The sequence below is a fragment of the Lethenteron reissneri genome, chromosome 40, assembly GCF_015708825.2.
Source record: "Lethenteron reissneri isolate LAM-NWPU_2019-01 chromosome 40, ASM1570882v1, whole genome shotgun sequence".
NCBI lineage: Eukaryota > Metazoa > Chordata > Hyperoartia > Petromyzontiformes > Petromyzontidae > Lethenteron > Lethenteron reissneri.
Genome location: NC_083818.1, coordinates 731183 through 875361, shown reverse-complemented (window position 1 = coordinate 875361; position 144179 = coordinate 731183). Strand labels below are relative to the sequence as shown.

At 51.4% G+C, this 144179-nt stretch overlaps 1 protein-coding gene across 1 annotated transcript; it reads right to left on the bottom strand.

Moving 5' to 3' along the window:
- Nucleotides 1–71155: 71155 nt before the first annotated feature.
- Nucleotides 71156–140702, bottom strand: LOC133352352 (protein mono-ADP-ribosyltransferase TIPARP-like). Its single transcript, XM_061567947.1, has 8 exons — nucleotides 140682–140702; nucleotides 139998–140156; nucleotides 87132–87457; nucleotides 77771–77936; nucleotides 77172–77440; nucleotides 74780–75079; nucleotides 74118–74408; nucleotides 71156–73255 (listed from the first exon to the last, which is right to left on the bottom strand). Exons 1-8 carry the CDS (start codon nucleotides 140700–140702, stop codon nucleotides 73096–73098), a joined length of 1692 nt encoding a protein of 563 aa, XP_061423931.1. The 3' UTR covers nucleotides 71156–73095.
- Nucleotides 140703–144179: the final 3477 nt, after the last annotated feature.

Sequence of the window (144179 nt, the reverse complement as noted above, 5' to 3'; positions counted from 1 at the left end):
TACCTTAAATTTCCATGAGTTAAATATCTTTGCCTCATACACATTTAAACAGGAGTTATAAGTAATGCAAAGTGGTCTGTTTACATTAAACTTTAAAACAAGTGAATTTTGCCCTTGTCTTTTACAAGATCTTTCAGAAAGCAATATTTTGTGTCACATCTACAGGTACATGACATCAACAGTTATAACCAAATCTTATTCAAGAGTTTAATAAAACAAGTGCCATAAGTCCAAGTGCATTATTGTGCTTTAGGCTTTTCACTGTTAATAGTGACAGATGTTACCTGTCAAAACACTCAATTTCAGATTGATCAAGAAACAGCCACCTCACATCGTTGTGATATATTACGTCACCGTAGAAATGATTCGAGAGGGGTTCGCGGCACGGATGCAGAGCCAGAGAGCATTAGAATGGTGCTGCCACCGTGTGGTGAAAGGAGGAATTACATCTTTAAAGTGTTATGATGTATTTATTCTGACAGAGCTAGCGAGCCATAAATAACACATTATAAGACCGAAGCTGCGGGCCATATGAAATCTAGAGCAGGCATGTCGAAAGTCCGGCCCGCGGGCCAATTACGGCCCGCGGGCCAGAATTTGGACATGCCTGCTCAACGCTAAGGGGCCAGGTTATCTTATTTGATTGAGGGCAAAATCACATTAAATGTCAACATTTCACATTGTCCCCATGGAACTATTAAAAAATAAAAGGAAATGTTAGATCATTTATTTCATACACATTACGAAATAAAAGTGGTGGAAAATATCAATTATACATGAAATAGCATTACTATATATACATATTGCTAAGCTGTTGACATGGCACGGTGATTTGCCTCTCGTACTTATGTAGTGACCTTCTTGGTTCTTTCGGTAAAGTCACGTAGAAGGAAAATAATAAAAATAAAACATAATAAAATAATTGTCACGACGTTTCGGCCACAACGCAAGCAGCCGTCTTCAGGTGGAGAACAGGTCTGTCGAGAAGGCAGAGTCTGAATGGCACGCCCCAGGCTTGGAGCGACTATTTATGCTGGGATGGAGGGGCGAAGAGCGTCTTGACAAAATAATTTGCATATCAAGAGGAATTTAGCATATTTATGGGAAATGCAGATACTTGTGAAATACGTAGGAGGTTTGGCGAGGGGGTTAAAGTCATTATGCCCATGCATTATGCAGGATTAGCAGTATCAAAGGGAGGGAGTAAGGTTATAATTAATAAAGGGAAGAAATATTAATATGGCGCCGCAGCAACTAATATGCTTATAGACTATACATTGTAATATTACACTATGTATTATTCTACCCACCCAACTGTATACCACACTGCTGTATATTCACTATACAATTACGATACTATATATTACCTTATACATTGTATTAACCATTACATTTTAATACTATTTATTATTATACAATATGCTATACACTATACCATTGACCGTCGCGTGAAAGGTACTAAGAGGAAGCAACGAAATATGTCCTCTTAGTACCTTTCACGCGACGGTCAATGGTATAGTGTATATCATATTGTATAATAATAAATAGTATTAAAATGTAATGGTTAATACAAAATATAAGGTGTGGTGTCTTTGTGTGGTCTGGAACTGTTTTTGCTGCCTTGCTCAAGCTTCGGAATTTGTGTAATTATGCAATTTGAACTTAAATACTGTTTATCTATTTTATGTATTCAAGTTTAATGATTTTGTTACTTTTCCTGTACTTTGCACTCCTATCAGTGTTTTTCTATTATTTGTTGTAGCTTTCTGACCCGCCCCCACTGGACATCTGTGGGAAAGACAATCTCATCGGATTTCTCAAGGATAAATAAATATTCTGATTCGGAAGTGGTATCTGGGCCTATCAATAACCTCCCTACGTGCTTGGTAATTTTAAAAAAAATGCATTACAACTTGCCATTTACTTACATTGGTTTTGTTTTTACGATTGTGTCAAACATTGACCAAGTAAAATAAAATAGGGCGGAGCCAAGCCGCGCCTCCCTTCTCGAACCCACCAGAGTGTTCCAGGGGCCTCCCTATGAGGTCTACCGTGATCCTTGCCCCAGTTCCTCCGCCCTCCTGGCACACCCGTGTATATGCGTTAAGTGTCCACCTGCAGTTGCAGCTGCTGTACAGCAGGTAGTGCTGTGTCACTACAGAAGTATTAAAATCTTCTGAAACTATGGTGACTAAGACAAATGTAATAAGCGCCTTCCGCGACACGTCGTGGAGAGGGTAATCTTCTTTATTCCACGTACGGGCACAGCACAGGCCAACGTTATCGGCTTCCTCTCCAAGTACACACTTAGATATTGGATATTAACGTTCTACAGACTACACACACGGCTGATCACACGGCGGGTTCCACCCGTCTGCTCCCGTCCGCTCCCGGTCTCGCTGCTGGCTGACGGTGAAACTCCACAGGAGATCTGCCACGTGGCCAAACGACGGAGAAAGATGACGGCAAGCAGCGACGCAGTCCGGACCCAAGACTCCACACACCGACCCCGAGTCCTCCTCCGCTTATATTGCCGCAGGCGCGGCTAGGCTCCACCTCCGGCCATGCCCTCTCATGGAACTTTCCAGCCGGTTCTCAGAGTTTCTCAGCCGGCCCTGCCCTTCACCTTTGGCCTAGATACCTCTACCTTTGGGCGATTGGATAATGTTTATAATGGTGCCTGTACCCATGCTTCCCTTTTGCAACCAGTAGATGTCACTATCTCATTACAAAAGTAAATGTTCGATCATTCATTTCATACACATTACAAAATGAAAGTGGTGGACTCTAACAATTACAGTGAGTGAAAAAAGTATTTGATCCCCTGCTGATTTTGTACGTTTGCCCACTGACGAAGAAATGATCAGTCTGTTCAAATAAACCAGGGGTGTTCAAACTTTTTGCAAAGAGGGCCACATTTGATAAAGTGAAGATGCCCGGGGGCCAATAGTTACTTTTGAAATTGTTTTAACCACAAAAGTTATGTGGAAATACACACCGTTGTAAAACAATTTTCATTGTCACAATTACCTTTATTTTTCAAATGAAAATGTAACCAAATATAAGCCACTCAGGCAGACGGGAACAACTCTAAAAACGCAATTCTGCCTTTCATTCAGTCAGATAACATTGAACAAACTGTATAAAATACCTTAAATTTCCATGAGTTTTATTATGTATTTATTCTGACAGAGCTAGCGAGCCATAAATAACACGTTATAAGACCGAAGCTGCGGGCCGTATGAAATCTGCCCATGGGCCGTGATTGGCCCGCGGGCCGGACTTTGGATATGCCTGAAATAAACCTACCATTAAAATTATAGACTGATCATTTGTCAGTGGGCAAACGTACAAAATCAACAGGGGATCAAATACTTTTTTCCCTCACTCTGTACATGAAATAAAAGTACTATATATAATTATTGGTAAGCTGTTGATATGGCACAGTGATTCGCATCCTGTACTTATATACACGTGGCAAACAGGTAAGAGTACTTTACATACGGCAGAAGGAGCAGAATATTAGCGCTGGACACAACTGCATTTGCAAATGTGATTTGTAAATGTCATCCTCACCCACGTCGTATCGAAAATGTTAATGTGCAATTTTATTGAACGGCTGTGTGGTGTCTTGGTATGGTCTGGAACTGTTTTTGCTGCCTTGCTCAAGCTTAGGAATTTGTGTAATTATGCAATTTGAACTTAAATACTGTTTTTTTATTTTATGTATTCATATTTAATTATTTTGTTACTTTTCCTATACTTTTCACTCCTATCCGTGTTTTTATATTGTTTGTTGTAGCTTTCTGACCCGCCCTTTCTGGACATCTGTGAGAAAGAACTTAATAGCTCATCGGATTTCTCCAGGATAAATAACTATTCTGATTCTATCTTGACTTGACGCTTTCGTGACTGCAGGAATCCATACTCTTTGGTTCTTTCGGTAAAGTCACGTAGGTATAAAATAAAATAAATCACAACGTTTTGGGCGCAACACAAGCCTCCGTCATCAGGTGGGTAAGCATGGTCTGTTGCTGAGGCAGACTATTTTAAAGGGGTTGAAATGGGTGTAGCCCAAGGGTTATAAAGAAGTGGCCGGGGATTTAGTGGTGTTAATGTGAGAAATTAGCATGTAACTGGAAGATAGGAGAGCGTGTGTTGCGCCCGAAACGTCGTGATTTAATACCTACGTGACTTTGCCGAAAGAACCAAAGAGTACAGTAGAATATCGGAGATCGAACGCACCAGAACTCGAACAAATCGGTGTTCGAACGATATTTCCGAACATCTTTTGCCCCGAAAACCGACGAAATTCGGAGGTCGAACGGGCAATCGCGACTTGAAAGAACCTGTACGGCTGAGACGCGTATGGCCAGCGTGCATGATGCTTGCTCAGACACAGGTTTTACCGTATGATAACCTCTTTAGATACGTTTTTAGTCAGAAAGAGCTCAAGTGACTCACAGTTAGTGGCAGAAAAGAGGCACAAAGGAGAAAGAACCCCAGAAGGGCAGTTACCCGACGTTTTTATGAAAGGGGACTCCCCTTCCAAACAATAACACCACCACCTCCTCCTCCTCACCACCTTCCACTCAAGCCATCAACTCTCCTTACTACAGGTAAAGTGAAGTTCAATGTTCATTTATTTCATTTATTCCATATATTTATTGTGTTTCTTTTTTATGCATGTAATTACTTTAAACTTCGTGTAAAAATGCTTTATAATGAGAGATTTATTGTGTCTGGAACTAATGTAATTTACATTAATTCTTATGCGGAAAATTAATTCGTTGTTCGAACAAATCGGTGTTTGAATGGCCTTCTGTAACGAATTAAGTTCGATCTCAGGGGTACCACTGTATTCTGATTCTGAAGTGGTGCCTGGACCTGTCAATACCCTCCCTATGTGCTGGTTAAGCTGGGTCGAACATCTCCACATCCATTAAATTAAAAGAATGTTTTACAAATTGGCATTTACTTACATTGGTTTTGTTTTTACAATTGTGTCAAACATTAACCAAGTAAAATAAAAAGCCAGAGCACTTCCGTGGAGAACGTATCCATAATCATACATATGACATTCACGGTATGGGTATGCATTGAAGTCGTTACATATATTCAATTATCATATCAAAATAAAAAAAAATGGTATCAGTGAAACCATCACCTATATTAACACTAATAATAAGCAATGTTTTGTAAGCATAAAATCGTGCAATTTGTTGACTTTTAACAATGTAAATGTGTATATTTACTGTTCTCTTCGCAGCTCGCAGTGTAACCTCTACTGTATAATAAATGCTGGCGCGAAAACACAAACACTTAGTTTGATTTAAACTTGGTCGACCATTTAATTATGTTATCTATTTCTGTCTTTGGTTTAATGGATGCGGTCCTCAGAGTTAGACCTACTAGACAAATAATAAAAAGCTTATAACCAGTAGCGAGTGAGTTCCGCGCAGATCTTATGTAGGACTCGCGACTACCTCTAAGCTATGGGCCCGGGTTAAAGTCGTTCTTGATATCTTCTTGGTTGAAGGCCCAATCACTTTAAAGGTAATTATTTCACATTGTCCCCACGGAAGTGTAATAAACGACTCTGTCAGGCTCTCTTGGTCTCCGTTGTCGTTTATTTAGGTTCTTCATATCGCACCCCGCTGGTCCTCGGCCGGACCCGCGCCGCCTCCGCCGCGCGCCCCGCGCACGCTCCGTGTGGCCCGCACTCGCTGGTGGCCGCTCTGCTCTCTCCGTGTGCCCCGCACACGCCGCCAGCCACACCGCTTGCTCCGTGCGCCCCGCACACTCCGCTAGTCACTCACTAGCCACGTGTGCCCCGCACACTCTGCTAGCCCCTCACACACCGCTAGCCTCGTCTACCCCACGCACACCGCTGGCCGACGGTGTGCATCGGTCTTCGACCACGTGGCAGATGGCGCCGCTCCTCCCGCACTGTCCAGCGTGGCTTCCCCTATTCTCGCTCCGTTCCGACTCCCCGATCTCTTCCGGCTCTCTCCATATATCCTTTCCATCACGTGACCCTGACTCCTCCTTCCCGTACTGCCCCCGTCACTGCCCCCGTTCACCTCATCTCCCATTGGAGCCGAGGTGAGCAGTGGCTCCTCCCACACGCTCCGCGGACCAGGCTCCGCCCCCAATGCTCCGGGCCGTGTGATTGGCACGGAGGCCAGCAACCACCCCATTTATGCTCGCATTACAATAATATAAATAATAATAAAAATGGTATCAGTGAGCCCATTAACCATATTAACACGAATGAAACCTTCTTACAAGGATTCATGTCTGCATTAACCACAATACTTGCAGTCTAAATGCAAACAAAAAACACACTCTGCTAATATATGCATTGTCCTTGAAACTGATTGGTCCACACCAGAGACAGCTTTCCTTTGAGCCTCGTCTCAATTGGTACTCGACCAGATGATGCCAAAAGGCGAACAGTTCAAAGACAATGCACTATCAAAGTACTGAGGGCTCGGGGTAAGCATCTACATCATTAGACGTCCTTTGCCAGTACTAAAATATAATAGTGTTTTCCCCTTTTTTCTGGCAACAAAACTGAAACCTTTTTACGAGGATTCATGTCTGCATTAACCACAGTACTTGCAGTCAAAATGCAAACAAAAAACACACTCTGAACACGTTCCTTCGGAGTGGGCAGGTACACTGTAAAAACCGAGACTGGGGTTAATTAATGTTTAGTAAATATATAAGAGTAGCATATACATACAAATAAAGACTACGTGCAGTTTGGAATCACATTGAGCTGAATTCAACACATTTCTATTATTTATTAATTGTATTTTACTCAGTTGTGTTCGAATATAATCAGCCATCAATAACTGAGTAGAATTTAATTGTATTTTATCAGGAAAGTCAAAGATGCAAAAAATTGATCAATTTTACTAATCGGGAGGTTGTTGAATTTTATTATGTTACACTTCCGCCCCAACTCAAGGCATTTTTTCACGCCACGTGCATGTCAACCATCTTCGTCCACAGACACGTTTCAGGGACCGCCGTTCTCCCAAAGGTAAGATATGTTTAATTTTTTAGTGAACAATTTTTTTAACAAATTTGTGGTAGCAGTTGAACATTGTTTTACGTTACTGCAAGTTACCAGCATGCCAATTTAACTGGCTGTAACGTATATCAGAATTAACTAGCACAACGTTCGGCCTTTGGAAGTCAGTCTGATTCGACTAAAAGCACTAGACTATATTAATTCGGATCACAGCGTGTACCGAACCAAAAGTCCTGTACCTGCCGTTATGTTGGGGCCGCTGGTCCCCGGAGTCCCTCCCTGCTCCGTGCCTATGGCAGGGGCTCCGCCGTGCGCCGACCCCTCGCTGCTCTGCGAGCAGCTGCTGCCGTCGCTGGGCTCATCGCCCGACGGCTCCCCTCCCTGGTCCGTCCCTCCGCGAGCTCGTGTGAGAGGCATAGCTCGCCGCACGCCCTCGTTCACCTGCAGACGCTGCGTTGTCTCTCCACGGATCACGCGCTATTAAAACGGGGGTCGGGGGCGAACGGCGCTGCCCTCACACTGCGCGAGTCCCGGCGGCGACAGACGGATCGGGGACCTGCGGACGCACCGACCCCTTCACCCACACTACGAGCGCACACACCTGCACACACGCGACACCCACTCGTGCGCCGCTCTACGCAGAGCTCACTCACGTGGTGAACCACAGTGTACACACGCGCACCCACACGCTCACACTGCACGACAATATCACGCGAGACCACGCTTCGCTATTAATGATTTATTATCTGATACCTGGTAATTTAATGTTAAATCAGTGAGTCGACGAGGCTGGCCTACGCTGATACCTTCATACCTATTCCCGATTTATCTGCTATGATTCTAATTCACCTACTTACTTCCTGCTGGATGCCCACGGCGGTTCGTTGATCCCGTGCTCGCAGCGCACCTCGATGCGTCTCACGGACGATCGGGTCGCTGGACTGGAGAGCGTCCTGTCGCCTGGCGCTGGAGAGAAGAGAGCTATTTTCCCTCTGCGCCCCTCTATTTATCCTCCCTACCTCAAAGGGGATGCTGCGCTAAACAATGGGCTCGCGATCCTCTGGCACGCGCACGGCGGTTCTGGGCGCTGTTGATATGCTAATCAGTGTGCTGCGTGCAAGGCGTAAATCCTACTTAATCCCTTACCCTCCCTAACAATGGGGCCTGCGCGCTCAAGCGCAATTATCCCAACCCTCCATGACTATGCGCAATAGCCCCTGTGACCCCCCTATTCATGCTGTCCCGTGCCTCCCCTGCTCGCCCCGTCGACCCGTGGGAGTGTGTGTGGGGGGAGATGCGCTTCAACCGCGGTGGCCGAATGCCCCACGCCGCGACCACACCATATTAAGGCCGGCCGCAGCGCCGCGGTGCCACGTAGCACGGGGGAGGTCATCCAATCCCCTGATCGCCGGAAACCGTGAGAATTAATCCCGATAAGGGTCTCTCGGATAAAAACCGGTCGGCCAGGCGACCTCCCCTCGGAGCTCTATGGGGGGGGGGGAAATGAGTGCGGGTGTGTTCATGTGAGGTGAGGTGAGGGGGACGCGGGGTCGGCTCCGTTGCTTGGTGGTGGCGAGGTCGGGGATTTGGTGCCTGCCGAACGGCTTCGTGGCGGCGGCATCACATAGCCCCCCGAGGTGCCAGTCCCCGTCCCGGGTTGACTGGAGCACCTCGCTTGGGCCGCGCCCACGAGGAAACGTTGCGGGGTCCGGGGGATCCGTCCGGACCTGGTGGCTGGCCTCGGGGCGGGTGGTTCCGTCCTCTGTAGCTCCTGCGGCGGTCTCCTCCTCCACTCCAGCGGCTCTCCCCGTCCCCCGGCACCTGTGGGCTGGGGCACAAACTCAGCAGCGGAAGGGTTTAGTGGCCGTCGTCCGCGCCGTCTCCGGACTGGATCGGGGCGTCTCGGGGACCAGGCGGGGCCCATGTAGTGTGCGAGGCCCCCCAACACGAGGGGTGCGGGTACTCCGGGATTTCGGGGCTTTCGGGTGACGGAGTCCTCTCTCGCCGGGGCCGCTTTCCATGGTTTTAAGCGGCGGACATTGACCACCGTCTCTCGACCCCTCTCCCCGCCGTAAATTAGTACCGTCCAGGGGGATATCTGCCGCACCACGGTCCAGGGTCCCCGCCAGTAGGTCGTCAGTTTCCCCACCTGCCCGGCCCCGACGCGAGGGGTGTGTAGCCACACCTTAGCACCTGTCAGGAATAAGGGGGGTTCCATGCGGGGTCGGGTGCCCTGTTCCTGCCGCCGATGCGCGGCTTCCCCTTGCGGGTATGCTCGGCCTCGGGCTTCTCGCAGGGTCTCCAACAGGTGTTCCACGGGGCGGCTTCCCTCCTCCGGCTGGGGGGAAGGGACGCCGAATAGCAGATCTGCGGGTAAACGAGACTCACGGCCGAACATCATTAAAAACGGGGTTTGTCCCGTCGACGTGTGTACGGTGGTGGCGTAGGCGAAAAGGGCGTAGGGGAGGTGTTCGTCCCAATCCCGTTGATTTGCGGCCGCCATACGTTTGAGTTTCCCCGCTAGGGTCTGATTCATGCGCTCTACCATACCGTTCGCTTGGGGGTGATACGCTGTGGTTCGGTCCTTCTGGATTCCGAATTCTCGGCACAGTGCCTGGAACAGCTCGGCCTCGAACTCGCTACCCTGGTCGGTGAGGACTCGTTCCGGGATCCCGTGCTTGAGTACGTAATGTTCTACGAATGCCCGGGCCACCACCAAGGCCGTTTTATCAGGGATGGCCACTGCCACGGGGTAGCGGGTGAAATACTCTACTGCGACTAGAATATACCGGTTGCCTCGATGGGATCGTGGGAATGGCCCCTGTAGATCGATCCCGACCAGCTGATTCGTGCGGCTGACGCGGAACGGCCTTAGGGGTACCTGGTATCGTGCCGGTTTCGGCCCGCACTGCTGACAGGCGCGGCAGCCCTGTACCCAGGCCGCCACGTCTTGTGCCAATTTGGGCCAGAGATACTGGCGACGCAGGGTCTCTCGAGTGCGTCGTTCCCCATCGTGGCCCCCGAGTGGGTGGTCATGCACCAGCCGTAGCAGCTGGGGTCGCACCTGGGCAGGAACACAGATGCACCCTGGCTGGCCGGCCTCGGTTAACTCCCGTACCACTCCGTTCTGCACACACAACCGGGCATACAAACCGCTCCAGGGTCCTGGTAGGGCGCTCTTTTCCTCCCGCAGTGCCGCCTCCACGGCCGCCAGATCCGGATCTCGCTGCTGGGTCTGTCTCAGCTGCTCGTCGTTCAGGCCCGGGAAGGCGCAGCCGACGTCCTCCTGGATCCGTCCGATCGGGTCCCGAGCCGCGGGTCCCGCGCTTGCCGGGCGGTCGACGGGATCCTCGGTGCCACCTGTGAGGGTCTCTGTGGCGCACACTGCACTCTCTCTCGCTGGGGGGGGGTCAGTGGCCGCGGCCTCTCGGGGGTCCGTTGCCTGCCGGCAGCGTCCCCCCGTGAAACAGGGGCAGGCCTCCTCCGCCCTTGTCTCGGCGTACACCGTGGGCCGCCTCGACAAGGCGTCCGCGTTTGCATGCGTCCGGCCAGCCCGATACTCGATTTGCAGGTTGTACTCCTGCAACTGCGCCAACCAACGGGCCATCTGCCCCCGCGGCTCCTTGAATGTAAGAAGGAACTGAAGAGCATAATGGTCAGTGCGTACGCGACATCTCCTGCCGTACAAATACGGCCGGAACTGCTTACATGCGAAAATCACGGCGTACAACTCTTGGCGGGTCACGCAATAGTTCAGCTCGGCCCCACTCAAGGTCCGGCTGGCGTACGCGATGACTCGTTCCGTCCCATCCTGTACCTGTGACAACACCGCGCCCAGCCCGCTGCTGCAGGCGTCGGTGTCCAAAATAAAATCGGTGGTAAAATCGGGGAAAGCGAGGGTGGGGGCGTGGGTGAGGTGGTCTTTGAGAGTGGTGAAGGCCGTCTGGCAGGCCCCCGTCCACTGATAGGGGTGCTTAGGGGAAGTGAGTTGGGTGAGGGGGCGTGCAATCTCGCTGAATCCCTTTACAAATCGACGATAATAGGTGGCAAGCCCCAAAAATGATCTGATCTCCGTCAGATTCCTTGGCCGTGGCCACTCCACTACGGCGCGTACCTTCTCCGGATCGGTGTGCACGCCTGCCTCGCTGACGCGATGCCCGAGGTACCCCACCTCGCGTTGTGCGATGTAACACTTACGTGGCTTGAGCTTGAGATGAGCCGCTCGCAGTCGCTGGAACACCTCTCGAAGCCTGGACCAATGCTCAGACAAAGATCTACTGAACACTATCACATCGTCCAAGTAAATCAGGCACTGTTCCCATTGCAAGCCCCGCATCACCAACTCCATCAGCCGCTGGAACGTCGCGGGCGCATTGGTGAGTCCGAACGGGAGTACTCGAAACTCGAATAGCCCCATCGGGGTGGTGAATGCGGTTTTCGGCCGATCCTCCTCCGCCATCTCCACCTGCCAGTACCCGGACGCGAGATCGAGGGTGGAAAAATATCGCGCTCCGGCGAGGCTGTCGAAGGTGTCGTCGATGCGGGGTATAGGGAAGGCATCGCCGAGCGTGACTGCATTTAGTTTACGGTAATCGACGCAGAACCGTGTTGACCCATCCTTTTTCGTTACTAGTACCACCGGGGCTGACCAGGGGCTCGCCGAGGGCTGAATTATGTTATCGCGAAGCATGTCCCCAACTGCCTCTTTGATTTGGGCGCGTTCGGGTGCGCCCACTCGGTACGCAGGGAGTTTGATGGGTCGGGCTGCACCGGTGTCAATTTGGTGCTTAACAAGATCGGTCCGACCCACGTCCGAGTCGTGTTCACTGAATACGTCGGCATACTCCCGCAGTAACTCGCGCAGCCGATCGGCCCCTCCCTTAGGTAAATCCGCCCATGGTACATGTAACGCGTCGAGCAGGGGAACGACCTCGGCTCGGGGAGTCGGGCCGACTCGCCAGGCCAGGTCCTGGTCACCCTCAGGATGCCCGGGGTCCTCAGCCCAGAGTGCGAACACCGAGTCGTTAGAGTGGCGTGCGTGCAGGGGGTGTACTGTGGCTATCGGGGTGCGCCGTCGCAGTATCGCTGGGGTATTGTGGGGGTTAAACATCCGCATAAACAATCGGTCCCCATCTGCGTTTACCAACGTGGCGGATCCCACAACCCCATACCGTTTTGCCAACTCCGGGTGAGGAGTTAGCATTACCTCCCCTGATGGTCGGAGCGCGGGGTCGGTGGGGGATGTTGCCACCGGCACCAGCATCTCGGTGAGCGGGCCGATGGTGACTGTCGTCGCCAGGATAGCGGCCACAGGTGCAAAGCGGCGGCGCGTTGGTTCTCGTCCCAGGAACGGTATCCGCTCGCCGTTGCTCTCCATGGTGGCGCATCGCTGGCGGGGTTGCACGTTGAGTCCCAACCGTTCTAGGAGGTCGGTGCCTGCGATACACTCGTGACACAACGCACTCGACACGTAGAACTCCTGCGTGCACACCTGGCTGCCTATGCGGACCTCTAGGGTGGCTCTCCCCAGCAGTCCCATTCCGGCTCCGCTCGCAGTGTGCAGCGCGCGGTCCGGGGCCTGCAGGTGACGCACGTCGACCCCGATCGCGCTGCAGTGCGCTGCGCTCACGAGCGAGGCCACCGCCCCCGTGTCCAGCAGGATTCGGGTACGCACTCCGTTTACCTCCCCTTCCACCAGCGACGTGGCCCCCGTGATCCCCACCACCAGCTCCCGCAGCCAGTCGCCAGGAGTCACCGTTTCTGTGGGCGTTGTTGCTGGGACCTGTGTGGAGATCACTCGCTCGCCATTATTCTCATTATCGTCTATTTGTATCGGGACCGCGTCGATTGCACCCCTAGTTGGTCCGCTTTCTAGGGGGCGTTGGAGTTTAACCCCCGCGTCTGCCTAGCTCGGGTGATTTCAGGACAGTCTCTCACTAGATGCCCTCGGCGGTCGCACATATAACATGCCCGGGGAGGGGGGGCGGCTCCGTAGCGGGTCCCCTGTCCGCTCCCTCTCCCTCCCCCAGTACGCAGTTGTCCCACATCGGACTCTAATTGGGCTACTCTCCCGGCCAGCCCCCCTACGGTCGAGCGTAGTTCCCCCATCTCAGACTGGAGGGTCTTCATATTTTTATTCGCTTCCTCGCGTACCTGGGTTACCCTCTCACCTACGTGGGTTACCCTCTCCCCTACTTGGGTTACCTTACCGTCCATTCGGTCTACTCGGCCAGCAATATCTCCCATGCCGGTCTGTAACCTAGCTACCCAACCCGGGGTTGTCTCGCGGGGTTTCTGGGCCTCTCTTGCCCGTCTCCCCATGGGGCTGGCGGGCTCATCCTCATCCTCCTCCTTGTCAGGGATCAGGCTCGCCACGGTGTACTCCTGTCCCGACCCTCGGAGCTGCGCACGTTCGCTGGAGAGCTCCTCACACTCCAGCGCTTGCTCGACTAGGGTATCGAAAGGGAGGCCTGCGCTACTCTTTTTGGGCTGCCACCACGCGGTGCGAGCTAGGTACCTGAGTAGCTTGTCTGCAGCTAGCGCGTCAATGACCTCCTTCGAGAACTCTGGACGGGCGATCCGGGTTAGTGATCGCACGTCCTCAGCGTAGTCTCGGAAGTCCTCGCCAGTTTGGCGTCGGCGCGCCTCTAAGGCGGTCTTCGCCCGTATCACGTTGCGCGTGCCGAAACGCAGGTCTAATCTACGCATTAGTTCTTCTAGTTGGGTTTGCGCGCTTTCGGGTAGTGCCTCTACAAAGTCGGCTGCCCGCCCGTCTAAGTTTAACGTAAGATGTCGCAACGCCTGCGCGTCCGACCAGCCATTAAGCTCTTTAGCCCCTATGATATTACGGGAAAACGCTTTCCATGTAGGGGTCCCCTGGCCGGTGAACACATGCCTTACCTTTGCGTGGAGTAGCGCGCCACCTTCCCGTGAAGATGTGAGGGTTCGTCCCACTTCTGACACCAAGTTGTTGGGGCCGCTGGTCCCCGGAGTCCCTCCCTGCTCCGTGCCTATGGCAGGGGCTCCGCCGTGCGCCGACCCCTCGCTGCTCTGCGAGCAGCTGCTGCCGTCGCTGGGCTCATCGCCCGACGGCTCCCCTCCCTGGTCCGTCCCTCCGCGAGCTCGTGTGAGAGGCATAGCTCGCCGCACGCCCTCGTTCACCTGCAGACGCTGCATTGTCTCTCCACGGATCACGCGCTATTAAAACGGGGGTCGGGGGCGAACGGCGCTGCCCTCACACTGCGCGAGTCCCGGCGGCGACAGACGGATCGGGGACCTGCGGACGCACCGACCCCTTCACCCACACTACGAGCGCACACACCTGCACACACGCGACACCCACTCGTGCGCCGCTCTACGCAGAGCTCACTCACGTGGTGAACCACAGTGTACACACGCGCACCCACACGCTCACACTGCACGACAATATCACGCGAGACCACGCTTCGCTATTAATGATTTATTATCTGATACCTGGTAATTTAATGTTAAATCAGTGAGTCGACGAGGCTGGCCTACGCTGATACCTTTATACCTATTCCCGATTTATCTGCTATGATTCTAATTCACCTACTTACTTCCTGCTGGATGCCCACGGCGGTTCGTTGATCCCGTGCTCGCAGCGCACCTCGATGCGTCTCACGGACGATCGGGTCGCTGGACTGGAGAGCGTCCTGTCGCCTGGCGCTGGAGAGAAGAAAGCTATTTTCCCTCTGCGCCCCTCTATTTATCCTCCCTACCTCAAAGGGGATGCTGCGCTAAACAATGGGCTCGCGATCCTCTGGCACGCGCACGGCGGTTCTGGGCGCTGTTGATATGCTAATCAGTGTGCTGCGTGCAAGGCGTAAATCCTACTTAATCCCTTACCCTCCCTAACAATGGGGCCTGCGCGCTCAAGCGCAATTATCCCAACCCTCCATGACTATGCGCAACAGCCCCTGTGACCCCCCTATTCATGCTGTCCCGTGCCTCCCCTGCTCGCCCCGTCGACCCGTGGGAGTGTGTGTGGGGGGAGATGCGCTTCAACCGCGGTGGCCGAATGCCCCACGCCGCGACCACACCATATTAAGGCCGGCCGCAGCGCCGCGGTGCCACGTAGCACGGGGGAGGTCATCCAACCCCCTGATCGCCGGAAACCGTGAGAATTAATCCCGATAAGGGTCTCTCGGATAAAAACCGGTCGGCCAGGCGACCTCCCCTCGGAGCTCTATGGGGGGGGGGGAAATGAGTGCGGGTGTGTTCATGTGAGGTGAGGTGAGGGGGACGCGGGGTCGGCTCCGTTGCTTGGTGGTGGCGAGGTCGGGGATTTGGTGCCTGCCGAACGGCTTCGTGGCGGCGGCATCACAGTTACACCTCCAGTATAGTATATCTTGGTGTTGATGTACGTACAGTATGCTAACGTTAGCTTGCCACCAGTCAGTTAGCGTCACCTTTACGTTGTGGCTAGCTTGTTGTGTAGTTGCTAGCGAGCTAGATGATGTGAGTGACAAGACGTTGATGTGCTAAATTTGAGCATGAAAATTTGAATATTAAAAAGAATAAAGAATTATCTTGTAAATGTGATTCTATTGTCCTCATGTGATTAGAGACCTGGTGGCCTTGCATCTGATACATGGACCTTTTTCTGCCTCAGGTTTTTGCTTATGGAATGGAAGTGTAAGATCTGCAAGTCTTTGTCTGCCACAAAGGGAAATCTACTAAAGCATTACAGACAACACGCAACATTTGGTCGTGGGCAATCCCAGCCATGCCTATGAGAGTTGCCCTTGCACATTTAAAACGCAGAGTGCCCTTCGCACACATTTGTCCAGATACCATTCAGATGAAGAAAGTCTACGGTGAGGAAACATCTCTGCTTTTAAGTGTTTAGTTTGCAATGCTTGTTGTTCTATAGAGGACTACTTTCAGTATATTGGAAATAATCTGAAGAGCCACGAAACTGTCTTTTGTGTATTTTAAGGATGCAGCTTTCACACAAATATATACAATACATTTCTAAAACACAAAAGCAGAAGACACAGATCCTATTCTTTGAGTGACGTGTATGAGAGTCGCCATAATCAGACTGTTGACCATTCTGATTTACCAGAGGCCAGTGATGGTGAGGGCACTAGTTTATATTGTGATCAGGAAAGTGCATCATACTTAGTTCTTCAAAGAATTGGCTTACTTCTGCTGAAGCTAGAAACCATCTATAATGCCTCAGTGAAGTGCATTGATGCCTTGGTTGAAGACCTTCAGTTCATTTCATCTTCAGTATCAGTTGTTAGAAACATACTAGATTCAACATTGAAGGTGAATAAATGCATTGTTGACCAGGCCATCGTAACTGAATTCTCAGAGCAGTTGTGCAACTTCCATCCCATTAGTACAGCACTTGGAGCAGGTGGTCCACTTGGTTCGGCTTTTAAGAGAATAAAGTATTTTAAGGTGCATTTCCAGTGTGTTGATAGCATTGAATATATTATTGATACTGAAAAGAACAAGACCTTTCAATATGTGCTATTCTCCAGACTTTGCAGGAAGTCTTGAAGAATAAAGACATTGCAGAAATTTTTTTATCCAGAAAATCAAATAGTACTGGATATATTAAGTAAATTTTTGATGGAAAATCCTTCAAGCAATATTTTATGGTGGGGAAGAAACAAGACTGTCTATAATCCTTTAAGTTGACGACTTTGAGGTGTGTAACCCACTAGGAACTTTGAGAAAAAAACACAAAATAACAGCTGTTTATTGGGTTTTGGCAAATGTTCCAACAAAGTTGCAATCTGCATTAACGTCAATACACCTAGCTTTACTTTGCAAAGCTGTTGATGTCAAACAGTTTGAATACAGAGCAGTTTTGGAACCACTCTTGAAGGATCTTGTCATTCTAGAACAGGAAGGGATTTTCATTTCCAGTGTTGGAAAAAAACATTAAAGGGACGGTACATTGTGTTGTAGCTGACAATGTCGGTGCACATTCTATTAGTGGACTAGTTGAAAGTTTCACGGGGCCGTACATCTGTAGATTTTGTCTTGGACATTCTTCAGAGTACCAGACACGAAGTGCGGACCGGAGTGTTTCCACCTCGGACAAAGAAGGAACATAGTTTGCATGTGCAAACTGAGAGAAAATCCAAATGTTACTCATTGCTTTGGCGTAAAGTGGTCGTGTCCATTGACTGATAAATTAAATCACTTTCATTTTGAGTCTGGGTACCCACCAGATGTACTACATGACCTTTTGGAAGGCATAGTCCCAAGGGAACTAGCATTTTTTTCAGATTTTCACCAAGAAGAAGTACTTCAGTTTGACTGAGCTTAACGAGTTAATAACTGAGTCTGACTGTCAAAGTTCTGCGTTATAAGCCTATACATCTGATAGGCTATCAGAGAATGCACTGATTTGTTATTGAAAGCTATCTTTATTTTTGTTTAATGTTTCTTGGGTGTTCTAACATTGTGCTTTCTTCTGATGTGACGCTGACCTAGGCCATTGCAAGTGTTTGTTCGAAAGGAATAGATGTAAGATGCATAGAACATCTGTAGGCTGTGCTAGTTTACTTGTTAGGAAGCCATGCTAGTGTAGTAAGTATGTAGGAGGCTTGACGACAGGGTCGGAGGCACACTTGTTTATTACACCAACTTGTGCACACACAGTAATTACGGGTCACTTGGCTACAGGGATACACAACAGCTAACCCCGCTAACCTACGCCCAAGTCCTCCACTACGGAGCTAGGGGAGGCTACCTATCCCAGCCCTGGTCAAGCTGGGATCCCGGCACCCTGAGTCTCCAGACCGGCTCGTCAGTCTGGGCTCTCGGGGCCACGCCACCGGCTTGCCCTGGTCGGCCCTTACAAGGACAGCGAGCCAGGGGAGCTCTGGGGCCTATTCTAGCGGGTCTTCCGTCTTCTCTGGTTAAAGCTGATCCCGACCTCGAGCCCTCCGGCTCACCACCTTTTATAGGACTCGGCCCCCGGGAGGAGCCCGTGGGGGATGCAGGTGCGGACGTCGGTGCGAGCACCTCCCCTGTGTACGGCCGTAACCCCGCCCCTTGTGTTTGTTAGCCATCCGTGGCCATGCACAATTACACCTCTACATCCGTGGCCATGCACAATTACACCTCTACATCACCCCCCCCCTGTACAGCTCGCAGCCGACCCCGGCTGCAAAAAAAATCAGAATAAAGGTGCATCCCTCCCGAAAACCGGGTGTGTGCCTCGCGTAATTTTAACAAGAACAAAGAGAACCATAACAAGAACAACAACAGGAAGAGAAAAAAAATAACCCGACGCACCCCCCCGAATAAATACCCCATGCCCCAAAACCAACATATATACACGCACTCCGGACGCCTCCCCCCCCACTGTCCGCAAGGCCCCCCAACGGCCGACCTCACAATAGTCTGCGCGTTTTGGCGCGCGTTCTTGCGGCAGGCCCGTCACAAGGGCCCGTCCCGGCACGCTCAGTGGCGGTTGTTGACGGTCCGGGTGCAAGAGAGTCTGGCGTCGCTGCCGAGTGACCCCCGACCCCTCCGGGAGGGGTTGGCGGGCGTGGACCCGTCACTCCTGTTGCACCTGGAGACGGAACAGTTGATGTCAGGTTAGGCGAGAGCAGCGACGTCGGGGAGTCGGCGGAACCCTCACACGTTTGGCCATGCGTGTGTGTGTGTGTGAACCACGGGGCGGCGCGATGAACGGTTTCAACCTTGAGGGGTGCACGTACCACCGACGCCTCCCCCATTTGACGCGAACACATTGCGGCCGCAAGACCTGTACGACCTCCACTGGCCCCCACCACGGCCGTACCAACTTTGACGAGGTTGCCAGCGGCACCTGGGGACAGTGCAACCATGCCCTGTCCCCTGGTTTCCATTTGAACACATGTACCCGCCCCAGCCGAAGCCTCTCGTTCGCCCTCTGGCGGAGTTCAGAATTTTGCACGGCCGCTTCCCGCGCCTCAGATAATTTGCTGATGTTAAATTTAACGTGTTCGGACAAGGTAGACTTCGCCTGAGGCGCCGAGAGCTTCAGCTGGGTCGTCACAGGGGGGTTAGCCTCGCGGCCATACATTAAAAAGAAAGGGGAAAATTCGGTGGCCGCGTGGGGAGCCATCCTGTAGGCCTGCAACACACCGGCTATGCGAAGGTCCCAATCTGTCTGGGATTCCGACACCTGCTGGGACAGCATAGACGTGATGGTCCGATGCAGCCATTCCACCATCCCGTCAGTTTGTGGGTGATACGGGGAGGTCCGAATTTTCTCCGTACCCAAGAGGTCGCACACCTCGCGGAGGAGTTTTCCCGAAAAATTCTTACCCTGGTCAGTAAGCAGCCGTTCCAGAGCACCCTTGTCGAGGACATAGCCCTGGACAAAGGCCTCCGCGATGGCTGCTGCCGACTGGTTGGCCAGGGGCCAGGCCATAGGCCATCTCGTGAAGTATTCTACCCCTGTCAATAAATACCTATTCCCCCTGGGTGTAGCGGGAAATGGCCCGAGTATGTCTAGAGCAACGAGCTCGTTAACCCGGGAAACCTTTATGGACTGCAGTGGAGGGTTGGACCCCCTAGCTGGTGGCTTCCGCCGCGCGCATTGCGTGCACGACCCCAGGAGATCCCCCACGTCCTTTGCCATGCCCGGCCAGAAGAAATCGAGCTGGAGCATGGCAAAGGTCTTGTGAACCCCCAAGTGCAGAAGCCGCTCATGAACAGCCCATACCACCTTACCCCTTAATGCTGCAGGCACCACGAGCCGCTGGCGGCGGGTTTTCCGTCCCAGTGCATTAAAAGACCCTGGAACAACCCCCACGAGTCAACGTTCGCCACCCCCTGACCAACCCCCCCGGCGCGACGGCGCAGAGCGAGGAGGGAGGTGTCCTCCATTTGGAGGCGTCCCCATTCCGCGACCGACAACCCCAGCAACGAATCCCTCCCTTCTTGCTCGATAGGACCCGAAGCCGAAGGCGCATCGGCGGCGGCCACGAGGACCGAATCGGTGGTGACGTTCGGGGGCCTACAACGCCCCGAACCCAAGAGGCAAGCGCACTCCGAAGTGGGTGGCAACCGCGACAGGGCGTCAGCGTTCATGTGGCGGACGCCCTTACGATATGTGGTGACAAAGTCGTAGTCTTGGAGAATCTCCAACCATCGAGACAACTGGCCCGATGGTTGTTGAACCCGCAGAGCGTACTGTAGGGCCGCATGATCTGTACGGACGGTGAAACGCCGACCGTACAGATACGGGCGGTACTGCTGAATGAAATAAACAATTGCCAATAATTCCCGACGGGTAACGCAGTACCGTTGTTCCGCTGGAGACAGTACCCGACTACCGTAAGCCACCACATGCTCTACGCCCCCAATGAGCTGGGACAGCACGCCCCCGATGCCCGTGTTACTTGCATCTGTATCGAGCAAGAAGGGTTGTGAGAAATCGGGGTAATTCAACGGCGGAGCCCCCACCAGGGCATTCCGGAGGGCGCGAAAAGCAGCCTCCTCCTCCGGCCCCCAATGAAACCTGACTCCCTTGGACGTCAAGGCATGCAATGGTTTCGCGATCGTAGCGAAGTCAGCCACAAACCGTCGATAGTACGACGCGAACCCAATGAAACTCCTGACCTCTCCCACCGAGGTGGGAGTCGGCCAGGAGCTGACGCATTCCGTTTTGGCGGGATCAGTGGATATCCCCGAGCGCCCAACAATGTGACCCAAATACCGCACCGATTCGCGGAGCAAATGGCACTTCTGCGGTTTAAATTTTAAATTGGCAGCCCGCATTTTGAGAAAAACAGCACGCAACCTCTGGAGGTGTTCCTCGAAGGATTTGCTAAAGACGATGACATCGTCCAAGTAAATTAAACACGAATCCCATTGCAAGCCTGCCAAGACCAGTTCCATTAACCGCTGAAAAGTTGCCGGCGCAGAATGTAAGCCCATCGGCAAGCGGTTAAATTGGAAGAGACCTTGCGGTGTACGAAAAGCAGTCTTAGGTTTTGATTCGTCATCCAGAGGAAGCTGCCAGAATCCAGATAGTAAATCGAGGGTGGAAAAGAATCGCGCCCCCGCCAAGGCATCGAGCGACTCATCCATTCGAGGAAGCGGGTACGCATCTGCCACAGAAATTTTGTTCAATCGCCGAAAGTCGACACAAAACCGCAGTGAGCCGTCGTGTTTTTTCACCAAAACGATCGGCGCGCCCCACGGGCTGTTGGAAGGGGAAATGATGTCGGCGGCTAGCATGTCATCAACAGCCGATTTGACATGATCCTTTTCGGCGGGACTCAACCGAAAGGGATTTTGGCGGATTGGCGCGCTGTCACCCGTGTCAATATGGTGTCGCAGCAATTTAGTACAACCAATATCAAATTTGTGTTGACTAAAAACGTCAGCAAATTTGTTCAGGAGAACTCGCAGCTGCGCGCGCTGCGAGTCGGACAGGTCCACTGATCCCGCGCAAAGCGCATCCAGCCATCCGTCATCACAGTCCGAATGCGGTCGCGACGGAGGATCGGTGGTTACCTGACCCACGAGTGGTTCCTCATAGGGTACCGGCGTTGCGTGTGCAAGCACGGTCCCTTGAGGAACCACGGCCGTTCGCGATCCTACATTAAGGACTGCAATGAAGGGGTCCCCATCCCCTTTCACCATGGTCTGAGCCGCTAGCAAATCGGGTCCATTGACCCCGGCTCGAGATGGTCCCAACAAGACCCCCCGATCCGCAACCCCTTCAGCAAACGGCCGACGCAACCTAAGAGGGACGAGCATCTGAGCCCCCGGGGGTACGCGCACAGTTTTTGTCACGAGCGCCTGCACGGTGGCAAACGCCCGACGCTCCGTGGTGGGGGAAGACAAAAATGTAACACGTCGGCCCGATGGGAGCTCGATGCACCCCTGGTCAATCAAGATACGGATGGGCATTTTGGCCAAGAAATCCATCCCCAACAGGCACGGAACCGCGAGTGAGGAGGAAACCAAAACAGGCCCGGATAATTTAATGTCTCCAATGCAAATTTTGGCGCGGATTTGCCCAATAATGCCCAGCGAGCCCCCGTTAGCAGCATAGCATGGCACGTCAACAGGGAGCAAGGGACGACTTTGAACGGGAAGGATGTTATAAATCAAATCAGATATAATGGTCGCCGATGCCCCTGTGCACCTCTACCCCATCAATATGACCGACCACAACTGATGATCCCGCCGATGCAGCAACGACACGATGGGCGAGCTCCGACCACTGACCCGGTTGGAGCGCTCGCCGCATTTCAGAACAATCGCGCGCAACGGGCGGCGATTTTCGAGCCCTGTTTAGTTGAGCGCGTGAGTGTGTGTCGGATGTGTGCATGGGCCAAACGTGTGAGGTGCCACGACTCGCCGTATTTCTCTGCTGGAGCTTGGGTGGAGACGGCGTGGCGTCCTGACGAGGTGTCGCCCCGCGCTGACGGGGAGCCCGGCATCCTGACGCAACGTGGCCTTGCAGGCCACAGTTGTAGCAGCATGTGAGCGCCCCAGATGGCCTGGGCTGCTCCTGGCGGCTCGGTCCATTCCGAGCCTGTGGTGCTGCCGATCTCCATTCCCCCCGCCGCTCCACCCCGCAGACCTCCTCCGATGGGAGGGCGGTGGCCGCCATGGCATGGCCGGCCACCCCCTTGGCCGCCTTGCGACGCAGGGACCGCAAGCCCCCGTGGATGTGGCGCGCGACCAGCAGGGACGACATCTCTGCGTCGTCTTGAGCCAAGACGTTGACGTCCAGCTCATCAGCAAGTAGCAGCAGCTTCTCAGCCACCATGGCGTCCACTCCCTCCTCGTCCATCCGTGGAAAAGCTGCCTTCACCAGGGCCAGGAGAGCCGTCCGGAAGGCCAGGGGCGATTCGTTGGCGCCCCGATGCCGATCGTGGAACAGCTGCCTGCAGTCCGAAGGCGGCCCATAGACGGCTGACAGCAGCTGCAGCGCCAGGTGCAGCGTGGCGCGCTTTTCCTTAGGCGCCGAGGTGAGGGTAGCCAGGGCGTCGTTGTCCAGCATCGCCGGCAGCGCGCGTAGTGCCTCGGCGTCCGTCCAGTTCGCCATCTCTTGATGAGCGATGAACCGCCTTTTGAAGCCGCCCCAGTCTCCGTCCGCGCCCACGAATTCTTTGAGAGGCGGCAGTCGCTGCTGTAACGCGACGTCCGTGGCTGCAGATCGCTCTCCGTCACTCCCAGCAGATGATATAGTGTGGGCGGGCTGCGAGCATGGCATCGCCGGTCGCTCTGATGTTGACGCGCTGGCTGATGCTGATGACGTCACGGCTTGTGCTTGGCCCTCAGCAGTCACCTGACGCGGGCCGGCCCCGCCCTCTGCTCGCACTGTAGTGATGGCGGGAAATTTAACCGCGAGCCGCGTCGGGGTGGCGGGAAACGTCGCCGCGCGTCGGCTGCTGTCGTCGTCCCGCGCAGCCCCTCCAGCCCCCAGCCGCGTGATCTCCTCCAACGCGGCGGCCGCGGCGTAGAGCAGCTCCGCCAGGCGGGAGTGAGCCAGCCGGAGTCCTTCGGCCGACGCATCCCCCCCTTCCTGTCGTAGCAGCGCGGGCGTACTCGGCCCCGGCTGCTCCGATCCGACCCCGGCCATCTCTGGTGGTGATTCGGCCGTGGCGTCTTCTATCTCCGACTCCCTGGTACGTGTCGTCCCTCGTGTGTCCATCGTTGAACGTTTTACTTCTGACGCCAGATGTAGTAAGTATGTAGGAGGCTTGACGACAGGGTCGGAGGCACACTTATTTATTACACCAACTTGTGCACACACAGTACTTACGGGGGTATCGTCCCCTTCACTTGGCTACAGGGATACACAACAGCTAACCCCGCTAACCTACGCCCAAGTCCTCCACTACGGAGCTAGGGGAGGCTACCTATCCCAGCCCTGGTCAAGCTGGGATCCCGGCACCCTGAGTCTCCAGACCGGCTCGTCAGTCTGGGCTCTCGGGGCCACGCCACCGGCTTGCCCTGGTCGGCCCTTACAAGGACAGCGAGCCAGGGGAGCTCTGGGGCCTATTCTAGCGGGTCTTCCGTCTTCTCTGGTTAAAGCTGATCCCGACCTCGAGCCCTCCGGCTCACCACCTTTTATAGGACTCGGCCCCCGGGAGGGGCCCGTGGGGGATGCAGGTGCGGACGTCGGTGCGAGCACCTCCCCTGTGTACGGCCGTAACCCCGCCCCTTGTGTTTGTTAGCCATCCGTGGCCATGCACAATTACACCTCTACATCCGTGGCCATGCACAATTACACCTCTACACTAGTAATTGTGCATGTTAAAAACGATAGGTCCACCCGGATTGTGGATTATGGCTACTAGTATAAGTACAGGGAATGCAAGTCAATTCACGTGACGTTTTAATCTCTTTTAGCTGTTTGAAAAACATATTGGCCCTTAGGATTTCAATTTTGAGCATATAAAAAAGAAATAATATGAAAGTATTTTTACAGATTTTTTTTTAAACATTGTTGTAATTTAAATGTGCTAACAAGACATAAACCTTGAATCACATCCAAAAAAGTAATCTGTGCCTATAATGCCCACAAATTATAAATACCTCCAGTATTGTATCCCTATTGTACACATACATGATTTCTGTCTTTGTTTTGTACTTGTGTAGTGGTGATACGCGCTGGGATTAGGGATCGTATGCCAGCGCGTAATGATTGGCTGTGTATGTGGTGACGCGCGCTGACGGTGGAGGATCAGGGGTCAGCGCGGGGTCGTGGGTTACGGGGTGCTGATTGGCTGTGTGCCGGTGACGCGCTGAGAGGGAGTGATCAGGTGACAGCGCGGTGTGATTGGTGGAGTAGTGTTAACACGCGCTGGGGGAAAACGAATCGTAGAGAGAGCGCGTCGTGATTGGTTAACTAAGGAGCGATGCTCACGTAGACGTCCGCATCAGCTCCGTCTCCCGTGAGCAGGGGCTATAAAAGGGGATGCACACAGGCGTAAGGGCAGTATGTAACCAGCGAAGAATGAAGACGGGGATCGAAGAGATAGGGCCCTGCGGTACCTAGTCCCGCTGTCCTAACGGGACCGGGACTCTGTGTAACCCAGAGGCGAGTATATTGTGTGTAGCCATAGGCATAGGGTCTACACGAGCCGAATGCATTGTGTGTAGCCAGAGGCATAGGGTCTACACGAGTCAAGTGTATTGTGTGTAGCCAGAGGCCTAGGGTATACACGAGTCAAGTGTATTGTGTGTAGCCAGAGGCATAGGGTCTACACGAGTCAAGTGTATTGTGTGTAGCCAGAGGCATAGAGTCTACACGAGTTAAGTGGAGTGTATAGTACAAAGAATAGAGACCACACGTTGTATTGTGACACGTCAAGATTTAATAAAAGTGTGTTACCCGTCAAGAAGTTCCTGCCGTCATTTCAAATACTTCACTTGTAATATGTTGGATAAACATGTTGAGACAAAATTGCACGAATAAATGTTAACCTGCTGTTCCTTTTCATGGTTCTTATATTTTTCATGGTGATCGGTTGACTTAACGTTAGTGAATTGTGACACCACGAAGGCATGATATTGGGTGTATTAGAAATAGAAAAGTTATGGCAACAGACATTCAATATAAGTATTTTATTTAGTAAATCCAAATCATTTTGATCCAGATATTTAGTAAGCTTATATCAATTTCACCCAGACAATTAGTAAATGGAAATCAATTTCACCCAGATCATTAATAAATAATCAGATTCCATCAGATATTTAGTAAATCTAAATTACCATTGCTCAGATATTAAGTAAATATAAATCACTTTTCCTTGTAAAATCTATTTGGATTTACACCATTTTTTTAGGCTATATAACTCATCATTTGGAATCCTATTACTAAATCCAACACATTTTAACTGTTGATTTTATTACCATGTACTTATTTTTTATCATTATTTTTTAGTTAATTTATTCAATACTTTTTATTCAAAGTTATAGTGCTTAAAATCTACTCAATTATATCACGTGTCACTTTATTGCCATAATTTTTTTAAGTAACAATGTGTCACATTTTTTACAGTGTAGGAACTTGGTTGGACAGCGTATTCGTGCGATCCGTGTCACGCGGCGCAAGCTGCCTGGGGCGGCGCGTCACGTGGTGCTGAGCCCAACCGAAGCACTCTATGAAATACAAATCGAGGGCGTGGCTATGCACGACAGACAGACAAATAATCCCTGGTGGGCAGTGTGGAACTGTTGTTCCTACCTGTATAATATATGTATTGTCCTTGAAACTGATTGGTTCACACCAGAGACAGCTTTCTTTTGAGCCTCATTACTTTGATAGTGCATTGTCTTTGAACTGTACGCCTTTTGGCGTCATCTGGTCGAGCACCAATTGACACGAGGCTTAGGACAAAGCATATAGTATCAGAGTGTGTTTTGTTTGCATTTTGACTGCAAGCATTGTGCTTAATGCAGACATGAATCCTCGTAAAAAGGTTTCAGTATTGATGCCAGAAAAAAGGGGAAAATCCCTATTATTATATTTTGGTACTGGCAAAGGAGATCTAATGACATATTAACACGAATAGTAGGCAATGTTTTGTTAGCAGAAAATCATGCAATTTGTTTACTTTTAACAATGTAAATGTGTAAAATCACTGTATAAATGCTGGCGATAAAACGCAAAAACTGAGTTTGTTTTAAACTTGGTCGACCATATAATGATGTTATACATTTCTGTCTTTGGTTTAATGGATGCGGTCCATCAGAGACAGACCTACTAGACAAATAAAAAAAAAAGCTTATAACAGTAGCGAGTGAGTACCGCGCAGATCTTATGTATGACTCGCCACTACCTCTAAGCTATGGGGCCGGGTTAAAGTCGTTCCTGATATCTTCTTGGTTGAAGGCCAAATCACTTTAAATGTAATTATTTCACATTATCCCCACGGAATTATTAAAGTCTTCTGAAATGTTAACTATGGGGACCAATAAAAGTAAATGTTAGATCATTTATTTCATACAATCTAGATTTTAAGCTTTTGTGACTGCAGGAATCCATACTCTTTGGTTCTTTCGGTAAAGTAACGTAGGTATAAAATTAAATAAATCACGACGTTTTGGGCGCAACACAAGCGTCCGTCATCAGGTGGGAAAGCATGGTCTGCTGCTGAGGCAGACTTTTTTAAAGGGTTTGAAATGGGTGTAGCCCAAGGGTCATAAAGAAGTGGCCGGGGATTTAGTGATGTTAATGGGAGAAATTAGCATTTAACTGGAAGATAGGAGAGCGTGTGTTGCGCCCGAAACGTCGTTATTTAATACCTACGTGACTTTACCGAAAGAATCAAAGAGTACAGTAGAACCTCAGAGATCGAACGCACCAGAACTCGAACAAATCGGTGTTCGAACGATATTTCCCAACATTTTTTGCCCCGGAAACCGAACGAAATTCGGAGGTCGAACGGGCAATCGCGACTTGAAAGAACCTGTACGGCTGAGGCGCGTATGGCCAGCGTGCATGATGCTTGCTCAGACACAGGTTTTACCGTATGATAACCTCTTTAGATAAGTTTTTAGTCAAAAAGAGCTCAAGTGACTCACAGTTAGTGGCAGAAAAGAGGCACAAAAGAGAAAGAACACCAGAAGGGCAGTTACCCGACGTTATTATGGAAGGGGACTCCCCTTACAAACAATAACACCATCACCTCCTCCTCCTCACCACCTTCCACTCAAGCCATAAACTCTCCTTACTATAGGTAAAGTGAAGTTCAATGTTCATTTATTTCATTTATTCCATTTATGTATTGTGTTTCTTGTTTTTTTGTTTATTTAATGCATGTAATTACTGTAAACTTCGTGTAAACATGCTTTATGAGAGATTTCTTGTGTCTGGAACCAATTAATGTAATTTACATTAAATTCTTATAGAGAAAATTAATTCGGTGTTCGATCAAATCGGTGTTCGAATGGCCTTCTGTAACGGATTAAGTTCGATCTCCGGGGTACCACTGTATTCTGATTCTGAAGTGGTGCCTGGACCTGTCAATACCCTCCATATGTGCTGGTTCAGCTGGGTCGAACATCTCCACATCCATTAAATAAAAAATGCTTTACAACTTTGCATTTACTTACATTGGTTTTGTTTTCACAATTGTGTCAAACATTAACCAAGTAAAATAAAAAATAAAAACACAGCCAGAGCACTTCCGTGGAGAACGTATGCATAATCATACAAATGACATTTACGCTATGGGTATGCGTTGAAGTCATTCCGTATATTCAATTATCATATAAAATAATACAAAATGGTATCAGTGAGCCCATTAACCATATTAACACGACTGAAACCTTCTTACAAGGATTCATGTCTGCATTAACTACAATACTTGCAGTCAAAATGCAAACAAAAAACACACTCTGCTAATATATGCATTGTCCTTGAAACTGATTGGTCCACACCAGAGACAGCTTTCTTTTGAGCCTCGTCTCAATTGGTACTCGACCAGATGATGCCAAAAGGCGTACAGTTCAAAGACAATGCACCATCAAAGTACTGAGGGGTCGGGGTAAGCATCTACATCATTAGACCTCCTTTGCCAGTACTGAAATATAATAACAGGGTTTTCCCCTTTTTTCTGACAACAAAACTGAAACCTTTTTACGAGGATTCACGTCTGCATTAACCACAGTACTTGCAGTCAAAATGCAAAGAAAAAACACACTCTGAACACGTTCCTTCGGAGTGGGCAGGTAGGAACTTGGTTGGACAGCGTATTCGTGCGATCCGTGTCACGCGGCGCAAGCTGCCTGGGGCGGCGCGTCACGTGGTGCTGAGCCTAACCGAAGCGCTATATGAAATACAAATCGAGGGCGTGGCTATGCACGACAGACAAATCATCCCTGGTGGGCAGTGTAGAACTGTTGTTCCTAGCTGTATAAAACATGGTATCAGTGAGACCATCACCTATATTAACACTCATAGTAAGCAATTATTTGTGAGCAGAATATCAAGCAATTGGTTTACTTTTAACAATGTAAATGTGTAAAATTACTGTTATCTTCGCAGCACGTAGTGCAACCTCTAATGTATAATAAATGCTGGCGATAAAACGCAAAAATTTAGTTTGATTTAGACTTGGTCGACCATTTAACGATGTTAAACATTTCTGTATTTGGTTTAATGACTGCGGTCCGTCAGAGACAGACCTACTTGACAAATAAAAAAAAGCTTATAACAGTAGCGAGTGAGTACCGTGCAGATCTTATGTATGACTCGCTACTACCTCTAAGCTATGGGGCCGGGTTAAAGTCGTTCCTGATATCTTCTTGGTTGAAGGCCAAATCACTTTAAATGTAATTAGTTCACATTATCCCCACGGAAGTATTACAGTCTTCTGAAATGTTAACTATGGGGACCAATAAAAGTAAATGTTAGATCATTTATTTCATACAATCTAGATTTGAAGCTTTCGTGACTGCAGGAAGCCATACTCTTTGGTTCTTTCGGGAAAGTCACGTAGGTATAAAATTTAATAAATCACGACGTTTCGGGCGCAACACAAGCTTTCTTTTGAGCCTCGTCTCAATTGGTACTCGACCAGATGATGCCAAAAGGCGTACAGTTCAAAGACAATGCACCATCAAAGTACTGAGGGGTCGGGGTAAACATCTACATCATTAGACCTCCTTTGCCAGTACTGAAATATAATAATAGGGTTTTCCCCTTTTTTCTGACAACAAAACTGAAACCTTTTTACGAGGATTCACGTCAGCATTAACCACAGTACTTGCAGTCAAAATGCAAACAAAAAACACACTCTGAACACGTTCCTTTGGAGTGGGCAGGTAGGAACTTGGTTGGACAGCGTATTCGTGAGATCCGTGTCACGCGGCGCAAGCTGCCTGGGGCGGCGCGTCACGTGGTGCTGAGCCTAACCGAAGCGCTCTATGAAATACAAATCGAGGGCGTGGCTATGCACGACAGACAAATCATCCCTGGTGGGCAGTGTGGAACTGTTGTTCCTAGCTGTATAAAACATGGTATCATTGAGACCATCACCTATAATAACACTCATAGTAAGCAATTATTTGCGAGCAGAATATCATGCAATTTGTTTACTTTTAACAATGTAAATATGTAAAATTACTGTTCTCTTCGCAGCACGTAGTGTAACCTCTACTGTATAATAAATGCTGGCGATAAAACGCAAAAACTGAGTTTGATTTAAACTTAGTCGACCATTTAACGATGTTAACTATTTCTGTATTTGGTTTAATGACTGCGGTCCGTCAGAGACAGACCTACTAGACAAATAATAAAAAGCTTATAACCAGTAGCGAGTGAGTTCCGCGCAGATCTTACGTAGGACTCGCCACTACCTCTAAGCTATGGGGCCGGGTTAAAGTCGTTCCTGATATCTTCTTGGTTGAAGGCCAAATCACTTTAAATGTAATTAATTCACATTATCCCCACGGAAGTATTACAGTCTTCTGAAATGTTAACTATGGGGACCAATAAAAGTAAATGTTAGATCATTTATTTCATACAATCTAGATTTGAAGCTTTCGTGACTGCAGGAAGCCATACTCTTTGGTTCTTTCGGTAAAGTCACGTAGGTATAAAATTTAATAAATCACGACGTTTCGGGCGCAACACAAGCTTTCTTTTGAGCCTCGTCTCAATTGGTACTCGACCAGATGATGCCAAAAGGCGTACAGTTCAAAGACAATGCACCATCAAAGTACTGAGGGGTCGGGGTAAGCATCTACATCATTAGACCTCCTTTGCCAGTTCTAAAATATAATAATAGGGTTTTCCCCTTTTTTTCTGGTGGGCAGTGTGGAACTGTTGTTCCTACCTGTATAATATATTCATTGTCCTTGAAACTGATTGGTTCACACCAGAGACAGCTTTTTTTAGCCTCATTAGTTTGATAGTGCATTGTCTTTGAACTGTACGCCTTTTGACGTCATCTGGTCGAGCACCAATTGAGATGAGGCTTAAAAGAAACCTGTCTCTGGTGTGGACCAATCAGTTTCAAGGACAATGCATATAGTATCAGAGTGTGTTTTGTTTGCATTTTGACTGCAAGTATTGTGCTTAATGCAGACATGAATCCTCGTAAAAAGGTTTCAGTATTGATGCCAGAAAAAAGGGGAAAACCCCTATTATTATATTTTGGTACTGGCAAAGGAGGTCTAATGACATATTAACACGAATAGTAGGCAATGTTTTGTTAGCAGAAAATCATGCAATTTGTTTACTTTTAACGATGTAAATGTGTAAAATCACAGTATAAATGCTGGCGATAAATCGCAAAAACTGAGTTTGTTTTAAACTTGGTCGACCATATAATGATGGTATACATTTCTGTCTTTGGTTTAATGACTGCGGTCCGTCAGAGACAGACCTACTAGACAAATAATAAAAAGCTTATAACCAGTAGCGAGTGAGTGCCGCGCACATCTTATGTAGGACTCGCCACTACCTCTAAGCTATGGGGCCGGGTTAAAGTCGTTCCTGATATCTTCTTGGTTGAAGGCCAAATCACTTTAAATGTAATTAATTCACATTATCCCCACGGAAGTATTACAGTCTTCTGAAATGTTAACTATGGGGACCAATAAAAGTAAATGTTAGATCATTTATTTCATACAATCTAGATTTGAAGCTTTCGTGACTGCAGGAAGCCATACTCTTTGGTTCTTTCGGTAAAGTCACGTAGGTATAAAATTTAATAAATCACGACGTTTCGGGCGCAACACACGCTTTCTTTTGAGCCTCGTCTCAATTGGTACTCGACCAGATGATGCCAAAAGGCGTACAGTTCAAAGACAATGCACCATCAAAGTACTGAGGGGTCGGGGTAAGCATCTACATCATTAGACCTCCTTTGCCAGTTCTAAAATATAATAATAGGGTTTTCCCCTTTTTTTCTGGTGGGCAGTGTGGAACTGTTGTTCCTACCTGTATAATATATTCATTGTCCTTGAAACTGATTGGTTCACACCAGAGACAGCTTTTTTTAGCCTCATTAGTTTGATAGTGCATTGTCTTTGAACTGTACGCCTTTTGACGTCATCTGGTCGAGCACCAATTGAGATGAGGCTTAAAAGAAACCTGTCTCTGGTGTGGACCAATCAGTTTCAAGGACAATGCATATAGTATCAGAGTGTGTTTTGTTTGCATTTTGACTGCAAGTATTGTGCTTAATGCAGACATGAATCCTCGTAAAAAGGTTTCAGTATTGATGCCAGAAAAAAGGGGAAAACCCCTATTATTATATTTTGGTACTGGCAAAGGAGGTCTAATGACATATTAACACGAATAGTAGGCAATGTTTTGTTAGCAGAAAATCATGCAATTTGTTTACTTTTAACGATGTAAATGTGTAAAATCACAGTATAAATGCTGGCGATAAATCGCAAAAACTGAGTTTGTTTTAAACTTGGTCGACCATATAATGATGTTATACATTTCTGTCTTTGGTTTAATGACTGCGGTCCGTCAGAGACAGACCTACTAGACAAATAATAAAAAGCTTATAACCAGTAGCGAGTGAGTGCCGCGCACATCTTATGTAGGACTCGCCACTACCTCTAAGCTATGGGGCCAGGTTAAAGTCGTTCCTGATATCTTCTTGGTTGAAGGCCAAATCACTTTAAATGTAATTAATTCACATTATCCCCACGGAAGTATTACAGTCTTCTGAAATGTTAACTATGGGGACCAATAAAAGTAAATGTTAGATCATTTATTTCATACAATCTAGATTTTAAGCTTTTGTGACTGCAGGAATCCATACTCTTTGGTTCTTTCGGTAAAGTAACGTAGGTATAAAATTAAATAAATCACGACGTTTTGGGCGCAACACAAGCGTCCGTCATCAGGTGGGAAAGCATGGTCTGCTGCTGAGGCAGACTTTTTTAAAGGGTTTGAAATGGGTGTAGCCCAAGGGTCATAAAGAAGTGGCCGGGGATTTAGTGATGTTAATGGGAGAAATTAGCATTTAACTGGAAGATAGGAGAGCGTGTGTTGCGCCCGAAACGTCGTTATTTAATACCTACGTGACTTTACCGAAAGAATCAAAGAGTACAGTAGAACCTCAGAGATCGAACGCACCAGAACTCGAACAAATCGGTGTTCGAACGATATTTCCCAACATTTTTTGCCCCGGAAACCGAACGAAATTTGGAGGTCGAACGGGCAATCGCGACTTGAAAGAACCTGTACGGCTGAGGCGCGTATGGCCAGCGTGCATGATGCTTGCTCAGACACAGGTTTTACCGTATGATAACCTCTTTAGATACGTTTTTAGTCAAAAAGAGCTCAAGTGACTCACAGTTAGTGGCAGAAAAGAGGCACAAAAGAGAAAGAACACCAGAAGGGCAGTTACCCGACGTTATTATGGAAGGGGACTCCCCTTACAAACAATAACACCATCACCTCCTCCTCCTCACCACCTTCCACTCAAGCCATAAACTCTCCTTACTATAGGTAAAGTGAAGTTCAATGTTCATTTATTTCATTTATTCCATTTATTTATTGTGTTTCTTGTTTTTTTGTTTATTTAATGCATGTAATTACTGTAAACTTCGTGTAAACATGCTTTATGAGAGATTTCTTGTGTCTGAAACCAATTAATGTAATTTACATTAAATTCTTATAGAGAAAATTAATTCGGTGTTCGATCAAATCGGTGTTCGAATGGCCTTCTGTAACGGATTAAGTTCGATCTCCGGGGTACCACTGTATTCTGATTCTGAAGTGGTATCTGGACCTGTCAATACCCCCCCTATGTGCTGGTTCAGCTGGGTCGAACATCTCCACATCCATTAAATAAAAAATGCTCTACAACTTTGCATTTACTTACATTGGTTTTGTTTTCACAATTGTGTCAAACATTAACCAAGTAAAATAAAAAAAAAACACAGCCAGAGCACTTCCGTGGAGAACGTATGCATAATCATACACATGACATTTACGCTATGGGTATGCGTTGAAGTCATTCCGTATATTCAATTATCATATAAAATAATACAAAATGGTATCAGTGAGCCCATTAACCATATTAACACGACTGAAACCTTCTTACAAGGATTCATGTCTGCATTAACTACAATACTTGCAGTCAAAATGCAAACAAAAAACACACTCTGCTAATATATGCATTGTCCTTGAAACTGATTGGTCCACACCAGAGACAGCTTTCCTTTGAGCCTTGTCTCAATTGGTACTCGACCAGATGATGCCAAAAGGCGTACAGTTCAAAGACAATGCATCATCAAAGTACTGAGGGCTCGGGGTAAGCATCTACATCATTAGACCTCCTTTGCCAGTACTGAAATATAATAATAGGGTTTTCCCCTTTTTTCTGACAACAAAACTGAAACCTTTTTACGAGGATTCATGTCTGCATTAACCACAGTACTTGCAGTCTAAATGCAAACAAAAAACACACTCTGAACACGTTCCTTCGGAGTGGGCAGGTAGGAACTTGGTTGGACAGCGTATTCGTGCGATCCGTGTCACGCGGCGCAATCTGCCTGGAGCGGCGCGTCACGTGGTGCTGAGCCTAACCGAAGCGCTCTATGAAATACAAATCGAGGGCGTGGCTATGCACGACAGACAAATCATCCCTGGTGGGCAGTGTGGAACTGTTGTTCCTAGCTGTATAAAACATGGTATCAGTGAGACCATCACCTATAATAACACTCATAGTAAGCAATGATTTGTGAGCAGAATATCATGCAATTTGTTTACTTTTAACACTGTAAATGTGTAAAATTACTGTTCTCTTCGCAGCATGTAGTGTAACCTCTACTGTATAATAAATGCTGGCGATAAAACGCAAAAACTGAGTTTGATTTTAACTTAGTCGACCATTTAACGATGTTAAACATTTCTGTATTTGGTTTAATGACTGCGGTCCGTCTGAGACAGACCTACTCGACAAATAATAAAAAGCTTATAACCAGTAGCGAGTGAGTGCCGCGCAGATCTTATGTAGGACTCGCCACTACCTCTAAGCTATGGGGCCGGGTTAAAGTCGTTCCTGATATCTTCTTGGTTGAAGGCCAAATCACTTTAAATGTTATTATTTCACATTATCCCCACGGAATTATTAAAGTCTTCTAAAATGTTAACTATGGGGACCAATAAAAGTAAATGTTAGATCATTTATTTCATACAATCTAGATTTTAAGCTTTTGTGACTGCAGGAATCCATACTCTTTGGTTCTTTCGGTAAAGTAACGTAGGTGTAAAATTAAATAAATCACGACGTTTTGGGCGCAACACAAGCGTCCGTCATCAGGTGGGAAAGCATGGTCTGCTGCTGAGGCAGACTATTTTAAAGGGTTTGAAATGGGTGTAGCCCAAGGGTCATAAAGAAGTGGCCGGGGATTTAGTGATGTTAATGGGAGAAATTAGCATTTAACTGGAAGATAGGAGAGCGTGTGTTGCGCCCGAAACGTCGTTATTTAATACCTACGTGACTTTACCAAAAGAATCAAAGAGTACAGTAGAACCTCAGAGATCGAACGCACCAGAACTCGAACAAATCGGTGTTCGAACGATATTTCCCAACAATTTTTGCCCCGGAAACCGAACGAAATTCGGAGGTCGAACGGGCAATCGCGACTTGAAAGAACCTGTACGGCTGAGGCGCGTATGGCCAGCGTGCATGATGCTTGCTCAGACACAGGTTTTACCGTATGATAACCTCTTTAGATAAGTTTTTAGTCAAAAAGAGCTCAAGTGACTCACAGTTAGTGGCAGAAAAGAGGCACAAAAGAGAAAAAACACCAGAAGGGCAGTTACCCGACGTTATTATGGAAGGGAACTCCCCTTCCAAACAATAACACCACCACCTCCTCCTCCTCACCACCTTCCACTCAAGCCATCAACTCTCCTTACTACAGGTAAAGTGAAGTTTAATGTTCATTTATTACATTTAATCCATATAGTTATTCATTTATTTATTGTGGTTCTTGTTTTTTTGTTTTAGTTAATGCATGTAATTACTGTAAACTTCGTGTAAAAAATGCTTTATAATGAGATATTTCTTATGTCTGTAACCAATTAATGTAATTTACATTAATTCTTATGGGGAAATGAATTCGGTGTTCGAACAAATCGGTGTTCGAATGGCCTTCTGTAACGAATTAAGTTCGATCTCCCGGGTACCACTGTATTCTGATTCTGAAGTGGTATCTGGACCTGTCAATACCCCCCCTATGTGCTGGTTCAGCTGGATCGAACATCTCCACATCCATTAAATAAAAAATGCTCTACAACTTTGCATTTACTTACATTGGTTTTGTTTTCACAATTGTGTCAAACATTAACCAAGTAAAATAAAAAAAACACAGCCAGAACACTTCCGTGGAGAACGTATGCATAATCATACACATGACATTTACGCTATGGGTATGCGTTGAAGTCATTCCATATATTCAATTATCATATAAAATAATACAAAATGGTATCAGTGAGCCCATTAACCATATTAACACGACTGAAACCTTCTTACAAGGATTCATGTCTGCATTAACTACAATACTTGCAGTCAAAATGCAAACAAAAAACACACTCTGCTAATATATGCATTGTCCTTGAAACTGATTGGTCCACACCAGAGACAGCTTTCTTTTGAGCCTCGTCTCAATTGGTACTCGACCAGATGATGCCAAAAGGCGTACAGTTCAAAGACAATGCATCATCAAAGTACTGAGGGCTCGGGGTAAGCATCTAAATCATTAGACCTCCTTTGCCAGTACTGAAATATAATAATAGGGTTTTCCCCTTTTTTCTGACAACAAAACTGAAACCTTTTTACGAGGATTCATGTCTGCATTAACCACAGTACTTGCAGTCTAAATGCAAACAAAAAACACACTCTGAACACGTTCCTTCAGAGTGGGCAGGTAGGAACTTGGTTGGACAGCGTATTCGTGCGATCCGTGTCACGCGGCGCAAGCTGCCTGGGGAGGCGCGTCACGTGGTGCTGAGCCTGACCGAAGCGCTCTATGAAATACAAATCGAGGGCGTGGCTATGCACGACAGACAAATCATCCCTGGTGGGCAGTGTAGAACTGTTGTTCCTAGCTGTATAAAACATGGTATCAGTGAGACCATCACCTATATTAACACTCATAGTAAGCAATGATTTGTGAGCAGAATATCATGCAATTTGTTTACTTTTAACACTGTAAGTGTGTAAAATTACTGTTCTCTTCGCAGCACGTAGTGTAACCTCTACTGTATAATAAATGCTGGCGATAAAACGCAAAAACTGAGTTTGATTTTAACTTAGTCGACCATTTAACGATGTTAAACATTTCTGTATTTGGTTTAATGACTGCGGTCCGTCAGAGACAGACCTACTCGACAAATAATAAAAAGCTTATAACCAGTAGCGAGTGAGTTCCGCGCAGATCTTACGTAGGACTCGCCACTACCTCTAAGCTATGGGGCCGGGTTAAAGTCGTTCCTGATATCTTCTTGGTTGAAGGCCAAATCACTTTAAATGTAATTATTTCACATTATCCCCACGGAAGTATTACAGTCTTCTGAAATGTTAACTATGGGGACCAATAAAAGTAAATGTTAGATCATTTATTTCATACAATCTAGATTTGAAGCTTTCGTGACTGCAGGAATCCATACTTTTTGGTTCTTTCGGTAAAGTCACGTAGGTAAAAAATTAAATAAATCACGACGTTTCGGGCGCAACACAAGCTTTCTTTTGAGCCTCGTCTCAATTGGTACTCGACCAGATGATGCCAAAAGGCGTACAGTTCAAAGACAATGCACTATCAAAGTACTGAGGGCTCGGGGTAAGCATCTACATCATTAGACCTCCTTTGCCAGTTCTAAAATATAATAATAGGGTTTTCCCCTTTTTTCTGGTGGCCAGTGTGGAACTGTTGTTCCTACCTGTATAATATATGCATTGTCCTTGAAACTGATTGGTTCACACCAGAGACAGCTTTCTTTTGAGCCTCATTACTTTGATAGTGCATTGTCTTTGAACTGTACGCCTTTTGACGTCATCTGGTCGAGCACCAATTGAGATGAGGCTTAAAAGAAAGCTGTCTCTGGTGTGGACCAATCAGTTTCAAGGACAATGCATATAGTATCAGAGTGTGTTTTGTTTGCATTTTGACTGCAAGTATTGTGCTTAATGCAGACATGAATCCTCGTAAAAAGGTTTCAGTATTGATGCCAGAAAAAAGGGGAAAACCCCTATTATTATATTTTGGTACTGGCAAAGGAGGTCTAATGACATGTTAACACGAATAGTAGGCAATGTTTTGTTAGCAGAAAATCATGCAATTTGTTTACTTTTAACAATGTAAATGTGTAAAATCACTGTATAAATGCTGGCGATAAAACGCAAAAACTGAGTTTGTTTTAAACTTGGTCGACCATATAATGATGTTATACATTTCTGTCTTTGGTTTAATGGATGCGGTCCGTCAGAGACAGACCTACTAGACAAATAAAAAAAAAGCTTATAACAGTAGCGAGTGAGTACCGCGCAGATCTTATGTATGACTCGCTACTACCTCTAAGCTATGGGGCCGGGTTAAAGTCGTTCCTGATATCTTCTTGGTTGAAGGCCAAATCACTTTAAATGTTATTATATCACATTATCCCCACGGAATTATTAAAGTCTTCTAAAATGTTAACTATGGGGACCAATAAAAGTAAATGTTATATCATTTATTTCATACAATCTAGATTTTAAGCTTTTGTGACTGCAGGAATCCATTCTCTTTGGTTCTTTCGGTAAAGTAACGTAGGTGTAAAATTAAATAAATCACGACGTTTTGGGCGCAACACAAGCGTCCGTCAGCAGGTGGGAAAGCATGGTCTGCTGCTGAGGCAGACTATTTTAAAGGGTTTGAAATGGGTGTAGCCCAAGGGTCATAAAGAAGTGGCCGGGGATTTAGTGATGTTAATGGGAGAAATTAGCATTTAACTGGAAGATAGGAGAGCGTGTGTTGTGCCCGAAACGTCGTTATTTAATACCTATGTGACTTTACCAAAAGAATCAAAGAGTACAGTAGAACCTCAGAGATCGAACGCACCAGAACTCGAACAAATCGGTGTTCGAACGATATTTCCCAACAATTTTTGCCCCGGAAACCGAACGAAATTCAGAGGTCGAACGGGCAATCGCGACTTGAAAGAACCTGTACGGCTGAGGCGCGTATGGCAAGCGTGCATGATGCTTGCTCAGACACAGGTTTTACCGTATGATAACCTCTTTAGATAAGTTTTTAGTCAAAAAGAGCTCAAGTGACTCACAGTTAGTGGCAGAAAAGAGGCACAAAAGAGAAAGAACACCAGAAGGGCAGTTACCCGACGTTATTATGGAAGGGAACTCCCCTTCCAAACAATAACACCACCACCTCCTCCTCCTCACCACCTTCCACTCAAGCCATCAACTCTCCTTACTACAGGTAAAGTGAAGTTCAATGTTCATTTATTACATTTAATCCATATAGTTATTCATTTATTTATTGTAGTTCTTGTTTTTTTGTTTTAGTTAATGCATGTAATTACTGTAAACTTCGTCTAAAAAATGCTTTATAATGAGATATTCCTTATGTCTGTAACCAATTAATGTAATTTACATTAATTCTTATGGGGAAAATTAATTCGGTGTTCGAACAAATCGGTGTTCGAATGGCCTTCTGTAACGAATTAAGTTCGATATCCGGGGTACCACTGTATTCTGATTCTGAAGTGGTATCTGGCCCTGTCAATCCCCTCTCTATGTGCTGGTTTAGCTGGGTCGAATATCTCCACATTCATTAAATATTAAAAAATGCTTTACAACTTTGCATTTGCTTACATTGGTTTTGTTTTTACAATTGTGTCAAACATTAACCAAGTAAAATTAAAAAAACACAGCCAGAGCACTTCCGTGGAGAACGTATCCATAATCATACATATGACATTTACGCTCTGGGTATGCGTTGAAGTCGTTCCGTATATTCAACTATCATATCAAAATAATAAAAAATTGTATCAATGAGACCATAACCTATATTAACACTAATAGTAAGCAATGATTTGTAAGCAGAAAATCGTGCAATTTGTTTACTTTTAACAATGTAAATGTGTAAAATTACTGTTCTTTTCGCAGCACGTAGTGTAACCTCTATTGTTTAATAAATGCTGGCGCTAAAACGCAAAAACTGAGTTTGATTTAAACTTGGTCGACCATATAATGATGTTATACATTTCTGTCTTTGGTTTAATGGATGCGGTCCGTCAGAGACAGACCTACTCGACAAATAAAAAAAAGCTTATAACAGTAGCGAGTGAGTACCGCGCAGATCTTATGTATGACTCGCTACTACCTCTAAGCTATGGGGCCGGGTTAAAGTCGTTCCTGATATCTTCTTGGTTGAAGGCCAAATCACTTTAAATGTTATTATATCACATTATCCCCACGGAATTATTAAAGTCTTCTAAAATGCTAACTATGGGGACCAATAAAAGTAAATGTTATATCATTTATTTCATACAATCTAGATTTTAAGCTTTTGTGACTGCAGGAATCCATACTCTTTGGTTCTTTCGGTAAAGTAACGTAGGTGTAAAATTAAATAAATCACGACGTTTTGGGCGCAACACAAGCGTCCGTCAGCAGGTGGGAAAGCATGGTCTGCTGCTGAGGCAGACTATTTTAAAGGGTTTGAAATGGGTGTAGCCCAAGGGTCATAAAGAAGTGGCCGGGGATTTAGTGATGTTAATGGGAGAAATTAGCATTTAACTGGAAGATAGGAGAGCGTGTGTTGTGCCCGAAACGTCGTTATTTAATACCTATGTGACTTTACCAAAAGAATCAAAGAGTACAGTAGAACCTCAGAGATCGAACGCACCAGAACTCGAACAAATCGGTGTTCGAACGATATTTCCCAACAATTTTTGCCCCGGAAACCGAACGAAATTCAGAGGTCGAACGGGCAATCGCGACTTGAAAGAACCTGTACGGCTGAGGCGCGTATGGCCAGCGTGCATGATGCTTGCTCAGACACAGGTTTTACCGTATGATAACCTCTTTAGATAAGTTTTTAGTCAAAAAGAGCTCAAGTGACTCACAGTTAGTGGCAGAAAAGAGGCACAAAAGAGAAAGAACACCAGAAGGGCAGTTACCCGACGTTATTATGGAAGGGAATTCCCCTTCCAAACAATAACACCACCACCTCCTCCTCCTCACCACCTTCCACTCAAGCCATCAACTCTCCTTACTACAGGTAAAGTGAAGTTCAATGTTCATTTATTACATTTAATCCATATAGTTATTAATTTATTTATTGTAGTTCTTGTTTTTTTGTTTTAGTTAATGCATGTAATTACTGTAAACTTCGTGTAAAAAATGCTTTATAATGAGATATTCCTTATGTCTGTAACCAATTAATGTAATTTACATTAATTCTTATGGGGAAAATTAATTCGGTGTTCGAACAAATCGGTGTTCGAATGGCCTTCTGTAACGAATTAAGTTCGATATCCGGGGTACCACTGTATTCTGATTCTGAAGTGGTATCTGGCCCTGTCAATCCCCTCTCTATGTGCTGGTTTAGCTGGGTCGAATATCTCCACATTCATTAAATATATAAAAAATGCTTTACAACTTTGCATTTGCTTACATTGGTTTTGTTTTTACAATTGTGTCAAACATTAACCAAGTAAAATTAAAAAAACACAGCCAGAGCACTTCCGTGGAGAACGTATCCATAATCATACATATGACATTTACGCTCTGGGTATGCGTTGAAGTCGTTCCGTATATTCAACTATCATATCAAAATAATAAAAAATTGTATCAATGAGACCATAACCTATATTAACACTAATAGTAAGCAATGATTTGTAAGCAGAAAATCGTGCAATTTGTTTACTTTTAACAATGTAAATGTGTAAAATTACTGTTCTTTTCGCAGCACGTAGTGTAACCTCTATTGTTTAATAAATGCTGGCGCTAAAACGCAAAAACTGAGTTTGATTTAAACTTGGTCGACCATTTAATGATGTTATACATTTCTGTCTTTGGTTTAATGGATGCGGTCCGTCAGAGACAGACCTACTCGACAAATAATAAAAAGCTTATAACCAGTAGCGACTGAGTGCCGCGCACATCTTATGTAGGACTCGCAACTACCTCTAAGCTATGGGGCCGGGTTAAAGTCGTTACTGATATCTTCTTGGTTGAAGGCCAAATCACTTTAAATGTAATTATTTCACATTGTCCCCACGGAAGTATTAAAGTCTTCTGAAATGTGAACTATGGGGACCAATAAAAGTAAATGTCCGATCATTTATTTAATACAATCTAGATTTTAATCTTTCGTGACTGCAGGAATCCATACTCTTTGGTTCTTTCGGTAAAGTCACGTAGGTAGAAAATAATTATATCATACACATTACAAAATTAAAGTTGTGGAATATAACAATTATATTTGAAAAAACTGTACTAAATATAATTAATGCTAAGCTGTTGATATGGCACAGTGATTCGCATCCTCTACTTATATACACGTGGCATACAGGCACAGTACTTTACATACAGCAGAAGAAGCAGAAGTTTAGAGCTGTACACAACTGCATTTGCAAATGTGATTTGTAAATCCATAATCAACGATTTTGGGTTTAGATCGCGTTATTTATAAATGCGTCGTAACCCTCCACCACCCGACACGCCAATCAGTAAAAAAGTGTCACGTTGACAAAAGACAAATAGTTCACTTCTTTAGCCCACCGGTGTGTTGAAGCGTGAAACTACAACATTCATAAATAACGCGATCTAAACCCAATAACGTTGATTATGAATAATATTGGTCGCGAAAGCCTACGTGTTAAAGTGATTTGTAAATGTCATCCTCACCTACGTAGAATCGATGTTAACGTGCAATTTTATTGAGGGGCTGTGTGGTGTCTTGGTATGGTCTGGAACTGTTTTTGCTGCCTTGCTCAAGCTTAGGAATTGGTGTAATTATGCAATTTGAACTTAAAAACTGTTTTTCTATTTTATGTATTCATGTTTAATGATTTTGTTACTTTTCCTGTACTTTGCGCTCCTGTCGGTGTTTTTCTATTGTTTGTTGTAGCTTTCTGGCGCACCCCCACTGGACATCTGTGGGAAAGACAATCTCATCGGCTTTCTCCAGGATAAATACATATTCTGATTCTGAAGTGGTATCTGGACCTGTCAACAACCTCCCTACGTGCTTGGTAATTTAAAAAAATAGCATTACAACTTGCCATTTACTTACATTGGTGTTGTTTTTACGATTATTAAAAAAATTGACCAAGTAAAATAAAATAGGGCGGAGCCAAGCCGCACCTCCCTTCTCGAACCCACCAGTGTTCCAGGAGCCTCCCTATGAGGTCTACCGTGATCCTTGCCCCAGTTCCTCCGCCCTGCCAGCACACACGTGTATATGCTCAACGGCATTTGCGCAACGTGTCCACCTGCAGTTGCAGCTGCTGTACAGCAGGTAGCGTTGTGTCACTACAGAAGTATTAAAATCTTCTGAAACTATGATGACCAATAAAAATGCAATGAGCGCTTCTGCGCCACGTCGTGTAGAGGGTACTCTTCTTTATTCTACGTACGGGCAAAGCACAGGCCAACGTTATCAGCTTCCTCTCCAAGTTCACACTTAGACATTACGTTCTACAAACTACACACACGGTTGATCACATGGCGGATTCCGCCCATCCGCTCCCGGTCTCGCCGCTGGCTGACGGCGGAACTCCGCAGGAGAAAGATGACGGCAAGCAGCGACGCAGTCCAGACCCAAGACTCCACACACCGACCCCGAGTCCTCCTCCGCCTCCGCTTATATTGCCGCAGGCGCGGCTAGGCCCCACCTCTGGCCATGCCCTCTCGTGGAACTTTCCAGCCGGTTCTCAGAGTTTCTCAGCCGGCCCTGCCCTTCACCTTTGGCCTAGATACATCTCCCTTTCGGGATTGGATAATGTTTATAATGGTGCCTGTGCCCGTGCTTCCCTTTTACAACCAGTAGATGTCACTATCTCATTACAAAAGTAAATGTTCGATCATTCATTTCATACACATTACAAAATGGAAGTGGTGGAATATAACAATTGTACATGAAATAACATTACTATATATAATTATTGCTAAGCTGTTGATATGGCACAGTGATTCGCATCCTGTACTTATATACACGTGGCATACAGGCACAGTACATACAGCAGAAGAAGCAGAAGTTTAGAGCTGTACACAACTGCATTTGCAAATGTGATTTGTAAATGTCATCCTCGTAAATACTGTTTATCTATTTAATGTATTCATCTTTAATGATTTTGTTACTTTTCCTGTACTTTGCGCTCCTATCGGTGTTTTTCTGTTATTTGTTGTAGCTTTCTGACCCCCACCTCCCCTACTGGACATCTGTGGGAAAGACAATCTCATCGGATTTCTCCAGGATAAATAAATATTCTGATTCTGAAGTGGTATCTTGGCCTGTCAATAACCTCCCGAGGTTCTTGGTTAATTGTCAAAAAATAGCTTCACTTACCATTTGCCATTTAAATTTCGATTTAAAGCTTTCGTGACTGCAGGGATTCATCTTCTTGGTTCTTTCGGTAAAGTCACGTAGAAGGGAAGTAATACAATAATAAAAATAAAACAATAAAATAATTATCACGACGTTTCGGCTACAAAGCAAGCAGCCGTCTTCAGGTGAAGAAAGAGACACTGCCAAGCTAGGAGCTTATATATAAGCTGGGTTGGAGGTGGAAGAAGAGCGCCTTAACAAAAGAATGTGCATATCAAGAGCAATTTAGCATATTCATGGCAAATGCGTAGGAGGTGGGCGGGGGTGGTTTCAAAGTCATATTATGCCCATGCATTATGCAGGATTAGCAGCATCAAAGGGAGGGGGTAGGGGGTAGCATTAACAAAGGGAGGGCATGTTAATAGTATGTAGAAGCAATGAAACATGTCAATGGGAGAGCGGTGGTAGGAGACCCGCAGCGGAGCAAATAATGCATTCCCTGTGGAGCCTTAAGAGCATGTGTGGTGCCACAACGACGGGGCCGCTCTGCCGAGCCAGGGAGCTGCCCGGCTTCCACCACTGCACTGCCCCCCATCACCCCCCCACATAAGCACGCACCCGCACCCATGTAGGGCCTTGTGGTCGGGTCACCTACCCTGAGTTTTCACCCGAGGGCCCCCTCGGGGGGTTACCCCACGGTTTCTCAGGGCCAGGGAATTGGACAGGACCCTTCCCAGGCTAAGTAACACTGCGGCGCCGTGGGCGGATTTGAGATCGCACGACCACGGCGAGCTCAGAGAGCCCCGTAGTTAGAAACGCATATAAACACAAACACGGGTCAGCAAGGCAGATAGCTAGGATCAGGACCCGGGGCTGCTGCTTAGCAAAAAGGTCAAAGGCCGGCGGGATCGCAAAAGGGCGGGAGATCCTAGGCTCAGGATTGGTCGAGAGACCAAGGCGGTCGGGACGGGGGCGCCTAGCTTTGATGTGGATAGTTTAAAAGAAAACGCAGGGGCAGTAGGGGACTCTCTTCTTCTGGAGTAGTGACACGGGGTCAACGACGAGGGAATCATCGGGCGAGCCGCAGGATCGTCTGCAGGACGACCTGAGCGCCGCAAGGTCACCTAGGACTACAGACGGTATCGTATTGCGCGCCTTACAACACCTCAGAGCGGAGAGTGGGATCCGTAGGAGAAGGTTAGTTCGGGGTAAGGACGAGTAGGAAAGCGGTGTAGCAGAGAGCGCAGCATAGAATAGGGCTGCACGCCACTAGAGAGTGGGTTGGAAGCGCCTTGCTGGCTCGTACACACACACGGGTGGCTCGGTGGGTTAACAAGGGTTAATAAAATCTCGAGCGTAGTAACAAAACCGTGTTGTTGGGTGTTTTTGAACGTGGTATTGGCGTGCACTGCATTCGCGGGTGTGGGGTCGTTGTATGCGTAAAGGCCGTGGTCTCTGTACGATGGTTCGGGTACGGAGGTGTGTGTGTTAACGCCCGGGGAGAGCACTTTTGTGTGTTGGCGTGCCTGCGCAGCCGTGTGAGAGGAGAGTCGTCCTTGCACGATACTTGTGTTGACGTGCACGCGCGAGTGCGGGAGGGGACGGGTCGTCGTGTCGGCGTGCACCCCGCTCGCGTGTGCGAAACCGCGGTGCGCAGTGAAGCTGTTGGCTTTGTGCGAGCTTGCGTGTGCTCGAGCGCGTAATCGGCTGCGCATTGTTGTACGGTTTATCTCGCGCGCACGGCGGCGGCAACTTGAGTCGTTGTGTCGGCGTGTGCCCCGCTTGCGTGTGCTCGTTACGTGTTATAAGTGTGAACGCGTGTGGTACGGTGTATGCGTAAGTTCTCGTCGTGCGAAATCGGCGTACCCCAGGTGCGCGATCGTAACGTGAGCGGCCAGCGCGGCGCAGAGCGGCGCAAGAGTGAGTACCGTGCAGAGCTGTGTGTGTGGGTGTGCGCGTACGTAATTAACCATGCCTGCTACGCGGACCCGCGGTGGAGGGGAATCCTCGGGCGACGGCTCCCACACCATGGGTGAGGAACTCAGCAGCGGTTCGCTTAGCAGCGGGGGGGCGATTGATGATGCTAGCCCGGCCGTTAGCATTATCGAGGGAGGGATTTCGGGGGCTAGCGACCCCCACAAATTGGTGTCGGAAGCGGTACGGACCCCCGCGTTACCTCACGCTAAAATAAGACTAATATTTACTGGCCGGGGGGCCCCTTCGTGGAAGGCATTCGCCCGCAATCTCTTAGGGGCCAAGGAAATTAATGGATGGACGGACGCGCAGGCAGTACGTCAACTTAATATGAATCTTGATGGGCGGGCAGCCGATTTTGTAGAAGCGTTACCCGCGAGCGCACAGACACAGCTAGAGGAGCTGATGCGCCGACTCGATCAGCGTTTTGGCACGCGTGACGAGGAGGAAGCAAAATCGGCCTTAGAGGCGCGCCGTCGCCAACCTGGCGAAGATCTACGTGATTACGCCGAGGATGTGCGCGAGTTAACAAAGATCGCACGCCCGGGGTACGCAACTGATGTTATTGAGGAACTGGCCGCCGAGAAAATCCAGCGGTACCTGTCTCGCACGGCGTGGTGGCAGCCAGACGTGAGCTGCCCACGTCTTCCCTTTAACACCCTTGTCGAGCGCGCACGTAAGTGTGAAAGAATTCACAGCGAACGCGCGCAGCTCCGGGGGCTGGGACGAGAGCGCGCCATTGCGAGCCTGCTCTCGGAAGACGAGGAGGAGGAACAGGAGCTCGCGAGGACGGTAAGGGGCCGGGAAAGAGAGCCACAGAGACCCAGCGAGACGACCTCGGGGTGGGTAGCCGGGTTACAGGCCGGCATGGGAGATATGATAACCCAAGTAGGTGAGAGGGTAACTCAGGTACGCGAGGAAGCAAATAAAAATATGACCAAACTGCAATCCTCCGTTGAGACCATCCGATCCGAAATGGGGGACCTACGCGCCACGGTGGGAGGGTTATCTGGGAGGGTAGCCCGACTAGAGGCGGAGGGTGGACAGCGGCGTAATGGGGGGGGAGGGAGCGGACAGGGGACCCGCTACGGAACCGCCCCCCCTCCCCGGGCATGTTATATGTGCGATCGCCGAGGGCATCTAGTGAGGGATTGTCCGGAAATCACCCGAGCTAGACAGACGCGGGGGTTAAACTCCAACGCCCCCTAGAGAGCGGACCAACTAGGGGTGCAATCGACGCGGTCCCGATACAAATAGACGATAATGAAAATAATGGCGAGCGAGTGATCTCCACACAGGTTCCAGCAACAACGCCCACAGAAACGGTGACTCCTGGCGACTGGCTACGGGAGCTGGTGGCGGGGATCACGGGCGCCACGTCGCTGGTGGAAGGGGAGGTAAACGGAGTGCGTACCCGAATCCTGCTGGACACGGGGGCGGTGGCCTCGCTCGTGAGCGCAGCGCACTGCAGCGCGATCGGGGTCGACGTGCGTCACCTGCAGGCCCCGGACCGCGCGCTGCACACGGCGAGCGGAGCCGAAATGGAGCTGCTGGGGAGAGCCACCCTAGAGGTCCGCATAGGCAGTCAGGTGTGCACCCAGGAGTTCTACGTGTCGAGTGCGTTGTGTCACGAGTGTATCGCAGGTACCGACCTCTTAGAACGGCTGGGACTCAACGTGCAACCCCGCCAGCGATGCGCCACCATGGAGAGCAACGGCGAGCGGATACCGTTCTTGGGACGAGAACCGACGCGCCCCCGCTTCGCACCTGTGGCCGCTATCCTGGCGACGGCAGTCACCATCGGCCCGCTCACCGAGATGCTGGTGCCGGTGGCAACATCCCCCACCGACCCCGCGCTCCGACCATCAGGGGAGGTAATGCTAACTCCTCACCCGGAGTTGGCAAAACGGTATGGGATAGTGGGATCCGCCACATTGGTAAACGCAGATGGGGACCGATTGTTTATGCGGATGTTTAACCCCCACAATACCCCAGCGATACTGCGACGGCGCACCCCGATAGCCACCGTACACATCCTGCACGCACGCCACTCTAACGACTCGGTGTTCGCACTCTGGGCTGAGGACCCCGGGCGTCCTGAGGGTGACCAGGACCTGGCCTGGCGAGTCGGCCCGACTCCCCGAGCCGAGGTCGTTCCCCTGCTCGACGCGTTACATGTACCATGGGCGGATTTACCTAAGGGAGAGGCCGATCGGCTGCGCGAGTTACTGCGGGAGTATGCCGACGTATTCAGTGAACACGACTCGGACGTGGGTCGGACCGATCTTGTTAAGCACCAAATTGACACCGGTGCAGCCCGACCCATCAAACTCCCTGCGTACCGAGTGGGCGCACCCGAACGCGCCCAAATCAAAGAGGCAGTTGGGGACATGCTTCGCGATAACATAATTCAGCCCTCGGCGAGCCCCTGGTCAGCCCCGGTGGTACTAGTAACGAAAAAGGATGGGTCAACACGGTTCTGCGTCGATTACCATAAACTAAATGCAGTCACGCTCGGCGATGCCTTCCCTATACCCCGCATTGACGACACCTTCGACAGTCTCGCAGGAGCGCGGTATTTTTCCACCCTCGATCTGGCGTCCGGTTACTGGCAGGTGGAGATGACGGAGGAGGATCGGCCAAAAACAGCATTCACCACCCCGATGGGCCTGTTTGAGTTTCGAGTGTTGCCGTTCGGACTCACTAACGCGCCCGCGACGTTCCAGCGGTTGATGGAGTTGGTGATGCGGGGCTTGCAGTGGGAACAGTGCCTGATTTACTTGGACGATGTGATAGTGTTCAGTAGATCTTTGTCTGAGCATTGGTCCAGGCTTCGAGAGGTGTTCCAGCGACTGCGAGCGGCTCATCTCAAGCTCAAGCCACGTAAGTGTTACATCGCACAACGCGAGGTGGGGTACCTCGGGCATCGCGTCAGCGAGGCAGGCGTGCACACCGATCCGGAGAAGGTACGCGCCGTAGTGGAGTGGCCACGGCCAAGGAATCTGACGGAGATCAGATCATTTTTGGGGCTCGCCACCTATTATCGTCGATTTGTAAAGGGATTCAGCGAGATTGCACGCCCCCTCACCCAACTCACCTCCCCTAAGCACCCCTATCAGTGGACGGGGGCCTGCCAGACGGCCTTCACCACTCTCAAAGACCACCTCACCCACGCCCCCACCCTCGCTTTCCCCGATTTTACCACCGATTTTATTTTGGACACCGACGCCTGCAGCAGCGGGCTGGGCGCGGTGTTGTCACAGGTACAGGATGGGACGGAATGAGTCATCGCGTACGCCAGCCGGACCTTGAGTGGGGCCGAGCTGAACTATTGCGTGACACGCCAAGAGTTGTACGCCGTGATTTTCGCATGCAAACAGTTCCGGCCGTATTTGTACGGCAGGAGATGTCGCGTACGCACTGACCATTATGCTCTGCAGTTTCTTCTTACATTCAAGGAGCCGCGGGGGCAGATGGCCCGGTGGTTGGCGCAGTTGCAGGAGTACAACCTGCAAATCGAGTATCGGGCTGGCCGGACGCATGCAAACGCGGACGCCTTGTCGAGGCGACCCACGGTGTACGCCGAGACGAGGGCGGAGGAGGCCTGCCCGTGTTTCACGGGGGGACGCTGCCAGGCAGGCAACGGACCCCCGAGAGGCCGCGGCCACTGACCCCCCCCCCCCCCCCCCCAGCGAGAGAGAGTGCAGTGTGCGCCACAGAGACCCTCACAGGTGGCACTGAGGATCCCGTCGACCGCCCGGCAAGCGCGGGACCCGCGGCTCGGGACCCGATCGGACGGATCCAGGAGGACGTCGGCTGCGCCTTCCCGGGCCTAAACGACGAGCAGCTGAGACAGACCCAGCAGCGAGATCCGGATCTGGCGGCAGTGGAGGCGGCACTGCGGGAGGAAAAGAGCGCCCTACCAGGACCCTGGAGCGGTTTGTATGCCCGGTTGTGTGTAGAAAACGGGGTGGTGAGGGAACTGGCCGACGCTGGGCAGCCGGGGTGCATCTGCGTTCCCGCCCATGTGCGACCCCAACTACTACGACTGGTACACGACCACCCGCTCGGGGGCCACGATGGGGAACGGCGCACCCGGGAGACTCTGCGTCGCCAGTATCTCTGGCCTAAATTGGCGCAAGATGTGGCCGCCTGGGTGCAGGGCTGCCGGGCCTGTCAGCAGTGTGGGCAAAAGCCGGCGAGGTACCAGGTACCCCTGAGGCCGTTCCGAGTCAGTCGGACGAATCAGTTGGTCGGAATCGACCTGCAGGGGCCCTTTCCACGATCCCACCGGGGCAACCGATATATTCTCGTAGCGGTGGAGTACTTCACCCGCTACCCCGTGGCGGTGGCTATCCCAGATAAAACAGCCCTCGTAGTGGCCCGGGCCTTCGTGGAAAACTACGTACTTAAGTGCGGGATCCCCAAACGAGTCATTACCGACCAGGGTAGTGAATTCGAGGCCGAACTATTTCAGGCGCTGTGCCGAGAGTTCGGGATCCAGAAGGACCGAACCACGGCGTATCACCCCCAGGCGAACGGGATGGTAGAGAGGATGAACCAGACTCTGGCCGGGAAGCTTAAACGCATGGCGGCCGCGAATCAACAGGACTGGGACGAACACCTTCCCTATGCCCTGTTCGCCTACACCACCGCCGTTCACACCTCTACAGGACAGACCCCGTTCCTAATGATGTTTGGTCGCGAGTCTCGCCTGCCCGCAGATCTGCTGTTCGGTGTCCCTCCGCCGCAACGGGAGGAAGGGAGCCACCCCGTGGAGCACTTGCTGGAGACCCTGCGAGGGGCCAGGGGCCGAGCCTACCCGCACGGAGAGGCCGCGCACCAGCGGCAAGAGCAGGGCGCCCGACCCCGTATGGAGCCCCCCTTCTACCCTGCGGGCTCCGAGGTGTGGCTGTACACTCCCCGCGTCGGTGCCGGACAGGTGGGGAAGCTGACCACCTACTGGCGAGGACCCTGGATTGTGAGACGGCAGATCTCACCATGGACGGTGCTGATTCAGGGAGGAGAGAGGGGCCGGGAGATGGTGGTCAACATCCGCCGACTGAAGCCGTGGCGAGCAGCCCCCGAGAGGGGGAGCCCCGCCGTCCAAGTACCCCGAAACCCCGGGGTCCCCCCACCCCCCGTGCCCGGGGGCCTCGCGCAGTATATGGGCCCCACGGAGCCCCGGGCTCCGTGGGGCCCCGGGCGGGGCCGGGGGCGACGAGGACGGCGACCCTTAAACCCCACCGCCTCTGAGTTTGTTCCCCAGCCCGCAGGTGCCAGAGGCCGAGGGGAGCCGTTGGAATGGAGGAGGAGACCACCGCCGGAGCCCCAGGAGACGGAGCCGCCACCCCCGAGGCCAGCCACAAGGGCCGGGCGAATCCCGCGGACCCCGCGGCGATACCTCGTGGGGGCAACCCAGGCGAGGTGCTCCAGTCAACCCGGGACGGGGACTGGCACCCCGGTGGGCTATGTGGTGCCACAACGACGGGGCCGCTCTGCCGAGCCAGGGAGCCGCCCGGCTTCCACCACTGCACTGCCCCCCATCACCCCCCCACATAAGCACGCACCCGCACCCATGTAGGGCCTTGTGGTCGGGTCACCTACCCTGAGTTTTCACCCGAGGGCCCCCTCGGGGGGTTACCCCACGGTTTCTCAGGGCCAGGGAATTGGACAGGACCCTTCCCAGGCTAAGTAACACTGCGGCGCCGTGGGCGGATTTGAGATCGCACGACCACGGCGAGCTCAGAGAGCCCCGTAGTTAGAAACGCATACAAACACAAACACGGGTCAGCAAGGCAGATAGCTAGGATCAGGACCCGGGGCTGCTGCTTAGCAAAAAGGTCAAAGGCCGGCGGGATCGCAAAAGGGCGGGAGATCCTAGGCTCAGGATTGGTCGAGAGACCAAGGCGGTCAGGACGGGGGCGCCTAGCTTTGATGTGGATAGTTTAAAAGAAAACGCAGGGGCAGTAGGGGACTCTCTTCTTCTGGAGTAGTGACACGGGGTCAACGACGAGGGAATCATCGGGCGAGCCGCAGGATCGTCTGCAGGACGACCTGAGCGCCGCAAGGTCACCTAGGACTACAGACGGTATCGTATTGCGCGCCTTACAACACCTCAGAGCGGAGAGTGGGATCCGTAGGAGAAGGTTAGTTCGGGGTAAGGACGAGTAGGAAAGCGGTGTAGCAGAGAGCGCAGCATAGAATAGGGCTGCACGCCACTAGAGAGTGGGTTGGAAGCGCCTTGCTGGCTCGTACACACACACGGGTGGCTCGGTGGGTTAACAAGGGTTAATAAAATCTCGAGCGTAGTAACAAAACCGTGTTGTTGGGTGTTTTTGAACGTGGTATTGGCGTGCACTGCATTCGCGGGTGTGGGGTCGTTGTATGCGTAAAGGCCGTGGTCTCTGTACGATGGTGCGGGTACGGAGGTGTGTGTGTTAACGCCCGGGGAGAGCACTTTTGTGTGTTGGCGTGCCTGCGCAGCCGTGTGAGAGGAGAGTCGTCCTTGCACGATACTTGTGTTGACGTGCACGCGCGAGTGCGGGAGGGGACGGGTCGTCGTGTCGGCGTGCACCCCGCTCGCGTGTGCGAAACCGCGGTGCGCAGTGAAGCTGTTGGCTTTGTGCGAGCTTGCGTGTGCTCGAGCGCGTAATCGGCTGCGCATTGTTGTACGGTTTATCTCGCGCGCACGGCGGCGGCAACTTGAGTCGTTGTGTCGGCGTGTGCCCCGCTTGCGTGTGCTCGTTACGTGTTATAAGTGTGAACGCGTGTGGTACGGTGTATGCGTAAGTTCTCGTCGTGCGAAATCGGCGTACCCCAGGTGCGCGATCGTAACGTGAGCGGCCAGCGCGGCGCAGAGCGGCGCAAGAGTGAGTGCCGTGCAGAGCTGTGTGTGTGGGTGTGCGCGTACGTAATTAACCATGCCTGCTACGCGGACCCGCGGTGGAGGGGAATCCTCGGGCGACGGCTCCCACACCATGGGTGAGGAACTCAGCAGCGGTTCGCTTAGCAGCGGGGGGGCGATTGATGATGCTAGCCCGGCCGTTAGCATTATCGAGGGAGGGATTTCGGGGGCTAGCGACCCCCACAAATTGGTGTCGGAAGCGGTACGGACCCCCGCGTTACCTCACGCTAAAATAAGACTAATATTTACTGGCCGGGGGGCCCCTTCGTGGAAGGCATTCGCCCGCAATCTCTTAGGGGCCAAGGAAATTAATGGATGGACGGACGCGCAGGCAGTACGTCAACTTAATATGAATCTTGATGGGCGGGCAGCCGATTTTGTAGAAGCGTTACCCGCGAGCGCACAGACACAGCTAGAGGAGCTGATGCGCCGACTCGATCAGCGTTTTGGCACGCGTGACGAGGAGGAAGCAAAATCGGCCTTAGAGGCGCGCCGTCGCCAACCTGGCGAAGATCTACGTGATTACGCCGAGGATGTGCGCGAGTTAACAAAGATCGCACGCCCGGGGTACGCAACTGATGTTATTGAGGAACTGGCGGCCGAGAAAATCCAGCGGTACCTGTCTCGCACGGCGTGGTGGCAGCCAGACGTGAGCTGCCCACGTCTTCCCTTTAACACCCTTGTCGAGCGCGCACGTAAGTGTGAAAGAATTCACAGCGAACGCGCGCAGCTCCGGGGGCTGGGACGAGAGCGCGCCATTGCGAGCCTGCTCTCGGAAGACGAGGAGGAGGAACAGGAGCTCGCGAGGACGGTAAGGGGCCGGGAAAGAGAGCCACAGAGACCCAGCGAGACGACCCCGGGGTGGGTAGCCGGGTTACAGGCCGGCATGGGAGATATGATAACCCAAGTAGGTGAGAGGGTAACTCAGGTACGCGAGGAAGCAAATAAAAATATGACCAAACTGCAATCCTCCGTTGAGACCATCCGATCCGAAATGGGGGACCTACGCGCCACGGTGGGAGGGTTATCTGGGAGGGTAGCCCGACTAGAGGCGGAGGGTGGACAGCGGCGTAATGGGGGGGGAGGGAGCGGACAGGGGACCCGCTACGGAACCGCCCCCCCTCCCCGGGCATGTTATATGTGCGATCGCCGAGGGCATCTAGTGAGGGATTGTCCGGAAATCACCCGAGCTAGACAGACGCGGGGGTTAAACTCCAACGCCCCCTAGAGAGCGGACCAACTAGGGGTGCAATCGACGCGGTCCCGATACAAATAGACGATAATGAGAATAATGGCGAGCGAGTGATCTCCACACAGGTTCCAGCAACAACGCCCACAGAAACGGTGACTCCTGGCGACTGGCTACGGGAGCTGGTGGCGGGGATCACGGGCGCCACGTCGCTGGTGGAAGGGGAGGTAAACGGAGTGCGTACCCGAATCCTGCTGGACACGGGGGCGGTGGCCTCGCTCGTGAGCGCAGCGCACTGCAGCGCGATCGGGGTCGACGTGCGTCACCTGCAGGCCCCGGACCGCGCGCTGCACACGGCGAGCGGAGCCGAAATGGAGCTGCTGGGGAGAGCCACCCTAGAGGTCCGCATAGGCAGTCAGGTGTGCACCCAGGAGTTCTACGTGTCGAGTGCGTTGTGTCACGAGTGTATCGCAGGTACCGACCTCTTAGAACGGCTGGGACTCAACGTGCAACCCCGCCAGCGATGCGCCACCATGGAGAGCAACGGCGAGCGGATACCGTTCTTGGGACGAGAACCGACGCGCCCCCGCTTCGCACCTGTGGCCGCTATCCTGGCGACGGCAGTCACCATCGGCCCGCTCACCGAGATGCTGGTGCCGGTGGCAACATCCCCCACCGACCCCGCGCTCCGACCATCAGGGGAGGTAATGCTAACTCCTCACCCGGAGTTGGCAAAACGGTATGGGATAGTGGGATCCGCCACATTGGTAAACGCAGATGGGGACCGATTGTTTATGCGGATGTTTAACCCCCACAATACCCCAGCGATACTGCGACGGCGCACCCCGATAGCCACCGTACACATCCTGCACGCACGCCACTCTAACGACTCGGTGTTCGCACTCTGGGCTGAGGACCCCGGGCGTCCTGAGGGTGACCAGGACCTGGCCTGGCGAGTCGGCCCGACTCCCCGAGCCGAGGTCGTTCCCCTGCTCGACGCGTTACATGTACCATGGGCGGATTTACCTAAGGGAGAGGCCGATCGGCTGCGCGAGTTACTGCGGGAGTATGCCGACGTATTCAGTGAACACGACTCGGACGTGGGTCGGACCGATCTTGTTAAGCACCAAATTGACACCGGTGCAGCCCGACCCATCAAACTCCCTGCGTACCGAGTGGGCGCACCCGAACGCGCCCAAATCAAAGAGGCAGTTGGGGACATGCTTCGCGATAACATAATTCAGCCCTCGTCGAGCCCCTGGTCAGCCCCGGTGGTACTAGTAACGAAAAAGGATGGGTCAACACGGTTCTGCGTCGATTACCATAAACTAAATGCAGTCACGCTCGGCGATGCCTTCCCTATACCCCGCATTGACGACACCTTCGACAGTCTCGCAGGAGCGCGGTATTTTTCCACCCTCGATCTGGCGTCCGGTTACTGGCAGGTGGAGATGACGGAGGAGGATCGGCCAAAAACAGCATTCACCACCCCGATGGGCCTGTTTGAGTTTCGAGTGTTGCCGTTCGGACTCACTAACGCGCCCGCGACGTTCCAGCGGTTGATGGAGTTGGTGATGCGGGGCTTGCAGTGGGAACAGTGCCTGATTTACTTGGACGATGTGATAGTGTTCAGTAGATCTTTGTCTGAGCATTGGTCCAGGCTTCGAGAGGTGTTCCAGCGACTGCGAGCGGCTCATCTCAAGCTCAAGCCACGTAAGTGTTACATCGCACAACGCGAGGTGGGGTACCTCGGGCATCGCGTCAGCGAGGCAGGCGTGCACACCGATCCGGAGAAGGTACGCGCCGTAGTGGAGTGGCCACGGCCAAGGAATCTGACGGAGATCAGATCATTTTTGGGGCTCGCCACCTATTATCGTCGATTTGTAAAGGGATTCAGCGAGATTGCACGCCCCCTCACCCAACTCACCTCCCCTAAGCACCCCTATCAGTGGACGGGGGCCTGCCAGACGGCCTTCACCACTCTCAAAGACCACCTCACCCACGCCCCCACCCTCGCTTTCCCCGATTTTACCACCGATTTTATTTTGGACACCGACGCCTGCAGCAGCGGGCTGGGCGCGGTGTTGTCACAGGTACAGGATGGGACGGAATGAGTCATCGCGTACGCCAGCCGGACCTTGAGTGGGGCCGAGCTGAACTATTGCGTGACACGCCAAGAGTTGTACGCCGTGATTTTCGCATGCAAACAGTTCCGGCCGTATTTGTACGGCAGGAGATGTCGCGTACGCACTGACCATTATGCTCTGCAGTTTCTTCTTACATTCAAGGAGCCGCGGGGGCAGATGGCCCGGTGGTTGGCGCAGTTGCAGGAGTACAACCTGCAAATCGAGTATCGGGCTGGCCGGACGCATGCAAACGCGGACGCCTTGTCGAGGCGACCCACGGTGTACGCCGAGACGAGGGCGGAGGAGGCCTGCCCGTGTTTCACGGGGGGACGCTGCCGGCAGGCAACGGACCCCCGAGAGGCCGCGGCCACTGACCCCCCCCCCCCCCCCCCCAGCGAGAGAGAGTGCAGTGTGCGCCACAGAGACCCTCACAGGTGGCACTGAGGATCCCGTCGACCGCCCGGCAAGCGCGGGACCCGCGGCTCGGGACCCGATCGGACGGATCCAGGAGGACGTCGGCTGCGCCTTCCCGGGCCTAAACGACGAGCAGCTGAGACAGACCCAGCAGCGAGATCCGGATCTGGCGGCAGTGGAGGCGGCACTGCGGGAGGAAAAGAGCGCCCTACCAGGACCCTGGAGCGGTTTGTATGCCCGGTTGTGTGTAGAAAACGGGGTGGTGAGGGAACTGGCCGACGCTGGGCAGCCGGGGTGCATCTGCGTTCCCGCCCATGTGCGACCCCAACTACTACGACTGGTACACGACCACCCGCTCGGGGGCCACGATGGGGAACGGCGCACCCGGGAGACTCTGCGTCGCCAGTATCTCTGGCCTAAATTGGCGCAAGATGTGGCCGCCTGGGTGCAGGGCTGCCGGGCCTGTCAGCAGTGTGGGCAAAAGCCGGCGAGGTACCAGGTACCCCTGAGGCCGTTCCGAGTCAGTCGGACGAATCAGTTGGTCGGAATCGACCTGCAGGGGCCCTTTCCACGATCCCACCGGGGCAACCGATATATTCTCGTAGCGGTGGAGTACTTCACCCGCTACCCCGTGGCGGTGGCTATCCCAGATAAAACAGCCCTCGTAGTGGCCCGGGCCTTCGTGGAAAACTACGTACTTAAGTGCGGGATCCCCAAACGAGTCATTACCGACCAGGGTAGTGAATTCGAGGCCGAACTATTTCAGGCGCTGTGCCGAGAGTTCGGGATCCAGAAGGACCGAACCACGGCGTATCACCCCCAGGCGAACGGGATGGTAGAGAGGATGAACCAGACTCTGGCCGGGAAGCTTAAACGCATGGCGGCCGCGAATCAACAGGACTGGGACGAACACCTTCCCTATGCCCTGTTCGCCTACACCACCGCCGTTCACACCTCTACAGGACAGACCCCGTTCCTAATGATGTTTGGTCGCGAGTCTCGCCTGCCCGCAGATCTGCTGTTCGGTGTCCCTCCGCCGCAACGGGAGGAAGGGAGCCACCCCGTGGAGCACTTGCTGGAGACCCTGCGAGGGGCCAGGGGCCAAGCCTACCCGCACGGAGAGGCCGCGCACCAGCGGCAAGAGCAGGGCGCCCGACCCCGTATGGAGCCCCCCTTCTACCCTGCGGGCTCCGAGGTGTGGCTGTACACTCCCCGCGTCGGTGCCGGACAGGTGGGGAAGCTGACCACCTACTGGCGAGGACCCTGGATTGTGAGACGGCAGATCTCACCATGGACGGTGCTGATTCAGGGAGGAGAGAGGGGCCGGGAGATGGTGGTCAACATCCGCCGACTGAAGCCGTGGCGAGCAGCCCCCGAGGGGGGGAGCCCCGCCGTCCAAGTACCCCGAAACCCCGGGGTCCCCCCACCCCCCGTGCCCGGGGGCCTCGCGCAGTATATGGGCCCCACGGAGCCCCGGGCTCCGAGGGGCCCCGGGCGGGGCCGGGGGCGACGAGGACGGCGACCCTTAAACCCCACCGCCTCTGAGTTTGTTCCCCAGCCCGCAGGTGCCAGAGGCCGAGGGGAGCCGTTGGAATGGAGGAGGAGACCACCGCCGGAGCCCCAGGAGACGGAGCCGCCACCCCCGAGGCCAGCCACAAGGGCCGGGCGAATCCCGCGGACCCCGCGGCGATACCTCGTGGGGGCAACCCAGGCGAGGTGCTCCAGTCAACCCGGGACGGGGACTGGCACCCCGGGGGGCTATGTGGTGCCACAACGACGGGGCCGCTCTGCCGAGCCAGGGAGCCGCCCGGCTTCCACCACTGCACTGCCCCCCATCACCCCCCCACATAAGCACGCACCCGCACCCATGTAGGGCCTTGTGGTCGGGTCACCTACCCTGAGTTTTCACCCGAGGGCCCCCTCGGGGGGTTACCCCACGGTTTCTCAGGGCCAGGGAATTGGACAGGACCCTTCCCAGGCTAAGTAACACTGCGGCGCCGTGGGCGGATTTGAGATCGCACGACCACAGCGAGCTCAGAGAGCCCCGTAGTTAGAAACGCATACAAACACAAACACGGGTCAGCAAGGCAGATAGCTAGGATCAGGACCCGGGGCTGCTGCTTAGCAAAAAGGTCAAAGGCCGGCGGGATCGCAAAAGGGCGGGAGATCCTAGGCTCAGGATTGGTCGAGAGACCAAGGCGGTCGGGACGGGGGCGCCTAGCTTTGATGTGGATAGTTTAAAAGAAAACGCAGGGGCAGTAGGGGACTCTCTTCTTCTGGAGTAGTGACACGGGGTCAACGACGAGGGAATCATCGGGCGAGCCGCAGGATCGTCTGCAGGACGACCTGAGCGCCGCAAGGTCACCTAGGACTACAGACGGTATCGTATTGCGCGCCTTACAACACCTCAGAGCGGAGAGTGGGATCCGTAGGAGAAGGTTAGTTCGGGGTAAGGACGAGTAGGAAAGCGGTGTAGCAGAGAGCGCAGCATAGAATAGGGCTGCACGCCACTAGAGAGTGGGTTGGAAGCGCCTTGCTGGCTCGTACACACACACGGGTGGCTCGGTGGGTTAACAAGGGTTAATAAAATCTCGAGCGTAGTAACAAAACCGTGTTGTTGGGTGTTTTTGAACGTGGTATTGGCGTGCACTGCATTCGCGGGTGTGGGGTCGTTGTATGCGTAAAGGCCGTGGTCTCTGTACGATGGTGCGGGTACGGAGGTGTGTGTGTTAACGCCCGGGGAGAGCACTTTTGTGTGTTGGCGTGCCTGCGCAGCCGTGTGAGAGGAGAGTCGTCCTTGCACGATACTTGTGTTGACGTGCACGCGCGAGTGCGGGAGGGGACGGGTCGTCGTGTCGGCGTGCACCCCGCTCGCGTGTGCGAAACCGCGGTGCGCAGTGAAGCTGTTGGCTTTGTGCGAGCTTGCGTGTGCTCGAGCGCGTAATCGGCTGCGCATTGTTGTACGGTTTATCTCGCGCGCACGGCGGCGGCAACTTGAGTCGTTGTGTCGGCGTGTGCCCCGCTTGCGTGTGCTCGTTACGTGTTATAAGTGTGAACGCGTGTGGTACGGTGTATGCGTAAGTTCTCGTCGTGCGAAATCGGCGTACCCCAGGTGCGCGATCGTAACGTGAGCGGCCAGCGCGGCGCAGAGCGGCGCAAGAGTGAGTGCCGTGCAGAGCTGTGTGTGTGGGTGTGCGCGTACGTAATTAACCATGCCTGCTACGCGGACCCGCGGTGGAGGGGAATCCTCGGGCGACGGCTCCCACACCATGGGTGAGGAACTCAGCAGCGGTTCGCTTAGCAGCGGGGGGGCGATTGATGATGCTAGCCCGGCCGTTAGCATTATCGAGGGAGGGATTTCGGGGGCTAGCGACCCCCACACATGGCATACGTGTTTGAGTTCACTGGCATTGACTGTGTATCTTGTGTTCTCCACAGAGAATGCATTATTTGCTCCGCTGCGGGTCTCCTTGCTCCACTGCGGGTCTCCTACCACCGCTCTCCCATTGACATGTTTCATTGCTTCTACATATTATTAACATTCCCTCCCTTTATTAATGCTACCCCCTCCCTTTGATGCTGCTAATCCTGCATAATGCATGGGCATAATATGACTTTGAAACCCCCCCGCCCACCTCCTACGCATTTCCCATGAATATGCTAAATTCCTCTTGATATGCACATTCTTTTGTTAAGGCGCTCTTCTTCCACCTCCAACCCAGCTTATATATAAGCTCCAAGCTTGGCAGTCTCATTCTTCACCTGAAGACGGCTGCTTGCGTTGTAGCCGAAACGTCGTGAGAATAATTTTATTATGTTTTATTTTTATTATTTTATTACTTCCCTTCTACGTGACTTTACCGAAATATCCAAGAAGATTTGCCATTTACTTACATTGGTTTTGTTTTTACGATTGTGTCAAACATTGACCAAGTAAAATAACAACGGGGGGTACTTCCGTGGAGAAGGTATCCATAGTCATCTGGGTGACATTTTCGCTATGGGTATGCGTTGAAGTTCCGTATATTCAATTATAATTTCCAAATAATTTAAAATGGTATCAGTGAAACCAAAAACTATATTAACACTAACAGTAACCAATATTTTGTAAGCATAAAACTGTGCAATTTATTTACTTTTGTTGCCGCAATCAGGACGTGAGTTAAAGACGAAGATTCTCATGGACAAGAGGGGCATGTAGGGACGTTTAGAGTCATTTGGCTGCGATCAAAGTCAAACGTGATCAGCCACTTTGTTGAGCTTAACATTTGTGGCCAGGTCGCTTCTGAATAAGAGCGATACGGACAGTGGACCTTACTTGGTAAAATAAAACTAGATGTCTTTAGAATAAAGAATGAGAGTGAATGGGGGCTGACAGGGGGACGAACGAGGATGCAGTGGATGGTGGGGGGGAGCCAAGGTGGCGAGATGTTAACTCCCTCGCCTGGTACACAGGAGCTCGTGGGTTCGAACCCGACTCTGACGCCTGCTCTGTATTTGGAGTTTGCGGTGTCTCTCCCCGTGGACGCGTGGTTTCTTCTCCGGGTCCTCCCGGTTTTCCTCCTCCACATTTAGGGTCAACGTCACGCGTTTGTTGAGTATTTGGCTGCTGTAAATGTCCACGTGACGATTCGCCACTTCGTTCGGTTCTCATTTGTGATGGCCAGGTCGCTTCTGAAAAAGAGCTCAGTAGGGCCTCACCTGGTAAAACAAAATTAGAATACAGAAGTTCTCATGGATTTGGAGTGGATGGGTGGAAGGGTGGGGGGGAAATGGAGCTGTGTGGTGGGGAGGCTATCATAGCGAGCGACACCCTCACAGAACAGAGCGGCGGTCGCGTGGCTTGAGAAGGGGATGGAAAGAGCGTGGGGTGGCGGTGGGGGGGACGAGCGGACACGGGAGGAGGGCTGTGACCCTGGGGGTGGGGGCACCTCTGTGGTCGGGTCTCCCCCCCCCCTGCCGTGCACGCAATGAGAAGAGTCACGCGATGCGTGCGCGCGACACGCGAGCTCCTGCGTGACACGTGGTGATGGGTGGGATGGATGGAGAAGTGGTGGTGGGGGAGGGGTTAGCGGTGGCCCAGTGGTGAGCGCACTCTACGCGCCTACAAGCCCGGCTGTTCCAAGTTCTATTCGTATCACGGATACCATCAGTGCCGCGTGATGTTTGATGAACTGGGTCAGAGCCGGCCTGCTCCCGTTCGATCAACCCGCACTGACCGGCCGTGGCGAAGTATGGCCTCGCAATCCCATTTCGTCGTGCGCAGGGAGCTTCATCCACCAAAGGATTGAAAAAGGGGATGTAAATAGGGGAGTGTGGTGTCTCTGTGTATGTGTACGGTACATATATTGGTGTGTTTATGTGTGTATTGTCACGTGTACTTACAAAAACAAAGTTGATGTAATGTGCAGTGTTCGTGTACACGGCATTTGTGATGTACAGCACGCGTGATGCACTGTACCGTGTTATGTACACCACGTACACGTGCCGTGCAGGGTGTGCACACACACAGGGTGCACACACACACACTGTGTGTGCAGTCAGGGCGTGTGCGACTGTGTTTATGTAAATGTTGCCGTGGTGGAGCGGCGTCACGGGGCTATGAACTCGGCGACCAACAGCAGTGGCGATTATCTGAACCAATCCTAGGTCGGCTCGGCCTTAAATGAGTGCGGTGTGTACACATTGGCACTGGGGAGACAAAGGCGGCCGAGCGAGGTTTTGTTTCCGTGCCACACCACCCCATCGTGTGTCGTACCGACCTTCGTAGGTGCTCGCTAACAGCACTTGCCCGGAGTCTGTAAAGGCTACACGGGGGGATTTGTCTTTGTCCGTCACCGTGTCAGCGCGCGTCTGTCAACGTGAGCGCACGTGGCTCTCTGCCTTTGTCTCTCAGCAGGGAGCGGTGGCGGAATGGTTAGCGCGCCGCGCCGCGACAGTGGCGAACCGACTTCGTTTCCAGCTCACGACCAATAGCAGTGGCGAATATTTGAACCGGTTCTGGGCCTCTCCTAGGTAGACTCGGCCTCAAATGAGTACCCGGTGCGGTGTGTAGTAAACATCGCCACTCGGGAGATAAAGGCGGCCGGGCGTGGTGCTGGTCACCCACTCCCTCGTGTGCCTTCAGAGGTGCTCGCTAACAGCACTTGCCCCAGAGTCTATTGAAGGCTACACGGGGGATCCTGGTCTCTGTGCTTCAGCGTGTGTTGCGTGCCGGTGTGAACTCGCGTGCGTGTTGTGTGTTGACTGAACCACGCGCTCACGCACGCGACTCGCACGCACCCTCGGTCCCTCACGCACTCGACCCGCTCGCGAAAACTCTCTCTCTCACGCACTCGCAACCACCACAACGCGCGCAATTATCACGCACGCACACACGCACTCGCACGCTATCTCACTCACACACACGCACTCTCTCGCACGCTCACACACACACTCACGCACTCACACACACGCACTCACTCACACACACTCTCTCGCACGCTCACACACACACTCACGCACTCACACGCACTCTCTCGCACGCACTCGCACGCTCACACACACACTCACGCACTCACACACACGCACTCACTCACACGCTCACATACACGCACTCACTCACACGCTCACACACACGCACTCTCTCGCACACTCATTCACACACACTCACGCTATCTCTCGCACACTCACTCACACGCACTCACACGCACTCTCTCGCACGCTCACACACACACTCACGCACTCACACACACGCACTCACTCACATGCTCACACACACGCACTCTCTCGCACACTCACTCACACGCACTCTCTCGCACGCTCACTCACACGCACTCATACGCTCGCAAGCACTCATTCACACGCACTCTCTCGCACGCTATGTCTCGCACACACACTCACGCACACACACACACGCACTCACTCACTCGCACGCGATGTCTCGCACACACACTCACGCACTCACACACACGCGCACTCTCTCGCACGCTATGTCTCGCACTCACGCACTCACACACACACGCACTCTCTCGCACGTTATGTCTCGCACTCACACACACGCACTCACACACACTCACGCACTCACACACACACACGCACTCACACACACACACGCACTCACACACACACGCACTCTCTCGCACGTTATGTCTCGCACTCACACACACGCACTCACACACTCACGCACTCACACACACACACTCTCTCGCACGCTATGTCTCGCACTCACACACACACACGCACACACACGCACTCACTCACACGCACTCTCTCGCACGCTATGTCTCGCACACACAGCCCGTTCTCTCACGCACTCAGCCCTCTCATGCACACAGCTGCTCGCGCACTCACACCGATCTCGCACCGTCTCTCACCCTCAGCCCGCTCCTCACGCGCCACTCAGATCTCACAGCCGCCGTTCTCCACCAAAGTGGCTGTGACGTCCTCCACGGCGCTTGTGCCAGGCTACGTGCACCGAGGCCCCGTGAAGTGTGGTCGGCTCGCTGCGGACAGGCTCACGGGACAAACCCAAGTGTCATGGGCTGAGATGGCTGGCCGACCCACAACAGCTGTGCTCCCTACGGTGCCAGTTTGCTGCGTTTTAACCGCCCGGTGCTCTGCTCGTTGTTGTGAGCGTCGCTCCTCCGCCCTCCGCTGTTGCCGAGAGCGACTGCCTCCAACTACCCAGCAGCAGCAGCGTCCTTCGTGAGCCTCCTCCAGAGGCCGATCTTGACCCCGCTGGAACCACTCGTCAGCAAATTCGATCATCTCCACATCCTTCTGGACATGCGTGTTGAACTTTTTTCGCACCGTACGTAGCCAACCGGCCAAAAAGTAGCTGCTTGGTCATACGGTGGCTGAGCATGCGGGCGACATGACGTAGCCAACGTGCCCTCAGCTGCCGGATGAGCTCACTGATGACGGGACCGTGTCCAGATCTTTCAAGGATAGCTGAGCTCCTCACACAATCCAGCCTGGTTAAACCCAACTGATGAAAAGACAAAGCCCCTCGCGCACTGCTCACCCACAGGCACCCCTCACCCTCACGCACCGCTCACCATCACTCACCCTCACTCACGCACCACTCACCTCCACCACGCACCACTCAAAGTACAACCCGAAAACACTATTGGGAAGAGCTAATACAGCACCAATCGCCATAACCTAAAAACTCGACGCAAGTAGTAAAAAAATTATTTCACGAAGAGAGGGAAAAAAAAACCTGACGCACAATGCACGCGTGTATATATTTCGCAAAAAAACCTTTTGCCTTTTTATTTCAAACGCCTCGTAAACGATCGTGTGGTCCACACGGCAGGGGAACCACCGCCACCATCTTGGTGGCCAAAGGGGGTGACCACCAAGATGGCCGCCGGCGACGGCGCCAACTCCGCCGCCAAAATTAAAACCATAACTGTACCTGAAGTTTGTGGAATATTAATGTTAGCAACGAACATATTCATGTGAGCAAGAGCGGTTTCGAAACAACAGATTTTGAACTGTGGGTAAATAGTTTAAATAAGTAAACGTGGTTGCCGGGTGGTGTTTAAATGCGTGTAAGTGGCGATGGTTTTTTTTAGACCGGGCCACCGCCCGCTTGGATAAGGCTCGCCGTGAAGTCAATACCTGGACTCCGTTTCGTCTATAATCCAGGGAAGAAGGAAACTCATCGGTTTCACGAGGCCGATCCTATCAATCAACTTTAATTTATTAACTTTCTCTTATGAAGAAAAAAAATTGCCGTGTGATTAAATTAAAACATGTTAAATGATGGACAGACTTAAGCCCGCTCCTGGCCATGGAAATGTGAAATTGCCACCAGTGGCTCAGAAGGGGTGAGAATGCCTCACCTCCGACGCTTTAAAAATGGGGAGAAACTTTTTTAACTTTAACTTTTTTACTTGACCCAACGACTTTTAAACTTGCAAAACACGCTTATTTGTGACGCCAATAACAACTCTGCGGATCATAAACACAGCCGACAGTCGAAGTACAACAAAATAAACTCCCATGCCTCTCGTGGTTTGCGATGTGCGGCGTTCGACGCGGTCTAAACCGGGCAAACTCCAGAGGCAAGGTTGGTGGGTCACGATGGGATAGTGTTATATTGTGTGCATCAGGTGCCCACCGCAAAAAGCCCGCCTATTCTGTCATCGGCGGATGCAACAGTCGAGCAGGTTGCGTCCAAGGATATTGCCCAACCCGCCACCCCTGTTAAGTGGTGAGAGGCGCAGAGGGCCGTGCAATAACTCGCTTCACGCCACTGCTGGTAGAGCAGCCTCCATGAGCGGGAGCCCTTCCAGACGATATATTGGCTTATATGTTTGGCCTACTCATCTACGCCGGCGAGACAGACGTCGTGTAAGAGGTGGGGATAACCCACACGCTGATCGACAAACTGGGTCGTTACCACCCATCTATACCGAGGCGGGTCCGTTAAAACAAGCTGCGCCGTCATTTTAACTGGACTGCAGTGCGCGGGGCGTGAACCGTTACACCAAGGACACATCCCGAAGCCAATTCGGGGCCCTCTTCCAAAAATAAGCCTCGAGAGACTGAGCGAGGCCTGCTTAGGATCAACGGAGGGCGCGACTCAAGCGTGCCCTGCAGCAGCAGCAGCCAGCAGGGTCTACACGGTGGGCAAGTGTTGTTCTATGCCGCCACATCAATGACTTCACCAACCCGGCACCGCCAAGCCTGATTACAGTCAAATCACCACCCCCGCGAGCTGCAAGGCGTGGGTGGAGAGGCCCTCGTCCAGCAGTGGATTTACAACATGGCTATACATGTGGATAAGTAATTTCAAGCAAGTTTGGTTGGTCAGTGCACTCGACTCGCAACCTCAAAAGTTCTCATTTCAAATCCTAACCGAGAATCGGCTCAGCCCACCAGCACCACCATGCTCCTGGGTCGGTAAAATACGTACCATTTTGAGGTAACTCAACAGTCGTTTCCCTATGCACAAAATGCCCCCCCCCTCTCCCCACCCGCCATAGGAATTCAGCATTTCCAGCAATGCCGCAGGGGCACCAACAGAGAGAGGAGCAGAGACTTTCTTACTGCTCCGACGTTTCCACTGTACAACCGAGGCGTACCACGCCAGCAGGGCCCGGCTTCAAGGAGGCGCCAGGTTGTTTTTTCCACTGCATAAGCCGAGCCGTGCCGTCGACACACGCAACGAACTGGGACTCGGACAGGCGCGCAGGTGACGCGTGACGATGGGGGTCACGAGCACTCGCCCCTGGCCCCTGCTTGGCGCCCCGAGCCAGATTCGGTTGCCTTGCGAGGCCAGCGGTGGAGCCGTTTGGTTGCGGCTCAGCTCGGCAAATAGCCGGACGAACAAAAAAGCCACCGGTAGCACGAGGGGCCCCACGCTGGCGCAGTGTGGATGTAACAGTTGGAAGGGACTCTCTCTAAGCCTTTAGAATGGAAGCTTTGCCCGCTTATCCTAAAATAATAAACAGCTACATTGGCTCGTATGGAATAATATGGTGGTCAATGTCAGCTGTGAATAATAAAAATGAGGTTTGCTTAAGGTATAAAAAAACACATTAATACTTCATTTAACTTAAAAAAAAAACGCTGCCGGTCGAGTAACGGCAAGCGACGAACCTCGAGGGGGGTAAAGCGAGAAGACACAGCTCAACATGCAGGGAACTCGCTCACTCGCTCAGGCACCACATACTGACGCGGCGAGCTCCGGGTTGTTCACGAGCAACCAGGAAGAACAATCGTGTGCGTGCATGGACTGCGCAACGTTCTGCGACGCGTTTATCCTCGCAGGTGGCGAGTCGGCGATGGTGACGACGACGATTAACGGGAGGGCCCCGCTTCAAGCGCGCAAGGAAACGCCACAAGCAGCGTGAACCTGGGACAGCACTTTGCTGGGCGACCGCCGGTCGTGCCCAAAATTAGTTGCAGGCTGCTAGGAGGGGCCACCTTGTGGGTAGCAGAAAGGGGAAAGTGCAGCGACATCCACTGTTGTACCGCGCTCAGCTCCTGCCGTCACCAACCTGCACACTGACCAGCGTGGTTGAGAGCACGTTCCAGCAAATAACACTCCGCATGCCCAACGTGGCGTTGGAAGAAAGCGTGCAAGGCCATCATCCAGCAGTGGATCGACTTAAGACAGCTGTACATGCACTTGTGGTGACATCACTGCCGCCTGTGTAGCAGCAGTGGCTTTTAATTAGTCACCGCGGCACCCCCTCAAAGTCGCTTTGAAAATGTTTTTTTTCTCCCGTCAATAACGATCTTTAAACTCGAGAGGGGACAACCCAGGACACTGCCGGGGCCAGTGGCTGAACAAGAGGTGGTTGCGTGGCTGCTCTCATGCGCGGTTCCAGGTTTCGTGACGTTCGGCGCGACGTCCGACGGTCCGCATCACGCGCCCCGGGAGCTCGCTTCAGGAACGATGGTTCCAAGACCTGACGAGCCGTCAGGGGGAACCGGTTCCTGAAGAAGCTCCCGGAGAGCAGTGGAGTGAAACGGCGGGGGACGCGGTGCCGAACGACGAGCGTTGGGAGTGCCGTACGGTGGCACAACCGCGACACGTTGAGGAAATGGAAGCTCTCGAAACCCACGATCCACCGTCGAGATGGATGCCACAAAAAAGCCGTCGCTCGTTCTACCTTCGTGGTGAGCGCCAACGTCGTATTATTATTTTCATCACGAGCAACTGCCACTTCCTCAAAGAACAATCAACAAACACCAGTGGGCTCCCCCCGACGCGGTCTTGGGGGGGGGGGGGGCGTGCCTAACCGCGCTGTCGCTCGGCGTGATGTCCGGACGTTTCGCCCCACGTGCCAGCACGTGGGGCGAAACGTCCAACATCGTGCCGAGACAAAACTACACGCTAACGGCGCGGTCCGAGATCGCATCGGAGAGCCGCGCGGCAGCACGATGACGACAGCACTTATGCAGTGAAGCCCATCACTCCTCACTGGCCGTCTTCTCAACGTATCTAAACCCACCGTGCCGTGTAAATATTTGCCTTAGTTTGAGGGTGGATTATAAAAAAATATTTTTTAAATTTTCGTGGATGTCCGATCAATTTGAATGAGAAACCCAGTGACCTGATGTATGATGAGGTGTGGATGAAGAGGGGCGATACAGACTTCATAGGCCTGCATGCTCATCTTTAAGCTTAATCATCATCTCGTTTCCTTCTCTCTCAATAGAAATTGTGCGAACCGATTGGCAGCTAAGCAAAGGAAGGAATCCGAGGGGAACGTCAACCGGGGAGATGGATGAAATAAGATCATGCTCAGTGGATTATCAAATCTCAGGATCGTGAGAGGAGGTGGTGGTGGTGGCAGCTCAGGAAGGCTTTCGTCCAGCAATGGATTGACCAGAGCTGACGATGATTACTGGACTTTAAAATATAACGCATTTGATACTTTCACAAATACAGCTTCATGAATGGTATATCATCGTGTTTTAGTATCATACACTTGTTAAACGAACCTTACTCTACTAGTGATTTTTAACGTTGGACTTTTTATCAAATAATGTTCTTGTGTGTGGGGGGAGCGGGGGGGGGGCATCTCTTCATCTCGTGGTACCACGAGATGAAGAGATGCCCCCCCCCGCTCCCCCCACACACAATCAGCTGATTCGCATTGTACCAGGGAACAGGCCCTGCAGATGACATTCCGTGGGCAAAGAGGATAAACTGGTATCACCCAAAGTAGGCCCATAAACCAAAGCAGTACCCCATTTATAAGTGCGAATTACTCAAAAACACCACCCATTTCCCAGTGGTTCTCACACAATGCACTGTTGGAAACCGAAAAATGACACTAACCTCAGGTGATAGCGACGAGTGGGATATCTCGCCTGGGGCTCAAGGGACTCAGACCCCCCCTCCAACACCAATAGCGGCGTTCTTCTTCCCATCCGGCCTCTCTCACCAACGTTAGACGGTCGCTTGTTCACAATCCCTAACCGGTGGTCCCCCCCTTCACGTGTCGGTTATCCGATGTTCAATTTGTAAAGTCGGCGCTCGCAGCCGTTAGGTTCCATTGCACAGTCAAGCGACCGGTGAGCGTGCCAAGGCCGTCCACTCGCTACACTTGACAGGGCACCGTTTTAAAATCGTCGTGGGAGTTTTTAGTCAAGGTTTCCGCAGCCTTGATTACAATCCAGTCATTCACCCGGTCTCCATCCACCACAAAGGTCAAGCGCAAACCTTAACGCGGCTGGTGGTTCTCCGCCAATAACGAGGATCCATAATTGATTTCTGTACTTAGGCCGGCCACACAAACGATCCGATCGAAATTTGTGTTAAGATCCCTTCACCACCGGATGGGGCCAAAAAAAGATGGCTCGGTCAGATCGTTATGTGGCCTCGCCCAAGATATCAAATGAATCGCAAAACAACGTCCATCTGCCTTCGTGACCGGCGCACCCGCGTACATAAGAGTTTGAGCGCGCGTGCGTACGCAAACATTGCTTTTGCCGTCGATGGAAACCGGGTGGAAGGTGGGCAGGCGACTTGAGCAACCAAGTGGTTATGAAGTCACTCGCAGTCACAGCCGGACACGGTAAGAATACGAGTCGCAAGCACGGGCAGCGGAAACCCAGACGCAAAAAACCCACCATCTCAGCAATGCTGAGTGCTGTGACAAAATCAGCCCTCCCTCCACCAAGGTGACAACTTCAACATCACTTCCTTGCTTCTGCCAGATCCCAGAGCTGACGCATAGTCGACACCCGACCTCCAAGTTCCGACACGGGCCTTTACGAACAGGCCGAGCCAGCCAGGCTGACCTCATATATAGGTGGCTCTATATTAATAATGCTGCAACAGTCCGTGTCACAACTTTAAAAATATAAACAGATTTCCCTGCTTGGTTACCAAGCGTGAATTCGCCGCTTAAAATCAACGCCACCGCGAGCCGTGCAACGCGCGCAACCGTTTCCACGGCATTGGCATCAGCGCCTCACGGCGGGCAGGAAGCGCGAGTGTGGGTTGCCCGCCGTTTCAGAGGCCGGGAGGTCAATGTATCCCCCCCCACCACCACCTTCCCCCCGCCCCCACCTCTTCCCCCTCCGCCGCCCCCCGCCCAAGTGGGGGCATCGCGAATTGTAATCCACGCACAAGCAAGGGCTTTGGTGCCTGAACCGTTTGTGAGTTCAATCCAGATGATGGGCCCAGAGCAATTTTCAAGTTAACGCCAGCAAAGTGGAAAACGTGTGTGTAAAAGGGGGTGTGTGTCTGTCTGTGTGTGTTCGTGTGGTGTGTGCGACTAACATCAGTTGCCCCAACAGTCGGCTATGTTTGTTTGACTTGTGTGTGTGCGGGGTGCGTGCATGTGATGTGTATTATGTATGTGCAGGTGTTTGTACTTGAACGTGTTGTGTGGTGAATATAGTGAGTGTACATGTGCTTCTATTAAACAAAACATAATATTGTTTTACCACCAGGTAAAGCTCAGAGCTATACAGCTCTTTTTCAGAAGCGACCTGGCCACAAATGACAGCTCAACGAAGTGGCTTACCATGTGGAAATTTACAGCAGCCAAATACTCTAAACGTGTGATGTTGATTGTAAATGTGGAGGAAAAAACCAGAGGACCCGCAGAAAAATCCACGCGACCACGGGGAGAGAGACATGCAAACTCCAAATATACAGCAGCAGGCATTGTCAGGGTCGGGATAGAACCCACAACCTCCTGCGTACTAGGCGAGGGAGATAACATCTTGTCACCACGGCTTCTGTATTAGTGTGCATGTAAATACATACGAGTTTAGATCTGTGTGTGTGCGTGTAAGAACGTATACACGAGTGTGTATACGAGCACATGCGTGTGCGCGTACATTCATATGTGTGTACGATTACGTCTGTGGGTTTTTGGACATGAGTGCGTGCGTGTGTGCACGAGTGCGTGTGTGTGCATGCGTGCACGTGCATACATGCGCGTACACAAGTGCATGCGTTTAACATGTGCTTACAACTGTGCGTGCATGTGCGCGTGTGCATGCATCTGTCAGTCACGCCCAACCCCGCTGGCATTCATTTCGACAGCCAAACGAAAATATATATAACAAATAACGCTAAATTATTACCGTTTGATAATTGCGATCGTACAAAACAAATGCGAGAAAACCGTAGGGAAAAATCTCTTTCGGCCAATGCGTAACCCCCTTTCAGTTTTGGACATTTATATAAAAACAAAATAACTGCAAACTCCAGCAGCGGCGGTCCAGTGAAGTCACAAGTCCCCATCAGAGTTTAGTATTTTTTCACGTCGTGCAGCCGAGACAATGGCGATGTCTCCCAACTGCGGTGGTGCCAATGAGTGCCAAAACTCCCGCGATCACTCTGAGACAGCAGTGCCGGCAGCTTCCGAGGGTAAGGAGAATTCCAACGCTGGTGAAGCCCCGCTGTTGCGGTAATACCTAGCCCGCGGCCGGCAGTCCACAGCTCCTGCTGATAGCTACGAATCCCATCAACGGGGATCTTCGTAAGCGATGACTGCAAACAGGGGGTGAGGATCAGCAACAAATCCTTCCAAGAGACGTCAAAGGCTCCCAAACACTGACGACGGTGGTCAAGCGATGACTCCCACTGATGGCGAACCCCAGCGTTGCTGTCGTCTTCCTCGAGCAGCGGGGCTTGGCGGCCCCAACTTGCGGCAACGTGCTCCAACCGCAGCCGACGACTCCCAATTGTAACGAGGACTCCTCTTCCGAGCACGTGGCGATGACTGTCCAGGCTCTTGCGCACCCAGTCTCCCGCTGGACAGTTTTCTAACTAGCCCAGGTCGCCCACTAGCCCCGGTTTCCCATTCACTTGGGTGTCCCGGCGAGTCAGTCGCCCCCCACTCTCTTGCCCACCTGCTCGCCACAGTTGCCCACTTCACCCGGTCACCCGTGAGCTGGGTCGCCAACTAGCCTGGTCATTCACAAGCCTGGTCCACCCACTTGGCCCGGTCACCCACTTAGTCTGGTCACTCCGGGGATAGACTGCTCATATCTGCACCACGTCCTCCAGCACTCGGTAGCAGATGAGGAAGTATGGGTAGCACTGGTCATTGTCGAAGACGACGTAGATTTGTGGGTCAGCCAGGTTGTCTACGCAGGAGTCGAACAGGTCGGAGGTCAGGTCGCACGGGTTGATTGGAGGCGGCCTGAAGGTGGTGGGGTCAAGGATCGCAAAGGTTAGGGGTTAAAGTCAGACATTAATACAAGTCGGATAGACAACAGAAATGCAGTCAGACAACCAGATATGCAGACAATCATAAGTACAAATGCACACAGATACACAGACACACAAGTACATAAATCAGTACACAACCAGATACAACACGACGTGTCTATGGCACATAGACACCATTGGATGAACACACACACGCAGTGACACCGCAACAGTAACACACACCCATACGCACAAATCCACCCATCCACACAGTGACACACAGCACCACAGTGACACAAAAATACAAAGATCCCACGTATAGCCTTTAACAGACTATTGGGGCAAGTGCTCTTAGTGGGCACCTATGAAGGCCGGCACGGCACACGAGGGAGTGGGTGGTCAGCACCACGCCCGGCCGCCTTTGTCTACCCAGTGGTGATGTTTACACACCGTGCCGGGAACTCATTTGAGGCTGTGTCAACCTAGGGGATGCCCAGAACCGGTTCAGATAATCGTCACTGGTGTTGGCCCCGAGCGGGAATCGAACTCAGGATGCCGGGTTTAGTACTGCAGCACGCCAACCGCTACACTACTGCTCCCCAAACAGTGACACACACACCAACCATCACAACCCACACAGTGTCACACATAACCACGTACCAACAGAGCCAGACACAGTGAAACAACCACCCACCCACACAATGACACTCAACCCACCCAACCCACCCAAATCACCCAATCACCCACCAATCCACCCTACCCACCCACCAATCCACAAATGAACCCACCCACCAACCCACCCACAAACCAACCAACCAGCCCGCCAACCCACCCACCCGTCAACCGGCTCTCACCTGCGAAGCGTTGGCCTGCCTTGCGCGTGCCTGCCCACCAGCACCTTGGAGAGGAACATCCAGCGGAGGCCGCGCTCCCCCGAGGGTCGTGCGTAGCCGTGCGAGTAGACGGCGCGGCGCGCGAAGTAGCAGCCCTGCCCGTAGGCCGTGGCGTGTTTCCCCGACACGCGAGGGTCAAAGTTGTGCTTGCAGATGGCGGCGCTCGCCTCGGCCGACGTGCCGTGGAACAGGTGGCGCTCCGTGGTGCGGCACAGCGGCTCCGGCAGCCGGCGGCACATGTGCTCTTTCTTCCTGGTGGCGCCAAGACAGTTGACAGGCGAGAAAGAGAGACAGAGAGTTATAGACAAGTGGTTATATCACTGCTCGTGGGTTTTGGATGTGGCTTTGGTCAAAGCGCTCCATCTCGCAATCACGGTCAACCCAGTGGCATCAAGACAGAGAGAGAGAAAGAGATCGACTTAAAGAGATACAAGAGAGAGGTGGTGTGAGAGACAGTCGGGAGTGGTTGACCGAGCGGTTGGTTGTATGAGTGGACGTGCGAGCGGTTGGTTGTATGAGTGGATGTGTCAGCGGTTGGTTGTATGAGTGGACGTATGAGCGGTTGACCGAGTGAACTCTCTCTGTCTCGCTATCTTCCTCCGTGTGTCGCGAGGCCCCCTCACCTGCAGTACTTCTCCCAGAGGAAGGGGTTCTGTACGCGGTGGATGGACACGATGGATGCCTTCGTCTCGGGCACCGTCTTGTGGAAGAGCGAGTAGACGGTACGGAAGGCACGCTCGCTCGCCGACATCTCCACCTGCACAAAGTCGGCGCTCGGCTCCATTGGCACCCACGTGGCCGGCAGCAGCGGCACCGATGACGAAGACGACAACGAGGAGGATGAGGAGGACAAGGAGGAGGAGGAGGATTGCGACGGCGTCACCAGCATGGGGTTCGCCAACTCTGCCGGGTCGGCCAATGTCCTGCGGAGGAGCGGAAGGGTCGAAAGGGTGGCAGCATGGTCGGTTACGACATCTCTCTCTCCGCTCTGCTGTCTCCCACGCTGGGGTCGGCTCATAAGTCGGGGGTTGCAGGTTCGAGTCCCCGTTAAGGGTGCGACAGCACGATTAAAACCGCGGTGTCTACAGAGTGAGTTACCACCCTTGTGGTAAAGTCGAAAGTGGTTAAATTTAGACTTTAAGCTTTCGTGACTGCAGGAATTTTAACTTTCGTGACTGCAGGAATTCATATTCTTGGCTCTTTCGGTAAAGTCACGTAGATAGAAAACTTTGCAAGCCGACTGGCTATCAACAAAGAGTCGTTCACGAAGCCATCCATATATACAGACACAAACACAATTTCAACCGAGACGATGGTTAAAAACTCAAGAATCATTAAAAAGATGCATCAACCACTTTGGGTCATGATATTAATTTGTGTTTCCTTGTCAACCTCTCCTGTCAGCAGTCCCTCTCGCAGGTGCGTCACCATTCCTCCTCCTCCTCCCCCATTGTCTGATGGGTGTACCGAGGTGCAATCCTCCCTCCTCCCATCTCTACCCCTCTCTCCTCCCCCCCCACGTCTGCCCCACCCCTCTCTCTCCCCCTGTCTCCCGCGCAGCCCTTTCCCCCGCCCACTCACTCTGGAGCCCTTATAAGCAGCTACATCTGGAGGTTTTCCCTCTTTTCTTTCCACCTGAAGAAGACCGCTTGTGTTGCGATCGAAACGTCGTGGGTTTTTTGCTTTTAATTTAGATTTTTGTTTTCTATCTACGTGACTTCACCGAAAGAACCAAGAATATAAAAAGTGGGTGGTCTACAATAATAAAGACTTGCCCCTACCATAAGAATGTGGAAATTCCACCACTGGCTCAGGGCTGTAAACTGGGGATGAACAGTCTTATTCAATACTAATCAGAGCAGGAAATAGTTTGTGAGTATACTCCGATTAGCACGGTTGCCTACGTAAGGTACGAAAGAAGTTACACGTACAAAACATAGGTTCGATGTTTGTCTATGGGTCTCCGTGTAAGTCAATGGGACTCTATGCTCGTCTATATGTATCAGTGGCATAGTCATTTGCATGGGCCCCTTCGGTGTAGTTGCATCACCTGCACACTCGATAGCTACCCCATTGCATGTCTGTCTGCACAACACGTGGGTGTGTGTGTACCGGATCTGGCCACATTCCCATCAGCGAGTTCCTCTGGCAGGCAAGGCTGGGTTGGCTGGGTCATGTAGCCCGCATGCCCAGCCACTGCATGCCCAAGCAGCTTCTGTTTGGCCGCATAGAGGGGGCTAAACGGGCACGATATGGGTTGGAGAAGAGATGGAGCTGATGCGGTACGGGAGGATGTGGTGTCAAGATCGGCCTCGATGGAGGAGGCTTGTGAAGAACGCTACTGGGCAGTTGGAGGCGGTCCCCCTCCAGCAACAACAGAGGGTAGAGGAGCAATGCTCACAAGAAAAAGCGGAGCGCCGGGCGGCTAAAACGCAGAAAGTTGACACAGCAGGGTGTACCAGCTGGTGCATCTACCAGTCATCTCAGTCAGCCAACCCATGGCATCTGATTCTGTCCCGAGACCTCCTGTCAGCGAGCCTTCGACACTTCACGTAGGCCTCAAAGTGCACCTGGCCTGGCAGAGGCGTCGTGGTGACGTCACCGTCACAGGTGTGTGTACGCGAGTGTGTGTGTACGTGTGTGTACGAGTGTGTACGTGTGAGTACGCGAGTGTGTGTGTACGTGTGTGTTCAAAATGTGGAGAGTGGTAATGTAGCAGTTAGCACACTGCGTTATGAACCTGCCGACCAGCGTTTGATTCCTGCTCCCAGCCAACATCTGTGGCGAATACCTGAACCAGTGCAGGGCCTACCCTAGGTCAACTCGGCGAGTACCTGGTGTGGTGAGTAATGGCAACGGAGAGACAGCCAGGCGTGGTGCCAGCAGCACCACTGCCTCGTGCACCGTTATCGGCCTCCACAGGCGCTCGCTAACAACGGCACACTCGTCTCAACAGTCTGCTAAAGGCTACATGGGAGGGGGGGGGATCTTTTTCCATGGTGGGGCATCGTTCACCTGAGCAGAGGCAGCAGCAGCACGGGCGAGCGGTAGAGCGGGCGCCGTGCCACACGCTGCTGCGTCCCCAAGGCCAGGTCGTGCTGCACGGAGCTCGCCAGGTCCACGACCACCCCACCACCACCAACACAACCGCCACCACCAGCACCACCGCCAGCACCAAGAGCCGCACCAGCAACTGCACCGGCACCGCTCTGCTCGCGCCGGGCGGGTACCACCACCTCCCGCTGCCCCGCACGCCAAGCTGCCTCCAACTGCAGAGCCAGTGGCTATGGTGGGGGGTGGGTTATGGGAAGGGGTCATAGGGTCACGGTCACGGGGTGCGGAAGGCAACAAGGGCAATGAGAATGAGATGGGTGAGTGAACGAGTGGGTAGATAAGTGAATGAATGAGTGAGTGAATGATCGGGTAGATAAGCGAAGAAGCAAACAGAGGCAGAGGAGACAGGAGGGGGCAGAAATAGGCCGGAGAAGACAGCAGAAGAAGCAGAAGAAGCAGGTTGCAGGGGCCAATAGGGGTCCAATAGGGGCCAGCAGGGGCCAGCAGGACCCAACAGGGGCCAGCAGGGACCAGCAGTGGACAGGAAGGGCAGTGCCCACCTCATCGTACTCCTTCCAGCACAGCTGGTCCTTCCAGTAGATCTTCCACAGGGTACAGAACTCGGGGTTCGCGCCTCCGGGCTCAGACACGGAGAGGCGACGCAGGCGGTCATACCCGGAGTCGCGCACAAGCATCGTGTGCAGGTCCACCACCATGCGGCGCAGCCTGCACACCGTGGGGGGAGGTCAGTGGGTTAGTAAACAGATATGCGAATGGGTGAAAGAATAGCAGTGTGGTTGGGTGAGTGAATGAGGGAGTCAATGGGTCGGTGCATGCGTGGGTGAATTCCAGTGTGGATGCGTGAGTGGGTGGGTGAATGGGCGGGTGAATGGGCGGGTGAATGGGCGAGTGGCTTTGAAGTGTGGGGTGGCTGAATGGGTGACCCAATTCCAGTGTGGATGAGTGAATGGGTGGGTGAATGGGGTGGGGTGAAAGGTTGAGTGAATGGCAGAGTAAATGGGCAAGTAGGCGCGAGTGTGGACACGTTGATGATCTTGCGGGTGGGTGGGTGATTACGTAGCCGACTCAAGGCCAAAGTTGCCGCATAAAGGAACCGAAGCCAGGTGGGGCTATTGAGACCAAGGGCAGCCCTTACAAGGGGAGGACATAAATCCAAAGTGAGGTCGCGGCTCGGCTCAGGACTGGCTCTGGACTGGCTCTGGACTGGCTCTGGACTGGCTCTGGACTGGCTCTGGACTGGCTCTGGCTGGGGCGAGCCGGCTTCGAGCCACCACGCTTCACTTAAGCCGGCTACTGAGCACGGTCCGGGCCATGCTCAGGATTCCCACAAGCCGAAGCCCCGAGCAACAGCTGAGCCGCTCACTCATGCGATCTTTGGGAACCATCGAGTGGTTTGGGCCAGAGTCCAACCTGAGTGTTAAAATCCAAGCCAGAGCTGAGCGCCCGAGCCACGACTAAGAGGGTCACTCAAAGCGAACTTTGGAAGTCGCCAAGCGGCTTGGGCCAGAACAGAGCCTCGAATAACAACCACGAGAGAGCTTTCCTGGGAGGCCGCGGCATCTGCAGCTTGACCGCAATGCAAGAATCCTGGCAGCAGGAAAAGAAGCGACGGGAGATGCACGGTGACGTCAACCGCACAGCAGCATCGCCGTCGGTTTTTTCCCCCCAAACTCTTGATGCGACAAAGTCGCCAAAAAAAATGTGCCAAAAAAGTGCTGCGTGTTTACAAAACAAATCCCCCAGGGGAGGGGGTTTACCACAGAAAGATAAAGACGCCTCTGGCTCAAAACCCGTTGCACAACAACCAAAAACCCCACCACCCCCCCAGGTCAAAACCTGCAAACCGAGTTGTGAACTCGCGTTATGACGCATTCATTGCGGGTGGCCTTCAACCTGCCACTCGCTGCATTCCCGCGCCGTGCCGCCGCCGCAGTTGCCAAACGAGGAGTTGCAACTTTACAGACAAACACGTGGCGGGAGGGGCGGTGTGGGGGAGACAAACGAGGCGCCCGGCGTGAGGTTTCATTACCAATTGAAAGAATTTGAAGCTGTGGCCTCGTGACTCGTCAGGTGACTCACTACACTGCTCTGCAGAGATGTCAGGGTCCACCCAAGGTGAAATCGCAGCCTCAAAACAAACCTAAAACCTCGCCAGGAGCCCACACAGCCTCGCCAGGAGCCTACAGCTGCAATGACTAAACTACACTTTTAAACTATTTGTTGATTTACAAGGTAAGGCCCACTGAGCGATACAGCTCTTTCAGAAGCGACCGGGCCACAAATTTCGATTTAAAGCTTTCGTGACTGCAGGGATTCATCTTCTTGGTTCTTTCGGTAAAGTCACGTAGAAGGGAAGTAATGTTAATAGTATGTAGCTGCAGTTACTAAACAACCACGTAGAAAACTAAAGTATATTTTCTCTGAGATAAGAGCTAAGCTAGTTCTAGACAGAATTCGTTTCGCATTAGAAGAAGTTACAGCAGCAGATGTTAGTGTAAATGCGTTTGGTATTACAAGCTCCGTGATAAGAAGGCTCAGCTAATCGAGTCTCTCACCTTTCTGAAGAGATGCCGTGACTCTAAGGTAATACCAAACGCATTTACACTAACATCTGCTGCTGTAACTTCTTCTAATGTGAAACGAATTCTGTCTAGAACTAGCTTAGCTCTTATCTCAGAGAAAATATACTTTAGTTTTCTACGTGGTTGTTTAGTAACTGCAGCTACATACTATTAACATTACTTCCCTTCTACGTGACTTTACCGAAAGAACCAAGAAAACGGGCCACAAATGTTAAGCACAACAAAGTGGCTGATTACGTTTGACTTTGATTGCAGCCAAATTACTCTAAACGCCCCTCCACGATTCTAAATATGGAGGGGAAAAAAAAACACGCCCAATATTCAGCAGGCGTCAGGGTTGGGATTGAACCCACAACCTCCTACATACCAGGCGAATGAATTAACATCTCGCCACCGTAGCTCCCCTAAATGACTCCAGCCTGAGGTTACAACCTCGACATTGACCCAATCTAGACACCGACACAATCTAGACACTGACACAGTCTAAAAACTGACCCACAGCCACAACATGAACCCACAGCCTCAACCCGCACCGGGCTACGATATGGCAGCCGCTCCACAATCGTCTATAGAACACGGTGCATGGAAGGGGGACTTGTTCAGGCCGAGTATTAATAGCCCCACGTCGAAGCCGGATTTGAGAGGTGACTCTGCAGTTATTTTTTATTCTTTTAAACGCACAAGCAGATTATGGCCATCAGATTTGCCTGACTCGGCACCGGTTTGATTATGGCAACAACAGGAAACAGCTGTGCTTGGGGCTCTCGCTGGACATTGCTGTACTTTTACATTTCATGGGAGGAACAAAAATAATTTCCAAGTGGGGGTTTATTTGGTTGCCGGGTGGGACTACACGTGTCCCCTTGTGAGGTGACGCACTGCTAAGTCACAACATTCGTAACTCAAGCACCTGTAATTTAAGACTCGTTTTCAAATGTCTTCACCCCATTCCAAAGATATAATGCTAAATTTGGCACTTGTTTTGTTTCCCTCTCAATCCATACAATGCCACCTCACTCTACCTAAGCAGGGTCGAGCCCGGATCGCGCCTGGATGGGCGACCGACCGTACACAAGAGCAGGTGCCGCTATATGCGGCTTGCGGGGCCCAAGTTGTGGGCAGCAAAGGGGCCCAGCAGTGCAACAAAAACCATTATTGTACTGTACCATGCGGTACCGTCTACGTTCCAACCCTTCGCCAACCTGCCCTGGGTGACTGGCGTAGTGAAGTATTGCACGGGTAGGCTCTCATCCAGCAGTGGATTGACAAAGGGACGTGACATCTTACTCCTGAGTTGTCCACTGCACGATTGTAAATATAACCGTTTGAAAAACTAATAAGGTGCATGCATGTGTAGTGCTTCAATAAAGACATACACACGACGCGAGTTGAGGCGAGTCTATTGAACACAGTGTAGCGCCGTGTAGCGCCGTGTAACGCCGTGTAACATTGTGTAACCCCCTTACGCACGAGTGTGACCCACAATGACGACCCTTGACCGTATCCCTGCTGCCCTCTGGCTAGGCCCTCCTTCTGGCACCCCCCAGGAGGCTGCCTCCCTTGATTACCCGAATGACGGGATGTACGGGGATTACACATGCATTAATATGTAATGTTTAATACATTCCATATTTATCATTGTAACAATAAAGATCATAATTAATAATGATATTGCAGCATCTGTGCGGTGAGGGGCGGGGAGAGATTGTCGGGGATGGACGCCCGGGACCGGTTCACATTTCACTCGCGGCTGACGTTAGCCGCGACCGGGAATTGAACTCAGGTCGCCGAGTTTGCGGCGTGGCACGGCAATGGCTGCGCTGCGGAAGTGATTAGCGGCACTGTGCTCGGCACTTTGGCAACGGTGGTTTTGTGTTCCCTATTCTGCCACAGTGCTCGCACACAACAATAAATCAAATTTGTACACAAAAAGAAAACCCCCATCACAACGGAGCACAAAAGCACAGGCTGGGAAACGAGACTCGCAAACGTGTACAACCGGTCCACAGTTTGTCTACTGCTGCGTCACTGCTGCTGTCAGTAGGTCACATTTCCTCAAATGTATTTCAATGGTGACCTCAGACAAGAGGACCACAATGCATTTCTTCAGGAACTGCCAAAGGTTTTGGTTGTATAAACGCACAAAGGCCTGAGGTCTTTTTACACACTTTTTGCATCTTGTTTAAAATATTATTCATGCCCAGATCATCCTCCCCTGCGATATTGACTCCTCGGGCCTCTCAATGAGCACTCGGCTTGCTATAAATAACGGGAATCAACTTATCTGAACAAACAAAACAACAAAAATGTCATTAATTTATCCAGGAAGACCCCTCTTCCCCCACAGAACAGTCTCAACACAGCAGGATGATACCATAGGCGCCTGGCCAAAAAAATATTATATACATGCTCACCATACAGGCATGCAGAACCTACTTCCTGTATTGCCTTCGATTAAAAACAACTTTTGTCGCCATCTCATGCACAACATGATCTCCATCCCATCGCAATCCAGCAACCCCGGTTTTTCCCAGGAGGGTCCCCCACTACAATGACTAAACTAAGACTAAAACATTTTTTTTATTTTACCAGGTAAGGTCCACTGCGCTGTGTAGCTATTTTTGAGAAATTACCTGGCTATCACAAATGACAGCTCGACAAAGTGGCTAATAAACACATGTTTATAAATGTGGAGGGAAAAACTGGAGGACCCGGAGAAAACTCCACACGACCACGGGGAGAACTTGCCTCCCACACCCCCCAAAATCCCCGTGGCCCCTCCACCAACCAGAGAGGTCACATGCCCACACCTCTAGTCAACATGGTGTGAGGCATTTGTGTTCATGTTATGCATTAGTGCGTGTTCGTAAGGCGTGTTTAGCACAGTATGCATGGGCATAATGTGCAAAGCATTTGCTTAAAGCCTTGCGTGAATTGAAGGAACATTCTAATCTGAACCTCACGTTCATTTTAGGAGCACGACACGCACACACGTAGAGGTGCGTGTCACATTGCGCGGGTCTAATGAGGCTTAGTCAAAACAGATAAGACAGCCAGGTCCTCCGTGAACCCGCTGAAGATGAGCTTGGACCAGTGGATGTCCCTCCATACTGATAATGGGAAGGCAGCCGGATGTAGCACAGAGGTTACCAGTGGAATGCCACGCACCTATCCTCATTACCACTACCACTTGTATCATCACCACCACAACTCGCCTTCATGACTTTCACTACCACTATCAACAACAACATCAACCGCTATTCTCCACCAAGTGGCGGTGACGTCACCACGACGCTTGTGTCAGGCCATGTGCATGTTGAGGCCACGTGAAGTGTCGAACGCCCACTGGCAGGAGGTCACGGGGCAGAACCAGGTGCCAGGGGTCGACTGACTGAGATGACCGCACCACCTGTGCCCCCTACAGTGCCAACTTACTGTGCTTTAGCTCCGCTTGTTGTGAGCGTTGCTCCTTTCCCCTCCATTGTTGTTGGAGGGTGACTGCCTCCAACTGCCCAGTAGCGTCCTTCACGAGCCTCCTCCACAGAGGCCGATCTTGACACCGCTGGTACCAGTCATCGGCAAGGCCACTCAGCTCCACGTGCTCCTGTACCACATCACTCCATCTCTTCTCTAGCCCGTGCCGCGCCCGTTTAGCCCCCTCGATCCGGCCGAACAAAAGCTGTTTAGGCATGCAGTGGCTGGGCATGCAGGCTACATGACCCAGCCAATGTAGCCTTGCCTGCCGGGGACTTTGTCCAGATCTTTCAAGGATTTGTGAGCTCCTCACACAATCCAGCCTGGTTAAACCCAGGATGGATCGTAGGCAGGTCAGTCTAAATGCTTTCTAACCGGCGAAGATGTTCCATTAGGGGGGTCCACGTTTAGCAAGCATAGAGAAGGGAGGGAATGACCATCGCTGAGAAGACCCGAAGATTCATGTGGAGCGACAGACCAGGTAGCTTCCACACAGCGTTACGCTACCGATGAAAATATAATGCCGCTCAACTGATTCGGAGTGAGAGCTCTGCTGTCAAACCAGAGCCGGTCATGAGCACACTGTCCAGGTATGGGAAACTCTCCACTCTCTGCACAACTGCCCCATCACCTATTGGGAGTTGTGGGGGTGGAGTGTCCGATGGTACAAAATACCCAAGCAGGTGCTTAGTTTTGGTGGGGCTGATGGTAAGGCCCCACCTCTTAGTGGCAAGCTCCAGGTTCAGCAGCAGCGCCTCCAACTCCTCCTCTGAGTGAGCGGCAATTACCTGATCATCGGCATACATAACGTGATTGACCAATAGGGAGCCATCCCTTGACCGCACCCGGGCATCGATCAGCCTCCCATTGTATCTGTACCAGATGTAAAATCCTCCGGTACAGCAATCGAAGGCTTCACCAACTACGTGGTCGAAAAATATGTTAAATAATGTGGGAGCCAGAGGACATCCCTGTCACACCCCAAGGTGAACAGAGAATGGCTCCAACTGCCGGCCACATAGTTTTACCCGGGTCCGCTCACCATCATGAAGGTCCTTAATGACCATGAGCAGAGGGTCAAGGACTCCGAAAGCACGAAGAATAACCGAGAGCCCAGGCCTACTGATGGTATCATAGGCCTTGACCAGGTCAATAAAGCAGAGATATAGGTTTTGTTGGAATTCCCTACACCTTTGCTGTAGCAGACGGACAGAAAATATGGCATCTGTGCAGGACCACCATTTCTTGAAACCGCATTGAGGCTCCGCAAGCCTCTCAACGTGCCTGGCAAGGCGATATTGAATAATCCTTGCCAGGACCTTTCCCGGCACACTGAGGAGTGAGATGCCCCTGTAGTTGTTACAGTCTGTGTGGTCCCCCTTCTTAAAGAGGGGGACCACCAGAGGATCCTTCCAATCCTGCGGAACCCGTGCAGTGGTCCAGACTGTTGTTATGATATCATGTCGGGCAAGTCTGTGCACAAACGCCACCCTCCCTCAGCATTTCGTTTGGGAGATCATCTCTGCCCGGTGCCTTTCCTGGTCTCAGACTCTGGACCTCAGCCAGCCACTCACAGGGGGTGACTTCTTACAATATTTGAGACACCGCAGCCTCAGCAAGGTCATCCCCACTTTGTCCCACGATGTTTTCCATGCCAAGGGATTTCCCCTCTCCCAGGACTTCACAGAAATGCTCAGCAAATCTGCAAACCTGTTCCTGGGGGTCGGAGATTGGATCACTGTTGTTTCCCCTAATGATGGTAATAGGTGTGGCACTGCAGGTTACTTTTTTGATGGAGTTGAATAGCAATTTGTGATCGCGGGCCATTGAGGCAGACTCCATCTCCTCAGCAACCCGCGACCACCACCCATCCTTGCAGTGCCTCACGGCTCTCCGAACCTCCGAGCGAAGGCTCCGGTAAGCCTCCTCATTCTCTGACGTGGGATGCTGTCGACGATGAGAGTGGGCCTGTCGCTTTTTCTCAGCCAACCTGAACATCTCCTCTGTCAGCCAGGGTCTCTGGGGAGGTCTGGACCGTGTACCCAAATCAGCCGTTGCAGCTGCATGAGCCACAGTCCCTAAACCTCGCCCATTTCACCTCGACATCTGGAGCAGTGGGGACGATGCCAACCTCAGCCGCAAGCGATGATTAAATTCTCGCTTGCAACTTTCATCAGCTAGCTGAGACCAGGCCACCTTGGGTTTGAATGGGGTCCTGGGTGTACACCCACCACCGGAGTGGAAGAATGGCAGGCGCATATTACAGATGACAAGTCGATGGTCAGTGGGCAGATCAGCTCCACGGTAGGTCCTGGTGTCAAGGACATGGGCCCGCATCCGCTGTTCCGTCACTACGTAGTCCAGCAGATGTTCTTGCTTGGACCCGGAATGCTTCCATGATGTTGTGTGGATGCGCCAATGCCGGAACAGCGTGTTGGTAATTACAAGCCCATTGGCTGCACAAAAATCTAGCAGCCTCCTACCATTGTTATTCAGCTGATCTGGCCCATGCCTTCCAATCACTCTAGACCAGGCACCAGCATCATGCCCAACTCGGGCATTGAAGTCGCCCAACAGGATGACTCTATGCCGAGGGACCACTTTAGCTAGCACCTGTGACAGGAAGTCATAGAAGCCTTCTGACTCATCGGCCTTGCCTGCATCCCTCCATGGATGTTCGTCTTCGGTGGGGGCATAAGCAACCATGACCACCACTCTTCGCCTCCGGTTGATGGGAAGGCGAGCCCAAAGTAATCTGGGGCTTACTGCTTCCCACACCACACTGCCAGGCTCCCACGTCCCCTTCATTATTTTGTTCAGAAGAGCCATTCCCTGTTGTTTGGTAGTCTCCTACTCCGAGTAGAGGACTGTCCACCCCTCATGGTGGCAGGAGCCAGAGCCGGTCCACCGGACCTCCTGAATACCACAAAAATCCAGGCAGTACCGGTCCAGCTCCCGACACAGTAGTGGCAGCCTCTCCTCCGCAGTGAGCTTTCGAACATTCCACGTGGCCACCCTCAGTGTTTTTTTAAAAATAATTTCTGAAGGAGCCCCGAGGGTAAAGATTCAATCTCCTGGCTCCGCCAAATGGGGTTTGACCAGGAGACGTCATAGACGCCTGTCCCCCCGGGGCCTCTGGCACAAGCTTATTAATTAGATATTTTAGATTTGGTTTTGTGGTAATTAATTCAAGGTGGAGGGGTTACCAGCCCCTCGCACCCATCCAGAGCCCCCATTTGGCCGCTGTGGTGGTTACAAACGCCATGAGTGGAATGGCCAATCTAACATGGACCTCCCCCCACGATCACCACCACTGCCACTCACCATCATCGTCACTACCATCAATATCACCACGTATGTTGAACTTCTTTCGCACCGTAAGTAGCCAACCGTGCTAATCGGAGGTGCAGAAGGACAACAAACTAAACACAACAAAAAGCAGTGATATCATTACCGCCCTCACACCTGACCCCACAACTCTCACCCCAACTTCTTGACCTTGCGCCCCCTCACCCTACCACCCTCACCATGCTCCTCACACCACAAGCGCGCCGCTCACCCCGTGGCCTCCACCCGTGCACGACGCCCCTCTCTCCCACCAAAGCCCTCATCCCACGTCCCTCAAACTCATCCTGCTTACCGCCGCCTAACCCGTGCTCATCACGCCAACGGCATGTTGCTCACCACCCCCCACCCCCCGTGCCCCTCAACTCCCGCGCAGCTTGCCCCTCACCCCCCACCCCCCGCACCGCTTGCCCCTCACTACCCACCCCCCCCCCAATCGACCCCGCAACCCCCCCCGCGCAAATCGCCCCTCACCCCCCCCCCCCCGCTCGCCCCTCACCCGTGTTGCAGCACGATGACATTGCGGTCGGGGTCACAGTAGAGCTTCTCCAGCGGGTCCTGGGCATGCTCGGGGAGGCTCTCCCACTCATCCCCTCCGGCCTTCGCCATGCCGACCGTGCCACCGCCGGTGTCGCCGCCGCGGTCTCCGCCGGGCAGCCCTGGCCAGGGCCCCGGCCTCGCCACGGGCCTCCGCTTGCGCAGCTGCCAGTGGAAGGGCAGCGTGGTGTGGTGGCGAGGGCACGTGGCCCACAAGTCGCAGTCGCCCGCCAGGAAGGGAGCGCAGATCTCCACGCCGTCCACGTGGTGCGTGTGGCGCTGTACCGTCTGCGGGAGACACGCCGGAGACTCAATTAGGAACACGCGCTGTGCCAATCATCGCCCACCTCCTCCCTACTGAGAATTCTTAACAATAACCCTCCTAAAAAAGAGCATCTTGAGACTCGGTTAGGGCTTAGTTGGGTAAACAAGCACGACAATAATCATAATCCAGGCTGAGATTGTTTTAGTAATGGACCGCTACACTCGTTCTTTGGATCGGCGGTTTCCAATTTCTTCATCGGAGGATGGAGTCTGAGAAATACAGTAGAAGCTTCCTCATGTCACGCTTGCAAATGCCAAGTCTTGGTGGCGTAAAGCAAAACGGGAGACAGATAAACGTCTGGGACATTCCCAACTTTCGAAAGTGAGGCTTTTTCAACGGTTTTACTTCACTTTATTTTTGTTTGTCGTGGTCAAATCTTGTAATCTAAATTACATCCACTTCCTGTTGTTCAATCAATTACACATTTTGCACATGTACCAAGATCCGGTGACAATGCATGCCTGTATCAAAATCAATTAATTCGCTACTTAAAAGCAATTTACATTTTGTATGGACGCCTTATTATTTTTATATTTGTGTAGGTCAAAAACGCCACGGCCCCTAAACTGTGGAATCGGCTTGCCCAAGAAGCAGGCGCCGCGTGTCTCAGGCGCCATTGACATTACTGGACGTTAGCCCCAAAACATCTCCACAATATCGGAAACCAGCACGGTATGTCGATCCAAATCAGACTGCATGGCTTTCCGATTGGTGGATGAAGTCTGGGCACTGTGCGAATTAGTCGTGTGCCACGTCTGGGCGAGAAAGTCATCACTTCCCAAATCGCGTCGGTGAACGAGTAAGAGAAACTCAAAAGAAACGCGTTCGCAAAACCACAGAACGATGGAGAGACGACGACATTTTCTTGAGCGTGGCATCCACAAGTGTTTTTGGCAGGAGAAACGAAGAAAGAGAAAAAAAGCCAAAATGCCTTCAAGGATCTCGCTGTGCTGTCGAGCGACAAGTGTAAAACCAAACAAACCGAAACGGCACTTGGAAGCCGTTCGCGAAGAACGCGTAGGGAAGGCCCCAAGTCGTCGGTTTTTCAACGTGGAAAAGAGGAGTGTTGTGTCGGCAGGAACATTTTTAATTGGACGGGACAGACTGTTTCTGACCGATGCTCAAAGGGGATCTTTCGAGGTGCGCTACAGGATTTCTCAGGCTAAGGAGCATGCATACAACCGTGGGAAGTTGGGTTTCTAACCCGCTGCGATCGACACGGTGAAAATAATGTGTGCGAGAATTGGACGCAATTTAACTGATATCTACACCACCGTCAAACGCTCTGAAGCAGAAAACTGAGGCTACAGCGGGTGATCAGGAACAGACACGAGTTGGCGCACCCGAAACGCACTGCTGATTGTGCTCTTCAAATTCATGTGAACACCGACGGCCGTGATGCGCGCACACACACAGAGTGGCTTTTGTGTGCTATGCTTGTGAGGATGCTGCGTATATTTGAGGGCATTCTTTTCTGTCGAACACCTCCAGAGCACGAAACCGCTCAACCGAATGCTCCGTGCGTGCTGTGTGGCTACACAGAGGGCAAAACGATTCCTTGGGATGGCAGGTTTGGCTTCTCTACACAAATGCTGCTCCATATCTGTGGCACAATACAAGGAACTCACATCTCCGTGAACAGTGTTTCTCCACGTGTTCTTTGGACGCAGAGCATGTGCATTAAGGAACTGGCAGGTAAAGAACATAGCGCAGAACTTGGTAAGATAATCAGTTCACGTCATTTGTGAACCACATTAGATTACTGCGCTAATAATGGGGAGGTCGGCTGCGGATAATTCCAAATCACGGATAATCCAAAAATATAATCATTTTTCATGGGTCTCTATACCAAAACCTACCTCATATAGGTGTAAATTAAAACTCACTAAATAAATAATCGGATAAATCACACTAAATTAAGCACAAGTGATGATTTCGATTGTTACGAACGATCGACCGCTCGATGCGCATGCTCAGTAATAACTTTCCTGCTCCCGTGCAGGACTCGTCCCACTAAGTGGATAGCAGAGCGACGCCAATCAAAGTCAATCAAACTCCACCCACTGTTGTAAAGACATGGCGACTACTGCACTGTAGAGGCGATCACTTGCATTTCTGATCAACTGGTGCAACATATTTGTTCAGTTTATGCACAGTGACTTGTAATAAACATTTCCAAGAATAACAAGGTACAACTGTTTTTAGAGTATTAACTTGGGCTTCAAGGAAAATCCACAAGTTAATTAATTTATGTCAAAATCTCAGTGTGCCAGTTTATCCGATTTGCGGATTAACCGGCACACACTGAGATTTTCGAGAGTCTGCCATACGTCTTTTTGCATGGGGGTTCGATCATCACAATGGGATTTAGTTTCACACTAAGGCTCCTCGGGTGTCGAGAGGAAGGCTGTTGTGGAGAGATTTTCATGAACCGCGAAATGAGCTGATGGCATTTGCAATGGATGTTAAAAAAGTACGGAATTTGTTGATGTTGTCTTGTGATCAGCAGTCTCCTTGCTTACATCACTGACTTATTTGGGACAATAACTGAACTGAATTCGAGTGTGCAGGAAAACAACACGAACGTCAATCAAATAAGTTATTGAATCACAACATTTATGGTATGGTAAAACTATATTTGATCATTCGTAATTGGGGATAATTCGGCACAGCTTCGCTTTGGGCATATTTCCTGTATATTAGTAATTCACCACGAGCCGAATTGCCGTACCGAATGGTCTCATTTCGGCATACATGTGGAGCGACGCCGCATGCCATGACCAAAACAATGACTCCGTCTCGTGCTTTGGACTTTACCTTGTTTAAGCAAGCCAACCCTGTCAGAAATGTCATCTACACCTATGTAATAAAAGACTCCGTCAGGCGATGCTGGTCTCCGTTTGTCTTTTATTCAGGTTCTTCTCTGCACCCCCACTGGCCTCCTCTCGGACCAGAGTCGTTCCGCGCGCGCCCCGCGCACGCTCCCTCTCGCGTGCCACGCACGCTCCTCCGTTAGCTCCTCTATTCCAGCACTCCGCACACCGCTGGCTGACGGCGTGCAGAGGTCCTTCGGCCACGTGGCCGATGGCGCGGATCTTTCCTCACCACACAACGTGGCTACCTCTTAACTTCCCCAAATGCCCCGATCTCTTCCGGGCTCCCACTTATATACATTCCCCCCACGTGACCCCGACTCTTCCCCTTCCGGATCGTCAGATCCGGCCTTCCCATACTACCCCGCTGGCTCCGCCCCCATTCACCTCGCCTCCCATTGGAACCGAGGTGAACGGTGGCCCCTCCCACACGCCCCGCAGACCAGGCTCCGCCCCCCAATACCCAGGGCCGTGTGATTGGACCAGAGCCCAGCAACAACCCCATTTACGCTCGCATTACACCTACATCAAGAAGTAATAGAAAGGAATCGAGGTATAAATCCCTTAGTCTGTGAGAATTGATGTGGAAAACAAATTTGGCAGGAGGCACTGGGGAGTACCACTGTACATATTTCAAAATATCGGATAATTACACAAGGCCAGAGCCCCATATGTCGAATTAACAAGGGTTTACTCTATATATTTATTTCTGGAAGGCGAATTTGTCCAAATTGAGCTCTTGAGGTGTCATTGTCGCAGACCAAAGCTGTTGATGATGTCAGCACCGCCCACTATGCAACGCATTCTACCCGACCCCCGCCAGATCCCCCAGCAGACTCACATACAAGACCCACAGCCTCGCACCAAGACCCACAGATGTGCCCCGACCGTATCCACCACCATCCTGCTCTCTTTAGGTCTTCTCTACCCCTCCGGTCGCTCAATTCATGGAGACTGCTCCATCGCCGGTCTCGGCAATCAGCCTGCCCACGTCCTGGCTGATATTATCTACAAGATGAACCTGCCACGTTTCATTCCCAACCTCCAAAGCTGCTCATCTCATCCTTTCCTCCTACATTCTGCATGACCCAAGCCACTTTTATCTGGTGGTGGCGGATTAAACGACACATTTATATTTACGCACTCTAACCCAAAAACCTCTATCTATATATATAAAAGTCAAAAATTGTTTGTAGCGGGGTTTGTGGGTTTGTTCGTGTGTTCGCTCTCCCACGTAAAATAAAAATAGCCAGGTACCACGCCGTAAGCCCCGCCGTGAGCAAGCGCTATTCCTTTTTCACATACGTCAACTTTTAATTAGTTTAATTAGCGATTTTGTGCGATTTCTGTGTGCTTTCTTATTATAATTTTTTTTATGACAGCGTGCACGACCATACCAACTCACGCGCCTTTGGTGGGGAGGATGGCAATTCTTCACTGTGCGATGTCCCCCCCCACCCCGATGCGTACAGTTACTACTACACAGTCGTATAGGCCGTAGATATTACTGCAGAGCAGCCGGGGAAATCGTGGCTGGGGGGGGGGGGGGGGGGGGGGGTCAGGGGTAGCAGCCCAGCCCCAGCCTGCCAAGGTGCCACCTCGGCCAACTGGACAATCTAGGCGAGGCCGGAGGCTCTGCACGTGACTAGGCCTCACCACGCCACTCTGTCAAGCGAGTACTTTGTGCTATAGAGTCGATAAATACTGCTATAGAATCAACATTTACTACTGTAGTGATAGCAGGTATCACCACAGTTAGTTTTTCTTTTTTAATTTGACCCGGGCAACGCCAGGTACTTCCCACTAGTTATGGATAAAAGTGGTCGTGAAACCCTATGTGTTAAACCTTCTTTTACTCAATCATCTCCACCAATGATGGTTTCCGCAATATATTTTTTCACATCACAACATTCATTCTTACGACAGGCCACCATACCGTCGCCTGCGGGCAAACCTCCTTACCACCGGGTACTCATTTCAAGCCAAGTCGACCTAGGGGAGAGGTCCAAGACACAGCTACGCACACACCGACCTGCAGAAGCTTGGTCATCGCATCCAGGTCGTCCATTGTCACGGCCAGATCCTCGTCCGACGATCCCGCGGGGTCGCAGTCCATCTTCTCCACGCCAGCTCCCAACGCCATCGCAGCTGTCACCGCCTCCAAACTTCTCGCCGGCTCCTGAGCAGGGCAGCATGCATGCTGGCTGCAGCACGCATCGAGGTTGTGTTGCACACGGAGGCGGAGGAGGCGCCGGCGCGCACGGAGGCGGAGGAGGAGTCGCCGGCGCACACGGAGGAGGAAGTGATGGTGCCGGCACCGAAGGCGGTTGGGCACAAGGAGGAGCGGGCGGTTGGGCACACGGAGGAGTCGGCGGAAGCGGCGAGCAGGAAGTGGGCGCGGGCGCGCGCGGGGACGGCGGCACGCGCGTGCCTGCCTGCGCTCTGCCATGACCTATCCCCGACGGCGCAACCTGCGGCGCGGCCACGTCGTGGAAGTTCGTCGCCGCCACTTGCTCGGACAGCATCTGTACGCACAGCAGGGCGCTCTGCCTGGCGAGCAGCAGCGGGGAGGACGAGCAGAGGAACGTGCGCTGGGACGGGTTTGGCCGCGGCTGCGCCGCCTGTGTCTGCGGCGTTCGCGGCTGGAGGTCGCCGACGAGCCAGCTGGAGCCGCGGACGGCCACCTGCGGCTTGCGCAGCCGGTTCCAGCGGTTCAGCGCGACCCGGCGCAGCCACCGGCGCCGCTTGTGCCGGTCGAAGATGCGTCTGGCAGCGCCGCCGGTGGGTAGGCAGTTCAGGCCGGCGACGGCAGCGGCTGCGGCGGCCGCGGCGGCGTCGCCGAGTCGCCCGTCCATCTTCACGCGGCAGGGGGGGGCGGCGGCAGAGGACGGCGCTGCCAGCGCCGATGTCAGGCCCGCAGCGAAGGTGCGCAGCCTGCAGGGGCGCGCAGGGCGCCGCCCAATGGCATGGGTGCCCGTCCAGTGCGCGGGCAACTCTTCTGCCCAGCTGAGACGGGAACACAAGCGCGCGTGCGTATGTCAAAAACGGGACCCTACCTCGATATACGCAGATATACACGTCCGGGTTGCACTGCAAAGAAACATATTTCTGACCTTAAACCTACGAAAATAACAACACTTTTCAACACAACCAAGATACTTTCATTCATAAATGTGGAGAATCACGACGAGACCGGTAATTAAAAGCAAATACTGTACGCTGTAAAGGACTACTCAAAAATGGTTGGCAAACCGCCCCACGAGGTAATGCTGCAAGGAGAGTGGCTGAGGGATGGAGGGGTCACTGGTGAGAGTGATGGCGGGGGGGGGGCAGTGTAGATGAACCCATGAGGGTAGTTTGAATTCGGGTGGCTCGTAAACAAGTGGTGAGGCTACGGCCTGGAACAGTATAAAATGCACGCACAAATGACATGGGATACATTCACTAGAGGTATTTAAATACATTTTTCAAGGAAGGAAAAAATTTCTCGTTGAAGACGAACGTAATAATGGATTATCGTCAGTAGAATTGGCGTACATCGGGGCAAGGTTTCATGCGACTCAAAGTGCCTCGCAGAGTCTCACCTCAAAAGGCATTTTCGATGCCCCCCCCACCCCGCTTACAAATTAGCCGAGGGGACCCCCAGCAGCAGCCGACACACGAAGCCTGACATTTTTGAGTTTGTCTCGGATCAGTCCTTGCCTTTCCATTTACACATCAATCGGAGTGGCGAGGGATTCTCGTTCTGTCATCTCAGGAATGTTGCCCAGCTGTGCCACATTCTCTGTTCCGAAGATGCCGAGAGACTGGTTCGGGTATTCATCTCCTGACGTCTTGACTATTTCCAATGGCCTGCTCTCTGGAACCCCGTGTAAAGCTCCTTCGTAGAGCGCAACCATATCTCAACACCGGTGGGTCGTGCGACTGCATTAGCTTCCAGTTCAAAACGATTATGACTTTGAGATTCGATAGTTTTAAACGATAAAAAAAAATTACCACCACTAGGTAAGGCCTCTCTCTCTTATTTCCCATTCTTTAATCCTCTTCCCTTTCCCATTCCTTTCTCTTTGCCCGCATCCTCGTGACTCTGCTCTCCTTCCCGCGTCGCGTAGCCACGGATTCAACGATTGCTGACAGTTATTAAAACGCAGGGTCCCTGAATAGATTTTCCGCCCGCCGCCCACCACCCACCGCCCCCCCCCCTGCCAGCCAACTCGTCGCGAGGCGTGCGTCTATTGCCCCATCACCCGGGGCCATTGCCGCCACCGGAGAGAGTTTGTTGTTGTGTTCTCTCCGCAGGAGACGGAGGAACCCGTTGCTCGCCAACCGTGTCGCTCGCTAAGCAACTGCCAAGTGCAAGCAGTCACCACAGCCGAGAGAACAGCCGCGTGGGGTAGGTGGTGCAACTCTTGGGGGGGGGGGGGGGGGACAGTTGCTGCCCGGCCATTCTGAAGCCCCATTGGATCCGCGAGGGACAGCGACAAAGACAAAGACGCCCACATCCCTCAGGGTGTGAACCAGCAACTCAAGTTGATGAGAGATTAAAAAAACCCTCTATTATGGATATTGGTCGCGAAAGCCGACGTGTTAAACCTTCTGAAATAGACGGAGAGAAGCACACAGACCCCTTGCCAGCCAGTTTAGTGGCTCTCGACATGGGCTAAATGGCTCTGGGGACTCTCATTATGAACCTGTCAAACATTATGAACATCCTGAGAGCGAGGCACTCAGACCCCAAGCTTGAAATCGGGGTCTCGGTGGTGCTAGCTCAGTGGCTCCGAAATGGCCATTATGCACCTCCTGTGGAAACGAGAGACACCCACACACACACAGGCCCCAGCATTTAAAGCAATAAGCCTCAGGTTATAACGAGGCTATTCTAAACCCCCTCCGCTGTGGAGACAGGCACCCAGACAGGACTTGAACCTTGGACCTGCACGATGCCAGGTCAGCGTCTGACGAGGCCATTGCAAGCCACCTCCCTCTCGCATTGTCAAACGACGCGGCTCGCACGTTCAGTTGCTTCGGAGACCACGGACTCTCTCTCGCTCTCCCCCTACGAACACAAGCAGACACTCGCGTGCAACAGCCATCTCATAAAAAACACAGCTGCGGTGATGTCGCTGTTCCGCTTGTGCCAGGCTAGGTGCAGATTCAACGCTTCCCGTTCACGCAGGTGCACAAAAACAACAAAGGTAAAGATCGCTGGGGTGGGCTTTATGGCCCCACAGAGGAAAGTGCCGTTAGCGAGCGCCCATGAAGAAAGGAAATGCATACGAGGGGGCGGTGTGTCAACGAATGGCCATCGTTTAGCCTTATCGCAGAGCGAATATGCCACCCACGCATGCAAAGACAACGATCCCCTTGTAGCCTTTACCAGACTGCGGCGGCAAGAGCTGTAAGCGAGTAAATAATGTGCCACACGCGGCACTGCACCTGTACCATTTTCCAATTAGCGGCACAAAACCGCCAGTTGCGCCGTCAACAATATTGGGTTTCCAGCCCCACGCATCAGCGGTTTACCGATATCACATTACTGGCACACACCAGAAACACGGACACACGGGGCACACGGCACGCCGACACCCATGGCACGCAGACACCCTGTAATAGTTAAGGCTATTACAGGGGACAAAGATACCCTGCAATAGCCTTAGACTGTTGGGGCAAGTCCTGTTAGCGAGTAACTATGAAAGCCGCTGCAGTACAAAGCCACGTATGCCCGGTCACCCTCGTCTCCCCATCGGTGATGTTTACACGGCGCATCAGGTACTTACTTAAGGCAGAGGCGTAGGAAGGCCAAGGATCGGTTTGAATAACTCGCCACCGATGTTAGCCGTGGCGAGCGGGTCGCCGGGTTCATAGCACAGCGCATAAACCTACCGCGGAGCCTCCGCCTTGCACGGCATCGATCGCGCCGCCTCTTAAACACACAGCGAGCACCATACCGACGACACGCCCGGCACACAGCGGCTCAACACGGTGACCGCCGCGCGCGAGTGTCGTGACGTGCGCCGCTGTTACCGCACGCGCCCGGACGCGCCCGTTCCCCTGCCAGGCTACCAGGCTCTTCCGTGAGTCACGAGCCACAGGGCAATAACCGTTACGCAGCGGCAAGGTCAGAGAGTCACCCCCCCACTGCCCCCGAACGGCGTTCACGAGCAGAGGGGGCGGTGTCTCGCCTCTATTGAGCCCTCCGGAACGGTAGTGGAAAATCCACATTCCCACGGCCGAGTATATAACACGGTTTCTCGCGTGACGACAAAAAAAACACTGCCGGTTGACCACACTGTTTGGTGGCGTTCGGCTAAGTCAACAGCAGCTCATGAGATTACGAATTGGGAGCTGATTGCGAGTCAGGCTCTCGCGAAACCACACCATGGCTTTACCAAAGCGATGATTTATATTTAACGACTCCAAGCAGTTTACGCAAAGCGGGGGGCTGCCCGGGAGTCGTTTAGCAACGTCTTGGGAGAGGACACCGCCGATTAATCAACCGTCGCAATGGCACCGCGCGTGACAATTCTCCACCACCCCCCATGCCCCGTGATGAACCCTACACAGGCCGCTGGGGAAAGGAAGAAACAAGAGATGCCGAAAGAGACAGATAGACACAGTGCGAGGCAGAGAGAGACACAAGCACACACAAGTACCGAAGGTATGACAGAAACATATGAGAGACACACGCACGCAGACTGATGTAAAGAGAGACACAGAAAGACAAAGGTCCGTTTTGTCGACTGCAACAGGCTGTAGTGGTAAGTGCTGTTACTGAGCACATATCAAGGGCGACCCAGCGCATTATGATTGGGTGGTGTGACCAGAACCACAACCGGCCGCCGCGGTCTCCCCAGTATTGCTGTTTTATACACAGCATCAGGTATTCATGTAAGGCTTATTCAACCTATGGGAGGCCCAGGACCATTTTAAATCATTGCTACTGATGTTGGCCATGGCTGAGAATTAAACGAGGTAATGCCTTGACCGCTGTGGCACACATATATACAAATACATCCATGAATAATGTTGTTTATTCATCATACACAACAGCTGCTATTCGACACGAAATGGCAGTGACATCACTGTGCCACTTATACAAGGCTATTGAGCCCACGTGAAGTGTGGAATGTTCGCTGCTGGCAAGAGGTCACGGGACAGACCGAGGTGCCATGGGTTGACTGAGATGCACCACCTGTGCTCCCCACTGTGCCACCTCGCTGCGTTTTAGCCGCCCAGCGCTACGGTCGTTGTGAGCATCCCTCCTCCGCTGTTATTAGAGGGCGACTGCCTCCAACTGCCCAGTCAGTAGCTTTTCCTTTACAATCCTCCTCCACAGAGGCCCATCTAAACACCGATGGTACTGGGCATCGGCATGTCCACTCAGCTCCCAATATTCGCGTACACAAGCAGACGCAACTCACCCTACGTCCATCAATTATCCTGTAGGGTGCAGTGGCCCCGTTTAAATGGCTTAGAGAGATAGAGAGCATTTACAAGGATGCTCCGTATGCTTTACTTTATGTCCTGACACGGGGGTCATGTAATTACACCGACGCTCCCTCTCCCCTCCCGAACCCCGCACTCCACCAATCGGGGCTCTCGACTACCGGCGAATGCCCCCGTGTAGCGGAGGATGCAGCTCGCTGGACTCAGCCGATGACGAAGTGAGGAAGGCACGGGAAAAGCCTCCGTTCAATTAAAGATGCACTTATCTGAACGTTCATCGTCCCGTTTTGAATGTGGTGATCTGTCTGGAACACAGCCGCATAAAACTAGAAATCCATCTGACAAGGACTCAGAATAGATCTTTTTAAATATATTATTTTTACGTTTGTTTCCCCAGGAAAGCCTACGAGCCTCAAGACATCTTTTCAAGAGGGTCCTGCCAAATTTTAAAGAGTAGAGGGCGATGTTGCCATGCACTATTCCAAATGACTACATTTCAGTGTAATTTTGTTAAGCATTGCCAAGACGTTTGGCCAATACCAGTTACATTGAATGTTTTGTCTTAAGCATTGGAAGGAAAGCAGAGAAACCCGGGGAAAATCCATGCAGAACAAGGGGGGAACATACAAACTCCACACAGCAGCAAGGTACCCGAGTCGGGAACGGAACCCAGGACTTTATTGCCGAGCCACACCTCTTACCACTGTGCTGCCACCCTGCCGCCCAAACACAATCATGCTTATGGCATTGGCTGAACAGCGATGGCTATGCACGTGGCCTGTAATCCAGCACTGTGTAAGCAGCGGAGGGTTAGTAGATGGAAAAAATGCTGTGAAACTCCCTTTCCGTGTGCATCAAGGAGGTGTCATACCCTGGCCCACCAGAAGGCGGTACACAGCATGTGGACAAATCTCCATCTGATGATATCTGTAAGAGGATAAGAGAGTTGCCCCCTCGCTCGATTGCATAGATTTCCTCCCAAGTGTGCGAAAAACAAGGCAACAGGACCCTGCTGAATAAGGGTCCTTCGGCCCTGCGTGACTCTCCTGGACTATTACGTAATTATTATGATGATGATCATAATCAAACTACTGTAAGTGTTTTTGCGTGACAACAATGCTACACGCGAGTGGTGACCAGTTCAGAAAGATGCAAACCGCAATTTGGTTAAGAAACAGGAAGCTGCCCCATGCCTGTGGGCTTGCTTTGTAAGGCCCTGGTGGGGGGGGGGGGGGGGTCCTGGAACGACCGCACGATGCCATGAGCACGCTAAATGAAACTGCACCCGTGCTAAATGCATCATCTGCTCCCGTCTCATTCGAGTTTGCAGTCGTTATCGGCAAGAGATGTGTGCGTTTACGTCACAAACACAAGGCGCTCGTCAACCACACCGTTTGTGGCCTTACAAGGAAATAAACATATATGTAATAAAATATATTTTAAAAACATTTTTTTAAACACGCTTTTATGAAATGTACTAAAACGTTTAAAATAAATATTTTCTGTTCAAGTACTTTGCATTATATGTTCCATATACTTTTGTTGTAACTAAATAAAAGCTTGGGGCGCGCGTACTATTTTTGAGCAAGTGTCTGTATTCACAATGGGAAGTAAGTGTTCATATCTTAATAATATGTAGTAATTTGAACGTAAAGGTTTTAAGCTGTTTATTTTTGCGAATGTCTGAATTGAGGATGTAAAGTAAGTGTTCATATGTAGTGAATATCATATTATTGTAAAGTACAGCTTTTCATGTCTTGATGTTTGTGAATATGTCTGCATTGACAAGGGAAAGTAACTGCTCGTAAGTTGTTTGTATATGTTCTAATGTAAAGGTAACATTTTTAAGCCCTTTATTTTTGTGAATATGTCTGTATTTACAATAGAAAGTAACTGCTCATATGTTGGTTATGTTTGAATTTAAACGTCAAATTTTTATGGCGTTTATTTTTGTGAATATGTCTGCATTGGCAAGTAACTGGTCATGTGTTGTTAATAGGTTGTAATTACAAGGTTAAGTTTTGAAAGCGGTTTGTTTAGTAAATATGCGTGGATTAATGAGCGCCCCACGCTTTTATTTAGTCAGTTACAACAAGAGTATATTAAACATATATAATGCAAAGTACTTGAACAAAAAATATGTATTTTCAACGTTTTAGTACATTTCATAAAAGCGTGTTTTAAAAAAAGTAGTTTTAATATCTTTTATTTAGCACTTTTTAGTGGCATCAAATACTGTTGCAAAATAATATTTGATGAATTATGTACAAAAGTTAAAACATTTATAAGTATTAAAGCATTTTGATGAAGGCTAATTGTTCTCTTGATCGGGGTCGTACTTTCCCATTCGTCCCATTTCTTCTCGGGCAGCAGTGTTGCAGGGCTTCTTTCCCGTGAACAACACAATGCTACCGTACATTTACATTGTAGAACAACAACTAAAAGATGCATGTGCACATGACAGCAGTACACTGCAACTACAGTACCCATGCCCTCGTCAATAAAATGTGCAGTAAAGAAATAAACAGTGCGTCAACAAAGAATAGAAAGTCATCATTAGTGTGTAATGGTGTGCTAGCAATTTATCAGTTTTTTTTAGTATATGTACAAAAAATGTTATATATTGTTATAAAATAATTGGACGTCGATCAATAAGGACAGTAAATGATAAATGAAAGGCATTATTGAATGTCGAAAATGTTTGATATCAAATTAGTGCATAGAAATGCTGAAAACAAAAGACTTGCCATGACGTAACAGAGAGTGGCCAATTACAGGCAAGGCGAGTTGAGCATCGACAATTACACCGGAGGCAAAACAGAGCAGAAAAAAATGATTTTAGACTTTTTTGTACATTACCTAAAAGCGTGTTTAGCCATTCAGCAGTCGATGTATCGTCACATGGTAAACATGAATGTACTGTCGTTATGAAAGCAGTGCAGGACTCCAGGAAGAGGCCCCGAAGCTTTCCATAACATAAGGGGGGCCGTGGTCATTTACAGCCAACAACAGTTAACCGTGGACAATGAGAGGCAAGCCGAAATATAAGTGTAAGAATGTTTTAAAATGTGTTTTTTTATTTTTTATGATAGAATATAGTATTGTCATCAGTATGACATAAGTATAGCAAGTTTGCAGTCGATACGACATTGGAAAGTGGGTAATAATTGAGTCACAAGATTTGAGGATACGACAACGACGACAGACACAGCGAGTTAAATCAAAGCGTGTAATAAAAAATGACAACGACAAAGTAACCATCACCCACTCACTGCGGTCACTGGCAAAACCCTGCTGAGCAAAAGTGGCGAGGCTTTTCCTTCCTTGGTGAACCCTGCTAAGAGCAGGGGGGTCGTTGCCCGAAACGTCTGGCCACTTAGACACGCGCTCCCCTTTCGCGTGGAGGTGGTGGTGTTCATGCTGAGCCCCACTTGCCCACCCATTAGCATACATGAAAATGATATGCAAATAATATGCTAATGATGCTTGCTTTTTTTGCCAAAGGCAGAGAGCAGAACTTTACAAACGGGACGGGGCAGGCGATGAACACGAGGCCGGAGCGAATAATCGATTAGACACTATGGAATACTATTTTTGTTCCTGGGTATTAAGCGTTATTTTTTAACCGCGTATGCCTCAAAAGTACAGAAAATGCCTATTATTCTCCACAAACTTTGCTTTTGTGACCAGGACTTTATTGAACAAAAGACACAAATGCACACGTTTTGTCATTGAAAATAGCTACATTTCAAAATATCACTGTCCTGGTTACAAAAGCAAAGTTTGTGGGGAATAATAGCCATTTTCTGTACTTTTAAGGCATAAGAAATTAGGAAATAACACTTACTACCCAGGAACACTTTTAAGTTAGTGTTATTATATTGATCACATGATAGATTGTGGAATCCCGAGAGCGTGGGGCGATTGTTACCTCATTGGTTACCACTCTGATAGAGTTCCCGTCATCGTTAAAACCATCATGATAGTGTTATCATCACCACCACCATCACCACCACCATCACCACCAGCGAATACAAAGCTATGCCGGCGATGTTTACACACAGCACCAGGTACTCCTTTGAGGCCGAGTCGACCTAAGGGAAGCCCAGGACCGATTCAGATGATCGTCATTGGTGTTGGACGTGAGCAGGAATCGAACTCGGGTCGCCGGGTTCGAAGCACAGCGCGCTAACCAACAACACCACCACCGCCATCATGACCATCAAAGACAAAGATCTCCCCCGTATAGCCTTAACAGACTGTAGGAGCAAGTGCTGTTAGCGAGTAGGCCCCTATGAAGGCCGGCACGGCATCACCACCATCAACACCACCACGACTGTCGTCAGAACTAAATAAAACAGGAGCACCATCCTCTTCATCATTCAATATTCGTCATCAGAGACATCATTTTATGAGTTAGATACAATAGGTCATAGCACTTGTCAGGAAGTCACCCAGCACAGCACCCAGTACAGCACCTAACACCACCCAATACCACCCAGCACAGCACCCAACACCACCCAGTACCACATAGGATAGCACTCAGCACCACCCAGCACGGCACCACCCAGCACGGCACCACCCAACACAGCACCACCCACAGCACCACCCAGTACAGCATCACCCACACAGCACCACCCACACAGCACCACCCAACACGGCACCACCCAACACGGCACCACCCAACACGGCACCACCCACACAGCACCACCCAGTACAGCACCACCCAGTACAGCACCATCCAGTACAGCACCACCCAACACGGCACCACCCTAGTACGGCACCACCCAACACGGCACCACCCAACACGGCACCACCCAACACGGCACCACCCAACACGGCACCACCCAGCACGGCACCACCCAACACGGCACCACCCACACAGCACCACCCAGTACAGCATCACCCACACAGCACCACCCAACACGGCACCACCCAACACGACACCACCCAACACGGCACCACCCAACACGGCACCACCCAGTACAGCACCACCCAGTACAGCACCATCCAGTACAGCACCACCCAACACAGCACAACCCAGTACAGCACCACCCAGTACAGCACCACCCAGTACAGCACCACCCACACAGCACCACACAGTACAGCACACCCAGTACAGCACCACCCAACACAGCACCACACAGTACAGCACACCCAGTACGGCACCACCCAACACGGCACCACCCAACACGGCACCACCCAGTACAGCACCACCCACACAGCACCACCCAGTACAGCACCACCCAGTACAGCACCATCCAGTACAGCACCACCCAGTACAGCACCACCCACACAGCACCACCCAGTACAGCACCACCCAGTACAGCACCACCCACACAGCACCACACAGTACAGCACACCCAGTACAGCACCACCCAGTACAGCACCACCCAGTACAGCACCAACCACCCAGTACAGCACCAACCACCCAGTACAGCACCAACCACCCAGTACAGCACCAACCACCCAGTACAGCACCACCCGGTACAGCACCACCCGGTACAGCACCACCCACACAGCACCACCCAGTACAGCACCACCCAACACAGCACCACCCAACACAGCACCACCCAGTACAGCACCACTCAGTACAGCACCACCCACACAGCACCACACAACACAGCACACCCAGTACAGCACCACCCAACACAGCACCACCCAGTACAGCACCACCCAGTACAGCACCACCCACACAGCACCACCCACACAGCACCACCCACACAGCACCACCCACACAGCACCACCCACACAGCACCACACAGCACAGCACCACACAGTACAGCACACCCAGTACAGCACCACCCAACACAGCACCACCCAGTACAGCACCACCCAGTACAGCACCACCCACACAGCACCACCCAACACAGCACCACCCAGTACAGCACCACTCAGTACAGCACCACCCACACAGCACCACACAGCACAGCACCACCCAACACAGCACCACCCAGTACAGCACCACCCAGTACAGCACCACCCACACAGCACCACCCAACACAGCACCACCCAGTACAGCACCACTCAGTAGAGCACCACCCACACAGCACCACACAGCACAGCACCACACAGCACAGCACACCCAGTACAGCACCACCCAACACAGCACCACCCAGTACAGCACCACCCAGTACAGCACCACCCAGTACAGCACCACACAGCACAGCACCACACAGTACAGCACACCCAGTACAGCACCACCCAACACAGCACCACCCAGTACAGCACCACCCAGTACAGCACCACCCACACAGCACCACCCACACAGCACCACCCAGTACAGCATCACCCAGTACAGCACCACCCACACAGCACCACCCACACAGCACCACCCAGTACAGCACCACCCACACAGCACCACCCAGTACAGCACCACCCAGTACAGCACCACCCACACAGCACCACCCAGTACAGCACCACCCAGTACAGCACCACCCACACAGCACCACCCACACAGCACCACCCAGCACAGCAACACCCACCCACACAGCAACACCCACCCACACAGCAACACCCAGTACCACACACACAGCACCACCCAGTACAGCACCACCCAGCACAGCACCACCCAGCACAGCACCACCCAGTACAGCACCACCCAGCACAGCACCACCCAGCACAGCAGCCAGCACTTGCGAGCTGTCATTTAATGAATCCCCGCGTCTCCCCCCGGCCAACTCCGAGCTGCCCCTCGCCGTGCTCCCTTCCCCCATCGCCCCTCCCCTCGGCCCACAAGCCCCGCCCCTCGGAGAGCCATGCTTGGCTCAGCACGAGCCACTTTGCACGCTCCGCGGACCCCGCGTCTCCACCACGCCATTAACAACACAATAAGTAACATTTAAAAATACCTTTTTAAAAACACGGTTTAATGAAATGTACCGTACTAGTAATGGCAGAACTCCACGACTCCAGGAAGTGGCCCCGAAGCTTGCCATAACGTAAGGAACCGTGGTGATTTACAGTCAACGTCAGTTGAGCGTGGACAATTAGACCCAAGCCGAAACATCTAACCTATATAATTCATTTTTTGTCTGTCTGTCTGTCCGTCCGTCTGTCCGTCTGTGTACGCTCCCTTCCGGGGGATTTAGCTCTCGGACCGTGGGGTTCGCCGAGATTAAATTTTGCAGGTGGGCACACCCCCGGCCCGCGGTAAACTTAGGCATTTCCAATTTTTCGTCTCTAAACTTGAAATCAGACCGATTATCTATTTAGTGCGATTTCTCTTTTATTTATTTATTTACTATTGCCGACCGGCACGTAACGAAGCATGTCGTTGCGCATGAGCGAAGGCGGTTGCCCCTGGCAACGGGCGGTTGACCCCTGGCAACGGGCAGCAACGCCGCTTCGAGGTGGACACCATTTTTAATTCCCGTTAAAAATATGCGCACGCATTAACACGCGACACTGAGGTAAATTCATCAAAGTTTCACGTCCTCTTCACTCCCCCCCCCCACCCCAGCGATTAGACAGTATTATTGTAGCGCGGGGGGGGGGGGGGTGACGGCCACAGCACCCAGCCTCGGCCGGGTGGGCAATCTAGGCGAGGCCGGAGGCTCTGCACGGTACTAGGCCTCAACACCCCACACGTCTCAGGCGACGACTTTGTGCTATAAACTCGATATACCCGGCGTTGCCCGGGGAAAAATACATTTAAAATCTTCTGAAAACTTTAAAACATAACATACCAATGAAAATACAACTGTGTAATTAAAATTCTAAACCCGACCGGGCCAAGAATCCATTCTCTGAATCGCGAAAAGGAATCGAAGGTTGTAGATTCATTTAGAATCGCCTTATTTCCGTTTAATATAAGTTGGTTATAGAGTTGATATAAACTGCTACGAATGGGAAATATCCGGCGTTGACCGGGGCTAAAATATAATTTAAAACTCCTGAAAACTTTAAAACATAACATACCAATGAAAATAAAACTCTGTTATTAAAAATGGAAACCTCCTATGCGCCAGGAATCGATTCTTTGAATCGCGCAAAGGAATCATCGAAGGTTGTAGATTCCTTTAGGATCGCCCTTAACATTTCCGACACACACATTCACACATTTAGCTTTTACATTTAACATACAAAAAGTCAGCATGTACTGCTGTCATCATAGGCAAAAATATATACACCTTCACCACTCTCCTTCACCACTCTCCCTCACCACTCACTATCACTCACTATCACTCACCACTCACTATCACTGACCACTCACCACTCACACTCACCCTCACCACTTACCCTCACAACTCACCCTCACCACTATTCCTCACTACTTACCCTCACCACTCTCCCTCACCAATCACCCTCAAGCATACTTGGCGACACGTAACTAAGTTTTTAAAACGGGAATAGGGTGAGTGGTGGTGGTGAGGGTGAGTGTTGAGGGTGAGTGGTGAGTGCTTAGGGTGAGTAGTGAGGGTGAGTGGTGAGCGTGAGTGGTGAGCGTGACTGGTGAGGGTGAGTGGTGAGGGAGAGTTGTGAGGGAGAGTGGTGAGGGAGAGTGGTGAGGGAGAGTGGTGAGGCAGAGTGGTGAGGGTGAATGGTGAGGGTGAGTGGTGAGGGTGAGTAGTGAGTGGTGAGGGTGAGTGGTAAGTGGTGAGGTTGAGTGGTGATTGGTGAGGGTGAGTGGTGAGGGTGAGCGTGAGTGGTGAGGGTGAGGTTGAGTGGTGAGCGGTGAGGGTGAGCAGTGAGGGTGAGTGGTGATTGGTGAGGATGAGTGGTGAGGGTGAGTAGTGAGGGTGAGTGGTTGTTGTGAGGGTGAGTGGTTGTTGTGAGGGTGAGTGGTTGTTGTGAGGGTGAGTGGTGAGGGTGAGTGGTAAGAGTGAGTGGTGAGGGTAAGTGACGGTTGTGAGAGGTGATTAGTGAGTGGTGAGGGTGAGTTGTGAGGGTTAGTGGTGAGCATGAGTGGTGAGGGTGAGTGTTGAGCATGAGTGGTGAGGGTGAGTGGTGATTGTTCAGGGTGTGATTGGTGAGGATGAGTGGTGAGTGGTGAGGGTGAGTGGTGAGGGTGAGTGGTGAGGGTGAGTGGCGGTTGTGAGTGGTGATTAGTGAGGGGTGAGTGGTGAGGGTGAGCGTGAGTGGTGAGGGTGAGTGGTGAGGGTGAGCAGTGAGGGTGAGTGGTGAGTGGTGATTGGTGATTGGTGAGGGTGTGATTGGTGAGGATGAGTGGTGAGTGGTGATTGGTGAGGGTGTGATTGGTGAGGATGAGTGGTGAGTGGTCAGGGTGAGTGGTGAGGGTGAGTGGTGAGCGGTGAGGGTGAGTGTTGAGGGTGAGTGGTGAGGGTGAGTGGTGCTTGGTGAGTGGGGAGGGTGAGCAGTGAGGGTGAGCAGTGAGGGCGAGTGGTTGTTGTGAGGGTGAGTGGTAAGAGTGAGTGGTGAGGGTGAGTGATGGTTGTGAGAGGTGATTAGTGAGTGGTGAGGGTGAGTGGTGAGGGTTAGTGGTGAGCATGAGTGGTGAGGGTGAGTGTTGAGCGTGAGTGGTGAGGGTGAGTGGTGATTGTTGAGGGTGAGTAGTGAGGGTGAGTGGTGAGCGTGACTGGTGAGTGGTAAGGGTGAGTGGTGAGGGAGAGTGGTGAGGGAGAGTGGTGAGGGAGAGTGGTGAGGGAGAGTGGTGAGGGAGAGTGGTGAGGGTGAATGGTGAGGGTGAGTGGTGAGGGTGAATGGTGAGGGTGAGTGGTGAGGGTGAGTAGTGAGTGGTGAGGGTGAGTGGTGATTGGTGAGGGTGAGTGGTGAGGGTGAGTGGGGAGGGTGAGTGGCAGTTGTGAGTGGTGATTAGTGAGGGGTGAGTGGTGAGGGTGAGCATGAGTGGTGAGAGTGAGGTTGAGTGGTGAGCGGTGAGGGTGAGCAGTGAGGGTGAGTGGTGATTGGTGAGGGTGTGATTGGTGAGGATGAGTGGTGAGGGCGAGTAGTGAGGGTCAGTGGATGTTGTGAGGGTGAGTGGTGAGGGTGAGTGATGAGGGTGAGTGGTAAGAGTGAGTGGTGAGGGTGAGTGACGGTTGTGAGAGGTGATTAGTGAGTGGTGAGGGTGAGTGGTGAGGGTTAATGGTGAGCATGAGTGGTGAGGGTGAGTGTTGAGCGTGAGTGGTGAGGGTGAGTGTGATTGTTGAGGGTGTGATTGGTGAGGATGAGTGGTGAGGGTGAGTGGTGAGGGGTGAGGGTGAGTGGCGGTTGTGAGTGGTGATTAGTGAGGGGTGAGTGGTGAGGGTGAGCATGAGTGGTGAGGGTGAGTGGTGAGGGTGAGCAGTGAGGGTGAGTGGTTGTTGTGAGGGTGAGTGGCTGTTGTGAGGGTGAGTGGTGAGGGTGAATGGTAAGAGTGAGTGGTGAGGGTGAGTGACGGTTGTGAGAGGTGATTAGTGAGTGGTGAGGGTGAGTGGTGAGGGTTAGTGGTGAGCATGAGTGGTGAGGGTGAGTGTTGAGCATGAGTGGTGAGGGTGAGTGGTGATTGTTGAGGGTGTGATTGGTGAGGATGAGTGGTGAGTGGTCAGGGTGAGTGGTGAGGGTGAGTGGTGAGCGGTGAGGGTGAGTGGTGATTGGTGAGGGTGTGATTGGTGAGGATGAGTGGAGAGGGTGAGTAGTGAGGGTCAGTGGTTTTTGTGAGGGTGAGTGGTGAAGGTGAGTGGTGAGGGTGAGTGACGGTTGTGAGAGGTGATTAGTGAGTGGTGAGGGTGAGTGGTGAGGGTTAGTGGTGAGCATGAGTGGTGAGGGTGAGTGTTGAGCGTGAGTGGTAATGGTGAGTGGTGATTGTTGAGGGTGTGATTGGTGAGGATGAGTAGTGAGTGATCAGGGTGAGTGGTAAGGGTGAGTGGTGAGAGTGAGTGGTGAGCGGTGAGGGTGAGTGTTGAGGGTGAGTGGTGAGTGGTGAGGGTGAGTGGAAACGTGACTGGTGAGTGGTGAGGGAGTGTGGTGAGGGAGAGTGGTGAGGGAGAGTGGTGAGGGTGAATGGTGAGTGGTGAGGGTGAGTGGCAAGTGGTGAGGGTTAGTGGTGATTGGTGAGGGTGTGATTGGTGATGATGAGTGGTGAGCGTGAGTAGTGAGGGTGAGTGGTTGTTGTGAGGGTGAGTGGTTGTTGTGAGGGTGAGTGGTGAGAGTGAGTGGTGAGGGTGAGTGGTGAGGGTGAGTGGTGAGGGTGAGTGGTGAGTGTTGAGGGTGAGTGTGAGTGGCGGTTATGAGTGGTGATTAGTGAGGGGTAAGTGGTGAGGGTGAGCATGAGTGGTGAGTGGTGAGGGTGAGCAGTGCGGGTGAGTGGTGATTGGTGAGGGTGTGATTGGTGAGGATGAGTGGTGAGTGGTCAGGGTGAGTGGTGAGGGTGAGTGTTTGTTGTGAGGGGTGAGTGGTGAGCGTGAGTGGTGAGGGTGAGTGGTGAGGGTGAGTGCTGAGTGGTGAGGGTGAGTGGTGAGAGAGTGGTTAGTTTTGAGGGTGAGTGGTGAGGTTGAGTGGTGAGTGTTTGTTGTGAGAGGTGAGTGGTGAGCGTGAGTGGTGAGGGTGAGTGGTGAGGGTGAGTGCTGAGTGGTGAGGGTGAGTGGTGAGAGAGTGGTTAGTTTTGAGGGTGAGTGGTGAGGTTGAGTGGTGAGGGTTAGTGGAGAGTGGTGAGTGGTGATTGGTCAGTGGTGATTGGTGAGGATGAATGGTGAGTAGTGAGGGTGAGGTTGAGTGGTGAGGGTGAGTGGTGGTTCTGACAATGAGTGGTGAGGGTGAGTGGTGAGGGTGAGTGGTGAGGCTGAATGGTGAGGGTGAATGGTGAGAGTGAGTGGTGAGGGAGAGCGGTGAGGGAGAGCGGTGAGGGAGAGCGGTGAGGGAGAGTGGTGAGGGTTAGTGGTGAGAGTTAGTGGTGAGAGTGAGTGGTGAGGGTGAGTGGTGATTGGTGAGGGTGAGTGGTGAGGGTGAGTGGTGAAGGAGATTGGTGAGGGAGATTGGTGTGTGGTGAGTTGTGAGGGTGAATGGTGAATAGTGAGTGGGAGTGGTGAGTGGTGAGGATGAGTGTTAAGGGTGAGTTGTGAGTGGTGAATGGTGAGAGTGAATGATGAGTACAGTCAATATGCACTGTTGTAATCATAGCAGGTACCACCACCACAGTATGTACTGCTCTCATCAGAGCAGGTACCACCACCACCACAGTATGTACTGCTCTCATCGACAGCAGTACAGTATGTACTGCTGTCGTCATAGCAGGTGCCACCACACTCGGTATGTACTGCTGTTATACTAGGTACCACCACCACAATATGTACTCCTCTCATCATAGCACAGGGGTCTCAAACTCAAATTACCTGGGGGCCGCTGGAGGCAGTACCTGGTGAGGCTGGGCCGCATCAGGTATTCCACAAAAAAAACTTTGCTAAAAAAATCCAAACTTCTCAAATGTCATTACTAACAGTTATTTAACTTCAATGGGTTCTTCTGAACATGAATAGAATATTGAAGAACATGAACGGTTCTTCTGAGCATGGCTTCTCTTGCCTACTTCTTGCTGCCAGAGACCTGGCAGTGCTTCCTCTCACATAGCTGAGCCACATTTGGCTTGAGGGAGGAAGCAGTTGAGACCCTCAGTATGGCTTGAAGATGATCATCAGTAAGTCTGGACCTGTACTTGGACGTATTGAAGTTCAAGGTGGAGAAGAGCTTTTCACACAAATGTGTGCTCCCAAAAAGGCACATGGTCCGCTTGAACATTCGGGAAAGCTCAGGGAAGCTGGGGTTCAATTCTCGCAAAAATTGCCCAAGCTTGTCTTCTTTTCCACTCGCCTCCCTGAACTTGGCTTTGAGGTCAGAGTTGCATTGCAGGTCAATGAGCTCCATTTGTAGCACAGGAGGGGCAAAAATTTGAAAAGTGGCTCTGTGCGTCTTGAAGTCTGCAAATCTGTGATCAAATTCCTCCTGTAGACTCAAAATGGCATGCTGGGAAATGGCAAAGGTTTGTCTGAGAGAGCTGGGCTTTCCATGACACAAGTTTTGTGGATAATGCTCTCACGTTGTCATAGGCAGCACTGACGAGCTGCCCCTGGCCTTGTAACTTCTTGTTCAGTACATTCAGCTCATGCGTGATGTCAACAAGAAAAGCTAAGTCCATGAGCCATTTGGGATCACTTAGCACAGGAACAGCCACCCCATCCTTCTCCATGAAGGCTTTCACTTTTGCTCTCAACTCAAAAAATCTCTTCAAGACGTTTCCCCTGCTGAGCCAACGTACCTCGGTGAAGTAGAGCACATCCTCATATTCTGACTCTATTTCCTCTAAAAAAGTACAGAACATCCGGTGCTTTAATCCCCTGGATCTGATTTGGTTGATGCATTTCACAACAACAGACATCACATTGTCAAACTTCAGGCATTTGCTGCAAAGGGCCTGCTGATGGATGATGCAGTGCAGAGCAATGGTCTCCTCCACACCCTCCTCTTCTAGTTTTCTTTGAACAAGTGCCACCAGTCCATTTTTCCTCCCTGTCATTGATGGCACTCCGTCGGTTGTTATTCCAACAAACTTCTTCCATGGCAAACCGGCATTCACAATGGCATCACACAGCTGGCAAAATATTTCCTGAGCAGTGGTGTGGCCATGCATTGGAATTACTGTGAGCAACTCCTCCATCACTTCAAAATTCTCATCAACACCACGGACATATATTGTGAGCTGGGCAGTGTCAGTGATGTCTGAACTCTCGTCAAGAGCGACTGAGTATGCATTGAAAAATGTGCCTTTCTCACGCAGTTGATCATAAATGTCACTTGACAGGTCTGAAATGCGCTCTGCCACGTGTTAGCAGAAAGGCTGATGTTGCTAAACTGACCTTTCTTTTCTGGACAGACTATACTTGCAGCCTGTAAGATGCACTTTTTGATAAACTCGCCTTCTGTGAATGGCTTTCCTGCCTTAGCAATCATCTCACTAACCACGTAGCTTACTTCGACTGCTGCATTATTCTTTTTGGTTGCTTTCTTGAAGACATTTTGTTGCCTCAGTAGACATGTTTTAAGATTGGCAACCCAGTTGGCTCTCTCCATCTCCCTGGTATTTTGCATACTCCTCAGCATGTCTAGTTGAGTAATGACGTTTGAGGTTGTATTCCTTGTGCACCGCAACTTTTTCTGTACAAATAAGACACGTCGGGGTGCTCATGTGCTCAACAAATAAATATTGCATCTCCCACTTTTCCTGAAATTGTCTGTGCTCGTCACCAACCTTTCTCTTCACTGCAGGCTTTGAAAAAGACATGTTGGGGCTGTGTGACAAGATATATATTCATTCCACTTGCTGTCGCTCACGCAATAAAGTTTGAGTCAATTGTTTAGCCAACCAGCGACGCACGGAGACGTAATTTCCGCAAATGCACGTCATTTCCGCTTTTTCCGGTAACAACAGGTGCGTAGATTATGGGGGGGGGGGGGGGGGGTAATGCGTTCCCATCAGATTTCGTCCCCACACCCCAGTCACAGGCAGACACAGCTGTAGCGGCTGCTACTATACACGCTTCTCTGTTCAAAGCACGGGGATCTGAGCCGGGATGAGCTGTGGATCTGCACTTTGACGCGCTCCGTGGAGAGCCGAATGAGGGAGAGGAGAGGACTATATGAGGCAGCGTCATTGTGTGACCACGGGGTTCAAATGCTGCTGGCCACTGTCGGGGCTTTCGCTGCCTTCAGTCACATCATCACATTTTTCTATACATTTTTGTGCTTACTTTGTGCCGGCGTGTTGGCTTGCCTGCATTCCGGGTTTTATTTGAGCAGATCCGGTACCTCTCGTATCGAAAAAAATATGAATATTAAAAAAAGTTTTTAAAGAAATTATTAAAATAAAATATAACAATATAATGTAATCACTCGAAAATTACGGAGCCCCTGTTGACATCGGTGGATGAATTACTAATTTGTGGCCACGCAATAACAAGATAATCTAATAAGTTATATTTAAAGTTTTCTTAACAACAGCATCACAATTTCATAAAATAATAACAAATGCAGACTTCTAAGATGAACCAAATTAATTATGCACATCGTCATGTACAGTCTGTGGCTCGGTGCGTAAATGTCACCACCAGAGGATGAGGGAATTTAAATCATTAAAATTCATCCACACATATCAGGTGTAAATAATAATGTAAAACAGCCCAGACTGTAAAATGTAGATATTAGCTCAATGACGTGTTATAAACTGCTGCGGTTTAGAATAATCCGTCTGCGTAAAGAAGCTCCCAACACCTCACAGCGCAGCGTGTGCGTAAAGGAGCCGTGGTGTCACTTGAATTTGCCTTCAATTTAACAAATTGTGTGTGTGTGCTCCGTTCGTTTTCTCCGCTGGACACAGAAGTCGCCTTTGCTCAAGATGCCACTTTATTAATCACTGGCACAAAGACTGATACCGTCACTGCAGTATAGCCTAAATAAGTCCCACTGCATTGTAAGTGGCATGTGTGTGCTGTTTTAAGCGTCGTTTTACGTGCGTTCCGGGACCTGTGCTCGTCGTACCTGCGCTGTCATATGTACTTAGCGTTCCGGCACCTTGTGATTTACAAATGAAGCACTGGATACATCATGATCTGCGCGAAAGAGGGCGGAAAACTATGAATTTCACCCTCCTGCTCTCCGCACATCCAAAGCCACTCTTTTCTCTCCCGGCTGTCTCTCTCACTCACTCTCACACGTACACAAACATACACACACACACGACCCCGCCCCCCATGTCACTCACATGCATGCCGCATTCACTGGACAGGCACACAGTAGGAAACCAGAGCATCATAACATTGTCCCACACAGCAGCTAACAGCGGGGTTGCTACAATATAAAACTCGCGGGCCGCACTAACATTAAACTTTCATATTAAGGTGGGGGCCACAAAATATCGTCCCGAGGGCCGCAATTGGCCCGCGGGCCGCGAGTTTGAGACCCCTGTCATAGCAGATACCACCACAGCAGTATGCACTGCTGTAATCATAGCAGGTTCCACCACAATATGCACTGCTGTCATCATAACAGGTACCAACACAGCAGTATGCACTGCTGTAATCATAGCAGGTACCACCAGTCACTATGCACTGCTATAATCATAGCAGGTACCACCAGTCAGTATGCACTGCTGTAGTGATAGCAGGTACGACCTCAGTCGGTATACACTGCTGTAGTGATAGTAGATACTGCTATCGAGTTGGTAGATACAGCTATAGTAAATGCTAAAACAGTCAGTATATACCACTACAGTCAGTCAATACTGCTACAGTCAGTATATACTACTATACAGTCAGTACATACTACCACGGTGAGTAGCTACTAGAGTCAGTAGATACTATTATAGAGTGAGTAGATACTGCTATAGATTTTGTAGTTAATACTATAGTCAGTGGATACAACTATAGAGTCAGCAGATACTATACAGTTAGTCGTTACGAGTATATAGTCGGTAGATACTACTGTAGGCCCAGTAAATACTACTATGGTCAGTAGTTATTACAGTCACTAAATACTACTACACAGTCAGTAGCTACTACTGGCTCAGTAGATACTACGGTACAGTCAGTAGATACTACTACAGAGTCAATAGATACCACTTCCTCTGTTGTATGTAAGGTGTTGTTAGTATATATACCTACGAGGGGTAAAGATATTTTTTGAGGGGGGGGGGGGGGAGACCACAATTTTAGGAAACATTTTGACATCAACTATTTACCCCACACTTTCTACAACTTTTTGGACTTGTGAAAGCCTCTTATATATTTGTTGGTGGAGAAATGTACAAACAGCCCACCGGGCTTTGACAATACCTTAGTATCTGTGTATATATATGTAAGGTTTTTAAGAAATATATTTTTCACCCGGGCAAAGCTAGTCTTACCTATAAACGTCACTTTTTGTCTGTCCGTCTGTCCGTCTGTCCCTCTGCGTACGCTCGCTTGCGAGGGATTTGGCGCTCGGGCCGTGGGGTTTAGGACGAAAAAAATTTGCAGGTGGGCACGCCCCCGGCCCCGCGGTGAACTTAGGCATTTCCGATGTTTCGTCCGTCGCCTTTAAATCTGTCCAATTATTGATTTAGTGCGATTTCTCTTTATTTATTTATTTCCTATTGCCGACCGGCGCGGACCACGGCGGTTGCCCCTGGCAACGGGTAGCGACGCCGTCGCTGCGGGGTGGACGCCATTTTTAATTCCCGTTAAAAATATGCACACGCATTAACACGCGACACTGAGGTAAATACATCAAAGTTTCACTTCCCCCCCCACCCCAATGTGTGCACTTACTATTATAGGGTCGGTAGATAATAAAATTATAGCGATTAAACAGTATTTTTTTAGCGCGGGGGGGGGAGGTGGGGGTGGCGGCCCAGCCCCTAGCCTCGGCCGGGTGGGCGATCTAGGCGAGGCCGGAGGCTCTGCACGGTACTAGGCCTCGACACCCCACACGTCTCAGGCGACGACTTTGTGGTATAAACTCGATATACCCAGCGGTGCCTGGGGGGAAAATACATTTAAAATCTTCTGAAAACTTTAAAACATTACATACCAATGAAAATACAACTGTGTAATTACTTTTAAACCCGACGCGCCAAGAATCGATTCTCTGAATCGCGCGAAGGAATCGATGGTTGTAGATTCATTTAGAATCGCCCTGTTCCCGTTTAAAATAAGTTGATTATAGAGCCGATATAAGCTGCTACGAATGGGAAATATCCGGCGTTGACCGGGGCAAAAATATTATTAAAAACTCCTGAAAACTTTCAAACATAACATGGTCAGGGTGAGTGGTGAGGGTGAGCGGTGAGGGTGAGTGGTTGTTGTGAGGGTGAGTGGTGAGGGTGAGTGGTGAGGGTGAGTGGCAGTTGTGAGTGGTGATGGTGAGGGGTGAGTGGTGAGGGTGAGTGGTGATGAAGAGTGGTGAGGTTGAGTGGTGAGTAGTAAGGGTGAGTGGTGATGGTGAGGGTTAGTGGTGAGGTTGAGTGGTAAGGGTGAGTGGTGAGGGTTAGTGGTGAGGGTTAGTGGTGAGGGTGAGTAGTCAGGGTGACTGGTGAGGGTGAGTTCAGAGGGTGAGTCGTGAGTGGTGAGGGTGAGTGGTGAGGGTGAGTGGCAGTTGTGAGTGGTGATGGTGAGGGTGAGTGGTGATGAAGAGTGGTGAGGTTGAGTGGTGAGTAGTAAGGGTGAGTGGTGATGGTGAGGGTTAGTGGTGAGGTTGAGTGGTAAGGGTGAGTGGTGAGGGTTAGTGGTGAGGGTGAGTAGTCAGGGTGACTGGTGAGGGTGAGTGCAGAGGGTGAGTCGTGAGCGGTGAGGGTGAGTGGTTGTTGTGAGCGGTGATGGGTGAGTGGTGAGCGGTGAGGGGTGAGTGGTGAGCGTGAGTGGTGAGGGTGAGTGGCAGTTGTGAGTGGTGATGGGTGAGTGGTGAGCGGTGAGGGGTGAGCGGTGAGTGTGAGTGGTGAGGGTGAGTGCTGAGTGGTGAGGGTGAGTGGTGAGAGAGTGGTTAGTTTTGAGGGTGATTGGTGAGGGTGAGTGGTGAGGTTGAGTGGTGAGGGTTAGTGGAGAGTGGTGGGTGGTGATTGGTCAGTGGTGATTGGTCAGGATGAATGGTGAGTAGTGAGGGTGAGGTTGAGTGGTGAGGGTGAGTGGTGAGGGCGAGTCGTGGTTGTGACAGTGAGTGGTGAGTGGTGAGGGTGAGTGGTGAGAGTGAGTGGTGAGGCTGAATGGTGTGGGTGAATGGTGAGAGTGAGTGGTGAGTGGTGAGGGAGAGTGGTGAGGGTGAGTGGTGATGGTGAGGGGTGAGTGGTGAGGTTGAGTGGTGAGTAATAAGGGTGAGTGGTGATGGTGAGGGTTAGTGGTGAGGTTGAGTGGTAAGAGTGAGTGGTGAGGGTTAGTGGTGAGGGTGAGTGGTCAGGGTGAGTGGTCAGGGTGAGTAGTGAGGGTGAGTGGTGAGCGGTGAGGGTGAGTGGTTGTTGTGAGGGTGAGTGGCAGTTGTGAGCGGTGATGGGTGAGTGGTGAGCGGTGAGGGGTGAGGGGTGAGCGTGAGTGGTGAGGGTGAGTGGTGAGGGTGAGTGGCAGTTGTGAGTGGTGATGGGTGAGTGGTGAGCGGTGAGTGGTGAGCGTGAGTGGTGAGGGTGAGTGGTGAGGGTGAGTGGTGAGGGTGAGTGCTGAGTGGTGAGGGTGAGTGGTGAGAGAGTGGCTAGTTTTGAGGGTGAGTGGTGAGGGTGAGTGGTGAGGTTGAGTGGTGAGGGTTAGTGGAGAGTGGTGGGTGGTGATTGGTCAGTGGTGATTGGTCAGGATGAATGGTGAGTAGTGAGGGTGAGGTTGAGTGGTGAGGGTGAGTGGTGAGGGCGAGTCGTGGTTGTGACGGTGAGTGGTGAGGGTGAGTGGTGAGGGTGAGTGGTGAGGCTGAATGGTGTGGGTGAATGGTGAGAGTGAGTGGTGAGTGGTGAGGGAGAGTGGTGCGGGTGAGTGGTGATGGTGAGGGGTGAGTGGTGAGGGTGAGTGGTGAGGTTGAGTGGGGAGTAATAAGGGTGAGTGGTGATGGTGAGGGTTAGTGGTGAGGTTGAGTGGTAAGAGCGAGTGGTGAGGGTTAGTGGTGAGGGTGAGTGGTCAGGGTGAGTGGCAGTTGTGAGTGGTGATGGGTGAGTGGTGAGCGGTGAGGGGTGAGTGGTGAGTGTGAGTGGTGAGGGTGAGTGGTGAGGGTGAGTGGCAGTTGTGAGTGGTGATGGTGAGGGTGAGTGGTGATGAAGAGTGGTGAGGTTGAGTGGTGAGTAGTAAGGGTGAGTGGTGATGGTGAGGGTTAGTGGTGAGGTTGAGTGGTAAGGGTGAGTGGTGAGGGTTAGTGGTGAGGGTGAATAGTCAGGGTGACTGGTGAGGGTGAGTGCAGAGGGTGAGTCGTGAGCGGTGAGGGTGAGTGGTTGTTGTGAGCGGTGATGGGTGAGTGGTGAGCGGTGAGGGGTGAGTGGTGAGCGTGAGTGGTGAGGGTGAGTGGCAGTTGTGAGTGGTGATGGGTGAGTGGTGAGCGGTGAGGGGTGAGCGGTGAGTGTGAGTGGTGAGGGTGAGTGCTGAGTGGTGAGGGTGAGTGGTGAGAGAGTGGTTAGTTTTGAGGGTGAGTGGTGAGGGTGAGTGGTGAGGTTGAGTGGTGAGGGTTAGTGGAGAGTGGTGGGTGGTGATTGGTCAGTGGTGATTGGTCAGAATGAATGGTGAGTAGTGAGGGTGAGGTTCAGTGGTGAGGGTGAGTGGTGAGGGCGAGTCGTGGTTGTGACGGTGAGTGGTGAGTGGTGAGGGTGAGTGGTGAGGGTGAGTGGTGAGGCTGAATGGTGTGGGTGAATGGTGAGAGTGAGTGGTGAGTGGTGAGGGAGAGTGGTGAGGGTGAGTGGTGATGGTGAGGGGTGAGTGGTGAGGTTGAGTGGTGAGTAATAAGGGTGAGTGGTGATGGTGAGGGCTAGTGGTGAGGTTGAGTGGTAAGAGTGAGTGGTGAGGGTTAGTGGTGAGGGTGAGTGGTCAGGGTGAGTGGTCAGGGTGAGTAGTGAGGGTGAGTGGTGAGCGGTGAGGGTGAGTGGTTGTTGTGAGGGTGAGTGGCAGTTGTGATCGGTGATGGGTGAGTGGTGAGCGGTGAGGGGTGAGGGGTGAGCGTGAGTGGTGAGGGTGAGTGGTGAGGGTGAGTGGCAGTTGTGAGTGGTGATGGGTGAGTGGTGATGGGTGAGTGGTGAGCGGTGAGTGGTGAGCGTGAGTGGTGAGGGTGAGTGGTGAGGGTGAGTGCTGAGTGGTGAGGGTGAGTGGTGAGAGAGTGGCTAGTTTTGAGGGTGAGTGGTGAGGGTGAGTGGTGAGGTTGAGTGGTGAGGGTTAGTGGAGAGTGGTGGGTGGTGATTGGTCAGTGGTGATTGGTCAGGATGAATGGTGAGTAGTGAGGGTGAGGTTGAGTGGTGAGGGTGAGTGGTGAGGGCGAGTCGTGGTTGTGACGGTGAGTGGTGAGTGGTGAGAGTGAGTGGTGAGGGTGAGTGGTGAGGCTGAATGGTGTGGGTGAATAGTGAGAGTGAGTGGTGAGTGGTGAGGGAGAGTGGTGCGGGTGAGTGGTGATGGTGAGGGGTGAGTGGTGAGGGTGAGTGGTGAGGTTGAGTGGTGAGTAATAAGGGTGAGTGGTGATGGTGAGGGTTAGTGGTGAGGTTGAGTGGTAAGAGCGAGTGGTGAGGGTTAGTGGTGAGGGTGAGTGGTGAGGGTGAGTGCTGAGGGCGAGTGGTGAGCGGTGAGGGTGAGTGGTTGTTGTGAGGGTGAGTGGTGAGGGTGAGTGGCAGTTGTGAGCGGTGATGGGTGAGTGGTGAGCGGTGAGGGGTGAGGGGTGAGCGTGAGTGGTGAGGGTGAGTGGTGAGGGTGAGTGGTGAGGTTGAGTGGTGAGGGTTAGTGGAGAGTGGTGGGTGGTGATTGGTCACGATGAATGGTGAGTAGTGAGGGTGAGGTTGAGTGGTGAGGGTGAGTGGTGTGGGTGAGTCGTGGTTGTGACGGTGAGTGGTGAGTGGTGAGGGTGAGTGGTGATGGTGAGTGGTGACGAAGAGTGGTGAGGTTGAGTGGTGAGTAGTAAGGGTGAGTGGTGATGGTGAGGGTTAGTGGTGAGGTTGAGTGGTAAGGGTGAGTGGTGAGGGTTAGTGGTGAGGGTGAGTGGTCACGGTGAGTGGTGAGGGTGAGTGGTCACGGTGAGTGGTGAGGGTGAGTGCTGAGGGTGAGTGGTGAGCGGTGAGGGTGAGTGGTTGTTGTGATGGTGAGTGGTGAGGGTGAGTGGCAGTTGTGAGTGGTGATGGGTGAGTGGTGAGCGGTGAGGGGTGAGCGCGAGTGGTGAGGGTGAGTGGTGAGGGTGAGTGGCAGTTGTGAGTGGTGATGGGTGAGTGGTGAGCGGTGAGGGGTGAGTGGTGAGTGGTGAGCGTGAGTGGTGAGGGTGAGTGGTGAGGGTGAGTGCTGAGTGGTGAGGGTGAGTGGTGAGGGTGAGTGGTGATGGTGAGGGGTGAGTGGTGAGGGTGAGTGGTGACGAAGAGTGGTGAGGTTGAGTGGTGAGTAGTAAGGGTGAGTGGTGATGGTGAGGGTTAGTGGTGAGGTTGAGTGGTAAGGGTGAGTGGTGAGGGTTAGTGGTGAGGGTGAGTGGTCAGGGTGAGTGGTGAGGGTGAGTGCTGAGGGTGAGTGGTGAGCGGTGAGGGTGAGTGGTTGTTGTGAGGGTGAGTGGTGAGGGTGAGTGGCTGTTGTGAGTGGTGATGGGTGAGTGGTGAGCGGTGAGGGGTGAGTGGTGAGTGGTGAGCGTGAGTGGTGAGGGTGAGTGGTGAGGGTGAGTGGTGAGAGAGTGGTTCGTTTTGAGGGTGAGTGGTGAGGGTGAGTGGTGAGGTTGAGTGGTGAGGGTTAGTGGAGAGTGGTGGGTGGTGATTGGTCACGATGAATGGTGAGTAGTGAGGGTGAGTGGTGAGGGTTAGTGGTGAGGGTGATTCGTGGTTGTGACGGTGAGTGGTGAGTGGTGAGGGTAAGTGGTGAGGGTGAGTTGTGAGTGGTGAGGGTAAGTGGTGAGGGTGAGTTGTGAGTGGTGAAAGGTATTGTCAAAGCCCACCGGGCTTTGACAATACCTTAGTATCTGTGTATATATGTAAGGTTATTAAGAAATATATTTTTCACCCGGGCAACGCCGGGTACTTCTGCTAGTAACATATAAAAATGAATGTTTAAAAATATTTTTATATAGAATATAGTATTGTCATCAGTATGACATAAGTATACCAAATTTGCAGTCGATACCACATTGGGAAGTGGGTTAAAATTGAGTTACAAGATTTGAGGATACGACAACAACAACACACAGCGAGTTAAATAAAAAAAACGTTAAGGGCAATGGCCCTCCTTCACAGCACCCGCACAATGTGAAGGTTGTGCTAATATGAGGAATATTGCGCGAAACATTGCCTATCATATATTATCCCTTTTAAAGGCTGACACGGACACTCCCGTTGTGCTTGCGCGCCGCTGCCAACGCAGCAGCGCCAACAACCGCGTGACGACGTCACTGTGAGAAAAGTCAACCCGGATGGAGGAAACAGCGCGGAAACAAGATGCGACGTTGGGTGGACGCTAAAGATGCCGTGATCTCTTTGAAAATAGCGATGCCCATCGTATGCCTCGGCGCGTAGAGGCCCGAATTGCGCCAAAGCTGGAAAATTACCCACAATTCTAGATTTGAAGTTTTCGTGACTGCAAGAAAATAAAAATATTTTCATTTTTTGTATTTTTACCTACGTGACTTTACCGAAAGAACCAAAAAGTAATTTACCCACACCCCCCCCCCCCCCTTACTGAAACCACCGTGGTGCCTTCCCTCGTAACGATCGCCTTGCGATCTGAAGGGCGAGAATACCAAATCAACTAAACCATTATCACTGTATTGTTAACCATTATCACTGTATTGTTAACCATTATCAGTACCGTGTCATCCAGGTTTGTGGACAGGACTTGGCAAAGAAGCACACTCCGGATTGTTTGTCAACGCCGATCGTGGCAAACCCTCCGATTTGTAACGACCCTCTCGCATTGTTCGAAATAGGTGAATATTGGTAATCAAGGAAGTGATGGCTCCATATCCTTTGTGATAAAATGGTATTTTCTCAATTAATTATTCTCCCCGGTATATTCATGGGGCATTTCTAATCGGATCGCCCGGTACATTCTCTCACCCGGCTGTGTAAGCCGGAAGGCGGCTCAGTGGTCTGCGAGCGTTGCACCATGAACCCAGTGACCCAAGTTTGACTCCTGCTCACAGCTAACTTCAATGAGCAGGTAAATATATGAACTGCCCCTGGTCCCATTCCCACATTCCGCATTGACAAGCGCGGTTAGGTATGGCCAAAAAACCCCGCCGACCAACATGGCATGGGGAGGGGCCTCACCCGTCGGACGGCTTGAGAACGGCTGGAATTTATTGGCATCATCTTATTCACGCGTTTACAGTGCTCCAAGTAGCAATATTGCATTTCACACATCTTGTCAAACACACGTCCTCCTGCTAAGTGGCAGTGTCGTCGTCACACGTGGTGCTTGCGCCAAGATAGGCGCTCGTTTGAGTACTCAAAAAGTCCATTTCACGCGCGTACCGCAAAGAGCCACCACTTAGTGCTGCCAGCGACACCTAATAAGGCGGGCAATGTGCCACCCACACACATACATACAAAAGTTCCCCCCACCCCCGTATAGCCTCTAACAGACTGGTGGGCCAAGTGTCAACAGAAAGTATCTACGGTGCCCGGCACGGTGCACAAGGGGGTGGGGGGGGGTGACCCAAACCGCGCCCAGGCCGCATTTTCTCTCCCCAGTGTTGATGTTTGTACACCGCACAGCTCATTTGAGGTTGAGTTTAACTACGGGAGACCCAGGACCGGGTTCAGATAATTGTGTCTGGGAATCGAACGACGCAGGTCACAGCAGGTTCATGGCGCAGTGCGCCAACCACTCCACCACCGTGCCATCTTAGCCATGTGCCAGGCTAGGTGCACTTTCAGCACTCAAAAATGAATTAACCAAACGTACCACAAACGGAAAGAGCATCCGTTTAGCCTTATTCCAAGATAAAGTGCAATTAGCGACCACGTATTACATCTGGCATGAACAACCCACACACGCATACATACATACACCACATACTCATAGACTATCCACATATACAGTGCATACAAAAAAACACACGTAAATACATAATTTATTACTCTGGGCTGTGGCAGTGTGTGCATAAAATAAACAGCAGACAAAGGTCTGTCCACATGACAATTACAATTTATATCCTGCAAGCTACGGGCCTGCTGGAACACACTGACTAGGCCACATGCTGCTGTTGATACTCAAAACGGTTGAAATGTTGGTCCACAGATCACGTGACTTAACAGTGAGGTGAAGGCGCAGCCCCTGTAAGTGCCTGCTCACGCCACTGCTGGAAGAAGAGTCTCCACGACAGTGGGCTCCAGAGGTCCCCTTCATAGGGAATCTGGCCTACTCTTCCACGCCAGCCAGACATCTTGGAAGAGGTGGGAGCACCGGCATTTTACCCCCACGCGAACTGCAGATCAATAAAACTGTGGTGGGGGGTACTCGGCCAACCACTGGGTAGGCAGACTGAAGAAATGTGCCCCATTGTGTCATCATCGGCTATGCCAGGGACACTGAACCGAACGAGGACCTCCAGATTGCAAGTCCAGCGTTCTGACCATTAATACCGCGGCAACATCCCTTGTTCCCTTGTTACAAAATGTAATAATACACCAAAAAATCGGATTCTTATCCTACACCCTATGGGTCTTCTGGAACAAACCTAGCAGGCCGCACACTGCTGATGAGCCTCATAACGTTGAAAACTGGGTCCCCATGTCGCCTGCTTAAACAAACGCTGCTGTCAAACATCAATGTACAAGCCCCCGCAGGCTGATTGAGCAGAATCTGAACATTTACACTCGAGGAATCCGATGGGCGATAAACACATTCCTCCTGCGGAGGGAGCTGGTAGGAATGTTGGGTTGCTCGGTCAATGGCCAGGGTCAACGGCGGCGTGGTGTATTCCGCAAATATGGCCAACTGAGGGCGGGCACAAGCCGGCGTGAGTAGGTTAAACGTTGAGTTTTATAAGGGCACCACGGGGTGACCAGCCCCTCCCCACCCAGCCCCTCCCCACCCAGCCCCTCCCCACCCAGCCCCTCCCCACCCAGCCCCTCGCCACCCTCCCCACCCAGCCCCTCGCCACCCTCCCCTCCCCACCCAGCCCCACCCTCCCCACCAGCCCCACCCAGCCCCTCCCTCCCCACCCAGCCCCTCTCTCCCAACCCAGCCCCTCCCTCCCCACCGAATCCCTCCCTCGCCACCCAGCCCCTCCCTCCCCACCCAACCCCTCCCTGCACGACGGACGGACAGAATAATCCACTGTGGGCTGGTGTAACCAGGAGGTTCCTACCAGTAATATTTTTCACAGATGTCCAGTAGATTGGTCGGGAATGTTATTTTAGTAATTATTTTGCAAACCTTTGGCATGTCTACATTACTACAGGCATGCCTCGGTTTACGCCCAGGATGCGTTCCTGAAAACCATAACGGAGTTAATTGAATCACTTAAAATCGAAGCAAAGAGATGGGATGGTGGATCGTTACGTGGTAGAGTGTCTAAACAGAGGTTACTCAGCAACCCCTATACTATACAACCATCTGTTTGAAAAGTGTTAATTATTGATATTTTACGATACATTACCTTGTCTATTCTACTAGATGTATTTTAGTTGTTTATCATATAAGCATAGTTAACACTAGTATGTATGTACAGGGACTCTTCTACTTACGAACATTCGACTTAGGAACGTTCAGGGATACAAACAAACCTCTCTATGTCCAGTTGCCCGTTCGGACCGAGCGTCATAAGTTCAACCGCCGCACAATAGATGGTAGTGGTGGCACCAACATCTGCAGAACGTGAAGAACCAGTGGCATTTACATCTACAGGACATTATCCAACTTTTAAAGCCATTCCCCGTGTTTAGTGTAAATGGTATACATGTGTAGCGAGTCCAACTGAGTCGCAGACGTTGTTCTTTAGAGGCAACACTTTTATTGTAACATCAACCCGCTAACACAAAGGGGCAACTGCCCCTTCACCAGATACAGCCTATGGTGGTAACCACCCAGCTAACTACTCTATACGTCGGAGTTACAGCTACGAAGGGTCAGACCCTCACTCGGGTCACCGACCACGTGTTGATGCCTCGTAGGACGTAGAGCTTCCAGCTTGTAGAATGAAGCGACCCCAGTCCCTCTCAGGGACCCACCTTATATCCCTCCCCCCCCGTCGGGGCCGCTCGCCCTTGGCCCCGCCCGCCTTCTCGAGCGTTCTAGCTCCCTCTCCATCCCTCTCGAGAGCTCTCCCCGGACACGTGATCACCCCCTAGCCCCCCTACCTGGGGGCCTCTTTGTGGACACTCCGGATCACGTGTCTACAGGGTCAACCAGAGTGCCATGGCCCGGGGCAACCCTGCCCCTGGGCTGACACTCTCCCACTCCCCCTGGTGGGAGCCCGCACTACATGCCGTGCGTGGTGCCCGCGCTATCCCAGCGCTCACCAAGCCCTGCTCGGGCTGGTACCACACCCGCCCACGGGGTGTACGCGATGACCGTGCCTCGCACGCCACGGCCCTCTCAGGCCGGCACCATACAGTGACATCCCTGATGTCACTACACATGTTTGGAATCGACAGGAGTAAAGTTGGACTTTCGAATAGACGTCTGGAACCCAACTCATTCGTAAGTAGAAGAGTCCCTTGTATGTTGAACTTCTTTCACACCGTACATAGCCAACTGTGATCATTAATCAGAGGTGCGGGGAAGGATACGATATATGTTTATATATATTTGTTTACGTGACGAACCTTACTAGTTGGCTGTGTCTGGTGGTGGCAAGTTTAACGACATTCATATTTATGCGATCTAACCCCAAACAAAACCTCCAAATGAAAAAAAAATTATGATACGAGTATACACATGAAAGAGACCATAGCCAGTGAGGGACGCTCACGCTTGGGCGACATCTGGCGCCTGAATGTTCCCTGTGGAACGTAAAATATGTGGGGCTTAGTGGTTAAGTTGGTAAATCTCGAGTGCGTTGTGGCGAGGTACCACAGTCCGTAAAAAAGGGGATTGGGCATCAATAAGTTGAGCACGTTACAGCAAAAGTACGTAAAGCGGGAGGGCGTAAATCTGAGTATTGCTATATTTATTTCATCAGACGCGTATATACGCGCACATTTTTTATGGCACGCCCACGCTCGTGCACACAAGCCCCACATCGCACGCACGCAACGTCAGTTGCACCGGTAAAAAAAAAATGACCACGTTAGCAGTTTTTATTTAGCTGCAGGTCTCACACATACACACAAAGAGAGTAGTGGTACAAAGTTAGTTTGGGAAATTGATAATTTATTCCTTCACTCACCGCTAAATCTTAAACGCACAACAACGGTAACGGGAACGGTTGCCAAGAGACAGCGCCATGCAACGTTTGACCGCAATTATCGTCGGGTAATGATGATGACGGTGGTTACTTTATTTTTAAACCTCTTTTTTCGTCTTCATTTGAAACGCTGCCAATGGTTAAGCGATTTGCTCGTGCTAAAAACACAATGCGGGGATCCATGCAGAAGACCGGCGAGACTGAATGGGGGCGAGCTGGCTCGGGGCTCGGGGCTCACAATGGCCGTGTTCGAGACACCGAGGCGGTACCGAGGAGAACCCGGGGGCACCCCCAAGTACCAAACGTCTTACGCAATGCTATAAATTGCCTAGACCAAGGTTTATCCCCATTTCCCAATTCGTTATGAGGTTGTCACACGCAAGGAGAATGCGTACATTGCAGTGAGATCCGGGTTTACAGCCGCCAGGGATTAAGAACCGGGTTTCTCAAGTGCAGCCGGGCGATGATCTCAGACCGGGCAATGACAGCATCAACGCCAAACCGGTGCACATTCGCAGCAGCATTCAATACACCCTTACTTCTAAGAGACACATAAAGGCCCCACCTCTATCTTAATGACCCTGCCTCTGTAATAAAGGTCCCATCTATTTCCTAAAGCCCCACCATGACAATGACCTTGGCTCCCATGCCTTAAGAGTCAAAGCTCATTTATATTTGTTAAGATAATGTGTGCATTATAGATTGCATTATTATTACGTGACGTGTGTCTGTATTTGTATGTATAAATCTGTATGTGTGTAACGTGGGTGAGCCTGTCTTGTGTGTGTGTATACCGGCGTGCCTGCGGCCCTTTTTATGTCTGTGCGTGTATTGGTATGTGTGTCCGTGTGTGTGTGCGGTCTGCGTATGTGGCTAGCACAGTGCGCTATGGACCCCTGTATAACACGAGTTAAAGTCCCACTCATGGGCAAACACCAGTGGCGCATATCTAAACCGGTCCTGGACCTCCACGAGGTCGATGCAGCCTTAAATGAGTTTCTCGTTCTGTTTTTAAACAACGGCACAGGGGAGACAAAGGCGGTGGGACGTGGTGCTGGCCATCCACCCCCACGTGTGGCCTTCATAGAGGTGCTCACTAACGGCACACATGTCTGTAATTGACCCCCAGTAGCATCTTCTCCCCATGGTTGTGAGGGTTTTTCTTCCGGGTCCTTCCGGTTTCCCCCCACATTTAGAATGAACATCGTGCGTTTTAGAGTATTTGGCTGCTATAAATATCCACGTGATAAGCCACTTCGTTGGGCTTTCATTTGTGACAAGGTCGCTTGTGAAAAAGAGCTACATAGCTCAGTGGGGCCTTACCTGGCAAAATAAAATAAAAGTTTAAAGTTTAGTTTTTTACACCTCTGCAGTGGAGAGTGGACGTTGTGTTAGGGGTCAAATTGAGTATCTGGGGGGTATCTAACCTGATTTTATATCTGTTATTATTATTGACTGGATTAAAGTTACCACACACACACATGTGCAGCGGACCTACGGGCTATCTGACCATGGACCGTGGTGATGATGATGAAGACACGTAGAACCCGAATTAAAATGTCACAAATTATAACAAAGCCACAAGTAACGTTTGAATTAGCTAAGGTGTTATTTTCGTACGTCAACATTACTTTTAAATATAAAACAAGACAGGCACTCGTTGTACCGGCTCTCAAAGTGGGGCGGGGAGCTGATGGGCACTGTTGGTCAGTGAGCCAGTGGCCGTCTCTCCAGCAGTAGCCTTGGTGAATATCACGGAGATTCGTAAACTCACGCAGACTCAGAGAGACCCAGAGACTCACAGTGAGACCCAGAAACTCTCATGGAGACCCAGAAACTCTCATGGAGACCCATAGACTCACATAGACACCCATAGACTTAAATAGACACTCAATGATGGAAAGGGCAGTGGAACGACAATGTGGTCCATGGTTTGACATTGGTGGTGGCAGTCGCACTGTCAGCTATTCTCAATTTTTCATCGGTGTGGAAGGAGACAGCCGCATCTGTTACTCACGCATACTCTGACACACACATAGACAACAAATATCCCCCCTATGTCCCTTTCAGTCTGTTGGGGCAAGTGCTGTTAATCGAGCACCTATGAAGGCCAGCACGACGCATGAGGGGGCGGAAGGGCCCGGCTGCCTTCGTCTCCCCAGTGCTGATGCATTACAGAAACCTGCACCAGACGCTAAATTTAAGGCCGAGTCGACCTTGGACGAGGCCCAGGACCGGTTCCCATGCGAGGTTTGTCCGGACAATATAAAGAAGGCATTGATTGTGACTATGGTTCGGCGAGGGCGACTACGGTGGTGCAGCGGTGAGCGCAACTACACTGGCACGATGCGACCTTACGAAACTGGGCGACCGCTGCCTTCTTGAGACTGGTCCTCGTCGTAGGATTGTGGAACCTCCATCGCTGGCCTCAGCGGCCCATCTGCGCAGTATGAGCAACCGTACACCAGAATGTTTCAACGGCGGCAATGCCGATGGCGTCCACGCCCGAGCCGCTCTCTAGCACGCACCTGCCGGTCACAATGGAGGATACGGACGCGCTGCGGACAAATAACCCCCCCACCCACATCTCACCGAGAGTCCAACAGGAATTCAGACAAACGAGTTTCTCTCCCTCCCTAAGTCCAAACACGCACGTACTCACAGGTGCAGTCCTCTGGCCAATTCACGACTTTCAGAACCGTGAACGAGGTCGATAATAATGACAGCGGAATTTGTTTTGCTTGGTTCCAAATGTACTTCCTCTTTACGCACCCTCACCCACCCCCCCAAAATTTTTGTTCAATTATGTTCCCAGCGTCAACATAATCTCGCTCGCACAAAAATTTCCCCGCATAGCATTAACAGACTTTTTGGGGCAAGTGCTATTTGCGAGCACCTATAAAGGCCGGCACTGCACACGAGGGGGTGAGTGGTCAAAACCACGCCCAGCCGCCTTTGTCTCCCGAGTGGCGGTATTTACACACCGCGCCAGGTACTCAATTAAGGCTGGGTCCCCCTAGGGGAGGTCCTGGACCAGTTTAGATTATTGTTACCAACATTGATGAGCGAGAATTTAATTCGTGTTGCTGGGTTCATAATGAAGTGCGCAAACCGTGATGCCACCACTCCCCAATACCGCTCCCCACTACTCACACACACGCCGACACATTAGCTTGCAAGTTCACCACGTAAGGATGTGTATACACACAAAAAATAAAGATCCCACCTGGGTAGCACTGATTAAGGCCATCACATTGCACGAGGGCATTGTGGTAAGGACCACACTCGCCCGCCTTTATCTCTCCAGTGCTGATGTTTACACACGGCACCAGGTACATATTTTAACACTGAGTCGACCTAGGAGAGGTCCAGGACCGGTTCAGATGATCGTCACTGACGATAGCCGTGAGCAGGAATCGAACTCGGGGTCACCGGGCTCGCAGCGCAGCACGCTAACCACTGCGCTGTTGTTCCCCACGCACACACGCATGTGTGTAAGTACACTACATAAGCGTGTATACACACACGCACACACGCATGTGTGTAAGTACACTACATAAGCGTGTATACACACACGCACGCACGCATGTGTGTAAGTACACTACATAAGCGTGTATACACACACACACACACGCATGTGTGTAAGTACACTACATAAGCGTGTATACACACACGCACACACGCATGTGTGTAAGTACACTACATAAGCGTGTATACACACACGCACGCACGCATGTGTGTAAGTACACTACATAAGCGTGTATACACACACGCACGCACGCATGTGTGCAAGTACACTACATAAGCGTGTATACACACACGCACACACGCATGTGTGTAAGTACACTACATAAGCGTGTATACACACACGCACGCACGCATGTGTGTAAGTACACTACATAAGCGTGTATACACACACGCACACACGCATGTGTGTAAGTACACTACATAAGCGTGTATACACACACGCACGCACGCATGTGTGTAAGTACACTACATAAGCGTGTATACACACGCGCACGCACGCACGCCCGTATTACGGGCTTCACACACAGGAGGCTGCGGTCATACCGACTCCGACAGGTGTTTCGATAAAAGGTAAACAGGTGAACAGGTCGTGCCACTGAACCTTTCATCGTCTGCCCCCCCCACCCCTCCCAGATCAACTTGTCCCTGTGCGGTATTGTGCCAGCATCTCCTCCCGTCTTCTCCTGTCATCTCCCACAGGATCCGGTATGGCCCAGGAGTGGTCGGACCAAACCTTGAGTGCGATAACCAGCCAATGATGGCCCAGCAATGGTCATGAGAAACAGGACTGGCCCAGAGATCCCGTATCCACAAGGCCCAATCCAAACCGGACCAGCCCAGTGATCTCACACCCCTGCCGGGCTTGGTTCTTCTAACAATAATTATTAACTTCGCGTCTGACAACAAATGTCAATGTCAACTTAAAATGGGCATGGTGGCCCAGTGCTACACAAACCTAACTTCAACTCAAATATTATTGCATACAAGCGATTAATGATACACTGGTTATTATTATTTCAGCTCACTGGTAAGTTGAACAACAATTCTCATAACCAAATGTTATTTGTTTGGCTATGTCTGGTGGTTGAGGGTCTTACAAAAAAAACTGTGAAGATCATTACACGGTCTAACCAAAATAAATAATATTGGCTGCTAAGACCTATGTGCTATTTAACCTTAAAAATAACCATACCTTGGTTCTTTCGGTAAAGTCACGTAGAAGGGAAGACCAGGTCTGTCGGGGAGACAGCGTCTGAATGCTGTCTCCCCGATAGACCTGGTCTTCACCCGAGGACGGCTGCTTGCGTTGTGGCCGAAACGTCGTGAGAATTATTTTATGTTTTATTTTTATTATTTTATTATTTCCCTTCTACGTGACTTTACCGAAAGAACCAAGAAGATGAATCCCTGCAGTCACGAAAGCTTTAAATCGAAAAATAACCATACCCTTATCCTGATCGAAAACCCTAACCCAAATCAATGCTAAACCTAATCTCAGTCCTTCGTCTGACCTTCTAACCCAGCTCCAACCCTCACCTTGGTCCTCGCCCTGACGTTAGCGTGGATCCTAACCTGAGCCCTAATCCCTAGCCCTAACGTTAACCCTAGCCCTAACGTCAATCCCATCGCTATCCTCAACCTAAACCCCTGGCTATCTATAGTCTCTGGAGTAATTCTAAGCCTCGGCCGATGCCATGCCTTTAGCTCGACGCCAAAGTTGGCCCCCATGGCACTCGGAAGCTGCTCGCGGTCACGCGGGGATGAACTAACGAGCCGCTGTCCTCGCCGTTACACCCTCACCAACCCACCCGCCCGCCACTCCCATAATGAATGACATGGCGGGGGCCAAAGCCAGCACAGTTATCGAAGAAACTCAGCACATTCGTCAATGACCCTGTAGCCCCTATCAAGGGAAATCATGACACAGCAGGCCAAAATGTCACAAAAAATAACTTCACTTGTAATATATTTTGCTTTCAAGGCTACGGTGCCATTTAATAATGCGCTGAGCTATGTTTGTTATCTGTGCTTATTATGCACCACTGCCAACGCAGCATCACATTTGTTCACATTTATTTTGGATATAAACAATTGCCACGACTCTTATGTTGAACTTTTTTCGCGCTGTACGTAGCCAACCGTGCTAATCGGAGGTGTGTGGGGGGGGAAGGATACCAAACTAAACATAAAAAGCAGGTGTAAAAGAAATGAGTTATCAATTCAGAGTTTAAAGTGCAAAACTCCAGTGCCCTATGAAGGAGGGTGCCGTCAATGTTTTTTAGGGTGGTAGGAGCAATTATTGCTGCCGCGTTGTTACGGTGTCATTTTTTTTATTTGGCAAACACGGACCAGGATGCCGGCACGCAAAGACAAACCCTTGTGACTGAAGTCACGATATCATTGATGTTCACTGCGCAGCAGACGGCGAGTAATATTGTCCCGGTTAATATGCACCGCGGTGTTGGTTAAAGCACCCGCATTAAGCGTCAGTATGCAGAAATTTAATTTGAAAAAGCCTATTTCTGTCTCTCCACAAAAAATGTACGATAGTTTTTTTTTTACACGACTGATCGCCTACACGATTTTCTAGGAGCGCATCTTCCCAGCAGCATTGATTCAATGCAAGCCAAACTGGGCCGGTTTTGACATTTCGGTGTCTCAGCAGAAAATAAAAGTCACGATGACGAAAAACTGCACTGAAGAGTTCGCTTGGCCAATCACAGGCGGCCAGAGCGATCTTTGAATATTCTCGAATGCCATCACGAATTGTCATAGCCACGGTCAGCAGATCGAGACGGCAAAAGGTGAGCAAACATTGATGACAAAATGACAGCGCCGCCGACCGTGAGTGTCCGTGCAGAGTGCAGAACAATGGCTGCAGAAATCCCGCACCTGAAGCTCCGAGTCTCATTCACATTCCACATGACTCAGCCAAACTCACATTTCCCCGCACTATTCATTCTCGTTCGAGATACCAAACCACCCCTGCTGACTCACTGGAGTCACTACTCACCTGGGGTCCCAACCCCCTCCTTACCTCGAATTTAAAGCTATTTGCACGGTTACTGTTCCCACGAACTTTACGCATCTTTTCGAAATCAACCCATGCCGAGAACTCTATGTCAGACCCACCGTTTCACCTCATCTCACACTGTTCTTCCACTACACTTGCAAGCCACAACGAAACATTCACTCACTCATCTACTCACCCGGTCCCTCAACTCACTCGCTAACCAACTAACCTACCCACTTGCCACACCGCAGGTCACCACAATTCTCTCTCCACTTCCTCCCATGCGCTGCTCCACTTTGGAATTCATTCCCAATCTCCTTTCTCCAAGCACTTGCAACAACTTTGACAATTCAAGGAACGCGTTAACTCCTTATCTACAACAACTTCAAGCGCGCCGTTTGTTGCAGGCCGCTTAGCGATTTGGGCTTACGCTCAGCAACTGTCATCACCACGAAGAAAGCCGATATGTTTCAGAGTAGGGAGCAATGTTGCCATGCATTAACCCAACTCGGGTAGGTTGTGGTCTAACTAATCACATTCGGATTGATATGAGCCATGACTCGGGCACACAATGGCCTACTCCTTTCAAATGATGACATGACATCTTCAACGTTCAACGTGAAGCGGACGAAGCATAACATTTTATTGTTAATACAAACCACGGTAATAATGATAGGCAGAGTTTCACTTCAATGTTTGGGGAGGCAGAGGTTCACTTTGTCCCTCACATTAGGAATTGCAGAATTGTAAACTACTGAAAATAAATTAATAAAGGAGTCCAGGTTGGGGGGGGGGCACTACACCACCGTGCCACTGGTGCCCCCCCCCCACCTCCGCCAATGGTAACAACCAGGGTGGCCTGGGCGGTTGGGACACCGCGACACCTCCGCAACGTGTGCTGGGAACGTGGCTCACTGCGGGGGGCGTCACCGCCCAAAGTTGCAGCTCAACTGCGCGCCACGTCCTGTTCTCCTCATCACGCACCGGCACATTCCAGACGCCAGCATGCAGACACGCGCGAGGATTACCATTCCCTCGGCTCAAGTGTAAGGGAGGGAGGGTGTGACAGGGCGGGAGCAGGGGCGGGCGATGAGCGCTGAGAGATTAAGGTGTCTAGGGCGATGATATTGTAACAACGCTAATGTCGGTCCACTGGCGAGTGAAGGCCTCTCCATGACTGGCAAGGCACGGAGATCGTTTGACCATATTTCACCGTGTCGATCAGTGCGGGTTGGAGAAGTGGTGGAAAAGAGGAGCGGGGGGCGGGTGTCGTTCTAGCCAACGACCGGTTCAGCCGTCGTTAGCCAATTTTAGCCATGACAATGAATTTAATTTGAGTATCTGGGTTCATCGCAGTGCACTAACCACTTCGCCACCACTCCACGACTACATATACAGGATATATATTTTGCTAGAATACACATTTGGGGATGTTGCCGTGGTGTTTTGATTCGCACGGTCAACTTGCAAGCTAGAGGTAGCTGCCATTGGAACCTCAATGGTGTAAATGCTTACCCCGAGCTCTCATACTCTGATGGTGCATTGTCTTTGAGTTGTGCGCCTTTTGGCGTCATCTGGTCCAACCCATGTGAGACTAGGCTCTAAGGAAAGCTGTGTCGGGTGTGGACCAATCAACTTCAAGGACAGTGCACATTATCAGAGTTATGTTTTTTGTTTGCATTATGACTGCAGGTATTGTGGTCTATGTAAACATGACTCCTTGTAAAAAAGGTGTCAGTTTTGTTGCCAGATAGAAGGGTAAAAAAACAATTATCATAGAGGTAGCTGGTTCGATTTACCGGCACGGTACCCCATCTCCACCACCTGTCCACTCAGCAGTGCCAATGAAATACAGTGCAGTACACCACGCTAGTCGACTGGCAGGTCACATGCAGTGGAGGTACTGCCACCTCGCCCAAGACCACATACTGGTCAGCATGGAAGATTGGCTAAAATACTCTCGAATTGGTGGGGGGAGACCCTTCCATCAGCAGTGGTGTGGGCGAGCAATCGCAAGGCTGCATCTTTAACGCAGCACTTTTCTTCACGTGACTAAATTACACATTAAACTAAAAGATGCGTACACGACATGAGGGTTGACCAACATGCGTGCTCAAAGCACAAGGCATAAGAGTAACGACACGATAAGGCACCACAAACTTCATTGGCTTTTACAAACCCACCGGGACGTCGTGGACCATTTATTAGGGCGCCACGGTGGAGAGATGTTAACTCCCGCGCCAGGTATGCAGGAGGTCGTGGGTTTGAGTCTGACGCCTCTTTATTTAGAGATTGCATATTCTCCCCGTGGTCATGTAGATTTATCTCCATGTCCTCCGGTTTTTCCCTCCACATTTAGAATCAACATCACATGCTCATAGTATTTTGCTGCTATAAATTTCCATGTGACAATAAGCCACTTCGTTGGGCTATCATTTTTGGCCAATTCGCTTCTGAAAAAGAGCTGTATAGCAGCTCAGTGGGCCTTACCTGGTTAAATAATATTTTAAAAACTTTTTTTTAAACACGCTTTTATGAAATGTACTAGTAATGGCAGAACTCCACGACTCCAGGAAGTGGCCCCGAAGCTCACCATAACGTAAGGGACAGTGGCCAATTACAGCCAACGTCAGTTGACCGTGGACAATTAGACCAAAGCCGAAACATAACACGAAAGAATCATTTTTAAAAATAAATACTTTTTTTATGATAGACTATAGTATTGTCATCAGTATGACATAAGTATACCAAGTTTGCAGTCGATACCACATTGGGAAGTGGGTTAAAATTGAGTTACAAGATTTGAGGATACAACAACGACAGACAGTGAGTTAAAAAAAAGCGTGTAAAAAAAATAAACACTTTTCTAGGTTTTTACTTTTAGTTAAATTAGCGCGCCGCACTTTGGACCCAACAAGTCCTAGTTCGACTCCTGGCCATGGCTAACATCAGTGGTGAGTGACTGACTCGCCACTGATGTTAGCCCCCCGGGACAGATCACCGTGGAGTTTGATCACACGACCCCGTGGACTGACATGGCGTGGGGGATTGGGGAGACCTTTAACCAGCGGAGGGTTGACACAGTCGCACACTGTTAACGTTATCGAGACGTATAGAGGACTGCGGTATTCACTTACAGATCAGTTTAACAACGTAAGAGGCTTTCACGACCAACATTACCCATAAGGTTTTTGGGTTAGATTGCGTAAATATAAATGTGTCGTTAAACCCATCACCACCTGACACAGCCTGATGATGCTGTCGCCTGATTACGCTCGTTGTATTTACTGTATTTACTGGCGAAATGTCACAGCACTCGAATTATAAATGCTGCGAGTTTACTCTCCAACACACCGTGTGCTGTACTAGCAACGAACTGCCATGTTTTGTTTAGGTGACAAACCTTACGAATTGGCTGTGTCGGGTGGTGGCAGGTTTAACGACACATTTATATTTACTCGATCTAAGCAAAAAACCTGTATTATTCACTCAGATATTTGGGAGCAGTGGTGGCACAGTAGTCGGCACACTTCGCTACAAACCCAGCAACCCGAGATCAATTCCTGGCTACGGGTAACGTCAGTGGTAATTATGAAAACCGGTGCTGGACAATCCACGAGGTTGATTCAGCATTAAACAAGTACCTGATGCATTGTGTAAACACCAGCCCTGGGGAGACAAAGGCAGCCAAGACTGGTGCTGGCTACAGCATCATATCTTGCCCCGTGCCAGCATTTACAGGTGCTAGCTGACAGCATGTTTTTAATTTTGCCCCCAAGTCCTGTTAAAGGGCGATCTTTGTCTGTGTAAGTGTACACGGTGCGATATAGGCTGTGTGTGTAGTACACGGTGATATAGGCTCTGTGGGGAGCGGTGGTGTAGCGGTTAGCGCTACGCTGCGCTATGAACCCGGCAATCCGGATCGATTCCCGCTCACGGCCAACACCAGTGACGATTATCTGAACCGGTCCAAGACCTCCCCTAGGTCGACTCAGCCTCAAATGCGTACCCGGTGCGGTGTGTAAACATTGCCACTGGGGAGACAAAGGCGGTCGGGCGTGGTGCTAGCCACCCACCCCCTCGTGTATCGTTCCGGCCTTCATAGGTGCCCGCTAACAGCACTTGCCCCAACAGTCTGTTAAGGCTACACGGGGGATCTTTGTCTTTGTATAGGCTCTGTACACTGTGCTATTGGCAGTGTGTATACCGTGTACACCCTTATGGTGTATTTCTGACCACACCGTTTCCTTATGAGCTGTACCCGGTCTTAATAGGTGTTTGCGAACAGCACTTGTGATAATTATCACGGCAACGAGGACTGTGTCGTGATGAGGACGACCACGGCTGACATGCTGATAACTCACGGGCACTCATCGCTGGAGAACCCTAAAACAATGCCCATTACAAACACTCCACGCCTCACTCGCACGAGAACACAATGAGCTAAGAAGGGACATTGAAACAGCATGGCACACGCAGCGGAGTCAATGGGAAATGCAAAGTAGCAACCGTGACGCGGATGAACTATGTGTGGAAGAATGTGAAATGTCAAGAGCGTGGCATTTCATGTCGCCCACAGGGTGGGATACCGAGGACTGCTACAGAACGGAGAATACGTCTGTCTATAGTATACAGCACTGTACAGGGTATACTGTCTATGTACAGTATACATCACTGTACATGGTATACTGTATCTGTACAGTATACAGCGCTGTACAGGGTATACTGTTTCTGTACAGTATACATCACTGTACAGGGTATACTGTTTCTGTACAGTGTACAGCACTGTACAGGGTATACCGTCTATGAACAGTATACAGCACTGTACAGGGTATACTGTCTCTGTACAGTATACATCACTGTACATGGTATACGGTCTATGTACAGTACACAGCGCTGTAAGGGTATACTGTCTATGTATAGTATGTGTGTACACTGTACTACAGGCTGTGTGTGTACACTGTACTACAGGCTGTGTGTGTGCACTGTACTACAGGCTGTGTGTGCACTGTACTACAGGCTGTGTGTGTACACTGTACTACAGGCTGTGTGTGCACTGTACTACAGGCTGTGTGTGTGCACTGTACTACAGGCTGTGTGTGCACTGTACTACCGGCTGTGTGTGTACACTGTACTACAGGCTGTGTGTGTACACTGTACTACAGGCTGTGTGTGTACACTGTACTACAGGCTGTGTGTGTGCACTGTACTACAGGCTGTGTGTGTGCACTGTACTACCGGCTGTGTGTGTGCACTGTACTACAGGCTGTGTGTGCACTGTACTACCGGCTGTGTGTGTACACTGTACTACCGGCTGTGTGTGTACACTGTACTACAGGCTGTGTGTGTACACTGTACTACAGGCTGTGTGTGTACACTGTACTACAGGCTGTGTGTGTACACTGTACTACAGGCTGTGTGCACTGTACTACAGGCTGTGCGTGTACACTGTACTACAGACTGTGTGTGTACACTGTACTACAGGCTGTGTGTGCACTGTACTACAGGCTGTGTGTACACTGTACTACAGACTGTGTGTGTGCACTGTACTACAGGCTGTGTGTGCACTGTACTACAGGCTGTGTGTGTGCACTGTACTACAGGCTGTGTGTGTGCACTGTACCACATGCTGTGTGTGTGCACTGTACTACAGACTGTGTGTGCACTGTACTACAGACTGTGTGCACTGTACTACAGACTGTGTGCACTGTACTACAGACTGTGTGTGTGCACTGTACTACAGGCTGTGTGTGTGCACTGTACTACAGGTTGTGTGTGTACACTGAACTACAGGCTGTGTGTGAACACTGAACTACAGGCTGTGTGTGCACTGTACTGGCTGTGTGTGAACACTGAACTACAGGCTGTGTGTGAACACTGTACTACAGGCTGTGTGTGAACACTGAACTACAGGCTGTGTGTGAACACTGTACTACAGGATGTGTGTGTACACTGTACTACAGGCTGTGTGTGTACACTGTACTACAGGCTGTGTGTGTACACTGAACTACAGGCTGTGTGTGTACACTGTACTACAGGCTGTGTGTGAACACTGAACTACAGGCTGTGTGTGAACACTGTACTACAGGCTGTGTGTGAACACTGAACTACAGGCTGTGTGTGTACACTGTACTACAGGCTGTGTGTGTACACTGTACTACAGGCTGTGTGTGTACACTGTACTACAGGCTGTGTGTGTACACTGAACTACAGGCTGTGTGTGTACACTGTACTACAGGCTGTGTGTGAACACTGAACTACAGGCTGTGTGTGTACACTGTACTACAGGCTGTGTGTGTACACTGAACTACAGATAACTCGAGTTCGACTCCCGACCACGGACAACTTCAGTGGGCAGCTGACATCGAAACCGGCCCTGGGCCTCCGCAAGGGACTCGGCACTGGGAAGACAAAGGCGGCTGTGCGAAGTGATTTTCGCACCTTCCACCAATCGCGACGTGCCGTTCTTAATACGAGCTAACGCCAGCACTTGTCCAATCAGCTTGTGCAGGCTACACGGGGGATCTCTATCCAGATTGTCGTTGATGTTTGCGTGTACAGTGCGTCCTCGATGCGCTTCCGCGCTCCTGGCCGCACAAATCTGCGGGTTGCTCGTCCTGAACGCACAACACAAGTGGCGGTGACGTCACCACAGCGCTTGTGCCAGGCTCGGTGCACCTCGTAAGGCACGTCAAGTGTCGAGGGCTCGCTGGCAGGAGGGCACGGAACAAGGCCCAAGGTGCCTCGGGTTGACCGCGATGACCGGCAAGATGTGTCGCCGGTGTTCCCCACTGCGCCAACTCGCTGCGCTGTAGCCGCCCGGAGCTCCGCTCGCTGTTGCTGGAGGGCGACTGCCTCCAATTGCCCAGTAGCAGCAGCAGCAGCAGCGTCCTTCACGAGCCTCCTCCACGGAGGGCCGAACTTAACACCGCCACTACCGGTCCACTCAGCTCCATGCTGCTGTGAACCCCACCAGCTCCATCTCTTCTCCAGCTCGTACCGCGCCCGTTTCGCCCCCTCGATGCGGCCCAGCACAGGAGCTGCTCGGGCTCGCGAGCTACGTGACCCACCCCACGTCGCTTTGCCGCTCACCCACGCGACTGCGCCCAAGCCTCTCAAATATCTTACACGGAGTACACCACATTATACACACACACTGCACACACACACTGCACACACACACTACACACACACACACACACACACACACCACACACACACACTACACACACTACACACACACAACAAGCCCAACAACAACGCCATGTATTGCAAAGGGTCAATGCCCAAAACGTCGCATGTTTCCCCTTTCAAGGCCACATTGTGATTGACGAACGTGTCGAGTTAGTTCATTAATCGTGCTTGTGCACCTACTGCCAACGCAGCAGCATCCACAAATGTGTGCCAGGCTAGGTGCATACAAGTGAAACAGCCAGCAATGCACAGTTTCCGCATCTAAGCCTACACACAAACAACATCGTCAAGAGCCGTACCGAGGTTTGTATATTCGGAGGGGTCCCCGTAGTCGGAGTTGAGGTAAACGAAGGGGTTCGCGCTGACTGAGGGGTCGGCCGAAGGGGGTTGGAGGTTAAGTTGGGTTCACGTCGAACGTGACGGGAGGTGACGGAGGCGGCCTTCATCCAGCAGTGGATCGATCATGGCGTGGTTTTGTGCCCCCCGACCCCCCCCCCCCCTCTCGTCACTCACCAGGCTCAGAGGGGACTCGGCGCAGCTCCACGGCTGAGTGGTGAAGGTTACAATCCCAACCCCGGAGTTCCTCGCCCGGTCTCTTCCACTCTTCACAGACGCCTCTGTCTCTCTCCTCCTCCTCTTCACTCCTCTGCACCACAACTCGTGCTCTCGGAACTCTCCTCACGTCGCACTATCGCATCACCTCGCACCGTCTCCCATCTCCCTCCCACCTCTGCCGTACTCTTTACACTCCCGCGAGTTCTACCCCCTTAGCAAGTTACCTTGACACGTGCACAGCTCACGTCTGCGCGGCTCGTGGAGGTTTTTGGGTTATCGGAGCTCGTAGCGGTCGAGCTCTGAGGCCTCCGCTCCAGCGCGTCGACGGACGGAGGGGGGGGGGGCTCTGACTTATATAACTTGGGGGGTCGTGACGTCACGCAAGGGCGGGGTCACAATAAATGACGTCATTGCGCGCGGGTTGTGGCGCGGGAGACATTGAGCGGGAACGTCACGACGCAAATGAGCGAATGCGAGACGTCACGACGCACGGGGGGGGCGGGGTGACGGAGAACGCGGCGACGTCACGACGCAAGTGTAACGAGGGTGCGGTGTGACGCCATTACGCAAGGGCGTTCGTCGTGACGCGAGGGGGGGGGTCTTTAAATCGCGTGCACTGAACGTGATGCCGTCATGACGTACAAGGCCTTTACATGACGACATGACGTCATGACGTGGGTTTTCTCCCCATGCCTCAAGGTTCAGGTGCAGCAGGCCGGGCGTGGTCACGAGGCACGATGACAAAATCACGCACATTTGAGTCGCCTTCACGTCACGGTATTGTCATGCAACGTTCAGGCTTCTGGAGTGTTCAGAGCAGGATGCGATTAAAACGAGGCTTAAACACCGACACACAATACAAACGAGACGACACGAGGGGGAATCGAGCCATTTAATATGACGCTAGTGCAGCCCAAACGATGGAAACGTGATGACGTAACAACGCAAAGACCCCCACCGCCCCCCGTGTTCGCGATGACTTCACGGGACAGTGGCGCACAGACGTTCCGCGTGACGGACGCCACGTGATGTCATCGCTAAACAGTCACGACGTCATGGCGTGCAGTGGGAACGTTCCGACAAGATGACGTCAGGACGAGGCTTTGATGACGTCAGGACGAGGCTTTGAAGACGTCATTGCGGAGATGCTGATTTAGGCAAAGGTGAGGCGTTAAAATGAATCATGTCGACAATTAGGGAGTCAATAACGCCCGTAATGACTAACCGTGTGAGAAACCGCACGGGCAATTAGTTATGTGAATGAGAAATTCCAGACTCACTGCTGCCAAATATTCCCCCCATCAACTCGCCATCTCCTGCCTCTCCCCTCTCATCTCACTACTGTGGTGCCACAACGACGGGGCCGCTCTGCCGAACCAGGGAGCCGCCCGGCTTCCCCCACCGCACTGCCCCCCATCACCCGCCCCACATAAGCACACACCCGCACGCATTCCCCCCCCCCCCCCATAGAGCTGGAAGGGAAGGTCACCTGATCGACCGGTTTTTATCCGAGAGACCCTTATCGGGATTAATTCTCACGGTTTCCGGCGATCAGGGAATTAGATGACCTCCCCGTGCTACGTGGCACCGCGGCGCTGCGGCCGGCCTTAATATGGTGTGGTCGCGGCGTGGGGCATTCGGCCACCGCGGTTGAGGCGCATTTCCCCCCACACACACCCCCACGAGTCGACGGGGCAAGCAGGGGAGGCACGGGACAGCATGAATAGCGGGCTCACAGGGGCTGTTGCGCATAGTCATGGAGGGTTGGGATAATTGCGCTTGAGCGCGCAGGCCCCATTGTTAGGGAGGGTAAGGGATTAATTAGGATTTACGCCTTGCACGCAGCACACTGATTAGCATATCAACAGCGCCCGGGGAACCGCCGTGCACGGGCTTGGGGTGCACGAGCCGATTGTTCAGCGCAGCATCCCCTTTGAGGTAGGGAGGATAAATAGAGGAGCGGAGAGGGGAAATCGCGCCTTCTCTCCAGGCCAGCGGACCAGCAGGGGTTCCAGCCAGCGACCCGGACGTCCGTGCGACGCATCGAGGTACGCTGTTAGCGCAGAGAGCAGCGAACCTCCGCGGGCACCAAACAGTGAGTGGGGAGGTGAAGTAGGGTATCGTAAGCCGATAAATAGGGAATAGGTACAGGTTTAGTGGAATAGGCCAGCCTCGTCGACTCACTGATTCAACATCAATTCGCAGGTGGCCTATAATAAATCATTAATAGCGAAGCGTGGTCTCGCGTGATCTTGTCGTGCAGTGTGAGCGTGTGGGTGCGCTGTGTGCACAGTGGTTCGCCACGTGAGTGAGCGCTGCGCGGAGCTGAGCGCGCGGGTTGCGCGTGGGTACGCAGTGATTCTGTGGTGCTGCGGCTCGCCTCGGGGGAGCGCTGCGCAGAGCGGTGCGAGAGTGGGTGTCGCGTGTGTTCACTCCGTGTGTGATACAGGTGCGCGAGTATAACGTGAGTTGAGTTGGAGTGCGCGGAGCGGCGTGTGTGTGGGCGTGCGTGCGTTCGCTCCGCGTGGGTTGCAGGCGCGCGATTAGGAAAGGGAAGTATCGTAGTAGAGAGGGGCAGAATACTAATCGGTAATTAACCATGCCCATTACGCGGACCCGCGGTGGAGGGGAATCCGCGGGCGACGGCTCCCCCGCCATAGGTGAGGAACTTAGCAGCGGGGGGGCGATTGATGATGCTAGCCCGGCCGTTAGCATTATCGAGGGAGGGATCTCGGGGGCTAGCGACCCCCACATATTGGTGTCAGAAGTGGGGTGATCTCCCGCACCCCCAAGGGAAAGAGGCCCCCCAACCCAGGTTAAAATCAAATGCACATTTACGGGCAAAGGAATTCCATCATGGAAATCGTTTGCCCGCAGCATCAGGGAGGCTAAAAAGGTTAATGGGTGGTCGGATGAGGAGGCGTTGCAGCAGTTAGAGATACATTTAGATGGACGGGCAGCTGACTTTGTGGAAGCTTTGCCCGCAAGCACACAAACTCAGTGGGAAAAATTAATGTGCGAACTCGAACGGCGCTTCGGCGCCTATGACGAGGAGGAGGCGCAGGCGGCCTTAGAGGCACGCCGCCGCCAGCCCGGCGAGGATCTGCGAGATTACGCCGAGGACGTACGCATGTTGACCCAGCTTGCGTACCCGGAGCACGAGGCGAAAGTAATTGAGAGCCTCGCCGCCGGGAAGGTCCAGCGATATTTGGCACGCACCCCGTGGTGGCAGCCAAATATAGACGGTGCACGCCTCTCCTTTAACACACTTGTCGAGCGCGCGCGTAAATGCGAGAAGCTCTCTGGTGAGCGCGCGCAGCCTCGAGGGAGGGGACGAGAGTGCGCCGTAGCGAGCCTACTCTCGGACGAGGAGGAGGAGCTCGCCATCGCAGTAAGGGGACGGGCAAGGGAGCCCCAGAGACCCAGCGAAACAACTCCGGGGTGGGTAGCTGGGTTACAGACCGGCATCGGAGATATGGATGGTAAGATAACCCACGTAGGTGAGAATATGACCAAGCTGAAATCCTCCGTTGAGACCATCCGATCCGAGATGGGGGAACTAGACTCCACGGTAGGAGGGCTAACTGGAAGGATAGCGCTTCTAGAAGCAGAATATGAGCAGCAGCGCACTGGGGGAGGAGGGAGTGGGCAGAGAGCCCACCACGGAGCCGCCACCCCTCCCCGGGCGTGTTATGTGTGCGATCGGCGAGGGCATCTCAGGAGGGACTGTCCTCAGGTCGCCCGAGCTAGACAAGAGCTAAGGTCAAACACTAAGGCCCCCCTAGAGAGGGGACCGCCGGTGGGTGAAATCGACGTAGCCCCGACACAAACAAGCTGTGAGAATAATGGCGAGCGAGTGATCTCCACACAGGTTCCAGCAACAACGCCCACAGAAACGGTGACTCCTGGCGACTGGCTACGGGAGCTGGTGGCGGGGATCACGGGGGCCACGTCGCTGGTGGAAGGGGAGGTTAACGGAGTGCGTACCCGAATCCTGCTGGACACGGGGGCGGTGGCCTCGCTCGTGAGCGCAGCGCACTGCAGCGCGATCGGGGTCGACGTGCGTCACCTGCAGGCCCCGGACCGCGCGCTGCACACTGCGAGCGGAGCCGGAATGGGGCTGCTGGGGAAAGCCACCCT

What these genes read in the sequence shown, in the direction of transcription:
- LOC133352352 (XM_061567947.1), bottom strand. Translation starts at nt 140,702, where the DNA reads ATGTCGTCATGTAAAGGCCTT. An exon ending in TGTCGTCATGTAAAGGCCTT is followed by an intron (nt 140,157 to 140,681) that starts GTACGTCATGAC and finishes ACGTGAGGAGAG; the next exon opens with TTCCGAGAGCACGAGTTGTG. An exon ending in CTGCTGCTGCCTCTGCTCAG is followed by an intron (nt 75,080 to 77,171) that starts GTGAACGATGCC and finishes GCTCCTCCGCAG; the next exon opens with GACATTGGCCGACCCGGCAG.